The sequence below is a fragment of the Ruditapes philippinarum genome, unplaced genomic scaffold, assembly GCF_026571515.1.
Source record: "Ruditapes philippinarum isolate M1 unplaced genomic scaffold, ASM2657151v2 ctg248_1_1_1_1, whole genome shotgun sequence".
In the NCBI taxonomy this organism is placed as follows: domain Eukaryota; kingdom Metazoa; phylum Mollusca; class Bivalvia; order Venerida; family Veneridae; genus Ruditapes; species Ruditapes philippinarum.
Window position 1 is genome coordinate 164,412 of NW_026860683.1, and position 120,447 is coordinate 284,858.

Consider the following 120,447-nt stretch of genomic DNA (forward strand, 5'->3'; position numbering starts at 1 on the left):
GTCAATATTTCTAACATAAAAGGACGTCCGTCCTGTCTAATCATGGTAGGAATGCCATCTCAACGTCTGTATCCTCTATTCCTTGAGTGCGGGGACGTGTCAACATTAATATTTTCATACTTATATATACATTTGTTCAACGCACTGACTATTAAGTAAAACAGTTTCCGTTTGAAATTATATCTGAAGTAGCAATTTATTACTGATAGATTTGATATTCCGAAAATCCGTGATAGTAATTATGAAATATTAGTAAACAAAGTTGAACGTGAATATTTTATTTCATAATAATTGCAATGCTACAGCTGTTACAATCATGGTGTTATTTATGTTATTTACAGACAACAATGTGTACAATAAAAACGTAACATATCTGACTTATTTTCTGTAAAACATTTTCTCGAATGTAGTTAATATCACAAACATTTTAGCAAAAAGAACATAGTATATATAAAGGAAAATACAAGTGTAATAAAATGTGGAAAAAACAACTACATGTAAAAATTATAACACTATCAGAACATCACCTTATGAAACTGATTATTCTTAAGTTCGTACATGTAAAATGTCCACTGATATCAAGATATGAATCAGAAAAATAATCGTTTTTATTTAAAGAAGAAAATATGTAAATTGCAAAATACATGGCAAGAAAAAAAATATTTTAATACATCATCTGACTGTACGTCACTCTAACTGTATTATATAATAACTGTATTATATATGTAGCTATAACTCATGTATATTTAACGAGGTATAACTATATGAAACTATATAATGTGTATATTTTCGCACGTGTAATGGGTTTAGTTGCCTCCAAGTTTCCACGCTGTTCTCATCATTAGGTCAAAGTAAACGTCCATGTCTATAGAGGCGCTAACACCAGAATAGTAGTTTTCAAATTCATCCTTCTGAATCTGAAATACATATGTTGAAAATAACACATCTCTGTTAAATCATAAGAAAATGTTGTCGCCTATACTAAAGTGAGGGAACCAGACCTAGATATAAAGTTATAGCACTATTTGTGGCAAGTCGCATTCACGAACCTGTAGTACCACCCACAGACCAACATTCACGTATTTCCGCTTAGCTTCGACAGCATTAAATCTCTTGAGCGATCGAATTCATTACAGAAACTTATAATAAGTCCATTTTTAAAAAGATATTTTGTTTAAGTAGCTGTCTTTTACAAATGCATTAGGAAGCTCTTGCTCATTATTTTTACACATCTTCAATGCTAAAATCATAATATTTACTTTTTCATATTTTGATTTATTTCCCTTGTACTCCAAAAAAAACCTATCGTATTTACCTCTGCATGTATTTTTTTTATTTATTACAATGAAATACTTACTTGTTTCACATTTAACATTTATAACAACTGATCCGTAACTATGGAAAACAAATTGTAAAGGCAATAAAATGATTTTACGTTTTTAAGTACACGTAAATTCCTAAGTTTATAATTATTTTATGTATACTTTATCTATACATCATTGACATGTATGTGAATATAATATGCCCCTCATGATGATATAAAAATATAACAATCAAGCTATCCGGTTATTCGATATCATATAAAATGTTTTAGTGTTAAATCTTGTCACACGGTACACACCTATACAAGAATAAAAACGAGAGGAAGAAGAAGAAACAACATCATGACCGGCGGTAGGTGGAAAATGAGCGATAGACAACAAAGTATATATTTCATTACCCAAAACCGAGCACTAAGTTAAAAGTTCTTGCTCTGACAGCGTTTGACGACGACAGGATACTAGTAGTTACCTAATGAATAAAAAGTTTTGCAACCACTGTGTGCCAAAACAATACGGGTTAAATCTTGACTATAGTCATTTTATAAAAATGGCCATGAGCTATTGCACAATACTATTTTCTCTGTGATAGTCCCTGCTTTTGAACTTACTAGAAATCTTCTATTCATCCATTTTATTGAGAAAATCACTGAAAATTCTACTAATCGCGAATGACCTTTGTCTCAGTGATCCTGAAATTATTCCACTGTTAAACTCATTTTTTAAGTAACAACTGCGCAAACCTTTAACCCTTAACAGACATTTGCTCAATCGTATTTTAAGTACCATAAGAAAGAGAATTTCATTGACAAATTTAATTGCATCTGTTCAAACGACACTTGATATATTGTCCTTGCGACAGTGAACACTTTCGGGGCTTACTTACTTTAAGTAATTAGACAACAATCCCATTTAGTCTTTTGATTGTTATTTTATTTCCAATGTCAAGTTGTTTTCCAAGTATTTCTCTTTAATCATATACATGTATATAGTAACATGTAGGGGCTGATATGCATTAAATACTTTAATGTCAATAGAATAAGGAAGATACTACATAACGTTGGTATCATTGTTTAACTTAACTGACATAAATCATAAGAGTATATAATAAGAGACAATTGTTCTTTTAAGTGAATGTGAGTGAGACACTTGAAGTTGTTGAAATACATTCCTGCTTTATATAAAATTAAATGGAAAGAAAATAAACTGAAATAATTTTGTCTTGTTTTATAATAATTATTGCAATACCAGTTTTTGGTCTCTTGAGAATATTGCATCGTAAATTGTTGAAAGAAGCCGGAAATGGATGATAATCAGGTATAACTGAATGAAAATTGAATGATTTAGACTAAATCGGATAATTTCAGTAAATTGAAGCTACGTACGTGCTGAATGACCCCGAAAAACTTAGTATTGAGATATCGAAATCATTAAATTCTTTAAAACTTCATTATTAAACATTTTGTTATGATATCGCTAAAGCAGCATGTTTATTTTCATTACAATTCTGAAAATGTATTTAAAAGTACAATATTGTGAAGTGAATAAAGGAAGCAGTTTACATATTGCAAACGACACTTACAATCTATGTAAAATAGCCCCTACTATATTATATTGATTGCTTTGTTTTTCCTCTTTTCTTGTTCTTCTTTCAATATGGTTTACATGTACATTTATATAATCACACAACGACGTGACAATCTATCAACATGTCCATGTGACAAAACATAGCATTTTTACAGAACAACTAAATATCCTCTATTTACATGTAGTAAAACGTTTATGACTATTCACGGTAATAACGCCGTCCTAGAACCTACGACCATTATTCCAGAACAATTTCTCGTAAAGAAGACGAACATTACCGAAGCTTGACTGAGCATTCAGATTTTTTTCACCATATTTCTACTGCGTTACTAACACAGCAAGGGTTACTTTTTATATATCTAATTTTAGCAAAAATCTTTGGGGATATGATGTCACAGTTACGCAGTATTTAAAGTGTATGTTTATATTTTGTCTTGGAAATAAGATGATTCTTGAATGTATTCAATTTTTTGTCTATTCCTGCAATATTTTGAAACATAAATGTTGATATTTCTGTGCACATTCATTACCCGAGTATTTGACCTTATATAAGGATGGTTCCACACACTATATATATATTCTAAAATGCACATCGTATAATGATATATTGACAACATATAAAGACACATTGACATCAAATATTGTTCAGTTGACTACATATAAAGATGGATCCACATAATATAGTAATGAGTGCACATTGTATATGGAAAGGTTGGCCAAATATATTGCTAGTTGGACATAACAAATAGTTGTCCATATACTTGTACATGTCTATTCGTGCAACAATTAAGTCGTTACATGTACTTAAGATGGCTTACAATTGACACGGTACTCTTAAATAAAAAATGTGAGATGCGTCGTTAGTAACGTTAATAATTTACATGCTAAGATACATGTAAATAGGAGTATATGTCAAGCAAAACGATGATTCAGTTTATTCACGTTGCATTTTTAATCCGTCCAATAAAACGACGTCACTTATAATGTTTAAAAGCGTTATAAATGAAGTTTTCTTTGTCTAAAGATAATAAAATTTGTCTTAAATGATTAAGAAAAGATTGCATTTTGAGAATCTTTGAAAAAAGTAAAATGTCAAATTTGACCACTATGTTGGAAATGTCATGTCACGGCTCATATGTTTGACGTGGATGTTATTTAACACGTGAGCTCTTCTATTATAACCACGTGCAGTTTTTGTAAGGACAATATTAATTACAATTTGATAATGTGCTTACTAAATAAACAAGCAATTATCATAGTATTGCAAGCAATCCATAAATCCCCTACTGGTTAGAACCCCGTCTACATTTTGAAGGGGCATTGGCCATTCACTAATGTTTCAACTTTTTTCTATTTTAAGTAAATTTGTTGGAAAAGTTCTTTAAAAGTGATCACAGGATACAGTTTTTTATGAACAGACAGACAGACGGACTGAAGGACACTCTAAAGTTAATATTTGAAATATCCCTGTTACCAAAATATTACACTTTTAAAAGCAAAATTCTTAGAGGAGATAACTCTTGAATTAAAGATGCAATTTCATAAACATTTTCAGCTCTTTTTGACTAATCACAAATATTGTTATATTTGCCATGTTTTAAGCCTATTTGTTGCTAAGGCAACCAATATTTTTTTCAAAATAGGAAGAACAAATAAGACATGCATAATCTCAAGACTGCCATCTACCCATATGTCAAGTTTCATAAAAATATTTCCATTACTTTTTGAGTTATCACTGGATTCAGTTTATGTGTAAAATTTGCCATATTTTCAGTCTGTGTGTTGCCATAGCAACCAAAATTTTCAACAAAAAAGACGTGCATAATCTCAAGACTGCCATCTAACCATATTACAAGTTTCATAAAAATATTTCTGTTACTTTTTTCTTTCACACTGGATTAAGTTTATGTGTAAAATTTCCCATATTTTCAGTCTATTTGTTGCCATAGCAACCAGAATATTCAACACAGGAAGAAAAGAAAAAGAGGTGCATATAATCTCCAGACTGCCATCTACCCATATTTCAAGTTTCATTAAAATATTTCCAGTACTTGTTTGCGTTATCACTGGATCCAGTTTATGTGTAAAATTTGCCATATTTTCAGTCTATTTGTTGCCATAGCAACCAAAATTTTCCACATAGGAAGAAAAGAAAAAGACGTGCATAATCACCATACTGCCATCTATCCATATACATGTATCAAGTTTCATAAAAATATTTTCAGTACTTTTCAAGTTATCACGGGATAAAGTTTTGTGGACTGACAGACGGACAGACAGACAAACGGACGGAGGGAGGGTTAACCTAAAGTCCCCTCCGGTAAACCGGTAGGGGACTAATTAAATAAAGTATAGGTAATTTATCATTCAATCAATTAGCACAGAGAAAGCATTTATTCGTGTGGAGAGATGTCTTATACAAGCTAGGTCAAGACCATTTTGACCACATGGGTAAAACTTAGTACTTCTTTGGGCAATGCCAAATATCTAAGCTCTATGCCAAAAAAAATATTTCACATAGGATTGTAATACTACTTCCTATATGTATGTCTATAAAAACAGTAAAACCCAGAGCAGGGCCAATTTTGAGGACATAAAGGTGATTCTAGATGCAGAAGTCTCATCTAAGTTTATTTCAGGCTCAGGTTACCTTATGCACCAAACTATAACATTTCTATAGTTTTTACTATATGCAAATAGGAAAAATCAATGACCCCCTGGGGTGGGGCTAATTTTGACCCCAGGGCTATTATTTGAACAAACTTGGTAGATACCCATTATAAGATGTTTCATGCTAAATATCTTAGCTCTAGCTCTTTGGGTTCTTTAAAAGAAGATTTTTAAGTTTTTACTATATACATATAGGTAAAATCAATGACCCCCTGGGACGGGGCCAATTTTGACCCCATGGCTTTTATTTGAACAAACTTGGTAGACTTTCACTAGAAGATGTTTCATGCCAAATATCTTAGCTCTAGCTCTTTGTGTATTTTAGAAGAAAATATTTAAAGTTTTTTCTTTTGGTTGCCATGGCAACCAGAGTTCTGCATGGAATTAAATTCTTTGAACAATTTTCAAAGGTTACCACCAAAGGAACATTCCGAAGAAAAGAAAAAGACATGCATAATCACCATACTGCCATCTATTCATATATCAAGTTTCATAAAAATATTTTCAGTACTTTACAAGTTATCACGGGATAAAGTTTTGTGGACTGACAGACAGACAGATGGACAGACAGACAAACGGGCGGAGGGAGGGTTAACCTAAAGTCCCCTCCGGTAAACCGGTAGGGGACTATTTAAATAAAGTATATGTTATTTATCATTCAATCAATTAGCACAGAGAAAGCATTTATTGGTGTGGAGAGATGTCTTTTACAATCTAGGTCAAGACCATTTTGACCACATGGGTAAAACTTAGTACTTCTTTGGGCAATGCCAAATATCTAAGCTCTATGCCAAAAAAAATATTTCACATAGGATTGTAATACTACTTCCTATATGTATGTCTATAAAAACAGTAAAACACAGATCAGGGCCAATTTTGAGGACATAAAGGTGATTCTAGATGCAGAAGTCTCATCTAAGTTTATTTCAGGCTCAGGTTACCATTTGCACCCAACTATAACATTTCTATAGTTTTTACTACATGCAAATAGGAAAAATCAATGACCCCCTGGGGTGGGGCCAATTTTGACCCCAGGGCTATTATTTGAACAAACTTGGTAGATACCCATTAGAAGATGTTTCATGCTAAATATCTTAGCTCTAGCTCTTTGGGTTCTTTAAAAGAAGATTTTTAAGTTTTTACTATATACATACATTGTATAGGTAAAATCAATGACCCCATGGGAAGGGGCCAATTTCGACCCCATGGCTTGTATTTAAACAAACTTGGTAGACATTCACTAGAAGATGTTTCATGCCAAATATCTTAGCTCTAGCTCTTTGTGTTTTTTAGAAGAAAATATTTAAAGTTTTTTCTTTTGGTTGCCATGGCAACCAGAGTTCTGCATGGAATTAAATTCTTTTAACAATTTTCAAAGGTGACCACCAAAGGAACATTCCTCTGAAGTTTGGAGGAAATTGACTTAGTGTTTTACGAGGAGATGTCATTTAAAGTAAAAGTTTACGGACAACAGACGCCGGACAAAAAGCAATCACAAAAGCCCACCGTCACAAAGTGACATGTGAGCTCAAAAGTGAAGAAAAACCTTACAAATGCTATACTTTATGATATATTATTGAACCATGCTGCCACTATTCATAACTCCTATTGATAATTAATAAGCTTCACATGATGTATGAATGAAGTAAGATATATTAAAGCCTGTGATTGCTGAAAAAACAAGAACTGTCAGAGGACAGTAACGCTTGACTATTCAAAAATTTGTCACAAGGGTGTTTCATTGAGTATAATAATGCTTACCTATATGAATACATAAAATTGTCCAAAAAGGTACAAACCCTTCAAGTTTCAATACATTCCCTTCAGTAGTTATGGAGATACAAGCTTACACACAAAAACTTAACCAAGAATTTATGAATTGAAAAAGGGGCATAATTATGTGAAAAAGTAAATCAGAGTTGTGGGACTTGTGCCAATCATCTTAGATAATCACAGACAACAAGTGTGTGAAGTTTCAATCCATTCCCTTCAGTAGTTATGGAGATACCAGCTTACATACAAAACTTAACCAAAAATTTCTAAGTCGAAAAAGGGGCATAATTATGTAAAAAAGAAAAATCAGAGTTATGGCACTTATGCCAATCATCTTAAATAATCACAGACAACAAGTGTGTGAAGTTTCAATCGATTCCCTTCAGTAGTTATGGAGATACCAACCTTACATGCAAAAACTTAACCAAGAATTTCTAAGTCGAAAAGGGGCATAATTATGTAAAAATGCATTTCAGAGTTATGGGACTTGTGTCAATCATCTTAGATAATCACAGAGAACAAGTGTGTGAAGTTTCAATCCATTCCCTTTAGTAGTTATGGAGATACCAGCTTACATACAAAAACTTAACCACAGGGACGCCGACGCCGACAAATGGGTGACTGCATTAGCTCAATTATTCTCGGAAAATTCGAGCTAAAAATTGTCAAAATTTCAGGACAGACACTGTTGTGACTAACTGCATCTCCGTTGGGGAACATAAAACACTTTTTACAATGCACTTTCATTGTGTCTTTTTTTTATGTATAAGGATGACAAGGAAAAAACATTATAGCCATTGCCCAAGCATAACTATTGGACATGTTTAGGAGAAAGCAATAAAGGTTAAGAATGATTGTCAAGTTATTTGCTGACACAACTTAAGCATTCACCAATTACAAAAAGTCAAAGTGAGCATTAAGAGTCTGTGAGCTTCATATATAAGAACAAAACAATACAAATATATCTATGTACACTTTACTAATAAATAAAAGATAATGTCCTAACAAAATGAGCATAAGATAAAAACAGGAAGAGATATACAAGTTAAGCCAAAACTGAGAAAGTACAAAGAAAAATTATACAAAGGTGCCAAATACAGTAATACTCGTATTTCTTGATTATATTCCAAATCTCTCATGAAGAGATTAAGTTTTCTTTCACTGTGTACTATTTTCAATTTATTAATTTTTGTAGTTATGATGAAAATTAAATATGCCACTAAAAATGTCATTTAATTGAGCACATTAAGTATGTTGTTACCTTAACTGTGCGATAATGGGTTAACTCCTATTATATCATACAAGGCGTTAATCCATTACTGCACTAAGGTGACAATGTGTATTTACAATTTATATACAACCTTATATCAGAAATATCAGAATGTAGAAATGAATAATGCATGTGAAAATGGATGCTTATATTTCACAGTCTTCCAATTACATATGGTTAAACTGTAAAATTATAACTTTCATTTGAAAAATGAAATCCAGATATAACTTGAAACTGACAAAGATAAAAGTAAATTGGTGTGATTGCCAGACCAAAATCACCAACACCTTTGTTTTTAAATATGAGCACACATACATATGAATAAAATTCAAAAAATGATAAAAATCTATCTAAAATTTATCACAGTCTTGGCTGAATTTAAGACAGCAACATTAAAAAGTGGAAAAATTTCAGAAGAGTAAAAAATTTAAATATTATTTATCCTAAAATTTATATTCTAAAATCTCTTGCTATATCTAAAAGCTTGGCACCTATAGTTTTGGTCTTCTACACATGTGTGAGATTCCCCGTATATAATTCCTACTAAAGTAACCTATACAAAACGAAACATAATGAAATATTGTAAAATAACTTCATACTTGACATAATTAAGAGGTAGATGTTAACAAATTATAGTAAAAAAGTTCAGTGTCAAATTTTTATGAAATATTAATACCTCTTTTAAAAGCCTGCTATATAAAAATAGTTTTTCTAAATCAGTTAACAAAATGTAAAAGATGAATAATAAATTTTGTGTAGCGTGTTTTTTTTTCTTCTTCCAAATTGCCGTCTTAATGCAATGGGTAGCTCCACTATAAAAGTTTATTCACTACTTGAGTTGATATGCACTTCTCATCACAAGGTCAAAATATGCATCACTGTCTATCGAAGCACTGAGCCCACTATAGTAGTTTTCAAATTCATCTTTTGTTATCTGAAAAATAAAATAATAATCTTATATATAATTGATCTGACTTAAGAAAAAGCTTTTGAAAAAGCAAAGCAAAAAAACTAAATGAAATGTTAATGGATCATTGAACAAACAACAATATTTGCTGTTGTGTTTTATTTGCCAATGCTTATTAACTTTACAAATGATGAATGGTGTGCAATGGTACATTTTTCAAGCAATGAAATGTTAAATGAACAATTTTGAATGGTTACTAGATTCATTTATTTTATTGAACTGCATCAGGTGGTAAATTATTATAAAATATGCTGGCTATTTGATTAACTGTTTCAACTATTTTACTTAAATAAAGTATTTATTATAAATAAGTACTTGATAACTAAACTTGATAAATAATTAAATGAACGAAATGGTTATAATTTATAAAATTTGATAATTAAATGGAAAGAAATGGTTATAATTCATAAAATTTGGAAAAATCATCTGTGTTAACTAAGGTACAAACTAATACAACAGTAAATCAAAACATGTAAATATTCACGTTACAGCAACTGAAAGCTATCCATGTAAATAATTTTTTTTTTAATTTTGAAAAATTTATAAGAAAGCATTTGTTTAAATTTACCAGAAAGAAACAAGATGTTTAAGCATTGTTTAAAAACGTTCATATAATACAACAACAGCTGAACATTTGATGGAAATATCTTCTTGGTTCAAGCTTTTCCTTTTAAGTTTACGTGAATAAACACTTTTTTAATGACAGTTATATTAAATAGCACCAAAATTTTATCACAAATCTTTCTCTGAAGAAAAATCCATAATGTATGCTAAAAAATGATAAAATTTCTAATTTATTAAGATATTCTTTAGAAAAAATGAAAATATGTACTTTCATCATATCAACTGCCCTAGTTACAACGACTACAAGATGATTATGAAAAGATGGATATGAATTATCATCATGTTATTCATAAAAAAGAAAATAAAAGGAAATAAATTAGTGACTGTGAGAAGTAACAACAATAACAGTGACAACAAATAATTATAAAGGTATATTATGCCCTTCTTTTGATTAAACATTTCACAATTAAAGAACTATTCTAATTGATGAAATTTTGGATTGAAATCTATACAAGTAAGCTTGAAATAAAAGCACAATGATACAGAAGGAGTACCAATAAAATCATTTTTATATGAATCATTGAATTTAATAGATCTGTCAAACTTTAGTTATTCACAGAGCAATGACTGATATATAGCATTTTATTTATCATATATATTCAAATCTATTTTTTAAGTATCACAGGTTTTGACTTTTCCTTTTAATACAAAAACTATGTTAAAGAATTTCATACTACAAAAAGTGTTTAAAATGTGGGCATAATATTTCCTCAAAGTAAAAGGATTACTCATAACAAAGAACAAGATGATGTTAATGAAATGGTTAACAATAAAAGAAAGTTATTCATTAAAAGAGTTACCCTGTGGACTATTTTGATGTAACAATTTTTTATCAGATTGACTTTTGACTAGTTTTGAGGAGTCAGTAGCAGTTTTGAAAAGCTTGTGTTACCAGCATTTAAGGACCAGACCAGACTGCAGGTTAGCAATTTCTTCCTTGACCATATACTGTTTAGTGCCTGATTGAAACTCAAATGCATTAATGTCGGACAGAGGAGCCATGTGTTAGTGGTCAAGGTACCTGACTTTTACTCCATGGATTGTGGATTTAAGCCATATTTGTGTTTCAATCATGTTTCCACTTATGGCAACAGTAATAAGCATTGTAACCTGTCAAAGTAGGTGATTCAATCACACTGGAGCCAAAATACATGTATGTATTTAGTTTTTGCAAAACAAAAGCCAATTTATGAAGCCTATTCTATAATTCTAAGTTTTCAGAGATGAGTTGGTAATCCAGTTTTGATGAATATCAAAGCCTGTATTCAACAGATAATCTATTTACATATTTGCTGCAGCCATTTATTTATCAATATAAATAAAAAACATATACCGATGCCTGCCAAACATGCTTTCTTTAAAAAAAATACTGCAATCACACTTTTTTTCACTCTGACACACTTTTTTCATACTAAATTTCAGATAATTGCCAGACAGACTATTTTTCAAATTTCAGAACATTTAATTTTTCAGCATAGGACAGCTGCTGAGAGTAATGTATGCAATATTATGACAATTAATTAAATTATTTATAATTACATGTATATATCAATACAAATACATTTAACAGTATATCTGTACTTGTATTGAAGCATGCTGTAATGTGTAACATTGTGAGACTGCCAGTGTCTAATAAACATTTACTTACAACAACAGGCCCACCATACTAATATAAATACTAGATTAATTAAACATCACTGTTCAAGCAATAGCAAATATTATACGGTGCACTCGCACACTTTTACTGAATATATTGTTCTCAAAACAAGCTTTTCCACAAAGGCAAAGACTGACAAACCTTATCAGCTTCTGAAAACAGTTTTAGTCAGAATTTGAAAAGATATGTGAGAAGAATAAATTAAAAGATGTTCAAAAACAATGTTAATATAGTTAACTTTGATTAATAATATTTGTCTTGGTAATTTGCAATTTGGCACCTCTATTTGTCTATAAAGGAGTAAAGTATAAAATGTAGATATTGTCTAGATCTTAATTTCTAAACAATTAAAAGATTTCTACATCTATGCAATAGAATCTGAATCAAAAAAAGTCTTTTAGTGCTTTAAATGAAGTTCATTAAACTATATAGATATACGCCTTTTACGGGCCAATCAACAGTTGAATTTCACCCAATTAATTTGGTTTAAAGTTAACATTTGGTTATTTAACAGTTGACCTCTACTTCTAAAGGATTTGAAAAATCATTTAACCAAAGAAGTGTCTATTTTTATTTCTTACCCTAAACTAGCTAAAGAATAGGTTACTATCCACTATGAGCTTTCAGTTTTATAAATCGTATTTAATCCTACAAAAGTTCAATGAGAAAATGCTACAAATAGTCAGTTTTGTTACCAAGACAAAGAAAGAAAACAGATTAGAAAGTTGGCTTTAACATATTCCAACAAACTTTGTGATTCCATTTTATAATTTCCAAGCACTTCTCATCATCAGGTCAAAATATGCATCACTGTCAATAGAAGCACTAACACCTGCATAATAGTTCTCAAATTCTTCCTTAGTTACCTGAAATAATATCTTTCATATTTATATCGTGCACACATTCACTAATAAAAACAACTTTGCTGCTTTTCATTTTTTTATCTAAGTAAGTGCAGTTTTAACAATTTCTGTTGATTTTGTCACTTGAGCATTATTTTCAAATTTGCTGAATAGATTTTGTGTTCACTGCAATAGATTGTTCAAATAAATCTATTGTAGTGAAATAGGTAAAAGTAAATGCCTTTAAAAATCGAAATGAAAATCGTTTTTGATAAAGCATAAATATACAACTCCAACTAAGTATCACTTAATCATTGTGAAAACTGCACCAACTTTATAACAACAATATGACCAAATGGCCCTATTTGCAACAACTTTTTGATTTACTAACTGAATCTATAGTTTCCAAGCTGTTCGCATCATTAGATCAAAATATGCCTCATTGTCAATAGATGCACTAACTCCAGAATAATAATTTTCAAACTCATCTTTTGTTACCTGAAATATAGCAATGTAGCATCGACATGTGATGTTATACTCAAAGAAAGAGTCCAGTATGTCAGTTTTCCACTGATATTTATATGATATAAAATTAAAGAAACAATAAAAGTTATTATAATCTGAATTTCTTTTACTGGACTCTTTATAGTGCGTTTGCAGCTTTATACCTATTAACAAGCATTTTATACAGTCAATATAAGAATGAATTGACTTAAAAATCCTTGTTTAAATAGGTGATTACAACATATAAAACATATAATAAAATGTGAAGCATTAGGTGCATAAATAAAATTAAATGCATATATTCAACATTTAATAAATGTTGAGTAGGTAAGCTTCGGGAATATTTAATTTACTGTGCAAAATAATGGGATTTTATTATGGCATAAAAAGCATCACTCACTAGCTAACAGGATATGGGATCTCATTCCAGAAGATAGCTTTTAATAGATTCCTCAAATTTCACTTTTCACTTATTTTGCTTACTATTCATTCTAATTTTTCCTCTCAACATTTAACAGAGAAATATCCAAGCTGTGTTTGATAGTGATTGTACAGTGTGCTCATTTTTGAATTTACATTAACACTTGCTCTCATCATGCAGACATCAAAACATATAAAAACAAACAAAAAACAGCACAACGATACAGACAACATGAATGGTATAAATAAAATTAAACATGTACAAATAATAATACAATATTGGTCTTATCTGATGGTAAATAAAAAACAACCCCTAAGCCGGTAATTTTAACTTTATTTAAATAAAGGGAAATGAAATTTGTCTACAAACATGTGTATAAAATTTTATGAGGGAAAAAGTGTGTAATAAGTAAATGTTTGTTTAAATGCTGTTTTTTTTTTTTTTTATCTATTAAAGAATATCTCTAAATTGGCTGCTATGACAACTTAAAGTCATCCTAAGCACTAAAATAAAACTGTGTTCTATACATGTACATACCTTACCAGTTACCATACATATTTTAATGTTAAAACATGTTTATAAAAACGTCCTCAAACAAGTTTCAGGTGTGCGTCACAGGACTGTTTTTAACTCGCGCGTAAAATAAATTTATACTAAAAAAAAATACTGACAAACAATATAAATGAATTGTTGTAAAAAATACATATACTTATAGAGACATAACAATGTATGATAGCAACTTTCCAGCTTTAGCAGTGGATGCAGCTCTTCTTAGGATTATTTAGTTATGATCATGCATCCATGTCAAACCTTACAAAAGGTTGCTGGATAGTGAAATTTACTGAATATGGAAAAAAAAATACAAGCTCAAGAATTTAGTGTTATTCTTTAAACATAAAATCCTTACTTTGTTTAATAATTTAGTGTTATTCTTTAAACATAAAATCCTTACTTTGTTTAATAATTTAGTGTAATTCTTTAAACATAAAATCCTTACTTTGTTTAATAATTTTGTGTTATTCTTTAAACATAAAATCCTTACTTTGTTTAATGTCACAAAAAACCAAAATCTCATTTGTTTTTTTACCCCTGATAATTTCCAAACAAGATAAAGATAAACACACAGACAAACATCATACAAGACATGTACTCACACATTCACAATCAACTACGCACATGTACATTAATTCATTTTCCTTAATACATTTACATTAATTTGTTTGATTGACAATATGATATCCTATAATTAAGGTCCGATCTTCATCTATCTTCTTCAACAGATAAACCTTCACTTTTTCAACAGATAAACTTTCACTTAAAATGAGCACCTTTTCTATCATGTAGCAGATCTAGTCTGACAACACTCATACAAATTATGTTAAAATTTCAACTGAATCACTTCACTCACACTACTTGATTGTTTACTTGTAGAACTAAACATGTAGTATCAAAAGAGCAAACTATTGTCAATCTTTTTGGTAATTATATTTTTATTCATTTCGGCCGGCATTTTGTGACTAATGAAAAGGGAATGTTTTAACTTAAAGAATTAAATGTAAATTACACTGAAATTTAAAAATTTAACACAGCCAATGCTTCAAAACAAAACAGTCATAGTCAGAGCAATTATAACACAAATAGGACATGTACCCTATAAAGTAAGAATACTTTTCATTCCTGTATGTGTTAATGAAGAATGTGACAGATAAAAATATATTCTATTCATACTGTACACAAACTGACCAGTTGACTGCCAGCATCATGATACACAATAAGTTATGTTTAAGGAACTAATTAAACTTACCACGCCATCTTTTTCATTTGGGGTATCAAAGGAGTCCAGAAACTCTCTCAAACATTGGTCTTCTGTCCATTCTCCATTCAGGTACTTTTTATGTTTTTTTACATTATAGACACCTTTTAGATCTTCCACAGTAATAGTGCCATCACCAGTTTTGTCTAGTTTTCTGAAAGCCTGACTGATTAATGACTTCCTAGCTGCTGACATTGGAGGCTAAAATTTAAGAAACATAAAAACCTCATTTTTGGTTTTCATAATAGATGTAGACAGTAAGTCAATTATGCTAACTCTAAGAACAAGAAAGACAGTCTTAGGGACAGATATACAGGAATAAAATATGCATGTTTATTTCTTAAATTAAAAATTTACAAGTTATTTTAGAAAATCGATTTCCCTATGATCATTTTATGCCATTTACTGTTTAAATGCAATAAAAAAAGCTTATAATTCTCTCACATCTGTCATTTAGATTAGTTCTGTATTGTGTACTTTATGATTTGGAAACACATTCAACTGCCTTTTGGAAACAAAATCATATCATAATGATATAGAAACTTTTGTACTAATAAAAACATACTCTTAGTGCTTTCAAAAATTCATCAAAATCTATAGTTCCGCTGCCATCTTTGTCCAGCATTCCAAATGCTTCCTTTATCTCGTCCTTCTCCATCATTACACCATAATCTCTAACACCTTTCATAAATTCATTCACATCTAAACTTCTGTTGCCATCATCATCCATAATTCTGAATGTCCTACAAATTATAAACAGTTATTTCAATCCTCTGTAAAAAGAACTCAATAACACTTTGGACTTAAAATATTGTAAGTCCCAGATAACACCAATATTTACCTAATGACAACAAATGAAATTCTGAACAAGATTACCGTACCTAAGAGAAAAATGAAGTTGGACAAAAACTTGACTGATTGATATTTAATTAATTTTTGAAATACATTGTATAGCAGAATGCTTCTTATAATCTTCATCTTTCACTCTAATTTTCAAAATCTTCACTATGTCAGAGAGATATAAAATAGTTTTTCAAACTTCAAATATAAATACAAAATATTGATTAATAGCAAGTTTAAATATGGTACAAATTATGAATTCAGTTATGATATGTTTATCAGTTTATGTTTAAGATGTGCCTTTTTGCTCAAGCCAGTACCTACATGTAGTATATATATAAAGCATTTATGAGTATATATACAGTAAGTGTAATGATTATGATAGATAATATAACTTACTATAGGATTTTATGAAATAATATTACTCAAAAGTTTATACATGTACATGCAAATTTATACTCTTTGTAAGTTTAATATTCAAATGGCTTCTCAACATCTAATATGTTGTAAACAATTTAGTAAGAAAATGTGTCGAGACCCAAAGAATATTAGTCTCATCTGTATTGATCAAAGTACTTAATCACACATTTTCACACATAGTTCATGTATATATCTGTATATTGTGAGTGTAGGACAAAAGCCCTCCCGGACAAAAGCCCTCCCGTCAAAAAGCGACAAGGCGGACAAAAGCCCACCCGTGAAAATGACAAGGCGGATAAAGCCCTCCCGTGAAAATGACAGGTCGGACAAAAGCCCTCCTGTAAAATGACTTGGCGGACAAAAGTCCTCCCGTGAAAAAAATAGGGCTTTTGACCGCCTTGTCATTTTTTGACGGAAGGGCTTTTGTCCGTTTCCCGTATATTGTATTATACTTCCTCTAGATTATGTCCCAGCGCAATTAGAGAACAGATGAATCATTGAATGACAAATACATAAAATTATGTGAAGTATTACTAAAGAAATATCTAACATACTATTCATTTGTTATTTATTATAAGTAGCCGCTTATTTATTAAATATTAACGAACGAAATAACTACACTGCATCTTACTACAGCACACACATATATAAGTAACAGTATGGACATGCTCCATTTTCAATTATCATTCCAATTACACGTCAGAAATTTAAACAATATTTACGTACCTTCCAAGACCTTTGATTCCATTAGCACCTCTTTGAAGACACATCAGTCTCAGTCTTTCTACAGGATCTTTAGCGGTTTTTAGCTTCTCTGTACATTTCTGTTTCAATTCACGACTCTGTCTTTGCGTGGCGGCCATTGTTGTTTACAGTGGAAACAGCAGATGAAAAACAATATGCAGACACCGATTCTTCTGTACAATTGCGAATCAACAGCCTTTTTCGTTTACTTAAACAGTAAAAATGTCAGCAAGATCCAACGCGCTATCCTTGTATAGTTTATTTATACAATTATTGATTTTCAAGATTAAACTTGTTTGTCGCGCACCTGTCACATATTAACTCGTGGGAGCCTCGAATTGAGTGAATGCTCATGTGTTGTCAATGACAACGAGGGAGAAATTATTATATCATAACTATAAAAAAAGTTTTTCACAATTTAAAGGAGACAGAGCGCAAATGAATGATTGATGTTGAATAGGAAAATTTAGATTAAATATAGCACAATGACAAGCTAATCTTTGTAAAATACATTCGACAATTAACTTAAATATAGTTGAGCTTTACTAAGTATTAGGCGTGACGACACTAAATAGCATCGAATGATTGGAGATCCAATGTTCCAGGACACTAAATACAGCTTAACAAATCTTCAATATAAGTGTCATAGCTGGACCCATGAAAAATTACATTTCCTCTAGATATTTCCTATACATATTGTGCAGAGACACTTTTCAAGCAGCATTCTTTTTCCACATTGCTTAAAGCTCCCATTATCATTTTCAAGAACTAAGCACAGATTCTTGGGGGTCAGACCCTGCTATCACCAGGCTTGAACCTTGAACCCTGTAAACGGTCATTAGAAATCTTTTAACGATTTTTTCACAGTTGGGACATCATTCTTAATCATTAATGTTTTTTAAGAACAAATTAAAATCCCATGTACCGTCAAGTCTAAAAAATGATGCTTTTTTGAGACTTGACGGTACATGGAATTTTTTAAAATCTTATGGAAATTATTTTAAAATAAATTTAAGGATTAAGATAGATGCCCCATTTGTGTTAAAAGAAAGATTTTTATTGATTGTTTACATAGGCTATTCAAGCCGGGGGATATGCTCTGACCCCCCAAGTGTCTGTGGAACTTGAGGTAGTGAGTTAATATATCTCTTTCATTATAGTACAGAAGTTACAGAATACATCAGAGGAGCTTTGGTCTCATATAGACTATTTGAAATGACGTATATATGATCATGACCCCTGATGTGATGAAATTCGCATTTCATTTGGCTTTAAAAGCCTGGCTAACATTCTGCTTGAGTTTGGATGATGTAAATGCCCCAAACTGATACTGAACAGTATTTGGTCTATGTCATTGTTTGTACATAGATTAGTATAGTAAGAATTAAAATGTAACAGGACAGCAATTTCAAATGGTTCAGACTGTAATTTATTGACCTTTAAATAAAAACTGAGGAAGTTCTTTCAGAGAACATGGATTCAACATTCACCTAAAGCTAAAACTCTTTTTTTTCTTAATTTATGTTCTAACTGCAAAATGTACATTTCTACAAAGTGGTTAAAAAAGAGCATTCAGAATATTTCAGCATTTTCAAGTACAAATCATTTTTTTTTCATGAACACATTTTCAGTCTATCTTAGACTATAAATATAGCTAAATCTGGCTACATAGGAATGTTATCCATAGTATTCATGATTAAATTGGGTCCATTTGTCTTTGTACAGCATTTGGCAAATATGAAATAAATGCATGATTAAACCAGTTTTTTTGTGTGTCAAACTGTCAAAATAACAGTAAATGGTGTGACATGCAACTCAGCAGTCCCCTTGCGGGGGCCCCTTATGGCACTTGTGTTTGATGTTTTAGGATTACTGTAATCAAAAGATTACCAATGCATAATCTTTGTGACACACATTTATAGACAAAATATTAGACCACAGCTGTTTTCTCTCAGCCAATCAGAGTAGTTTAAAAGTGTTTGATATATCCCACACATCACAGTAAAGTGTTTTGATATAACTATCATATTTGTATTCAACTGAAAGAAAAAACCCGTTATGTGCACGCTGTATGCGAGGAAAATTTATATGTATATAGTAAAGTTCATAGTGTAATTCCCTTCTTAAAAATTAACAGATAGCAATAGTCCTTTGACCAATTTATTTCGTCAGTAGAATAGTTACTGTAAAAAACAAGCAATAATGAAATGAAGTGCGTTTACCAATCTATTTAAATCTATATATGTATCTACATTTTACGACCGCTTTTGTGCTAATATTTTTAGGCACTGTGCCTTGTGCATTATGCCCAGCTCACTCTTAATAGCAGACACTGTAGATGTACATTCATTTTCGGTTTGGGACCAGGGGATTCCACTGGTGGGCAGGGGGTGGGGTTTCCGAACGGTGACTGGACTGCGTTTGCAACGCTAAGGCAATGCTATGCTTTAAGGCTTCAGAGGGACGTTTGAAATATTTTTTTCAGTTCATGAATGAGGTAAAAAAGACAATGCAGGATGTATATAAAGCATACAACAAAAACACGAATCTATATGTCAAGTAAAATATTTTCAACTTCAGCCGGACAAACAATCAATATCCTGAACCCTAGGGTTGTTTAAGCATTAAGGAAAACGTTAAATGAAAGTTACCTGCCCGTTTCTCCAAGAGCCAACTCTTGAGAAGCAGCCATCGCCCATGATTTCTGTCTAAGAGTATATTTCGTTAAGCAGCTTTGCTTCTTGACTTCATATTCAAGCGCTGTGTACAGTTTAATGTCATTTAATCATTTAAATGAAGAATCAACAGGAATAACAACAAAATCTCTCAACTTGCAAAATTGTAATAATATCACATTCAGAAATGTTAAATTCTTCCCAAATTTCTTCTTACTGCACCATTGTGATGGAATGTGAAATCTATCATTCATAAGATTGTGTATACAGTAACTTATGAAAGAACATGAATTATGCCAATTTCTCGTGCTTTTTTTGCCTACAATAAGGCCAAATAGATTGAGTAAGAAATATTTGGATGTCCCTATGTAATTGTCGGAGAAAAAAATCGTTTACGCATATTAAATCTTCACCTTAAACAGAGAAAACTTCCTGTGGTCTAAGTCAGATAGATCGCTTCGCTCGTTGATAAATCTCACATCCAACTGGTACTCATGATCTATCCTATACTTTCATATATTCACATGACTTTTATACTAAGTCATAAATTATCTCATTAATCTTTAATACTGTTTGAGTTATCACATTTTTTACCAGCAAATTTTGACTATTTCTGTTACCATAACAAACAAGTTTTTTCCTGATTAAATGGCAATTAGTAATGCGCATCTTACCCCAATTCACTTTATAAAGTATTGTCATAAAGAATTTTTATTAGAGTTTGACATAGTGAAACTCATGCCCTGCCACCTAGGCAGGGTAATGTTCCCCAAGGGCCATAATTCGGACAATCTTGATCAGGCCCTCTATCTTACCTCTAGCCCTTTCAGAGGTGAAGACAACAATAAACATCCCTTAAGGAAAAACCATGGCATATCAGGACCGGAGAACAAAAATTTAATAATTTTGGTAAAGGTTCACTTGACAATGAATCATGTCAAATGTTGAAGCTCTAACCATTTGAGTTTCAGAGAAGAAATTTTTTTATGTTGTTACTTTATAAAGTCCTTTACATTAAGGACAACCCATGACACCCAATATTGATCATAGAAATATAATTTGAGCAACTTTGACAGAGAACCTCTCAAAAATGCTATTTATCAAAACTCTGTTTATTATACTTTCAATCAAAAAGATTTTTTAAATTTGCTTTTAAAAACTCATTTTTCTTACTTTGTTTTGCCCTGCGAACAATTATGCAACTGACCAGTACCATTTGAACAACAATGATAGGGGACCAACCACCCAAGGATCATTTTTGCAAAGACTGGTTACTATCCAATAATCGGTTTCAGAGATTTTGTTGAAAGATATCACGACGGGCAAAAACACAGGAAGATGGTTGACAGACAGAGGTAGATCACAAAATTTCACCATGAGCATATGGGGCTCAAATTACCTAAAATAAGTATACTTTTTTGTACAGTTTCAGCCTGAAGGTTATATAAGGTCTGGATTCTGTCTAAAATACTGAGCTTTATAACAATTCTTTATAACTTTTGACACAAATTTAATAAAACTTCAATCTTGAAGTTTCTCAGTAACAAAATGTAAAAATCAGTCACATTTCATAGAAATGAAATAATAAACATTAAAATATACATGTATATCCTTATAAGAAATACAGTGCACAAATCCTCAGGGAACTTTGAATCACACATTGATATGTCATAATATACATGTACATGGATCAATCATTATCAAACAGATGATCTTCCTTTTCCAATAGAAAAATAGAACCCTGATTTTTTCCTGGAAAGTAGGAAAGCTTTTTCATGTAACATTGTATTACATACAAATATCATGATAGACAACGAATCTGAAAATATAATAATCACATTACACTCATTGGAGTTCCTTTCTATTATCTTCTCCTTGAAATGACTAATGTTTTCAAGATATAACCATAGAAAACAAGGGCTGTTTGTAAGCCCTCAATTGACTATTCTCAGTGCATGACAGTAAGAAAAGGGACATAACTCTGTAGAAAAAGTTACTCAGAGTTATGGACCTGTGTCTTTCAAGTTTGATAACAGCAGAAAACAGGTGTGTGAAGTTTCAATCCATTCCCTTATTGTTTAAGAGATACCAACATGCATGCAAAAAGTTAACTGGGGCGAGTACAATACATGTAGCTCTCCCTATTTTTCAAATATTCAAGCTTAAGGCCATCACAAAACTATTTAGATGTTTCTGTCCATTGTAAATGTTTCAAATATCTGCCATTATCAGCTTGTGATAAGTATGACAAACCCTGAAAATGAAATCAAAATGTAAAGCTGTTTTACAAATTCACTTTTTCTGTTTTGTTTTTCCTTTTTGTTTTCATCAGAATTTATGATATTTCTGTTCAGTCACATTTAGTTCTGTCATACACTTTATCATGTCCTGTTCAAATGACCTGGTTCCACATATAAGCACAAGAAAATTGTCCTGCTCATCTGGTATCACAGTATGTACAGTATGACATGTTATTCTACTTTGGATCACTTTATCACCATACTTATAGGCAACCTTGCTTTCAAATTCAGGTTCCTGAAGAGGAAAAACATTATGTGAATATTTTTATATATATTTTAATTGCTTGCATGTTAAAACAATACCTGTCCATAGCACTTTTCTCAGTGCTGGATAGTAACATTAATAAACAGAAGAAAACAGGGCCATATTTCTGCAAACATACTTGACACAAGTGAACAAGTCTTTAAGGTGAGTACTAGTATTTTTAACAATTTTTAAGAAAAACATTAAATTTTGATAGTCAACAAGTAGTCCAAGTATGAAGTGAATACCATTGATATCATTTCAGATAAAAAATTTATCCAGGATAAAAAAAAATCAGAGCAGAGGCACAACTTTGCAAAAATTAATTTTAGGATTCTCGGCCCTTTTGATATGTGGTCACATTTTGATAATTACAGTGTATACAAAGTTTGAAGTGTATAGCTTCAACAGTTTCTGAGAAAAATGGACATTCACAAAAAGGTTAACAAAAGTCTATGCTAAAGCATACACAGACAAGGGGGTCAAGAAATAGTTTCAAAAAGTGGAGCTAAAAACAATGAATGTTTAAAGATGACAAGAGCTGTCTTAACTTGACTATTCTCAGTGACTGACAGTAAGAAAAGAGGTATAACTCTATAAAAAAGATAACTCAGAGTTATGGAACCTGTGTTCACCATGCAAAATTATCACAGAGAACAAGTTTGTGAAGTTTCAACCCATTCCTTTTTGTAGTTTTGGAGATATCAACTTGCACAGCCACACAAAAACTCAACCCAAGTTTGATGGCGATAATGACACAAACACCATCACTTGGGTAAGTTAAATAGCTCTACTTATTCTTCGATTGGTTGGGCTAAAATGTACTGATTCTCAGCCAACAGTTAAAACTCTGGTCAAGCTGTTTAATTTTAAAATGCTGGCATAAGAATTAAGTCATCACTTATAGCATTTAACCTATTTTCAATTAATTTGTGCCTGAATTGAAATCCTTTATAAGACGGCCACGATGGCCTAGATCATTCATTTGAGATCTATTGCTAGGAAAGGTTATCATTCTTCAATGCATAAGTAGGTAACTGGGAAACATTGGGGCAGGTCGTTTATGACTATATGGTCATGATTCAGAAAACTTCAGTTGATGCCTAAATACTTTATGAAGATAATTTTCCATTATATTTAGGTTCTGTAACAAATGTGACCTCTAAGACTATGATTGTTCAACTTCAGAAAATTTATTTAGATATGGTATTTACCACCTTAGTTACTAGATTACTGACCTGACTGAGGAAATATGTACATGTGAAGTTCCAGTATCTGGACCAGTCATCTATCTCAGTCTTCAGGAGAATATCTTGATATGTTTTACAGCCATATAATAATGTTACCATGGTTTCATCCTCCTCATTGTTTAACACAGTCTGTATTATCTGAGCCATAGGAGCTATCCCTGTACCAACAGCTAACATATACAACCTCTTATACTGAAATAATTACAATACTTGTATGATCATATGTGAGCTTTTTATATCAAATCAACACTTTAAAGGTTTATTTTCCAGTTTTAGTAAAGATAATTGAAAACAATATGTGCTTTTATAAAATTCACAAGCAAGAACCTAACACATTTCACATAGGAAGAGTTCAATTTAGTTTATACAGAATTTGTTTTAGTCTGTAAACTATAACCTTATAAGCACTCTTTTGAATCCATTCTGGAACCAACCTGTACTGAGCAATAAGTGTATCAAGACTTTTACTAAAGGAAACAACTGCTTGCCTCTGACTGGGTTTGAATAACATAAAGGAACTACAATCTTTTTCCACAAAACACATGGGAAAGACACAGGGTGCCTCATAAATCTTTATCTTCTAGACAAGCCATCTCCCATGTTAGGATAAAAACCTCACAGACAGCATTATTGAAATCAATAGAAATCAAAGGCAGGAAACTTGGTCAGCAAATACTCAAAACCCTTTTTTTTTAAAGGAGGCTAAATTTAAAATAAGTTTCAGCAAAATTTAAAATAACACTTTCAGCATTAAATGACAACTTACACCTTTCATAATCAAGAGAACACCATAGCTGCCTTTTCGTACATTATGTAGAGCCTCACATAAAAAAATTGGAACCAAAGTTTGTGAGGGGCAAGTCAGCTACCTTAACCACTTGGCCATAAAGAACCACTTATTTGTAAATATCTCAAGATGATACTTAACAAAAAGAACATATGCTAGGACTCACCTTATTTGGTTGATATTCAAATGTTCCACAAGGTCCCCTCATTTGAACCTCTGTCCCAACAATCCATGTCTTCACATACTGTGACATACGGCCTGTTTCATATATCTGAAAATTATTTCTAGAATTTAAATAATATTCATTTTGAACTTTCTTGCATGAAAGATTATTTAACATTTTTATTTCAACCTTAGTTGCTTATAAGGAAATGTTGGGAAATAAAAATAATGTTGGGAAATTTCTGGAAAAAAAGAATATCTAAAGCAGAAATTAGAAATGTGCCCCTACATTGCACTGTTAAGTCAGTCAAAAGACAGAATGTGTGACAGAGAAAAGTAAATCTACATGTCCTACCCAAAGTTGTACCTTAATATAGAAATACTTTAATACTAATTCAAAGAAAAAACAAGACATAAGAAATTATCAGTGTTTTCATATCATTCTGTCACGGTAAGCTGTCTTAGATCATGTAGATGGTGATTTTGTACATCTGAAAAATGCATAAATGTAGGCCTAAAACATGTGTGAAAGAGAAAAACTCTCACCTTTATCAGCAATTCAAAGAAAGACTTTGCTCCAGTGTCCGAGACTGGGGTGTACTGTCTTGTTATGATTTCTCTGGATACATCTCCCCTATAATAGAACATTTAAAGTCAGCAACAACAGTTTGTCTGAAACTATTTATCTTAAACCGTTTATATTAAATTGAAGTCAGAATATTACAGGGTAGTTGATCACATGTCACTTGTTTATGGTAACTTTGTGCCACTATTGATGTCACTAAAAAGGTATTTGGCTAATGTTTTGTTATATTATGTTCCAGGCATATATTGGCCAATTCCCGTTGTATATAACTTTCAAATGTGCTTCTTATACATGTACTTTTCTCATTACTCTTGTACAAATGTTTAATGCTGTAATATTTTGGTAAAAAAATGGGGTGACATTGTGTCATAAATTATACAATTTTTTTTGAATAACTAGAAAAGTACAAGAGCAATATTGGAAAGTGACAAACTGCTGAAATCGGACATTATGTTTCCTGGGACATGATCTATATAATGTATCAAAAACATAAACTGATATATCCGGGGAAAAAAGCACAAACCTTTTTGCAACATTGGTATAGACATCAGCAGTAATCAATGTTACAATAAACAAAGTCACATGATCACCAAACCCAAAGAAAACTGCTTTACAATTTTTTAATTGAGACTGCGGTTCTACAAAGGTCCTCCTTAGCTCTTTTCACAACATTGAAAAAGTTACCACATGACCTTACAAAAGATGATCAAACTGTTAAAGCTGCATGCCTCCAGATGAACCAAAAATATTTCAAGAAAGTCAAACTTGAGAAAAATGTACTAAAATTTAAAGAAAAGTATAAATATCCAAGATGCAAGTAATAATATTCATGTTATGTGCGATTAATGACTGATTTTAAACACCTATCTGCCTGACTAATGCAGTAAGGACTATTTTTGCCTATTTTGACCTTTTTTTGATAAATTTGGTATTGTAATAGCTGTTTGCAATGTGTAATTACTTTCTGTGTTCACTTCACAACATTTTGATTTTAAATTTACTGTTTTAAAATTTTCTTGAAAATTAGGATGAATTTGGAGGCATGACGCTTTAAAGAAAAATAAAGTTGCAAGTTGTGACAAGAATTAATATTACATACAGTAAGGACAAAGAATCAAGCATTGTCAGAGGACTTAGATCTACTTTGAACATATGTGACTGTCAGAATATAAATAATACCATTAAAATGAGCAAACATGGAAAGTTAATTAGTTCAGGAAATAGAATATAAATATCAAATTTAACCCATTTTTTTCTCAGAATGAAATTTGAGCGGATGTCAGGCAAACATTCAAAGTCAAATTAGGCACAACACAGACTCCTCATTAAAACAGCAAACAAGGAACATCGCAATGCGATGCAACCAGGTTTTCAGCAAAATATTTCACAGAAGCTTCGTCATGCAGGGGCATTTGTTTTAAAGTGAACACCCGCCGCCCACCCAAAATCACAAAACCCCGATGATATGCACAAGGACTCTTGATGAGAAAGCTTCTGTGAAAGTTTGTCAAAATAGTTTGTAGGAAGAGGTGTGCAAATAAGAATTTGTTCACTTTATATTCTATATATGGAACAAAAACAATATATTTCTATATAAGGGAAAAAAATAAATGGCCATAATTAGGTCAAACATTATCAAATCTCATAACCCTGACAACATGCAGCAAGAGTTGATGACAAAGCTTCTGCGAGAGTTTTGTCAAAATCCCTAGAGAATTGTAGGAGTTGCACACAGAATTGCGCAGAGAAGAAGTGTTCACTATATATATTCTGTATAAGGAAAAAAAACAAAGGGCCATAATTAGGTAAAAAATTATCTAATCACAAAACGCCCGACAATATGTGCTATGGCACTTGATGACAAAGCTTCTGTGAAAGTTTGGTCAAAATCCGTTGAGAAATGTAGGAGAAGTTGCGCACTGTAGAAATTGTTCACTATTATATTCTGTATAAGGAAAAAATACACAAAGGGCCATAATTCGGTAAAATATTATCCAATCACAAAACCCCGACAATATGTGCCTGGCACTTGATAACAAAGCTTCTAAGAAAGTTTGGTCAAAATCCGTTGAGAAATGTAGGAGGAGTTTGCGCACAGAAGAAATTGTTCACTATAATATTCTCTATATATGAAAAAAAACAAAGGGCCATAATTAGGTCCAATATGTACCAATTGCAAAACCCTGACAATATGTGTCAGGGCACTTGATGACAAAGCTTCTGAGAAAGTTTGGTCAAAATCCGTTGAGAAATGTAGGAGGAGTTGCGCACAGAAGAAATTGTTCACTATATATTCTATATAAGGAAAAAAAAACAAAGGGCCATAATTAGGTCAAATATCATCTAATCGCAAAACCCCGACAATATGCGCCAGGGCACTTGATGACAAAGCTTCTGTGAAAGTTTGGTCAAAGTCCGTTGAGAAATGTAGGAGGAGTTGCGCACAGAAGAAATTATTCACTATATATTCTATATAAGGAAAAAAAACAAAGGGCCATAATTAGGTCAAATATTATCTAATCGCAAAACCCCGACAATATGCGCCAGGGCACTTGATGACAAAGCTTCTGTGAAAGTTTGGTCAAAATCCGTTTGAGAAATGTAGGAGGAGTTGCGCACAGAAGAAATTGTTTACGCCCGCCCGCCCGCCCGTCCGCCCGCCCGCCGACATACCTCAATCTAATAAACCAGTTTTTTCCTTCGGAAAACCTGGTTAAAAAATTAATAGAATATGTAGGGCTTCTTGATTCCTTTATAGAAAATTGTACAAATTATATTTACCTAACAACCACATGTTGTCCAGCTTGTAAACCTAGACTAGCTCCATTTGGGAGTTTAAATCTGTACCTGTAACTATCCCCAGTCTCTTTTTCCACAGATTCTATTGTAAAGTTGTTATATTCTGAAGGTTTAAGAACTGGTCCACTTTCCTACAAACAGCAATTGTAGTTATGTGTTAAGATTCAATAACTGTGTTTCACATTTTGACGTTCAACATAAAGAATGCCTATTAAAAGACCTATCTCTGTATAACAAATAACAATCATATCAAACAAGAGTTGTCATTCAAAAGGGGAATTAATTTACATAGGGAAAAAAATCAGTGAAAATTAATTCTCGACGTTACTGCCTTCCTTTAGAGACCTACAACTCTAACCATAATAGCATATGTGAAGATTCACAGAAGTTTTATCCTTAACACTTAACATTTTGGGATTACATTTTACATACACAAACAGATAAATTTAGGCATGCACGTGAGATCAATGTATAATCAAATCATGAACAAAGTTATGAACAAATCTTTAAGTTGTAAACACAAATACATGTACCAGTATTAAGATTTTTATTTAAATCAAATATTTACATTTAATTTATTTAATATTACACCTTTCATTTTTTATCATTAAATGTCTTTTTCCACAAAGGTGACATTTCAGATATTGTCCAAATGTATCTTTTATAAAGATAACAATTAAACATAATTAAGCAACTTCTTGCTTATGAACATAACAATTTGTATAAAAGATATCAAAATTAAAAATAACTGAACTTGTTATTAATGCCTTAAAATCTGTCGAAGTCCTTAGTACTGTTTTCAGGCTCAGACTTTAGTACCGGTAAGTCATTGGGCTTCTACAGATGTTAAAAGCATTCCAAAAGGCACATTAAAACCCTATATTATTTCATCATAACAAATAATTATATACCTCTTTTACTTGTAAAGTTAACTTCTTGCACAACTTTTCACCAGCTAGAAACTGCCTGCATTCTTCCTCCCAGATTTTAATCTCCTCTGCATAAATATCAAGTATACAAGGATCACACCCCTGACCACAACAATCACTATCCAGGGGGCGTTCTGGTTTACTTCTTAATAAATCCATTCTAACACTTTTCACATCCCAAAGTCCTTTGTTTATAAATTATTTCCGATTGCAAAGTGTATATAAATTAGGATTTGTATCGAGTTGGGAATTTATCTTTTCAATATCATATCGATTTGAAGCCATTATAAAATAATAAAAAAATATATTTTCACATATACATTTAAACAGTCATTCTAAGCTTCAGGAGATAAGCAAATGAAACAGGTTAACATTCTTTGAAAAGCATCAGAAAAAGAGTTGAAAAATGTTGACTCTTTTGATAAAACATCTGGTTTTTATCAAAAATAACATAAATAAACATATTGAAAATAAAGAGACAAAAGTTCTATTGCACAAGCATTAAAAAGAATATAAAAAGTATAATTTGAATAATAATAAAATTTATATATAATATATATGTGCGTGTGAGAGATTGTAAGCTTGTCAAGAATGTGATTGTTTCGGTACAGAATGGGGTTGACTGTTTTCTGCAGGCATTCCCATACTCAAACACGTCCACCAAGAAAAACCGTCCTGTATGACACGCTTGCTACCACTGCTACTTGCTCCATTTAAACTACCATTTTCTGTCTTACATAGCTGATTGTCATCTAATTTTCTTTTCTGTCCATTTTTTATATCTTCAAAAAAAAAAAAAGATGAGAAAATAAAATCAAATAATCAAATGTCACACTGAATGTCTCAAACTTCATGTTACAAATAATTACATACATGAGATTCATGATGGTCTATTAAACAAGTGAACTATTCAACTTCTTTTTATCTCCAGATGAAATGAAGGAAGACTGTTTTTTTATTGACACAAATATTTTATTCTTTATTATAGTCTCATCTATACACATATATAGATATAAAACATTTAAACATTGAAATTATATATAGCCATTCTCGAAAGAATTACAATAGACTTGTTATAGCTAATACTAAGAGGGATAACTCCACAGTCCATATTATAGAAATGTATAATATGTACTGTAGATTTACCTCCCTTATTTACGTATTCGCATTCTCAACATTTTCATCACATAAATCAATTGCAATAGGATGACATAATTGCACATTGACATTATTTAAAAGTTATTTGAGACACAAATGACATAGTTTTATCTTTAGATGACTAGTATTTAATCTGGGCCAAGAAATCATACATTTCCAAGAATCATTGTATTCTGTAGGTCTAATAATATTTCTTTCATTAATGTACATGTAGGTTCATTGTACAGTCATGTATTTTGAGTGGCACTGACAACAGGCAATTTCGAAAACTTGTATGTAAATATTCTATATTGCCTCTGTTGAAAATGTTCACAACTAGAATGTCAGTTTGGTAAAAATAATAACCATATAGCATAAACTATCAGTCTCTAGTTTTATAATTTAACTATATTTCATATTATTTGTCCTCAAATGAAACATGTTCCTATCTCCCTACATGTATGTATGATGAAGAGGCAAAAATGAGGAAAACTGACCTACCCTTACTTTTGTCTTTTGAGAATGTATTGAGCTAAAATGGCAGAAAAATACCTTACAGTGAGATGTATATCAAATTAATGTGATTAGTACAATTTAATGAATGTAATTAAAGATTGAAATATACTTGATCTATCAAAGAAGTTCACATTTGATGTCATCCTCTCATTAATTGCTGATCCAGTGTGGGGTCTGTAAACTGTTTTCAAACAACTGGGAGCATCACAATCAAAAGCTTTCTTGAACAAGTCTATAATCACACACCTGAAATAAATCATTTAAATCATTTATAGTATTCCAGCATTTAACATATGTCTCCTTCTGCAAACAATCAATTCAATACTTCTAACTTACATGTTCACAATTATGTACTGAGTGTAAAATACTACATAATATCAAACATTGTTCGAACATTATAGTACATTAATTTAAATGTATTATCTAATGTTGTCTTAAGTAAATTCAAGGGTATGAATATTATCAATAATAGACAATTATCAATACATGTACAGAATCACTATCAATAATAAGATAATGCAGAATACAAATTGTAACAACATTTGTTTGTCTATTTTACAGAAATTTGTAATGGCACAATAAAAAAATCCTACTTAATCAGTATTCTAGCTTATATTGTTCAATACTTGTTATGAAGCTAAAAAAGTAAAATAATAATATGTGTATGACATGTTGCTTGGAATGAAGTCTTTGGTGATATGTTATGAATTATATTTACAAAAATATGTACAGGCACAGATAGAAATAGTCAACAATCCTACTAAGTAAATCTAGCTTATTTTTTTCAACTTTTACATTGTCATTTGCTTGGAATGAACCTAAAAAATCCATGAGGTCAGGATACTTATAAATGAAAATGATATGTACAAAAATATGTACGAACAAAGAAAAAAATATAAAAAATCCTCTTACTGTTTTAGTAAATCTAGCTGAAATTGTTTAATAATTATTATTGAGAATACTCAATACATGTTTAAGGTGACATGATTACTGACATCATGTGCTTGCTATGAAGTGAATAACACATTATTAACAAAATTATGAACAGAGACAGCAATCCTAACTGCATAATTTTAAGGTACCTTAACATAACAACTTTTCAAGACTCAGATCATTGAACTTTTCAGTTTACATTGTTATTGTAATATCACTTGCTTTCTTCTTTTCTTTTCAAAGTGCCAATGTAATTGTTTTCTCATAAGGGATGTCATGCACACTTGTCATCAAAATGTCTATAGGTTATCTGGGGTAAGGGAAGTCTTGGCTTTGATTTTGTTCGGTTTTGCAGACTGAAGCCAAATTCACAAGCAACACTAATGATTGGAAAACACATGGCAACAGTTACTAACAGTGAAGTCAATGGATATTCCTCTTGGTGCCACAGGGCTTCCACTAAGGATTTTTTTTATGAAGTCAGGACTTCCTTTCAAGTCCTGAATTTTGGATGTCATGACGAAATTTTCTGGAAGTCAGTTGTTCTTTTGCGTATTATTTTCATGTTTCAATATATAAATTTATGTTTGATTTAAAGTATGGGATGTTACAGATTAAATCACAAGCTCAGTGTTAGAAATTAGGATTTGAATCCACTAGACTGGTCGGACTACCAGATTGAAATATTCACTAGCCCAAAATACATTTCACTAGCACAATTCATTAGTTCAAAACAGTTGTTTATATTGAGTCTGAAAATACAGTAGCCTGGTCGGACTTGTTACTTTGAAAAGTTGGTAGCCCGAGGAGAAATTTAGTAGTCAGGGGCTATAGGACTACTGCTAATTTCGAACACTGCAAGCTTCTCAAAATGTCATTCTTTTTAACTTATTAAGGTCAAGGTACCTTTACCTGATTGTTGCGTAAATATATTCAATAGAACTAAGGACATTACTCTGAAAACGACTATATTTTAGTTGTTTAAGAACAGGGGTAACCATGTAGAACTGGGAATGAAACCTTTTAGTGATTACACAGTCATTTGTTCATTGGTACAGTATGACAAAAAATAATAATTGTTGAGTATTCCAGGTGAAAATGGAAGCGGTGCATGAAATAACGAATGACACCTTTAAAAGTTAAAACGGAAAAATGAACGTTTTTTAATCCCCCATAATTTTAAAATTCTAGATGCAACTCAGCATATTGTATACTTAAATTACTTACTGATTGTTATTAAATAAGGGCTTTCCACATCAAAGATAGCACCTAATTTCATATTTGGTTTTTATTAGAGGGCCGAGTTGGTAAAGGGCCGAGTTTACCCTTCACCGGTCAAAAATAATTTATGAGATAATTTACTTTACTTTTACTTTACTTTACTGGATTTGAGGTCGCAAGACGTCATCATCTGAGAGAAATCAATTCAGAACCGATCATGGACAGAATCTTCTTCTTCTTCTTCCAATATACAGGCCACCTTCAACTAACTGAAGTTTACTGCCAGGTTAATGCGCAAGACGGAAAGAAAGAGTAAAAATAGTGAGGAGTATATACAGTGCAGGTTAAAAACGGACAAGAGTGTGGTTTAGATATAGAGTTGGGACAGATGAGTACGGAATGACTCAACTGTACCGGCTGACGTAGTGTCTGGAGGTAGGCTGTTCCAGTCTTTGATGGTACGTGGGAAGAAAGATTGTTGACTGTATTGTGTACGGCAGTAGGGTATCTTGTAGGTTAGGTTGTGTGAATTTCTTGTAGATGTGGAGTTGGAGGTATGAGTTGTGAATTGTCTAGAGCGACCTTGTTGTTGATGACTTTGTAGAGCACGATCAGTCTGGCCTCCTTTCGACGTTCTTGTAATGGGTTCCATTCAAGATCTGCAAGCATGTCTGTGACGCTGGACCTGTTGTGTACTTGTTTTTAACAAACCGTGCAGCACGTCGTTGGACCATGTCTAGACGGTGTATGTCTCCCTTCTCGTGGGGGTCCCAGACAGTGCTCGCATACTCTACTGTGGGGCGGACTAGAGCTTTGTAGGCTGTTTCTTTGGTGAAGTAGAGGCGATGTTGAGGTTTCTTCGCAGGAAGCTGGTGGTGCGGTTGGCTTTGTTACAAATGTTGTGTATATGTTGGCCCCCCAGTCCTAGGTTGTTATTCAGGGTGCATCCAAGGTATTTAGCTGATGTGACATGTTCTAAAGTATGACCATGAAGAGTGTAGTTATGGCAGATGGGGCTTCTTTTTCTTTGGAGATGGTGAGGACTTGGCATTTGTCTGGATGGATGACATTTTCCATTTCTCTTCCCAGACAGCTAGTTTGTCCCGAGGTCAGCTTGTAGGGTGGAACAGTCAGACTTTGTTTGTGATGGCAAGATAGGCCAGCGTATCATCTGCAAATAGTCCGGACGACTGCGTTGAGGACCCTCTGGATGTCATTTATGTAGAAGAGGAACAAACTCGGGCCAAGGGACTGAGCCCTGTGGACGCCGGATTTCTACAGATACTGTATCTGAGGTTACCCCTTCCAAGACTACAGATTGGGATCGGTTTTGCTTTAAGAAAGCCTGAATCCACAGGTTGGTCTTGCCTCTGATGGCCGTAGTGCTCCAGTTTGTGGGGAATAAAAGGCTGTGACAAACTTTGTCGAAGGCCTTGGCGAAGTCCATGATAAGAACAATCAGTCTGTTTTCCATTTCCATGTTCCGGGTTATGTCATCTGTGAATTCAAGAAGCTGTGTTTCACAGGATCTGCCCTTCTGAAGCCATGTTGGAGAGGATAGAGAATCTTTTGTTTTTCGGCATGGTTCATGATGTGGCTGGTGACAATGTGTTCTAGGAGCTTGCAGCAGATGCACGTTAGGGAGATAGGGCGATAGTTTTTTCTGGTTTATATCTGCTGCCCTTTCTTGTAGACTGGGGACACATTGGCTTTTCTTCCAGTCATTAGGGATGGTGCTATTTTCAAGTGACAGAGTGAAGATGGTGTTGAGTATGGAGCGATGTCAGATGCCAAATTCCTTGAGGATGCGAGACTTATGGTGTCGGGTCCCTGCAGCTTATGTGGGGGTTCAGTGCGAGAAGGAGTTTGGTTGATTCCGAGTTTGTGGTTATCGATATTTCAGGGGCTACAGGATGTGTTGATTGTGGATTGACGTAGTCCCCCTTCTTGAAGTCATCAGCAGTGATCTTGATGTTGTCTGTGAATACAGATTTGAACACAGTCGCTAGTCACATAATCAAATATTTTACATAATCGGTCTATATATGTATATAATCTTTATATACATATATAGACCGATTATGTAAAATATTTGATTATGTGACTAGCGCCTGTGGATTTGAACTGCCGATTTAGAATGTTAGCTTTGGACTTAGGATCGGAGTGGAGTTGTCCATGTTCTTTTAGTCCAGAATTATCTGTGAATATCAAATTTAAAATTGTTTCCTCTAAGCTACGTATATTAAATATATAGACACCTACCCTTTGGATATGGATCTACTTCCTAAAAGTAAAAAGTTGCTAAAACAGTAAAAGTTATTTTCTTTGATATTTTGTTGTTGTTGTTGTTGTTGTCACCCTCATAGCCAAATGTACGTATTATAATAAAAGAACAAGTGTGTTCAAATTCACACTTTATATAAGTAAATGATTTATTAAAACGGAATTAATATAATTTTTTTAGATTCATCCATATAAGATTGTTCTTTATATGTAAATATTTTAAAATTAATTGAATACGAAACCTTGCCTTGATTTATTACCGGTGCTACACCGGTTCCCGTTTTATCTGTGAATTGTGATGCCAGTATATATTCACGTTAAATATATTCATGCCTACATAGTATAGTTGTCAAAATGTTATTCAAGTCAGGGCACAGCCTTAAATTTTGTGTGTATTCTTATTTTAAACGTAACTTCTGCTGTAGTTCAATATGTCATGCTGAAAAAAATTCTAGGAGGCAATACGTCAGAAAATTTCTTCATGTCCCAACTATTGCAAATACAGATGCCAATAAATGCCAAAGCCAAAATGTAAATACAGTTTGTCTTAAAAAGTAACATGATACATGTCAATTATTGTTCATTAAAATTGTAACAAAGTAAAAAAAACTTGCAAATTGTATGCCATCAGATATTGGTATACTCTTAATAGCGAGCTCGACGAGTTGGCCCGAAGGGCCTGCTCGCAAAGCGAGCTTTATGGTAACGCGAGTACCTGCTAGATGATGGTTTTGAAAACTTTCTTCCGAAGTACCACATTGACACATCCCAACTTTTCGAATTACAAGATAACAATAAAACCGAGGTATCTTGATAAAAAACGGAAGCGTAGACTGGTGTCCTGCGCACTTACATGGGAACAATTACTTACATGGGAACAATAATAGAAAGGGGGAACCAGAATAAACAGAAGCAGTGTATAAAATACCGATTGACAATTTTAAAAAGGAAAATGTAAAATAAAATTGAACGATTATTTTACGGTAACAGAAAATCAAGCTGGCTTTGAAGCTTTGCTAAATTTTTCATATTATGAAAAAAGGCAAAGCCTCAAAGCGAGCTCAATTTTTTTTACTGTAAAATAGTATAAAATAATCAATCATTTTTATTTCACATTTTCTGTTTTAAAATTGCCATTGGGTATCTTATACACTGCTTCCGTTTATTCTGGTTCCCTGTTATGATATGGTTCCCATAAATATTTGTGCAGGACATCAGTCTACGCTTCCGTTTTCAATCAGAATATAACCTCGGATTTTATCATTATCTTGTAATTCCAAAAGTTGCAATGTATCAGTTCGGTCCATCGGACGAGAGTTTTCAAAACCATCATATCTTCCAGGTACTCGCGTTACGGTAAAGCTCGCTTTGCAACAGGCCCTTTGGGCCATCTCTTCGAGCTCGCTATTACTCTTATTAATGTTGATTATTATAAAATTAAGTACAAATATGACACAATAACTTTATGTGAACTCTTACCATTTACTTTTGGATAGACGTAATGTCAATTTAAAGCAAAACAATTCAATACTTAATAATATTAATAGTATTATCAAATTTATGATGTTGATGTTGAAATATAACACCTAACTTCCTAAGTATTGAATTGTTTTGCTTTAAATTGACATTATCGTCACCTTAGTGCAAAAACTCAATAACTGCATATAGATAAAGAAGCAGATATTGAGTTCTTGCACTAAGGTGACGTTATGTCTATCCAAGTTTTAATACATTGCCCATTTATTTCAGATGTTCCTAAATTCAGATATTATATTCCATACACATGCAGGAGTGTTCACATACCTACCACTTGGGTTACGTGCCCTTGAGAAGCTGACACATTTGATTGACGAGGAGATGCAGGATATTGGGGCACAGAAAATTGCAATGCCAACCTTGATTAAATCTTCATTATGGAAAAAAACAGGTGTTCTTATTAAATATGATAAAAAGAGGTTTTTAACCTTTAACAATCCAGAACTGAGAGTGTTAATATCTAAACCTTAGCTTGTTGGAGTTGAAAATGTTAAGGCCTTGTCACCATAAGAGCTAGGCCAGATTGCACTATATGTAGAATGACCAGGTTCTATACTATTGGTAGCTCGTTTTTTGGAATTTGTTATTGAAATCCCTTTAACTTCAAATGAACTATTCCAAATCAGTTGCTGGCAAATTTATAAAAAATAATCAAAAGGTTAAGGATTGAGAACACCCAGTATTATATATACTAAAGTGAGCTCTGGGGATGAAAAGCTTCCAAGTAAACTTCACATTGTGTCCAGCTCATCTAGGCAAGCATATTTTGAGACTCTTTGTATTTTGCCTTTTAAAATGAAATGTATATTGAGAAGATTGTTTGTGTTAGTGTTTCTTTAAAGGCACACCATAATGTTAAAATAATACCATTTTCATTATTGGTAAACTTTATCAAGTCACCTGACCTGAATTATTTGGCATTGTTATGGTAAAAAGTACTGACTATGCTATAATAAAAAGAACTTTCTCCCTACGTCCTGTTTCCCTTCATCCTGCCATTATAATGTCATATGCTGTGTCAAATTGTAAGATATTTTTACACATTTCTTTTTTAACTATATCTATAATCATATTTTTAGAAATTGTTGCATATAATTTTCTTTTGAACAGAGAGATGGGAAACAGAAGAATTGTTTAAGATTTTAGACAGACACAACAAAGAGTACTGTTTAGGTCCGGTAAGGAACCTTTTTACAATTTTAATATGCTCCCCTTAGGGTAAGCATATAGTTGCCGCTTCCTCCATTCATCCGTCTGTCCCCTTTTCATGTCCAGGCCATAACTCTGAAACAACAAGAGGTATCAACATGAAATTTTGTTGGTAGATAGATCTCAATGAGTAGATGTGCATTGTATAAAGAACTGTAACTCTGCCTTGCTTAGTTTTGGAGTTATTGCCATATGTTCATTTTAACACTTTGAACTTTGTCTGGGACATAATCAGAAACTATAAGAGATATCAACATGAATCTTTGTAGGTAGATAGACATCATAAGGTAGAATTGCAGTGCAAAAGGACCTATGCCTGCCTAATTTAAGAGTTATTGCTCTTTGTTCATTTTTACTCTTTGAACTTTGGGACATAACTCTGAAACCATAAGAGGTATCAATCAACTAGAAACTTTGTAGGAAGATAGATCTCATTAAATTGAAGTGCAGTGCAATTGAAATGTAACTCGGTTATGCCTAATTTTGGATGTTCATTTTTTAGCTCACCTTGCACAAAGTGCAGGTGAGCTTTTAGGATGGCCAACCAAATGGCGTCCGTCGTCAGTCGTCCGTCCACATTTTAAATATTCTAAGGACATCTTCTATGATACCGCAAGGCCAATGTTAATGAAACTTGGCAGGAATACTCTTTGTATGAAGCTCTATCAAGATTGTTCAAAGAATTCCATTTCATGCAGAACTCTGGTTGCCATGGCAACCGAAAGAAAAATCTTTAAATATCTTCTTTTAAACAACCCTAAGAGCTAGAGCTTAGATATTTGACATGAAACATCTTCTACTGAGTGTCTACCAAGTTTGTTCAAATAAAAGCCCTAGGGTCAAAATTGGCCCCGCCCCAGGGGGTCATTGATTTTCCCTATATGCATATAGTAAAAACTTAAAAAATCTTCTTTTAAACAACCCTAAGAGCTAGAGCTAAGATATTTGGCATGAAACATCTTCTAGTGAGTGTCTACCAAGTTTGTTCAAATAAAAGCCCTGGGGTCAAAATTGGCCCCGGCCCGGGGGGTCATTGATTTTCCCTATATGCATAAAGTAAAAAAACTTAAAAAATCTTCTTTTAAAGAACTGTAAAAGCTAGAGCTTAGATATTTGGCATGAAACATCTTCTAGTGAATGTCTACCAAGTTTGTTCAAATAAAAGCCCTGGGGTCAAAATTGGCCCCGCCCCAGGGGGTCATTGATTTTCCCTATATGCATATAGTAAAAACTTAAAAAATCTTCTTTTAAAGAACCCAAAGAGCTAGAGCTAAGATATTTAGCATGAAACATCTTCTAATGAGTGTCTACCAAGTTTGTTCAAATAAAAGCCCTGAGGTCAAAATTGGCCCTGCCCCAGGGGGTCATAGATTTTCCCTATATGCATATAGTAAAAACTTAAAAAATCTTCTTTTAAAGAACTGTAAAAGCTAGAGCTTAGATATTTGGCATGAAATATCTTCTAGTGAGTGTCTACCAAGTTTGTTCAAATAAAAGCCCTGGGGTCAAAATTGGCCCCGCCCCGGGGGGTCATTGATTTTCCCAATATGCATATAGTAAAAACTTAAAAAATCTTCTTTTAAAAACCGTAAGAGCTAGAGCTTAGATATTTGGCATGAAACATCATCTAGTGAATGTCTACCAAGTTTGTGCAAATAAAAGCCCTGGGGTCAAAATTGGCCCCGTCACAGGGGGTCATAGATTTTCCCTATATGCATATAGTAAAAACTTAAAAAATCTTCTTTTAAAGAACCCAAAGAGCTAGAGCTAAGATATTTAGCATGAAACATCTTCTAATGAGTGTCTACCAAGTTTGTTCAAATAAAAGCCCTGGGTCAAAATTGGCCCCGCCCCAGGGGGTCATTGATTTTCCCTATATGCATATAGTAAAAACTTAAAAAATCTTCTTTTAAAGAACTCAAAGAGCTAGAGCTAAGATATTTAGCATGAAACATGTTCTAATGGGTGTCTACCAAGTATGTTCAAATAAAAGCCCTGGGGTCAAAACTGGCCCCGCCCCGGGGGTCATTGATTTTCCTTATATGTGTATAGCAAAAACTTAAAAATCTTCTTTGAAAAATCCCAAATAGCTTGAGTTTAGAACTTTAGATATTATACATGAAACATTTTTAAGTAAATATCTACAAAGTTTGTTCAAATAAAAGCACGGGGGTCAAAACTGGCCCTGCCCCAGGGGTGTCATTGTTTTTAACTATATGTGTATAGTAAAAACTTAAAAAATCTTCTTTTAAAAAACCCAATGAGCTAGAACTTAGATGTTTAGCATGAAACATCTTTTTATGGGTGTCTACCAAGTCTGTTCAAATAAAAGCCCTTGGGTAAAAATTGGCCCGGGGGGGGGGGGGCTATATACAGGTGAGCGACCTCAGGGCCATCATGGCCCTCTTGTTTCACTTTGAACTTTCACCTGGACATAAGTCAATATATTCATATTCAAACATTTAAAAGTTATCTGCATGAAACTTGGAAAATTTGCTTATCACGACAAGGTACCGTTGTTAGACCAGTCATTGAATTTAGCACTGGCCCGGTGGCCCATGGCCAGTGAAAATTAGTTCGAGCCAGTGTAAATTTTAAGAAAATTTAGTTAAATATATAGTAGAATAAATTAAAAACTGGAATTCGGGCCAGTAAATTCAAAATTTTAAATTCAATGACTGTTAGATGAGGGGCATCATTCTGAAAGCAATATTTTTGGAGATTTACATATTTACACTCCTGGCTTAAAAAAGAAATATACATATACACTATGTAAGAATTTCAATTAAGTATCTCAAATATATTTTATGCAACAAAGAAAGTCCACAAATTTTTGGATAACCCCTTGTATATATATCCTTGAAAATTATGGAGATGTACAATGCATTCTTAAGGCTTTCATTTTGAAAAAGGCAAAATATTTTTTTTATGCCACCGCAGCATCTGCATCAGTACATATAGTAAAAACTTAAAATACCTTCTTGTCTGAAGGTACAAGGCTTAGAGCTTTGAAATTTGGTATATGAGAACATCTATAGGTACTCTACCAAAGATGTTCAAATTTTGCCTCTAGCATCAAAATTAGCCCTGCCCGGGGGTCATAGGTTTTCCTTTTATGTATATAGTAAAAACTTAAAAAACCATATTCTCTAAATTGACAAAGGCTAGAGGTTAGATATTTTGCATGAAACATTGTGTAGTGAACCTCTACCAAGATTGTTCAAATTATAGCCCTGGGGTCAAAATTGGCCCTGCCCAGGGGTCATTGATTTTCACTATGTACATAGTAAAAATTTTTAAAAATCTTATTGTCTGAAGGTACTAGGCTTAGAGCTTTGATATTTGGTATAGGATATCATCTATAGGTACTCTGGTGTCAAAATTGGCCCTGCCTGGGGGCGTTGATTTTCATTATGTACACATAGTAAATACAGAAACTAAACAAATGTTTTCTGAATTGGAGAAAGCTACAGCTTAGATATTTGACATGAAATGTTGTTTGGTGGACCTGTATCAAGATTGTTTGAGTTAACTTGTGTCAAAATTTTGCCTTGCCCAAGGGGACAGTGACTATACTTTCTTGTCTATTGATGTACAGCCATAAAATTTGGACTATGTGCACAGTTTAGTTGTAAAATTGAACTTTGATATCAGGTGACCTAGATTTTGATGATGTAACCTACTTTCTTGTCCTTTGATGTGCAGCTATGAAATTTGAATCATGTGCACAGATTAAGATGTAAATTGAACTTTGATATCAGCTGGCCTAGATTTTGACAAAGTGTCATATTTTGTTCTTTGATGTACAGTCATGGAATTTTGGCCATGTGAAATATTACCTTCACCACCAAATTCACTAGACTCAACTGCATTGATAGATTCCTACATAAAGTAATATTTTTTGTACAGTTAAATTATGGTAAGTTTTAATCTGCTATGATTAACATGTTCTCAGCAGTTGGATTTTTAACTCGACTATTCGAAAAGAATAAGTAGAGCTATTGTAGTCACCCGAGCGTCGGTGTCGGCATCGGCGTAACCACTTATGTTATTTTCAAAGTCCATTGACATATGGCTTTGAAGCTTTGCACACTTGTTCACCATTATAACCCCAACCTGAAGACAGGAGGAGGTAACTGTATCAAGCATTTTGACAGAATTCTGCCTCTTTTTCAACTTAGAATTTACATTTAGGTTTGCATACCACCTCAGATATTTTCATATTCTATTGAAACAAGTTGAAATTTTATACTCTTCTTTGAGCTCCAAGGCCTATAACTGTAACATGGCTTTAAAGAAAAAATTTGTCCTTTTGTAACTTAAAAAATTTTACATTATCAAGGCTGTTTAGTATCAAGCACTAAGAATAGCCAAGCGTTGCTGTCCTACCGACAGCTCTTGTTATGTAAAGGTTAAAGTTTATTAGTATGTATTTACAAATTAAAGTGGTCAGGCGCAGCAGTCTGCATGACCAATTTAATTTTGTGAATACTTACTAATGAATTTTAACCAGCTTAGTGATTCAAAATATTTTTTATAAACATTCGATTTACTAGACAGGGCCACAGTTTGCTGATTTACCAAAGTAAATGTGTTACGATTCATTTGAAATACTGCAATCCTATTGGACAAAAAATAATTTCAAACACTAATAGTTGTGTAAACAAAATTACATATGTTTATTTAACTTTCTTCTAGGTCTTTAAGGTATTTCTGCGAATATTTTGTGCTTTAATATTTATGAACTCTTTATATGATTGATTGATTGATTGATCTATTAATAGATTGGTCAATTCAAATGGTTGATTGTTTGATAGATAAGCTGTTACAGCATGTATTCTCTATATTGTTTATATATAGAAAACAAGTGAAACAAATTGAATGAGATTGAGAATATTTTTTTCATTAATTACGAGATATTTTATTGTTTGTGGAATGATTAATGTGATAAAATATAATTATATTTTTTATTCTTGTAGACACATGAAGAGGTAGTCACTTCCATGATTGCAGATTGTGATATTTCATCTAAAATGTTTCCTTTAATGTTGTATCAGGTTTGTAATTGTTGTATTTTATAGTATTTCAGTTGTTTTATTTAACCTTCTTAATGAGAGAGGCAATAATAACTGTTATTCCATTTAAAATGATATATACATGTATACCACTATAGGATGACTGATATATAGTACAAGCATGTGCAAAACTTTGCTATCTGAATAAATGACTGATATAATTATACATGTACCACTAAATAATGACTGATATATACAAGTACCACTAAATAATGACTGATATATACATGTACCACTAAATAATGACTGATATATACATGTACCACTAAATAATGACTGATATATACATGTACCACTAAATAATGACTGATATATACATGTACCACTAAATAATGACTGATAAATGAAATTTTTATTTCTACAATATCTTTAAATAGAAATAAGTGTTTTAAACATCTCTATTTGTTTGTTTGTTATATTAAATCGGTCATAAAACATATTCATTTTGATGCTAGGTAACCACCTCATAATGCTTTCTAATTGATATATGTATAAAATATGATAATCTTCATTTTACATTTATGTTAAACAGATAACAAAAAAGTTCAGAGATGAAAAGCACCCAAAGCATGGTTTACTACGTGGAAGAGAGTTTGAAATGAAAGGTATAATAAACAAGAGTTGCCAGTAGGACAGCATGCTCAACTGTTCTCAGTGTGCTTTATAGAAAATACAAGAGCATGAATTCACAAAGAGGGCATTTTCATTCAAAAAATTAATTTACTAAGTTCAATTAGGGCTATATTTAGTCCAAATTTATGCTAGAGTTATGGGTCTTTGCTATTGACCGACAGTCACACTCTTATAGACATGCAAAGTGCCATGGATTTTGAGTGAATTATGAGAAGACATGCAAAGTTCTATGAATTTCTATTGAAATATGACCTTATAGAAAGTTACAGGAAAGGGAACAAACTATGGGTGCTACATTTATCCGTTTAAACTAGTCCAGTCGGTTTTTAGCTAAAATGGTAAGCATTTTTTCTAATTGAAAAGATATTTTCGGTTTTTCGGTCCTTTCATGTCAAAAAACCTCAGTGAAGTCCCTTTAAAAAAAAATATTTTTTACTGTAATATTTGTTTAAAGAATGTTACTTATTCTGTCAAGATGCCCAATCAAAATGCTATTTCAGAGATTGAAAATCTGTTGTAAAGCCCTCTACTGTGAAAATTCAGATTTACTTTTGGATGATTGTCTATTCAATGTAGTTTTTGCTTTTATATGTTTATATTGATATAATAATGCTTGTTTTTTTTCAGATATGTACACATTTGATTCAAATGAGAAAAACGCTATGAATACGTATTATCTGGTTTGTGATGCATACTGTAGAATATTTGATAGACTTGGTGTCCAGTATATGATGGGTAACATAATTCAGTGTTTTAGGAAAAAGAATAATTTCAGCCATATATTTATAACATAACCTTGATTAGACAATAATGTAAAATTAAATGTTGATTATATATGAACTTTCGGAAGACAAACAATTTACTGAAAGGCCTGTGAATTCTTAAGAATCGAAATAGAAAAATTTGTGATAGTTTATTATTCTAGTTACCTCCCCTTATTTACTCTTCTTTATGTTATCTAGTCATGATGAGGTTTTAGATACATATATTATATTTCAGTTGAAGGAAGCACCGGAAATATTGGCGGGTCCATGTCACATGAGTTCCATATACCAGCATCTGTAGGGGAGGATTCTATATATATGTGCAATGAGTATGATTAACTATTTTGCAATGTTATTTATATAATCATTGTGTAAAAAAAGAATATTTAAGGCATATTGTTCATAATAATAGCTTGTAACCTAATCTTGGTATTTTGTATTGTTCATAATAATAGCTTGTAACCTAATCTTGGTATTTTATATTTGCTTTGAAAAAAAAATCGCATTGTAATATAAAAGTCTGATACATATACTTTCTAGAAGTATAAGACATTTATCTTTTATATATTAGCATATATGATTGCCCGTTCAGATTTTTTTTAAGGCTAAACTCTCTTTGTCCAAATTTCATTATCCATGGCATTGGGAATTATTTTTAGATAAAAAGTAATAAATAAAAAAAAAGTAAATAAAAGTGATAAAAATTTGAGATATTTTCAGGAACCACTCCTATTAACCTTTCATTTATGGTCATTAACTAATAAAGCTGTAACATTTTAACTTTATGTTTTGATGTGCCTTGAATGAGTTCTACCTATCATATACATTTTCCAGGTCAAAATGTCAAAGGGCTGATCACTGAGACCTTTTATAACAAAACATAAAACTGTCCATTTAAGTATATGTGATGCATTGATCTACTTTAAACAGATGCACCTTAACATGTACCTGTCACACACATTTTCAGGTCAAATTGTCAAGGTCACTGGGACCAGAAATAGCAGAATATAAAACTGGACATAATCAAAATGCATTGACAAAGAAAATTCATACTTTCTATGTAGCTTTCCCTCAATGAGTCCTGCCCATGAAATTCATTTTTGGTAAGGAGGTCAAGGTCACTGATATTGAGCACTTCAGATTCGGAACATATGTTCATTTTAAAATTTTGCGCTATTTCTAAAGGGCTGGTTACACTCTAACTTGTTTTTGCAAAGTTATGCACTGACCAATGCTTGGTGCGAACATAATGATCTAAAGAATATCTTTATCATTGGTATATCATCATGCTTGTTTTTAATGAAACCTTTTCCAGGAAGAAGGACATAGAATACTCTTAAACAGAAGCATTTACTTCCATAAGATATCATATGTAATCAATAATTGTTTATTCAAATTATTTGTGCCGAGGAATGGTCCACCCACTCTAGTATCACCAGTATATCATGATTACTTATTTTACAACAACCTGAAACCATTATGTATGACAGAGTTTTGCCCCTTTTGGGGACATAATAAGCTTATTAGGCCTTGCCTACTATTTTGTGACAATGGCACTTGTGTTTGCAATATATTGTTTATAATACATATAAGTATATACAGCATTATTATTTTACCATTACAGATGTGGTTTTGGAACAAATAAAGAATTGATAAGTAAGTGTAAATATATTAAATGTCATACATGTGACAAATGAAATGGGCCAAATCTCGATTTTCAGCTGGATTTTGAGGCTAAAAACTGGATTTTTTTATTGACTCGAATTTAAATGCGTGTTTGGCACATTTGGTTCAAAGAATCTATATTAGCCTCAAAATCATTAAATGATTATACTTTTTATGATTTTTTTGTTGATCAATATTACTTTATTTCACCAAAAAAATAAATAAATAGATAAATAAATAAGTGTAGTCATACAGGCTATTTCTGAAACAGACACATTTTCACATTTCATTATATCTGTCTTTTTAGTCATACAATAATTGGCTAATAATTTAAAACACAAGCTATTTGAAGAGGTGCAACAACTATTCATGAACTTAAGACTCTGACAGTTAAATCACGTAATGTAAGTAGAGGACTCAAAATAAATGCAAGAATCGTTCCGTTAATTAAATCCACATTATTGCCTTGATGATTGTGTAATTCCTAAACAAAACAAAAAAAATACCCACTAAAAATAGGTTAATTAGACATGGTTTTGCCGCATCTCAAACAGATTTTTGAATGACCTACTTTAATTTAAATGATTCTCCTTTAATCTTTATCAGTGCGGCACTAATCAAAGAAAATCAAAGGTTGAGCCGAATTCATACCTGTAAATTTACAGGGTCGTTTTGATGACGTAGCGTGTAATACCTACTGCCAAATTATAAAAGAGGTCAATTGACTGACACACGACACATGTTAAGTTAAACATGTGAGAATTACTTTGGTTGATGGAACTGTTTATTACCTCACCTTACTGTCAATTAGCGACTCAACATTTAATCCACTGTAATTTAGGATATGGACAGTTAACAATCAATGCCCGGAGGCACGGTTTACATTTTAGATACAGGTGCTGTGCTTGATTTTTTTATGTTGATTTTTTTTTAAATATCGGGAATTCAAGCTGTTATATTGGGAATCGGGATCAGTGTCGAAATATCGGGATTTTTTTTAATCCCGCCGGGATATCACATGTATGAACTGTATGATTATTTAATCGGTTCCTATTTTTCCAAATCTTTGCAAAATATATGTTTATAAAAAAATTTACTGGCTTTAGTTATCAGAGAAACATTTTAACTACTCTTCTAGCATTTGAAAACATTACTAGTACTGAAGGCCTTTTATTGTATTTATAATTATAGTAATTTGGGTAGGTGGACACTGGTATGTGACAAATATAAAATGAGTGTCATGTTTCACAGTGTACCATATAAGAGCAGATACATTTGCCTAGAAGTAATACTACTACAAACTCAGTGTTGCTAGTTTGATCCCCTGCTTCTCCAACTAAGTGTCAGCAATGCTTGTTTCTGATATGACTTTAAAAACTGAGGTCTCATGTAATGGACCTTGACAGTTTGTTTGTTAAAGAATTCAACTTGTCTTCTGTAATCAGGTATCAAACCTGAACAGTAAAATTGAATAACTGTAAATTGTTTGAGTTTAGTAATTTCTATATAAGCTGAACTAATGTAAAAAATTATTAACAATATGTTTTTCACCAATTCTAGTTTTTTGATGGCAGCACATATACATCACACACATACAGCATATAATTTTATTGATCTTTATTTACCAGGTGAGGAGACATTAGAGAAAGAAGATGTTGCTTGTTCTAAATGTGAAGCTAAAATGACAAAATTCTCAGGAATAGAGGCAAGTGCATCTTGTAAGAGTTAGTTTACCATTTTCTGTATTGTACACCTGTGATATTGTGATAAATACTAAACTACTACCCACTACTTGTGCTAATGCTTTCAAATTCACACATATTTTCAGTTGCATGAAAAGATATCCTGGACAAAATAACATAGGTCCCACTAAGTCTTGTTTTTTGTTAAAATTTATTTCAGCAAAGTTTTATTATTTTGAAATTTGATTAAACGCCTATTTCTACGTATAAAACATATTCAGTGGCGTTGTACAATATCTAAAAGACATTAACAAAAGTAAATTAAAATACACATCATTATATATTGACATAATTGATAAAAGGAATAAGAGAGATTTCGTGGAACAACATACATATACATACATACATATACAAATATCACACATATACAGACACACAAATATCTCCCTCTATCTTTCGGTCTCTAAATTTTTGTTAAATTCTTTTGAATTTAAGTGTCATTCGAACAATATATACCCAATTGTTTTTGAACTTCCAACTACTATCCAATGTCAGCACTGCGGTATACCGTACCCCGGATATTGCTCGATATAATGAGGACTTTCATCCCATTTCGCGACCTTGAACCAGGAAAGAAGGTAAGTTCAGTGACGATATTTAGTCATTTTGAATTGGTTTGATATAAAATTTATAGAAAAACAAATACTTTGATAATTTCTCTAGTTGCTGAAAACCCAAAAATGTTGAGAAATAGCTTTGAAATGTAATTAGGAGGTAAAATTCGTCTCTTTGCTCACATGATAAATGAGCTCGGATCAGTCAAATTTGATGTTTTTGTGCATATACTTCCTTAAAAGAAAAACTTGAATCGAGTGAAATGTGATAATGATGATAATGTTTATGGTGTAAATGTTCAATCAACAATAGAATCTCAGATGACAGTGCATTTTGAGAATAAATACACATGTCAGTGTACCGAGTATTGCATTGGAGTTGCCCGCCGGTGTCACGAGTATTGCTTTTTAGTGTAACGAGTATTGTTAATCAATATAGAGTAAATGCAAGTAGTAAACACAGAGTATTTACTACATTTAATTTTAAATATTCCTTATTGTGTATACTTATTTACACTATATGTGCAGAATATGCAGAGTTCGGAGGTACTTTACTGAAAACATCTGTGAATAATCCAGATTTTCATTCCTGCTCATGAAAAATCTCAGTCGAACAAACTGCAATTTTCTGTGTTTAAAAAGTTCTTGTTGCTATCGAAGGATCAACCTTTCCAGAATTTGTCAATAATTATTGCATATCTTACTTTAAATAATAAAAAAATGCATCCAAAGTGCATTAATGCTGCCTCAAGATTGTCAATATTAGACGATATTGAGCAAGTGTGCCAATATCTAATAAACCGACTTCCTACTATGCCAAAAATCCATATAAAGGTAACTTTCGATCATTTTGTACATACACTCTAGCAACGTCAGACAGTCTGCAGGTGAAATTTGTTGCGTCATTAGCAATGAGTTACCGTATGACTGCCGAGCGGGTACAGCTCAAAAACCGTGTAATGGATTTTGATTAGAGTATGATAAAGGGCAGCAGAGGCAATAAAAGGTTTATGTTCCATATAACCTTTTTACCTCATAAAAGCATGCCTTGAAGGCTTTACACCCCACCACTTTTGAGGCCTCAAATAGTTTAAAACATGCGCTATTTAGAAATTTTGTGTTTGAGAAATGTTGTTCAAAAGAGTGATCACTTTTTCAGCGTCAGCCCCCCCCCCCCATTAAAAAGGTACATCAAGGGGGTGTCACAGGGGGGATGGGCCCCCTTCTGTTTGGGTGTTTGAAGTGGGGCAGTAGCCAATCTAATCGCCGAAAAGATTTGGGACTTGTGTGTGGGGGGGGGCTAAAATGGCCTCAGGTCGATTAAAACGTACCGTGTAATCAACGCCGAAAAGCTTAGACTATATCTCAATCAATTGAGAAGTTGCTGCACCTTGAAATCAGTTTTGATGGGGAAAAACAACGCAAAATAGAGATTTTTGGCAATTTTGAGACGTCCCCCGTTGACATGGTAACCGGAAATTTAAAATTGAGCCTGCTATTCCACAGGCTATGGTCCAGCCAACATTTTTGCCCAGTTTGATCAGTATTAAAACATTTGTTTATAGTTTCATAGCAGTTTGAACTTGTAACAAATGGCTTAAATCAATTAAAACAGGCTTTTTCGCAATATGCTCATGCAGTAAAAGGTTAAGACCCTACCGGCATAAGCCCTCGGGCCAATATTTTACTAATTGTGTCGATATGTTTCTTAAAGCAAACTTGCCCTGTAAAAATCTATTATTAATGTAATCTAAATATTTTTTTTTTTCTCCTTTTTTTCAGAGATGGGTCTCCTTGATCACAGTTTCTTGAGACATGTATTTAAAGATTTTTATCATCAATTTTGATGGTTCTACCCTGCTCCCGACCCTGCTTCCGACCCTGCACACATTTTATTTCATCCATAGTGTGATTTTCAATCAAATGGGAAATTAAATATCTGTATTTGCCCGTAGGAAAAGAACAGTAATAACACTGAAAATGCATTGTTGAATCTGAATATTTGAATGAATATCATATAAACAGTACATTATTAGTAAAATGAAATGGAATCGATAAACAGTCGTGAAAATTAGACAAAAAAAATTGATTTTCCATACTAATGTGCTAATTCTGTTTTGCAATACTCTGTACACTAAAGTTGGGCTATTTTGCAATACACTGTACACTTAAAATTAATACTCGGTACACTTTCTTGTATCTTTTTTTGGCCTGTATCTTTTTGTACTTTCACACTTTTTTCCTGAAATTTGGTCAAAGCATACTTGGATTGTCAATAAAAAAAATGCTCGATTCAATTTTTTTTACACTGGTAATATAATAATTTCTAACGATTTTACAGTATCGCGGTCAGTATTTTCCAGTGATCAGCGGATCATTTAGGGGTAGTTTAATCAATTTTACAGACACCTGTAATACTTTTACGTCTTTTAGAGCTACAAAAATACCTATAGATATATAAAACCATTTGAGATAAATGAAATGGCCATTAGTTTGGAAAATATCGTCTCTGAACTTACCTTAGTGCCCCGTTCAAAGTCGCGAAATGGGATGAAAGTCCTCATAATAGCGAGCAATATCCGCTGTACGGTATACCGCAGTGGTCAGTGACTCTGACAAAAATGATTCATTTTGCAAAAGTGTTACTTGTTATGAAATAGTTTAAGAGGACATGCTAGGCAGTGCACATTTTCATGTCGATAAGTTATATAATGTTATAATTTAATACTATAACTGTAGGTTGGCCATGCGTTTCTTTTGGGAACAAAATATTCAGACATTCTCGAAGCAACATTTCAGGATGGAAATAAAAACAGGTAAGGTTTTAAGCTTGACTATTACATTTATATAATATGGAGAGCTGTTTTTTTTCACCAAGGCATTGGTATCTGTGACTCACTTTAACACAGTCACACTTTGACACAGTTGCAAGACAAGGGACATTATTCTGAATGCTTTACTTTTATAGTTATACCCCTTTTTGTGCTGCCTTGTACAGAGTAGCTGTGACATATTGAGATCATTTCTCCATGGTCTATCCGCACTACCGAATAGGGATAGGGGGCCATCTTACAGTAAACACAACAAAAGAGAACAATAGCGTTCATTCCGTAACAATAAAATATAGGTGGTTGACAGCTCTTTATTTAACAAAAGCCAATAAAAAGAGAAACAGCTCCGTATTCCATTTTGAGCATCTGTCTGTCATAAAACTTGTCTAGACTACTCAAGAACTACTGGTGCAGTTTTATCCAAACTTCAGAGTATAATTCTTTTAATTGTCTTTTTCATATCTTTCTGTTATATGTGCCCTATCAGATCTTTGTATCTGAATTCAGATTTTATGTTTTTATGCTTTTGTAACTCAGTGGAGTTCCTTTAATAAAATGTATCCATTTAATAGAGTTTTATTTTTTTCAGATCTCTACAGATGGGATGTTATGGTTTAGGTGTAAGCAGGATTTTACAAGCCAGTGTAGAAGTATTAAGTAAAGATGAAAACATAAGATGGCCATCATTGATAGCACCTTTTCAAGTTTGCATTATCCCCCAAATGGTTGGTATACATTTAATTGTTGATAATTATGATTCCTTCAAAAAAACAAAAAACAGATACAGTTAAAACTACAAAATCACTTACCTTGATAAGCATGGCATTTACTGAACACAAGTTTTAGGAATTTCTTTTGTCATTTGTTTACTGTATAAGTGTTTGATTTTGCATCGTGTCGTACCGCCCCCGTGGTCGAGGGGTTAGAGTCGATGACTTCTAATCCAGTTACCTCTCTGGCGTGGGTTCGATCTCCGGGAGATGCTTTGGTAGTTTAGCGCGGAGGAAGGTTGTCTAGTACTGGTGTAACTCTCAAGGAACGATGGTTAGGAAACTACTCGCCTATATGACTGAAATAATGTTGGATAAAGGCGTAAAATGAAACAAACAAACAAACAAAAGCATCGTGTCGTGAAAATATTTACGAATTTTGCAAATCAAAATAATTCACAAATAGTTGAGCCCACAAAAGTTCCATCAATTTTAGTAAAGTTTTCGGTAGCTGTTCATCATTTTACCATTACACTGCTGCACCTGTTACAATAACATGATTATATGTTCATTTAATATTTCATACTATGAAATAATAATGAAAAAGGTTCATTATAAATTGTCAAACTGAACATTTACATAATATTTCTAAAGAAACAGAACAGAAATTTTAAACAACTGTCATACTTTATTAAACATATTCCACTGAATTGACTTTTTCATAGATATTAAACAAAAGCTGTTAGTATGCTAATTTTCGCAAATATTTCTGCACGCAAAATGTCCGTTTCTGCACATTCGCAAATTTTTGTGACATAAAAATAGTCACTTATACAGTACTTTATAAAAGACAACAACCTGCTTTATGCCGCCAACAGCCAAGAGTTTCATTCCTAAATCATGCTAAATGACAAAAAAAACAGTGCAATAGATGCCACATTGAGTTGCCAATCTGATATATTTATATAGTTCTAGGATATCTCATTTTTTTAGCTCACCTGACCACGAAGGGGTCAAGGTGAGGTATAGTGATGGGGCTATCTTCGGCGTCCGTCATCGTGCGTCGTTTGTCGTCAACAATTAGGTTGTTAACAGTCTAGCAGTCACAGATTTGATTGGATCATTGTCAAACTTTGTCAGAATGTTTGTCTCAATGAAATACAGATGGGTCATCTCCAGTCAAAAACTAGGTCACAGAAGCTAAAAATAGCAGAAGCTAAAAATAGAAAAATCTTTATAACACTATAGTGGCTGCAGTTTTGATCCAAATATCCTGGAAATTTGTCAGAAAGGTTGTTTTGATGATTTTCAGGTCAAGTTTGAATGTGGGTTGTCTCCAGCCAAAAATTAGGTCACATTGTCCAAATTTGTCACATTTTTAACACACTAGAGGTGACATTTTTGACTCAATTGTCATCAAACTTGGCCAGGATGCTTGTCTATGACATTGCTTGGATGCGGTTGATGGGTCAGGGGAGCGATCCAGGGTCATCATGGCCCTCTTGTTTTATTTTTTGCCGAGTTTTATTTTGCATCAACACAGTATTGACAGGTATAGTGTGATATGCATGTACTTTAGAATAATTTAGAATAGCAAATTTGTCAAGATTCTTCCCCTTTTTAGCTCACCTGTCACAAAGTGACAGGGTGAGCTTTTGTGATCGCTTTTCGTCCGGCGTCCGTCCGTCCGTCCGTCATCCGTCCGTAAACTTTTGCTTTAAATGACATCTCCTCATAAACCACTGAGTCAATTTCATCCAAACTTCACAGGAATGTTCCTTTGGTGGTCACCTTTAAAAATTGTTCAAAGAATTTAATTCCAAGCAGAACTCTTGTTGCCATGGCAACCGAAAGAAAAATCTTTAAATATCTTCTTTTAAACAACCCTAAGAGCTAGAGCTTAGATATTTGGCATGAAACATCTTCTAATGAGTGTCTACCAAGTTTGTTCAAATAAAAGCCCTGGGGTCAAAATTGGCCCCGCCCCGGGGGGTCATTGATTTTCCCTATATGCATATAGTTAAAACTTAAAAAATCTTCTTTTAAAGAACTGTAAGAGCTAGAGCTAAGATATTTGGCATGGAACATCTTCTAGTGAGTGTCTACCAAGTTTGTTCAAATAAAAGCCCTGGGGTCAAAATTGGCCCCGCCCCGGGGGTCATTGATTTTCCCTATATGCATATAGTAAACACTTAAAAAATCTTCTTTTAAAGAACTGTAAGAGCTAGAGCTGAGATATTTAGCATGAAACATCTTCTAGTGAATGTCTACCAAGTTTGTTCAAATAAAAGCCCTGGGGTCAAAATTGGCCCCGCCCCAGGGGGTCATTGATTTTCCCTATATGCATAAAGTAAAAACTTAAAAAATCTTCTTTTAAAGAACCCAAAGAGCTAGAGCTTAGATATTTGGCATGAAACATCTTCTAGTGAATGTCTACCAAGTTTGTTCAAATAAAAGCCCTGGGGTCAAAATTGGCCCCGCCCTGGGGGGTAATTGATTTTCCCTATATGCATATAGTAAAAACTTAAAAAATCTTCTTTTAAAGAACCATAAGAGCTAGAGCTTAGATATTTGGCACAAAACATCTTCTAGTAAATGTCTACCAAGTTTGTTTAAATAAAAGCCCTGGGGTCAAAATTGGCTCCGCCCCAGGGGGTCATTGATTTTCCCTATATGCATATAGTAAAAACTTAAAAAATCTTCTTTTAAAGAACTGTAAGAGCTAGAGCTTAGATATTTGGCATGAAACATCTTCTAGTGAATGTCTACCAAGTTTGTTCAAATAAAAGCCCTGGGGTCCAAATTGGCCCCGCCCCAGGGGGTCATTGATTTTCCTTATATGCATATAGTAAAAACTTATAAAATCTTCTTTTAAAGAACCCAAAGAGCTAGAGCTAAGATATTTAGCATGAGACATGTTCTAATGGGTGTCTACCAAGTATGTTCAAATAAAAGCCCTGGGGTCAAAACTGGCCCCGCCCCGGGGTCATTGATTTTCCTTATATACATAGCAAAAACTTAAAAATCTTCTTTGAAAAAACCCAAATAACTAGAGTTTAGATATTAAGCATGAAACATCTTTAAGTAAATATCTACAAAGTTTGTTCAAATAAAAGCCCAGGGGTCAAAACTGGCCCTGCCCAAGGGGTGTCATTGTTTTTAACTATATGTGTATAGTAAAAACTTAAAAAATCTTCTTTTAAAAAAACCCAATGAGCTAGAACTTAGATATTTTGCATGAAACATCTTCTTATGGGTGTCTACCAAGTCTGTTCAAATAAACAAATAAAAGCCCTTGGGTGAAAATTGGGCCGGGGGGGGGGCTATATACAGGTGAGCGACCTCAGGGCCATCATGGCCCTCTTGTTTAGGTTATTTCTGATGTTTGCACTATGTTTGTTTTGTTTTCAGGGAGGTTATGGAGGTGAAAAATTTACCCAGGTAGCAGATGAATTGAGTGATGTATTGACAAAACTACCTAACCTAAAAAATGAAGTGGTAATCGATGACCGTGTCAAATTAACGGTAGGAAACCGGATGTTTGCAGCTATGAAACATGGTTATCCATATATTGTTGTTGTTGGCAAAAAGGTGGGTGAATTCTATTATCCCTTAATCTGCTAAGTTTATATATTGCACTTATTCTGCTTTGAATTTGGGATTGTCTGTTAAAATTTCATTGAGGAATTTTAATAACAAAACAGAAAAATTGAGCTGCCAACAGAATAGAGCTGGGTCAGACTGCACAGATCTGCAAGCTGGCCTGGGTTTATTCTGGTGGCAAGGGCTAAATATTTTTGATAACAGGAGAGTAATGGTCAAGTATTTATATGATGCAGTTTTATGATTTTCATTTGAAGAAGTATCATGCCTACTCAATGACTACTATCTTTAGAAACATACATAATTTTCTTCAATCTTCAAATAAAGTGTGTATGTCAAGTAGCCGAGTGATTAATGCATCAGACTACCTATCTAATGGGTTCCAACCCAGTCAGGGGCAAATTGTTGTTTCTTTGAGCAATAATATTTTACACTGCTTGCTCAGTAATGGTTGGTTCCAGGAACAGATTCAAAATGTGTGTCTATTAGCTTGTAGCTTCATGCAGAATGAAAATAAAATAAATTCTGCATAAACTAAAGTGCTAAAGTGTGTAACCTTATTAAAACAACTCCTTCGACCTCTGAAACCTCTTTGTTAAATGTGATGAAACTTGCCTGGAATGGTCCTGGCATGAATCTCTACCAAAAATTGTTTTTATGATTCTGTTGTATTGAATATCTGGATCAGAGGGGCTAACACCAGATTTTAAAAGTGAAATCTTTAAAGGGTTGTCTGTGGTGGAGTGGTAAAGGTGGTTGACTGCAGTGTTAATACTTATTTTTTTCTTCTTTTGTTTTCAGTGCCTTGTTGAACCAAAATTGTATGAAGTTATAGACACAATCACAGACAACACAGTGTTCATGACATTAGAACAAGTTATTGAAAAATTTAAACTGATACAAACTATATGAATTAAACACAATGTACCTATTATAATTGGAAATATTAAGATGATTGAGTGAAAAGAGTGACCTTCTTTTGTGATGCAAATAAATTATTCTGGAACTGTATTATAAATGGTGGAAAGTAATGGAAATTAAGATCTTTAAGGAGAGTTGTCTGAAGTGAATATGGAGAAGTGAAATCCATAGCCCATACAGATTAATAAAATCATAATATTAAGTCACAGTATATCCAGTGTACAGTATAATTGATTGTTTTAGTAATTATATGTCCAACTCACATCTATATAGAACGTTGTACCATTCTGTCCTCTGGTGACTGCTTGAGGGCCAATGGCACCCTTGTTGATTTTGGGGTCAGTCTTTGAGGTCACTGTGGCCATGAACACAAAAAGCTTGTTTGACTTATAACTATAGAAACCTTTGGCCTACAGTCATAAGAATTGTTTGGGAAGTAGATGACTACATGTATTAATTTTAACCTACATTCTTAAGATTTGTTGTCAAGATTGGTCATGACTAGAAGATGAATTTTGGGGACATAACTTTTTGGTTTTCATTATGGAAGACATACATATTTTACAAACATTTCCTGTTAGTAGATGGTTTTTATATCTAAAATATTTTAATATAAAGGAAAAAAGAACTGGTATGTTTTGTTTTGATTAATTATCCCTGCAGAAATAATAGGAAAGGTGGTTAATGAAAATAATTCTGTGCATTGTCCTGTCCATCTAGATTCATATTTAAGAATCTACTCTCTACTTATGTTATGGCCCTATATAAATATGAAATAGGCATTTTTCAAAGGAGAATTTAAGCCTATCAATACTGATGTACTGTATTTTAATATTTCTTGGCATGAATATGCATTTTAATGAGGAAATGATATACATTAAATTTCATGGAAAGTCTGTATTTTACTGATATATGGCCCTTTGTAACTTTAAAATAGCTTTTTGGAAAATCAATCCATAACCAAATATTGACCAGGTTTGTTGGTTATTTATAAAGATTAACATTTAGTGTATGATGAATATCAAATGTCAGCATAACCCAAAAGTTAATTGTTCAGTTATGTCCTTTTGTTATTTTTTGTGTTGCTGCTACAGAGTAGTTGCCTGTCTGTCCTCGGTAATATTTGCATACTTGTGTGGCTATAGGAACAATAGGTAACTGTACTTTTTCTTTGATGTCGTTCATTCTGTAAGCTCTTTTGTGGATAATTTCCTTTAGGTGGCTGTAGAGAACAATGGAGAAGCCACATGAGAATAATCTCATAAGAATGTCTGTTCGTCTGTCACAAAACTTGTCCAGACTATTCCTAAAAAACTACTAGAGTAATTTCATTCCAACTTTACAGAAATGATCAGTATCAAGTGTAGTTGTGCATATTGTCAGCATTTTCCAGTTCATTGAGTTATTGCCCTTCAATAAGTTTTATTTTTAAAGTTTGTCTGAACTAATTTCTTATACATTTTACTTACGTAATTTTGAATTAAATTTTACAGTATTGATATGTACCTCAAGTACTTGCATATAATGAATGGGTTTTTAATGGTGTTTTTCTCTGTCTTTCGTCTTTGTATCTTTCATAAAACTTGTAAGGACTACTTTTCAAAAACTACTAGTGCAATTTCATCCGAACTTTACAAAGTCCAGTTCTGCATATCATCTGCTTTTCCAGTTTAAAGATTTTAGTCAGAGTTTTGGCCCTTTAAAGATTTTTTATTAAGTTTATTAGGACTACTTCTCCTGTACTGGCTGTAGTACTTAATATGCAATTTAAATGAAATATTACAGGATATGAAATGGACCTAAGTACTAGCACATTTAGCAGGGGGGGGGGGAGGATGGGGGGGAATTGGGTTTGAATTATTGGCTGTGTTCTGGCCCTAAAATAAAAGAAGGCATTTTGGCCTGTTGATGATTTTTTAGTAATTTTATTTTCTCCACATTACAGGAAACACTCAACAAATAGATAGTCAATGTACATTTCCAACAAACTGTCAAATCTTCTTTCAATACGACTGCATTAGTGGCTTTCATTAGGCGACATGTGATGACTGATGGCTCTTCTTAACGTAAAATATCTGTCCTAGTACAGAAAAAAACGGGAAAGTTACGTCACTTTTTGTAAGACCCACAATATACTACTAATGTACTACACAATTCATCTTTTCAAAATGTATGTGTAACTATAATTATGTAATTTTACCACATTAACTCATATACTGAAGTATATAATTATATGAAGCTTCAATCTAGTGAGTTGTTTTATATAGCGAATATCAATTCTGCAAATTCCCTTGTTCATTTAATTTTCTTCTTCTTTAAAGGGATAAAATTTCTAAAATCTACATTTTCTTAAGTGTTTAACATTGTTTTAACCTAGATCTATCCCACTCACATTTACATGTATTATTGTATTTTACAGGAAAATGTGAAAATGGTCATTATGAAATACATTGAATTATAATAACAATTAAGGGATGGTGGTCACATAGACCCACATATTCTTGTTTTATTTTTTGATGGCCACCAATTCTTGGAGCATCAATAGTAAATTAAGAGTGCAGAGTAGTTTACTTTGTGGGGTGTTGGGGCAGAAGCTCCATTTGAAAAACCTATTGCATGTAATTTTCATTACAGTATAATTCATTCAGTATTAGTCTTGCACAGGTTACCAGTCTTCATTCTTGTAACTTCTGTTGGTTTTATTTAAGACAGAGGTGCTTTTTAACAATTAAAAACAATTTCGGTGAAATGTTGAATATAGGTATAACTAATTTAATAGTGATATATTTGATTAAGTATATTGGAACTTATTTGTCTCCACCTTACTAGCTGTAAAGTTGTCAAGTGACTGTTGGGATGTCAGTAAGACTTAATTCCCAGAAATAATATACATGTATATCAAAACAGGAAGAAGAATTGTTTTCATTTTATATCTTGGGCTGTTTGATTGAGCTTTCCTATATTTCTATTTTTTTACAATAGCATCTTACAAGAACAGACAAAACTACTTTTATTCAAGAATGTTTGAATGTCAATTTTATTTCTTTCCATGACAAAATACTCAATTCAATGCCAAAAATAATGAGTAAATATAAAGCTTTTCTTCTTTCTAAAATATTTTTCAATTACTTTATCAATTTATTTATTTATTATACATTGTACTTTGTCCATTGTTTTAATTATTTACAAGATCAGCCACAGTCAGTGTGCCCCTCCTTTTAGCTTCTTTAGCTTCAGTCTGTTTAGCAGCTTTGGCAAAGTTAGCCTCCCTCTCAGCCACATTCAGTGTGTCTCTCCTTTTGGCTTCTTTAGCTTTAGTCTGTTTAGCAGCTTTGGCAAAGTTAGCCTCCCTCTCAGCCACATTCAGTGTGTCTCTCCTTTTGGCTTCAGTCTGTTTAGCAGCTTTGGCAAAGTTAGCCTCCCTCTCAGCCACATTCAGTGTGTCCCTTCTTTTAGCTTCTTTAGCTTCAGTCTGTTTAGCAGCTTTGGCAAAGTTAGCCTCCATCTCAGCCACATTCAGTGTGTCTCTCCTTTTGGCTTCTTTAGCTTTAGTCTGTTTAACAGCTTTGGCAAAGTTAGCCTCCCTCTCAGCCACATTCAGTGTGTCTCTCCTTTTGGCTTCAGTCTGTTTAGCAGCTTTGGCAAAGTTAGCCTCCCTCTCAGCCACATTCAGTGTGTCTCTCCTTTTGGCTTCAGTTTGTTTAGCAGCTTTGGCAAAGTTAGCCTCCCTCTCAGCCACATTCAGTGTGTCTCTTCTTTTGGCTTCTTTAGCTTCAGTCTGTTTAGCAGCTTTGGCAAAGTTAGTCTCCCTCTCAGCCACATTCAGTGTGTCTCTTCTTTTAGCTTCTTTAGCTTCAGTCTGTTTAGCAGCTTTGGCAAAGTTAGTCTCCCTTTCAGCCACATTCAGTGTGTCTCTTCTTTTAGCTTCTTTAGCTTCAGTCTGTTTAGCATCTTTGGCAAAGTTAGCCTCCCTCTCAGCCACATTCATTGTGTCTCTCCTTTTAGCTTCAGTCTGTTTAGCAGCTTTGGCAAAGTTAGCCTCCCTCTCAGCCACATTCAGTGTGTCTCTCCTTTTAGCTTCAGTCTGTTTAGCAGCTTTGGCAAAGTTAGCCTCCCTCTCAGCCACATTCATTGTGTCTCTCCTTTTAGCTTCAGTCTGTTTAGCAGCTTTGGCAAAGTTAGCCTCCCTCTCAGCCACATTCAGTGTGTCTCTTCTTTTAGCTTCTTTAGCTTCAGTCTGTTTAGCAGCTTTGGCGAAGTTAGTCTCCCTTTCAGCCACATTCAGTGTGTCTCTTCTTTTAGCTTCTTTAGCTTCAGTCTGTTTAGCAGCTTTGGCAAAGTTAGCCTCCCTCTCAGCCACATTCAGTGTGTCTCTCCTTTTGGCTTCTTTAGCTTCAGTCTGTTTAGCAGCTTTGGCGAAGTTAGCCTCCCTCTCAGCCACATTCAGTGTGTCTCTTCTTTTGGCTTCTTTAGCTTCAGTCTGTTTAGCAGCTTTGGCAAAGTTAGCCTCCCTCTCAGCCACATTCAGTGTGTCTCTCCTTTTAGCTTCAGTCTGTTTAGCAGCTTTGGCAAAGTTAGCCTCCCTCTCAGCCACATTCAGTGTGTCTCTCCTTTTAGCTTCTTTAGCTTCAGTCTGTTTAGCAGCTTTGGCAAAGTTAGCCTCCCTCTCAGCCACATTCAGTGTGTTTTCTAACATGACCTCAGCAAAGGATAGAGGTAGGAGCATTGCTAAAAGCCAGATTGCTTTCTTCATCTGCAATTAATTCATTAATCTTTGCTTAATTAGAATAAAAATGGACATTCATTCACTTTTTAGATACTTAATTATACAAAACTGAATTTACAGAAAAGGTATAAAAAATATTGGTATTAGACTGCATAGAGAGATGTGAGAAATATTTTATAGTGTTAATCTTAAATAGAAATACATCTGTTCACTATAGTTATAAATTAATAGGTTTTCTAACTAAAAACTTCATTTAAGTTAGAGTTAGATTAAAAGTACAGGATTGAATGTTGGATTATGTTTATGGAACTGACATTAAAGGTAAGAAAAATATTGAATTTAATTAAGTGAGAAGGAAAATAAATGCATAGAGTTGTTGCTAGCCTGTAGATTTAACGACAGTCTTTGGGCTGGATTTATTCTGCAAGGTTGCAAAGTACAAGAAAAAAATGAAAACTTTAATTTACTTGCTATATGTTAACTTTTAACAAATATGAATTGGAAAAATTATTATGATAATCTTCTTTTGTTTTTATGAAAATAAACTAATACACAAAGACTAACATGTGAATCATGATCCATATCAAATATTGAAATGAGTTCAATTCAACTTTTGCCAATTGAAATTTGTAATTCACGAAAAGATCAAAAATAATCTTAGAGTTTTTAATTCAGACGAGCATAAATCCATTTCAATTAATTTAGGAAAAGATTAAAGAAATTATAAATACATAAAACAAAAATTTGTTCTATAAAATAGATAAGTAATATATCTAGCAATAGCTACTCACATTGAGGTTAATAGTTGTCTCCAGATTTTCTGCAGATTTGTTGACTTTAGTTGTGTTCAGTCCAAATAGTTTTACGCATGTTCACATCCTTTTATATCTGTAATCTTGGGCATTATGTCATTTTCATATTGAACATTTGTTTCATTTCTATTGGCTATTGGCAATGAAATAGATTGTATGACTTGAAACTGATGAAATCAATAATTTATATATAATAAGATAAACAAGTTATATACTCTATGTTTACAGTTTTGCAATAAATATTTCTAAAGAATTGTAACATCTCCTCTGATAATTTGGACAATTTTATGAAAAATGCCATGAATGTTGTATTCCTATCAAAGTTTTTAAAATAACTGCATTCCATGCAGGTCTGTCAAACTAATAGAAATGTCACAATTACTTCAATAATGACTTTGAAACTTGATACATTGGTGCATCTTGATGATATATGCCAACAACACCCATTATTGTTGAGCCCACTTGTGCTGAGCTGACTTAGTCCTCACTTTTGGTGTATTTTTAGCTCGACTATTCGATAAGAATAAGTAGAGCTATTGTAGTCACCCGAGCGTCGGCGTCGGCGTAACCACTTGTGTTAAAGTGTTTGTAATACCTCCAATATTTTCAAAGTCCATTGACATATGGCTTTGAAACTTTGCACCCTTGTTCACCATCATGACCCCAACCTGTAGACAGAAGAAGGTAACTCTATCAAGCATTTTGACAGAATTATGCCCCTTTTTCGCCTTAGAATTTACGTTGAAGTTTTTGTAATACCTCAAATACTTTGCACACTTGTTCACCATCATGACCCCAATCTGTAGACAGGAGGAGGTAACTCTATCAAGCATTTTGACAGAATTATGCCTCTTTTTCGACTTAGAATTTTTTGTTAAAGTTTTTGTAATACCTCAAATATTTTCAAAGTCCATTGACATATGGCTTTGAAACTTTGCACACTTGTTACCCATCATGATCTCAACCTGTAGACAGGAGGATTTTGACAGAATTATGCCCCTTTTTATACCCCCAAAAACGAAGTTTGGGGGGGTATATAGGAGTCACCCGGTGGTCGGTCGGGCGGGCGGACGGTCCAGACGTCCGTTGCATTTTCCTTGTCCGGAGCATAACTTGAAGACTAATGGTTGGAATTCAATATAACTACATACAATGGTCAAGCACATTGAGAGGAAGTGCAGTGCACAAGAACCATAACTCTATCTTGTCTAATTACAGAGTTATTGCCCTTTGTTACTTTTCCTTGTCCTTGTCTAAATTTTAACATAATGTTTTTACAAAATAAAGATAATTTTAGAAGAATATTTTTATCACAACTATTCATTAATGTGTCAAGTTTAAAAATATTGGGATGAGTGTAAAACCTGGGAAGAAGAGATTTACGTCTTATGTCATTAAAGTACGAACATTCAAATAAGTAGTGAAATTCATCACCAATAGCTTGATACGGACATAAGGAACAGACCCTATTATTATGATCAATTGCCAAGTGTCTGCCTTTTTCGATTGGTAATAGGTGATTCATTGTTCTAAATTTACATAAATATTTGCCTATGTCAAAAGGAAGTACATCTAGATATTTTTCAAAACAATGAGTATTTTTATATGTACGATACACTAAACACTTAGAGGATGTATCAATAGTACTATGCCAATCTTGTAAAAATTGATCTTGTAGTCTAAGCTTCACAACATTTTTAAAGTGATTAATATTATCTACCTTCTGTAAATGAAAATATTCTGACATGCCAAGATTACTAAGTGTTTCTTTCACTTTCTTTCCTTAGCATTTATAATTTTACTCCAGAAACACAAAACTCTTGCTTTCACTTGTAAGGCTAATGGGAATATGCCTAACTCACCATAAACCATACAATTAGGTGTAGAAGCTTTTAAATTCAAAATAAATTTACAAAAATACAACTGAAATTTCTCTAGAATTTGAACTTGTTCGAATCCCCAAACTTCACTTCCATAAAGAAGAATAGGTACAACCATAGAGTTAAATAAATGTAGTTGCAAAGAAATTGGTAAACACAATTTACGTGACTTTTGGATCACAGAAAACATTGCTCTTCTAGCATTATCAACAAGAATTTTCTTTGATTTCAAAAATTTACCATTATAATTAAAAAGTACTCCAAGGTAAGTAAAGTTATCTACCAAATCAAGCTTTTTACCATTGTACATGAAATCAAAGTCATCCTTAGGTTTTGACTTACTAAAAACCACTACTTTAGTCTTAGCTTCATTTACAACAAGATTCCATATATTACAGTACTCACTCATAGCATTTAAGGCATCTTGCAAATCAGTTTTGCTTTCTGCTAAAAGCACTGTATCATCAGCATATAACAGAAGAAACAATTTAACATAAACATCAATGACATCGTCACTAAGACATTCCCGAGTTGCGTTAGAGATATTTACAAGTCCTGTATATTTATTAGATACAAATTCTGACAAATCGTTCAAAAAGATAGAAAACAAAATTGGTGAAAGATTTTCACCTTGACGTACACCGGTAAAACTACTAAAGAAACTAGTCAACTCACAGTTTACTTTAACACAAGATTTAGCCTTACTGTACATATTGTGGATTATACCAAGACACTTACCATGACAAAAGTTTGTGCCATAAATGAAGTCGATTAACAGAATCAAATGCCTTCCTATAGTCAACAAATGCACAGTAAAGCTTTTTATTACAACTTAAATAATAATCAATTAACATCTTTAAGGAAAACATATGATCAGTAGTACCATATTGTGACCTGAACCCAGCTTGTTCACAATAAGGGGAAGTGCAGTGCACAAGAACCATAACTCTATCTAAAGTAATTACAGAGTTATTGCCCTTTGTTACTTTTCCATTGCATTCTTTTTGTCCGGACTATAACTTGAAGACTAATAGTTGGAATTCATTATAACTTCATACAATGGTCAAGCACATTGAGAGGAAGTGCAATGCTCAAGAACCATAACTCCATCTTGACTTATTACAGAGTTACTGCCCTTTGTTACTTTTCCTTGTCCAGAGCATGACATGAAAACTACTGGTTGGAATTCAAAACAACTTCATACAATGGTCAAGCACAGTAAGGGGAAGTGTAGTGCACAAGAACCATAACTCCATCTTGACTAATTACAGATTTATTGCCCTTTGTTACTTTTCCATTGCTTTTTTTGTCCGGAGCATAACTTGAAGACTAATGGTTGAAAATCAATATAACTTCATACAATGGTCAAGCACATTGAGAGGAAGTGCAGTGCACAAGAACCATAACTCCATCTTCAGTATTTACAAAGTTATTGCCCTTTGTTACTTTTCCTTGTCCAGAGCATAACTTGAAAACTACTGTTTGGAATTCAATACAACTTCATAAAGTTGTCAAGGACATTAAAAGGAAGTGCAGTGCACAAGAGCCATAATTCCATTTTGACAAAATACAGAGTTACTGCCCTTTGATACTTTTCCTTGTCCAGAGCATAACTTAAAAGGAACTGGTTGGAATTCAAAACAACTTCATACAATGGTCAAGCACAATAAGATGAAGTGCAGTGCACAAGAACTATAACTCCATCTTCAGTATTTATAGAGTTATTGCCCTTTGTTCCTTTTCCTTGTCTTTCTGGACTTATTACAGAGTAATTCAATAAAACTTCATTAATGGCCAACCACATTGACAGGAAATGCAACATACAAGAACCACAACTATCTTTAATTGCCCACAACCATAACTCTATTTTTCAATTCTTTTACAAGGTATTCTGTTACTAGTAACATCCTCATTTCCGAAGCAGTCTTGTGGGGGTATTAATCACATTTAGTGATAGTTCTAGTTCGACTTAGAATTTACATTACAGTTTTTGTAATACCACAAATATTTTCATAGTCTATTGACATATGGCCTTAAAACTTTGCATGTACTTGTTGACCGTCATGACCCCAACCTGTAAACAGGAGGAGGTAACTCTATCAAGCATTTTGACAGCATTATGCCCCTTTTTCGACTTAACGTTTAAGTTTTTAGCTCGACTATTCGATAAGAATAAGTAGAGCTATTGCAGTCACCCGAGCGTCGGCGTCGGCGTCGGCGTAACCACTTATGTTAAAGTTTTTGTAATAGTTCAAATATTTTCAAAGTCCATAGACATATGGCTTTGAAACTTTGCACACTTGTTCACCATCATGACCCCAACTTGTAGACAGGAGGAGGTAACTCTATCAAGCATTTTGACAGAATTATGCCCCTTTTTCGACTTAGAATTTACGTTAAAGTTTTTGTAATAGTTCAAATATTTTCAAAGTCCATTGACATATGGCTTTGAAACTTTGCACACTTGTTCAACATCATGACCCCAACCTGTAATCAGGAGGAGGTAACTCTATCAAGCATTTTGACAGAATTATGCCCCTTTTTCGACTTAGAATTTACGTTAAAGTTTTTGTAATAGTTCAAATATTTTCGAAGTCCATTGACATATGGCTTTGAAACTTTGCACACTTGTTCACCATCATGACCCCAACCTGTAAACAGGAGGAGGTAACTCTATCAAGCATTTTTTTTACTATCAAGCACTAAGAATAGTCGAGCGTTGCTGTCCTACCGACAGCTCTTGTTGTAATACTTCAAATATTTTCAAAGTTCATTGACATAAGGCTTTGAAACATGTTGAAATTTTATACTCTTCTTTGAAAGCATAATAGGACTCTCTCCAATGCCTATAACTGTAATATGGATTTAAAGAAAAAATTTGCCTTTTTCTTTACTGAGAAAATTTTACCTTTTAATCAAGGCTTTTTTTACTATCAAGCACTAAGAATAGTCGAGCGTTGCTGTACTACCGACAGCTCTTGTTCTGTGTATGTGCATCCTTTCCTCTGAATTTGTCCAGTATATATCTTGCTCATTCTTTGAAGGATTGAAAAATAATTTGATACAAAGGCTAGTGTGTTGCTCACAAAACCCAGGTCTGCCGCTCAAAGGTCAAGTTCAGTTTTGGGGGTGAGCGCAAAATCCGTGTCCGGATTGCATGAATTTCTACATGCATGGAAGGATTTAAATACAACTCAAGACAATTATTTTCCAGACTGAGATGGAGTGTTGCGCAAAAAAATTCAGGTGTCTGTGGCAAAGGTCAAGGTCACACTTAGGGGTCAAAGAACAAATTAAAACGTGTGTGTGTGTGTGCGTGCATCTGTACTTGTCCATGCCATAACTTCTTCTTGCATGGAAGAATTTTCAAATAACATGAACTGAGTTTTTCAGGCACAATATTTCATCAGGAGATGAGATGTGCAATGTCATGCACATGAATCAGGTCACTAGGTCAGAGATCAAGGTCACCTAAGATGATACAATGTCAAATTTTTACTTTTGGTATAAAGAGGACGTGTTGCTCACATCTCACCTATGTATATATATATCTTCCTCCTTGATCTGAAGCTTATAAGTTCAGGTTTGAATAAAGACAAGTGGCCTAGACATTCCACCTGTGGGCATTTCTAGTTTTTATTAAAAGATCAATGGTTAAGGTCTGTCTGACATTTACTTCAAAATATTGCCTTATTTAGAAAATTTACAGTTAACTGTCCAGCACTAAGAAAAGAGGAGTACTCCAAAGACTAGTTGTATTTCTTTCTTTGATAACATTTTGTGCTTTTAAAATTAAGATATTGTAGGTGTCTTACAATAAAAGCATTTACATACCACCATGTACCAATAATTATACCCCTACAAACGAAGTTTAGGGTGGTATATAGGAGTGAGCTTGTTGGTCAGTCGTTCTCCTTGGTTTTCAGATGATAACAAAAGTTTGGAATGAGATATTGAAATCTAACTTGTTATATAGCAACCTTATGTGGAAGCCGTAAAATGGAAAGAGCTTGAGATATTTCATTATACATGTATATTCTATAGTTTAGATATTTTGCATGAAATATGAACCACTTGCCCCTCGCCACTTTTTGTTGGAATCCCGACAGGGACTTTAGATTCTTTCGTGCCTGAAATAATGCATGGAAGATCTGAGATCTTCCTTCGACACCAGTAAAGCTAAAACGTCGCCATATGACCTATACTGAGTCAGTGTGACGTAAAACCCAATCAAACAAACAAACATTAAATATGGCCTAGTAGACCTTCAAGGATGTTGAAATTTTGGCCCTGGGGTCAAAATAGGCCGTCCTGGGGTCATTCATTTTCCTTATTATTAAATTAACAATAGAAATTTAAAAATCTTCCTTTCTGAAACCATAGTATGTATATTATAATAAAATCTTTTATAATCTTCTTTACTGGTACTCCAAGTGCTAGAGCTTAGATATTTGGCATGAAACAAGAATATTCAAATTATGGGTCCAGAGTGTAAATTGGCCCCATCCAGGGGATGTGGGGGGATTTTCTTCTCTAAAATTCCAAGCATAGATAGTTTTGCATGAAATATTGTACCATTATGATTCTTAAGTGAGGGCTTTGGTGCCAAGGGCCCCCTTGTTTTTAAGCTTACCAGAACATCATGTGCTCATTGTGATCACTTACAACCCAGAGTCCATCTCTCTGTCCACACCTTTTTTTCTTTTAACAACATCTCCACTATGACAATGATATTAAAACTTTCCAGGAATGATATTTTGGGTGATTCTTTTTCAAACTTGTTGAAAAAATCAGCCCAGATAGAAGTCTATTTGCCATGGCAAAAACATTCAAAAGAACGTTAAAAACTTCGGCTACAGCTTAGGTATTTGGGATGAAACATCATTTAGTGAGCCATGGGATCAAAATTGACCCCACCCCAGGGGGCCATGAGTTTTCCTTATGAGTATATAGTAAAAGCTTCTCTTCTCAGGAGCTGAGATATTTGGAATGAACATTGTCTAGTTGTCCTCTATCAAGTGTTTGTTAATTATTGTTTGGTCTTTGACCCCTTGTGTTGCTGTAAGTTTGTAACACCCGAGGTAAGCCAAAATCAATGTTTAGCTAATTGAGCTGATGTGTTTCTTGCCAAACCATGGTTAAATGTAGCTAACGGTAATATTTAACTTTCATTTAAGTGTGTTAATGTTTGTTTCTGGTCAGCAATTCTGTCGTTCATGGATAAGGTTTGTAATCAGTTTGTATAGAAATGTGTTGCATGTTATAATGATTTGTTGTGCACAAAATTTAGGCCTCCAGCACAAATGTCAAGGTAACACTTATATGTCGAAAATCCTGATTGTGAATAGAATCAATAGATGGTCCAGTTTTGTGAATAATTTTGTTATTCATGGATGAATTGTGATATATACATAATATTCATAAAACTTGGGGCTTATTAAAACAACACAGTTATACTTGGATGTTAAAATAGAACATTGATCATATCTTTGTCATTCATTCATTAAACTTTTTTGAAAGAATTTAGCATATTGAGAAAATTAGTGTTTAATGTCTCCTTGAATTCTTGTATCACTCTTGTTATAGTTACTGTGCCTTTGATGTTATTTCCCTACTGTATCAGCTTTTGGAGCATTTGTCTGTTTTTCCAATGACAAGTTCTTTTTACTGAGAAAAATGTTCTGAAATTTACATTTTTGCTTGAATATCTCAGAAACCACATCATATGAAAACTTGAAACTTTAATATCAGACCAAGTTACACATAACTTTATAATACTTTTTTATGCCCCTTTTAAATTTAAAGCTACATAATTTTAATATCTCTGAAATTGGTAATGTATTGGTTTTTATGAAGGGTTATGCCCCTTTGAAAAAGTGACATGGTGACATGGTGAGCTTTTGTGATCGCTTTTTGTCTGTCCATCTGTCCATCGTCCGTTCATAAACTTTTACTTTAAACAACTTTTCCCTCATAAACCCTGAGCCAATTTTCATTCAAAATTTTTTTACACAGGAAGAATTTTTCCTTCTGGTAGATCAAAACTTTAAAAATTTGTTAAAATTTTAAAATTTTCCATTTCATTTAATGTAGTAAAAACTTAAAAAGTCTTTTTTTTGAAAAACCCAAAGAGCTAGAGCAAACATATTTAGCATGAAACATCTTCTAATGGGTGTCTACCAAGTTTGTTCAAATAAGGGCCGTGGGGTTAAAATTGGCCCGCCCCAGGGATCATTGATTTTCCTTGTATGTGTATAGTAAAAACTTAAAAAAATCTTCTTTAAAAAACCCAAAGAGCTAGATACTAAGCATGAAATATCTTCTAGTAAATGTCTACCTAATTTGTTCAAATAAAAGCCCTGGGGTCAAAATTGGCCCCGCCCGTGGGTCATACTTTTTCCCTATATGTGTATATTAAAAGCTTTAAAAATCTTCATTTGATAAACCCCAAAGAGCTAGAGCTTAGATATTTATCATGAAACATCTTCTGATGGGTGTCTAGCAAGTTTGTTCAAATAAAAGTCCTTAGATTAAAGTTGACCCCAGCCCAGGGGCCTACACTGAAAGACTTTTCTAACGCAACACTTGGTAAATTGGTATTTCACAAGAACACTTCAAGATATCTTACTTATATTTTACCAGAACCGGTTTGACTACCTTTTGCAAATATTTTCAACAAAATCATTCATCAATGACGGATTATCGGTTCCGCACGTTCTATAGGTATGAAATCAACTTTTTGCTCGAGGAAAACGATTTTGGCAAACCTTTTCGATTTTATTTCAATATAACTATAGTATTGAGTCAGCAACATTGAAAAAACATAGATATCCGGTAAAACATTAAATGGTTCGCATGCAAATACGCGCTCGCGCAATCGGCATGCTTCAGGCAGGTCATTCAGACAGACAGGTAAGTTTGTGATATATTTTTAAATACTAACAATGCCAAGTTAATACTGCTTTATTTATGATATTTCTGATATGATACATAATTTGCTCAAAACTTAATATTTACTTTCCTATGATTAGAAGGGAAAAAACATCACTCTTGTTTGTTTATTTTCAGGTGGCGCGAGTTTTTGGCAGAAATGTGTCGGCATCAGCGCATGACTTCGTGAAAGTGCAAATGTCACTTCGGATGAAGTTGATGTTCCAGCGATGTCGGGCAGCCGACGTGGGGGTTAACAACGCCTGCACAAAGTGACTGGTAGGTATTGCAATGGTCATTTTCCAAAAACCGATTTTAAGGAACTGCGCTGAATATCATTAACAGACGTTTACCTGGTCAGACCTCATTGTGCAAGCCTGTTACGGGCGTCTCCGGACCAAAAAACATTCGAGAAGAGACCATATCGGGGCCTTGTCCTGATGACGTCATCGCCCAAAAAAGGGAACAGGGGGCCCCGCGGGCATAGCGCATGACACGTCGAGTGGGAAAATGTCTTTCAGGATAAAAAGCGCTTTAATTTTTTCCCATAGGGGAGGGTGGGGTTTTCGAGTTTAACGGAGTGGGGACCGGTTAAAACAAACGCCTGCATCATTCAACGTGACCGGTATGGCGGTGGTTCCGTAATGGTTTGGGCTATTGTGTCCCTACATACCAAGACCGACTTGATCATCATTCAAGGAAAATCTGACTGCTGTAAAATATCAACAGGACGTTCTTATTCCTATTCCTCATCTTCAAGCTGGTGGCTGGGGTATGATACTTATGCACCACGGTGCACCGGCACACACATCACATGCCACCCAGAACCTACTACAACAGCAAAGCATTCAACAGCTACCATGGCCGTCCAAGTCTCCAGATTTGAATGTTATTGAACACCTGTGGGTTGAGTTGAATAGGCGTGTGCGCAGGCGAGCGGTACAACCCCGGAACCTACCAGAGCTGGAACAGGCCCTGGTACAGGAATGGAGGAACATTCCACATCGATTTCTGAGGAATTATGTAATGTCCATGAGACAGAGGTGTATGAAAGTGATACAAGCTCAGGGAGGACATATTGGATATTAACTGATTAATATTATGTTTTACTCATTCTTTGATAACAGCTGTGATAAAACAATCATTTCACATCGTTGTGTTGTGAATTTTGCGATTTATTCTCTGTTACTCATGTTTTATTTCTGTTAAATTTTATACTTTTCTTTTCATCAACTACAATAATTTTTTTACAATACATGTGTGAAGTGTTCATTAATCTATACTCTTAATTTCACTAATAACAATTCTTTTATAATCCAAAATACACTAAAAAGTGTTGCGTTAGAAAAGTCTTTCAGTGTATATACAGGTGAGTGTTTCAGGGCCATCATGGCCCTCTTGTTACATTAACTTCAATATCCTTAGGTCCTATTCAGATTCAATATTTGAAACCTTTTATGTATTTATAAAGAGTCACAAATTAACACAGTATGTTAAGATTTACCACATTATTAATTTTGACAATGTTTTTAATGGTTCTTAAAAACAGTTTTTAGTTGAATCTTTTTAAATATCTCTGAAAACAGAAGATAATTATGTTCACTTGAAATTTAAAATGTACATGAACTGAGTCAGTCACAAATCAGATCAGCAGGCCTCTTTGTATTTTTGACACTTATTCACTCTTACTTAGAAAATGTTCAGAAATATACTAGAACATGTAATCCTGAAACCAGTAGAAGTATTATTCTTAGCTTAAAGTGGCCTCCAGCTTTTAGTGTCTGTTTAATAAACAAGTTTTTTTCTTCTTTTTTTTGAAAAAGTGCATCATATCACTTTTAGGCCTTCTTAAAAACAGCGTCCAGGAGAGCTATTTATAATTTGTGTCAGTGACATTTGTTTCTAAATAAAGAAGATTTAAATATAGCAAACTACAAATTTCATTCTCCACCTTAATTTTTTTTTTATTATTTGACAATTTTATGAAATGATTTTTTTATGATAACACTTGTAATAAACATGTCATATTAACCTTAAGAAAAGCTGCAGGCTGCTAAACCTTTTGATAAAAACAGTGCCCTCATGACCCTCTCAGAAACTAATCAAAACTATTCACTACAATCTTGGTATACTTGTTCACTTTCCTTGTGTGATTCTAACTTTCATAGAGTGATGCTTTATCAAGATGATAGTTATGTTAAAAACTAGAAAATAGCTTCTGCAACATATATATTTCTTTAAAAATGATCATTTTGTTCCAAAGATCAGATGACCAATATAACATGTAATTAGAATGTTTAATTTTTATTGATGAAGGTTCATTGTAGAATGGAAAACCGAAGGGTAGGTAGTAAATTCTCTGATTTGAAGAAAATTTATGTACAGTTGTACTTGGAATTCATAGAATTGGCCCCTTTTTCAAGATATTTAACAGAGAAAAAAATAAAAAGAAATGGATGTCTGTTAACCTAGAACTAACCATTTCAATGTGAATAAATGTAACATTTTAGTGTTATGGAGAACTTCATTAATAAAAGCAATTAGATTTGTGTTTTTGTATGCAAATGCTATGTATATACATTAAATAATGTAATGCATTACTTGCACAGAAAATGCTTTAAAGCTTGGAATATTTCAATTTCAAAGACACATGTAATTTGATGGGTGTTTTAATATAAATTTCAGCAATTTAAACATCATATAGAACCTGTTAAATCTTTAGTCCTAGTAATAATTAAATGATCTATATGTTTGCCCATATGTTCAATCCCATATGTTCAATACATTGACAGGATATATGACAAATAAATTGACACACATGTACACACAGACATACAGTTTACTGCATTTATCTTGAAACTTTTTGTTAAGCAACATAAGGTCAGCTGTTGATAATTACAATTGATCAGTGCTTTTACATACATGTGGTGATATAATTATGAACAATACTGTTTCTTTAAATGCTTACTTTATGGGATTTAAAAATCAAAATACAAAAAATTGTACTTGCATTTAGGAGCTAACTGTATATAGACCTGTATGATTACAAGAGGTCAAACTGGCCTGCTTTTATTGTGGTATAGACACAATACTTTACTATTCATAAAAGTATTTTTAGTAATATCAAGATTGCTAAAATGTAACTGGTTAGATGAAAAATAAAATCACTTCTAGAAATACTTTCCTTTAAACAAGTGAATGGTAATATGTTACATTGCAAATTCAAATGAATTTGCTAAGTCCTTTTTAGGAGCTTATAGAGCTAAAATTAGAAATATCTTTGATTTTTTTCTCTTTAACCAACTGATGGGTCATGAACAAACTTATTCTGTAGCATTTTATATGGTAAGTTAAATTTGCAGAAAATGTTTTAGATTCCCCAGATGTACTTTCAAAACACCTTTTTATGCCCCAGAAGGTGGGCATATACAATGTAGATATTGTTTTCCAACTGTCTAAGCATCAAGACTAATTAAATAGGCAATATAACAGAAAACAAACATCAGATTTATTTCAAAGCAATATCACAAGGGGACAATTAGTCCTCTTTTCAACAGAAGATTATAATTAAAGACATGGCCCCTTATATAATCCATTTGTGAGTCTAAAATCATGTTTGTCACACATAAAAGTAAAAGGTCAAAATTGGAGTACATCTATTATGCCATGTGAATTGTCTTTTTGTAGTAATTTGGAATAACATGGGACAAATTTTCAACATCATGTGACAGTGTGTCAGACAGACAATTCTGGCCTCTGCAGCTCAAAAGGTCAAGGTCACAGAGGTGCTATATATGGTCAAGTGTTGTTAAGTACTGAAAATCTCATAATCATTTATAATGTGCACATAGAGCCATAATGATTAATGATAGCTATGTCATATAGAAGATTGATCATTTTAGATTATGATCACTTTTGTTTGTCAGACTTCAATTAAATTGAAGCTTTTTCTGTAATGTATTGTTAGAATCTTTTTAACATCCACTTGATTAAAGCCTAAATGTATTTAAAAGATATTTTTACTTATAAATACTTTATTTATATTTTGGTATGTGACCATCTTTCTCATATGTATATACTGTTTATTGCTCTTTTTCTTACGAAATGATTTTGTGAATGATAGAGCACATCAATTCTGTTCACTCATCCTTTGGATATTTAAAATAAAAACCACTTTAACTTAATAACATATTTATTTGTTTTTTATGTTTAGTATATATTATAATAAGTGTCTTTTGAAACCAATGGTCCCAACATACATTGATTATACATATCCAAATACCACCCCAAAACCTTTTAAATAAATAGAAATGTGTCCAACAGACAAGGGTTCTCCCACACTCCAATATTTTGTCAATCTTATGACACTAAGCTAAATTTTTTGGGCTACACCTGACACAAGTTGAAAACTGAAAATCTTTTACTGAGTTAATGACAAAAACTCTACAAATAATGAATAAATCCACAAGCAAACCCAAAGGTGCATAACACACATCTGACCAACATTTTTTGTATACTTTCAGGACTACTAATCAAATACTTTTTGAGCTTTGCATGAACAAGTCTATAATATATACTAAGTCAAGGGCAATAACTAACAAAACTGGAAAAAATCCATATGCTGAGCAACATTTCTGTAAAGTTTCATGACTCGAGGTCAAATACTTTTTGAGATATACACAACACAAGTTTAAAAATGCATTTTTACTAATTCAAGGGCAATAACTCTCACATAGCAGAATTAATACACAAGCAATACTTCAATTGCACAACTTTGCATCCTGAGCAACATTCCTGTAAAGTTTCATGACCATATGTCAAATACCTTTTGAGTGACAAGCGACACAAGTTGAAAATTGCAAATTTTTAATAAGTCAAGGGCAATAGCTCTACAAATACTGAATAAATCTAAAAGCAATCACCCAGGTTCACAACTATACACGTGCTGATCAACATTCCTGTAAAGTTTCATGACTCTTTGTCAAATATTTTTTGAGTTATATGTGACATAATTTGAAAATTGTAAATTTTTTCTAAGTCAAAGGCCATAACTCTAACAAAACTGAAAAAAAAGCTACTAGCGAAACATCAGGTGCACAACTGCACATGCTGACCAATATTCCTGTAAAGTTTCATGACTAGGTCAGATATTTTTTTAGCTACATGCGACATAAAAAAAACTGGATGGACAGGTGGCTGGACAGATGGACAAGTGTAAATCTAAATGCCCCCCTATAGTGGGGGCCATAATAAAACAATTTTCACTGGATACTTTCATGCATAAAGCAACTTTGCACCACAATTGCTAATAAATACACATATTATATAATAAGTAAGTTTTGAAATCTGAAATGATTCAGAGCACAATTTTATAAAAATAACCAATCACAAATCTGATACTGGTTTCATTATCCTTATATTCTGAAGCATGGTTCAGTCACTTTATTATATTTTAACTATTTCTAATATATCATTAATTCCTAAATCAATTATCTGTTCAATATATCATGTCTTCCACATTGTCTCCATTTTTTCTAAACTCTCTTTCCCTATTTCTTTTGGTCTATTTTTGTAGAATTTACTAAAAAGCATCTTTCAATTTCTTCTGAGTCTCCCTATCATCATCTACCATATTGAACCTTGGTCTGAAAATAAAAAGTAATTTGAGCCGCGTCACGACAAAACCAACATAGTGCGTTTGCGACCATTATGGTTCAAGACCAGCCTGCGCATCCGCGCAGTCTGATCAGGATCCATGCTGTTCGTTTACCAACTCTGTTACAAGTAGAGGAACTGATAACGAACAGCATGGCATGGATCCCGATCAGACTGCGCGGATATGCAGGCTGGTCTGGATCCATGCTGGTCACAAACGCACTATGTTGGTTTTGTCATGACGCGGCTCATTTGGTTTTAAAATTATTTTTTTTCTTCTCAATATAATATGATCAGATTCTATTTTCATTTGTGATAAAATTCAAAAAGCACATTAACTATGGGGTTATCAATTAATTTTTCCCCATCATTTTGTTTAGTTTGAATAATTGAAAATGCTTTGTGCTTTTTAAGGAAACCTTTTTGGTTGAGTAGTTTAAGTCATTGACTTCAATCATCTTGCTGATGAGGGTTTGATTCATGCCAGCAACTATTTATTATTTGAGGGAACATATCTAGCTAGCCTACAGAGAGTCAGTGGTCTTACTCTCGCTTTTTGTCTGTCCATCCGTCCATCGTCCGTCCATAAACTTTTACTTTAAACAACATTTCCTCATAAACCCCTGAGCCAATTTCATTCAAACTTCACAGGAATATTCTTTGGTAGTCAACTTTAAAAATTGTTCAAAGAATTTAATTCCATGCAGAACTCTGGTGGCCATGGCAACCAACAAAGGAAAAACTTAAAAATTCTTCTTTTAAAAAATCTTTGGCATAAAACATCATTTAGTCAGTGTCTACCAAGTTTGTTCAAATAATATTTTCCTTGTATGTGTATAGTAAAAACTTAAAAAAATCTTCTTTAAAAAACCCAAAGAGCTAGATACTAAGCATGAAATATCTTCTAGTAAATGTCTACCTAATTTGTTCAAATAAAAGCCCTGGGGTCAAAATTGGCCCCGCCCGTGGGTCATACTTTTTCCCTATATGTGTATAGTAAAAGCTTTAAAAATCTTCATTTGATAAACCCCAAAGAGCTAGAGCTTAGATATTTATCATGAAACATCTTCTGATGGGTGTCTAGCAAGTTTGTTCAAATAAAAGTCCTTAGATTAAAGTTGACCCCAGCCCAGGGGCCTACACTGAAAGACTTTTCTAACGCAACACTTGGTAAATTGGTATTTCACAAGAACACTTCAAGATATCTTACTTATATTTTACCAGAACCGGTTTGACTACCTTTTGCAAATATTTTCAACAAAATCATTCATCAATGACGGATTATCGGTTCCGCACGTTCTATAGGTATGAAATCAACTTTTTGCTCGAGGAAAACGATTTTGGCAAACCTTTTCGATTTTATTTCAATATAACTATAGTATTGAGTCAGCAACATTGAAAAAACATAGATATCCGGTAAAACATTAAATGGTTCGCATGCAAATACAAGAGCGCGCACGCGCAATCGGCATGCTTCAGGCAGGTCATTCAGACAGACAGGTAAGTTTGTGATATATTTTTAAATACTAACAATGCCAAGTTAATACTGCTTTATTTATGATATTTCTGATATGATACATAATTTGCTCAAAACTTAATATTTACTTTCCTATGATTAGAAGGGAAAAAAACATCACTCTTGTTTGTTTATTTTCAGGTGGCGCGAGTTTTTGGCAGAAATGTGTCTGTCATAGCCAGACTTCTGTTAAAGTACCAACGCACCGGTCGAGTTGAGGACGAGCGGCGGCAGCCTCGTGGAAGGGTCACAACACCTGTACAAGATGCCCAGACTATTGCAAGTCATTTTCAAAACCGATTTAAGACCGCCGAATCGACTGCATTAACAACAGTTGGTACACATGGCAGACACATTAGTAGCAAGACCGTTATCAGGCGTCTCCGCGACCAGAACATTCGAGCAAGACGACCATATCGTGGCCTTGTCCTGACTGCACGTCATCGTCAACAAAGGGAACAGTGGGCCCGCGGGCATCAGCGCATGACACGTGCAGAGTGGGCAAATGTCCTCTTCACGGATGAAAGCTGCTTTAATTTGTTCCATAGTGATGGTCGGGTTCGAGTTTACCGACGGAGTGGGGACCGGTTGAACAACGCCTGCATCATTCAACGTGACTGGTATGGGGGTGGTTCCGTAATGGTTTGGGCTATTGTGTCCCTACATACCAAGACCGACTTGATCATCATTCAAGGAAATCTGACTGCTGTAAAATATCAACAGGACGTTCTTATTCCTGTCACTATTCCTCATCTTCAAGCTGGTGGATACTTATGCACGACGGAGCACCGGCACACACAGCACATGCCACCCGGAACCTACTACAACAGCAAAACATTCAGCAGCTACCATGGCCGTCCAAGTCTCCAGATTTGAATGTTATTGAACACCTGTGGGATGAGTTGAATAGGCGTGTGCGCAGGCGAGCGGTACAACCCCGGAACCTACCAGAGCTGGAACAGGCCCTGGTGCAGGAATGGAGGAACATTCCACAGCGATTTCTGAGGAATTATGTAATGTCCATGAGACAGAGGTGTATGAAAGTGATACAAGCTCAGGGAGGACATATTGGATATTAACTGATTGATATTATGTTTTACTCATTCTTTGATAACAGCTGTGATAAAACAATCATTTCACATCGTTGTGTTGTGAATTTTGCGATTTATTCTCTGTTACTCATGTTTTATTTCTGTTAAATTTTATACTTTTCTTTTCATCGACTACAATAATTTTTTTACAATACATGTGTGAAGTGTTCATTAATCTATACTCTTAATTTCACTAATAACAATTCTTTTATAATCCAAAATACACTAAAAAGCACAAGTGTTGCGTTAGAAAAGTCTTTCAGTGTATATACAGGTGAGTGTTTTCAGGGCCATCATGGCCCTCTTGTTACATTAACTTCAATATCCTTAGGTCCTATTCAGATTCAATATTTGAAACCTTTTATGTATTTATAAAGAGTCACAAATTAACACAGTATGTTAAGATTTACCACATTATTAATTTTGACAATGTTTTTAATGGTTCTTAAAAACAGTTTTTAGTTGAATCTTTTTAAATATCTCTGAAAACAGAACATAATTATGTTCACTTGAAATTTAAAATGTACATGAACTGAGTCAGTCACAAATCAGATCAGCAGGCCTCTTTGTATTTTGACACTTATTCACTCTTACTTAGAAAATGTTCAGAAATATACTAGAACATGTAATCCTGAAACCAGTAGAAGTATTATTCTTAGCTTAAAGTGGCCTCCAGCTTTTAGTGTCTGTTTAATAAACAAGTTTTTTTCTTCTTTTTTTTTGAAAAAGTGCATCATATCACTTTTAGGCCTTCTTAAAAACAGAGTCCAGGAGAGCTATTTATAATTTGTGTCAGTGACATTTGTTTCTAAATAAAGAAGATTTAAATATAGCAAACTACAAATTTCATTCTCCACCTTAATTTTTTTTTTATTATTTGACAATTTTATGAAATGATTTTTTTATGATAACACTTGTAATAACATGTCATATTAACCTTAAGAAAAGCTGCAGGCTGCTAAACCTTTTGATAAAAACAGTGCCCTCATGACCCTCTCAGAAACTAATCAAACTATTCACTACAATCTTGGTATACTTGTTCACTTTCCTTGTGTGATTCTAACTTTCATAGAGTGATGCTTTATCAAGATGATAGTTATGTTAAAACTAGAAAATAGCTTCTGCAACATATATATTTCTTTAAAAATGATCATTTTGTTCCAAAGATCAGATGACCAATATAACATGTAATTAGAATGTTTAATTTTTATTGATGAAGGTTCATTGTAGAATGGAAAACCGAAGGGTAGGTAGTAAATTCTCTGATTTGAAGAAAATTTATGTACAGTTGTACTTGGATTTCATAGAATTGGCCCCTTTTTCAAGATATTTAACAGAGAAAAAAATAAAAAGAAATGGATGTCTGTTAACCTAGAACTAACCATTTCAATGTGAATAAATGTAACATTTTAGTGTTATGGAGAACTTCATTAATAAAAGCAATTAGATTTGTGTTTTTGTATGCAAATGCTATGTATATACATCAAATAATGTAATGCATTACTTGCACAGAAAATGTTTTAAAGCTTGGAATATTTCAATTTCAAAGACACATGTAATTTGATTGGTGTTTTAATATAAAGTTCAGCAATTTAAACATCATATAGAACCTGTTAAATCTTTAGTCCTAGTAATAATTAAATGATCTATATGTTTGTCCATATGTTCAATCCCATATGTTCAATACATTGACAGGATATATGACAAATAAATTGACACACATGTACACACAGACATACAGTTTACTGCATTTATCTTGAAACTTTTGTTAAGCAACATAAGGTCAGCTGTTGATAATTACAATTGATCAGTGCTTTTACATGTGTGTTGTAATATAATTATGAACAATACTGTATCTTTAAATGCTAACTTTATGGGATTTAAAAATCAAAATACAAAATGCACTTGCATTAAAAAATAGGAGCTAACTGTATATAGACCTGTATGATTACAAGAGGTCAAACTGGCCTGCTTTTATTGTGGTATAGACACAATACTTTACTATTCATAAAAGTATTTTTAGTAATATCAAGATTGCTAAAATGTAACTGGTAAGATGAAAAATAAAATCACAAACATCAGATTTATTTCAAAGCAATATCACAAGGGGACAATTAGTCCTCTTTTCAACAGAAGATTATAATAAAAGACATGGCCCCTTATATAATCCATTTGTGAGTCTAAAATCATGTTTGTCACACATAAAAGTAAAAGGTCAAAATTGGAGTACATCTATAAATATGCCATGTAAATTGTCTTTTTGTAGTAATTTGGAATAACATGGGACACATTTTCAACATCATGTGACAGTGTGTCAGACAGACAATTCTGGCCTCTGCAGCTCAAAAGGTCAAGGTCACAGAGGTGCTATATATGGTCAAGTGTTGTTAAGTACTGAAAAATCTCATAATCATTTATAATGTGCACATAGAGCCATAATGATTAATGATAGCTATGTCATATAGGAGATCGATCATTTTAGATTATGATCACTTTTGTTTGTCAGACTTCAATTAAATTGAAGCTTTTTCTGTAATGTATTGTTAGAATCTTTTTAACATCCACTTGATTAAAGCCTAAATGTATTTAAAAGATATTTTTACTTATAAATACTTTATTTATATTTTGGTATGTGACCATCTTTCTCATATGTATATATACTGTTTATTGCTCTTTTTCTTACGAAATGATTTTGTGAATGATAGAGCACATCAATTCTGTTCACTCATCCTTTGGATATTTAAAATAAAAGCCACTTTAACTTAATAACATATTTATTTGTTTTTTTTATGTTTAGTATATATTATAATAAGTGTCTTTTGAAACCAATGGTCCCAACATACATTGATTATACATATCCAAATACCACCCCAAAACCTTTTAAATAAATAGAAATGTGTCCAACAGACAAGGGTTCTCCCACACTCCAATATTTTGTCAATCTTATGACACTAAGCTAAATTTTTTGGGCTACACCTGACACAAGTTGAAAACTGAAAATCTTTTACTGAGTTAATGACAAAAACTCTACAAATAATGAATAAATCCACAAGCAAACCCAAAGGTGCATAACACACATCGGACCAACATTTTTTGTATACTTTCAGGACTACTAATCAAATACTTTTTGAGCTTTGCATGAACAAGTCTATAATATATACTAAGTCAAGGGCAATAACTAACAACACTGGAAAAAATCCATATGTTGAGCAACATTTCTGTAAAGTTTCATGACTCGAGGTCAAATACTTTTTGAGATATACACAACACATTTTTACTAATTCAAGGGCAATAACTCTCACATAGCAGAATTAATACACAAGCAATACTTCAATTACACAACTTTGCATCCTGAGCAACATTCCTGTAAAGTTTCATGACCATATGTCAAATACTTTTTGAGTGACAAGCGACACAAGTTGAAAATTGCAAATTTTTAATAAGTCAAGGGCAATAGCTCTACAAATTCAGAATAAATCTAAAAGCAATCACCCAGGTGCACAACTATACACATGCTGATCAACATTCCTGTAAAGTTTAATGACTTTGTCAAATATATTTTGAGTTATATGTGACATAATTTGAAAATTGTAAATTTTTTCTAAGTCAAAGGCCATAACTCTAACAAAACTGAAAAAAAAGCTACTAGCGAAACATCAGGTGCACAACTGCACATGCTGACCAATATTCCTGTAAAGTTTCATGACTAGGTCAAATATTTTTTTAGCTACATGCGACATAAAAAAACTGGATGGACAGGTGGCTGGACAGATGGACAAGGGTAAATCTAAATGCCCCCCTATAGTGGGGGCCATAATAAAACAATTTTCACTGGATACTTTCATGCATAAAGCAACTTTGCACCACAATTGCTAATAAATACACATATTATATAATAAGTAAGTTTTGAAATCTGAAATGATTCAGAGCACAATTTTATAAAAATAACCAATCACAAATCTGATACTGGTTTCATTATCCTTATATTCTGAAGCATGGTTCAGTCACTTTATTATATTTTAACTATTTCTAATATATCATTAATTCCTAAATTAATTATCTGTTCAATATATCATGTCTTCCACATTGTCTCCATTTTTCTAAACTCTTTCCCTATTTCTTTTGGTCTATTTTTGTAGAATTTACTAAAAGCATCTTTCAATTTCTTCTGAGTCTCCCTATCATCATCTACCATATTGAACCTTGGTCTGAAAATAAAAAGTAATTTGAGCCGCGTCACGACAAAACCAACATAGTGCGTTTGCGACCAGCATGGTTCAAGACCAGCCTGCGCATCCGCGCAGTCTGATCAGGATCCATGCTGTTCGTTTACCAACTCTGTTACAAGTAGAGAAACTGATAACGAACAGCATGGATCCCGATCAGACTGCGCGGATATGCAGGCTGGTCTGGATCCATGCTGGTCGCAAACGCACTATGTTGGTTTTGTCATGACGCAGCTCATTTGGTTTTAAAATTATTTTTTTTCTTCTCAATATAATATGATCAGATTCTATTTTCATTTGTGATAAAATTCAAAAAGCACTTTAACTATGGGGTTATCAATTAATTTTTCCCCATCATTTTGTTTAGTTTGAATAATTGAAAATGCTTTGTGCTTTTTAAGGAAACCTTTTTGGTTGAGTAGTTTAAGTCATTGACTTCAATCATCTTGCTGATGAGGGTTTGATTCATGCCAGCAACTATTTATTATTTGAGGGAACATATCTAGCTAGCCTACAGAGAGTCAGTGGTCTTACTCTGGTTTTCATTTGTGACTGAAATAATTTGAAGGTCATCTGAAACCTTTTTCTAATAAAGAAAAGCTGATAAGAGTAGCAGCAAAACAACTTTTAAGCTTAAATTACCTGCAACTGTATCTTAATGTTTTACTTGCCAATTATCTCACTGTTTTACCTTTATTTTTTCTAGCTGTTTTCCTGCTATTATATCTCACTGTTTTACCAGTATCACTGTATCCAACTGTTTTACCTACTACTGTATCACACTGTTTTACCTGCTATTATATCTTCCAATTTTACCTTACTGTCTTATCTCCGATTGTATATATATCACAGTTTAACCTGCTGTTGTATCTCACTGTCTTACCTATTACTGTTTCTAACTCTTTGTTGCAATATAACCTATACTGTGTTGGTGTGACATAAAACCCAATCGAACAGACAAACTGTTTTACCTACCACTACTGTATGTCACTGTTTTACCTGCTACTGTATCTCACTGTTTTACCTACAACTGTATTTCACTGTTTCACATATACTGTATCTTACTGTTTTACCTACTACTGTGACTCACTGTTTTACCTACTACTGTGACTCACTGTTTTACCTACTACTGTATCTCATTGTTTTACCTACTATTGTATCTCACTGTTTAACCTACTACTGTATTTCACTGTTTTAACTACTACTGTATCTCACTGTTTACCTACTATTGTATATCACTGTTTAACGTACCATTATATCTCACTGTTTCACCTACCACTGTTTTTTTACAGTTTTACCTTCTACTGTATATCACTGTTTACCTACTATTGTATCTCACTGTTTTACTTACCATTGTATCTTACTGTTTTACCTACTACTGTATCTCACTGTTTACCTACTATTGTATCTCACTGTTTAATCTACCACTGTATCTCACTGTAATATCTACTACTGTATCTAACTGTTTTACCTACTACTGTACTTAACTGTTTTATCTGATAATAAATATCATCATTTCATTTTTGTTTTACTAACAAAGTGTATCCTGTTTTAAACAACTAATCTAGCCCAGCATTTTAACTTCCAATTATTATTGTACTGATGTAATTACCACTGCTAAATCAAAATGTTGTACTGAAGCTTCACTTATAACTTACCCTTTATCGGAGTTGACTCTTATTGTCTTATTTCCTGATTGGCCAAGCATTGGAGCCTGAAATGTTCAGATCAGATATATGAGAATAATCAGTTTTTGTTATAAATACAGTGTTATCAGTGAAATGGTTTTCAAATAAGCTTCAAGTAACTGAGATATCTGGTGATATACATAATCTATATTTAAGCCTTGCTACACTGTAAGAGAAAAATTACTGACTGTATAGCAAACAGTGCAGACCATCTGAAGGAAAAGATGTTCTGGCTGATCTTGGTATGCACAGGTCCCATGGATAGATTCAGATGTGCTGCCTGCAGGCTAACTGGTTTTAAAATACTAAGGTCAAAAGTTGGAATTTTAATAAGAATTTTGCTTCTAAACAAAGAATGTTTATAATAGGTACAAGTTATATGAAATAAGTGTTCAATACTACATTAATTTTGCACTATCTCAAAAGCATAAGCTGTGTGTGATTTAGTAGAGACAACAGATTGATAGTAAATAAAATAATAATTGTGAAGAGATAGATATTGTAATTCAAAGCATCTTAATATTTCTCCAACTTGTTTTTCTAAACCAATGAAAATGATGTGCATGCTGGGATTCAGAATAAAGAACAGCATTCCAGTATGGGCCTTTTCTGTGATTTTTTAGTAAAACTTAATTACAATGTACTGGAAAAAGTAAAAAAAAAAAATAAGAAAAAAAAAAACTGAATGAAACAATTGATATCATTCATTGAATAAAACAAAGCACTTGATATAAGCTTTTACAGAGTTTAAGTGAAAATCACATTTCATGAAACACAAAGCCCACAAAACTGAACAGTCAAACTTTAGCAAAATAGCTCTCATATAGTAAAGGTCGCTCTTTTGAGATAAACTTACATTAAATTATCATTATGACATTAAATAATGTCATTTGGCTACTTTGAATTACAATTTAGGATTCGAGTGTAGTGTAAAATGCTAATTTATGATTAAATGATTAGACTCATTAAATTAAATTAGACCAGGAATATTAATGATATATATTAAATACATACTTTGTATTTGGCAAAGTATTTTGGCCTTGATGAAATTTAATGTCATTAATTCCTAATTGAAATAGACATTTTAACTAAAGATCTATAAATCTTTAGCTTGCTTGTGGCTACAGATTCTACTTATGAGACAAATGCAGGACCAAGATCAGCTGGCACGTCAGTAACTCAATATAACACACAATCCAATTTTGAAAGTATTTATTTTGATGAGGTAATCATCTCCTTATTATTATATAGAAATCATGCTTAGTGTGGCTGAGACAAATTCACCTTAATTTTTAAAGGTCCATAATTTCAAAAGAAAATTGGACAAATTGATTGAAGAGATGGACAATGCCATTTCTATATCCCCTTTTTTGATTTTATTGGTGGGGGTCAATTCATCATGCAACAATAGTGTTCTTAATAATAACACTAAGTCTTGTAACATGGGTGCTCCATATCATAATAGAATCTGATGTTTTCCAAAACTTGGTAAATGATTGTTTTTCCCATCTTATCACGGGTTACAAAGAAACTAAAATTTCTCAGTAAGCTCGACAGTGTGCACTTCAGTTTACAAAAGTGTTTGACATGATACACTTATTATCAATATATTTACCAAATAATCAAATAATTAACTAATTACTAAAAAGTTTGTTTGTACCCCAGGATTAGATGGGAAGTACCCACATTTGCCTAGTTCCTGAACATCGCCATTCTGTAACAAAGGTATCTTATTGCAGAACACATATATACATATTTATATATACATACATGACTGTGTCCACTGTCTGTTTTGCTATCTATAATGACTGTCACACTACGCATAAGTGGATGACGTGATTGGTTAGGTCGGAAAGGTGGAGGTCCAAGGGTGGGCTAAATACAAGTAGAATATTAATATTAGTAATGGTCATACAGTTAGAAGATAGGAAAGTTAGAAATGTGATCAGCTGCAGTAAACATTCTGTTATTATGTAATTAACACCATTTCATTCTGGAATATGTATATTTTGACAAATTTAAATATCTTCTATTTGCATCATAATTATTCAGGTTGTTGGCAAATTAGTTTTCAAAAGTTTTATGTACTGTAAAACATAAAAACTGGTGAAGAAATACATTTTGTACAAACATTTCAGTTCAAATTATTTTCAGATTTATTTTGAGTAAAAGATAAAATGATATAAAATGATATTGCAGAATCTTTTCATAATTAAGTTTTAAAAACTTTGAAAACTTGTAACTGTATGATAAAAAAGAAAGTTTTATTCCAACTCAAAGTAAACATGATTATGTTCAAATTTTATTCCATGCTATGTTAAAAGTTAAAACATATTATATACCACTGGTAAAGATTATCAATTTTAAACATTGAAGTACATTAACATTTCACAGAGAAATATACAAGATAAAAACAACTGTTGAAATTAAGTCATTTGTGTTGCATTTCTAAATTTTAGATCACAGAGAAAAATCTTCAAAATATGGTTTAAATAAAATTACAATAATGTAAATGTATTTCACATGTTAATTTCAATTTAAAATAGATATAAATTTTCTTTTCTTTTTTATTTAAAGAAAAAAACATAATGTATATAATTTTTTTTTTTTAAAAATGTCAAATTACAACACAGATTGTAAGATGTAATCAAGTCACACAACTAACCATATAACTATGTTAACATACAAATTAGGTTGTTGTGTATGAATAAAAAAAAATAATGTTTCTTCAGAGTTTATTCCACTCTCCTCTGTAAACCTATACTAGCCCTATCCCACCTTTTGTCAGTCATTTGTAACACCAGTCCTTAATCTACTTTTCACACAAGGTTTAACACTATGTTATGTTCATTATTCAATTACAATACATTTACATTCACAATCTTAAGTGTTTTATCATTATCTATATTTTTAATGCATGCTCATTTATGATACAAATGTAATAGAGATTAGCAGGAGTCAAACTCAGGTCACCAACATCTAATTATTTGCCCCAAAATGCTGTATTATTTAATTATTTGATGTTAGGAAGCTGGGGAGATTGATGTTTGTACATGTAATCATGCACACAGAGCACTAGTGGTCTTTCTTTACCTTTTTTTAAAAAAAATCTGAAAAGTCTTTAAAACTAAGAGCAATGTTTCTTCATTGATTTAGAAATAATATAAATTGAGTAATATCATTAGAAGAAGGCATGTTCTGTACTTGTATTGTCATATTTCTATAATTAATACATGTAAGTTATTGTTTGTTAAATCATTGACTTTAGAAAATATATTAATTCATCCCTAACATGACAACAACATCTGTGTTGAACACAATTAATTGAGGTTAATGGTGAGTAATTTTGAACAAAAATTTTGTTTTATGACAGTGAGCAATGTATACCTGCCAATCTCTGATAAACTGTAAAATATGAAGATTTCTTTGAAAATATGAAGATTTCTTTGAAAATATGAAGATTTCTATGAAAATATGCAGATTTCCATGAAAATATGAAGATTACAATCAAAATATGAAGATTTCTATGAAAATGTGCAGATAACTATAAAAATGTGAATATTTTTATTATCAAAATAGGATTTTATAATTTTATTAACATATGAAAAAATCCATAACAATGATTATTTTATTTGATATAATATGGCATTAACAAATTACTCAATGACAAGTAAGGATTTCATTACTAAGTACATGACTTGTATAGTATTACAGTATTTTACTGTCTACAGTACTTGCCAAGCTCTGAGACTTTTTTCTATTTCTTTTTACTCTGAAGATTTTTTAAAGTCAACTTTGTGATTATACAATTAATACACAAATTGTGTAAAAAACTGTTGTTGTGATTGAAACCCTTGAAGGCTTATGTAATGTAGTATATAACCTGATCTTGGGGTATTGTTCCTTTTGGCTACCATTTTTTTATTGTTAGCTGCCTATTTTTTTATATTGAAAACCTTCGATATCAGAAAAAATAGTTCCAAATTCAAAGCAATACAAGACCATTACACATAATCAGTGTGGTAATGGTTAGAGGTTACCTTATAATAATCTAAGACTTTGATTTGTCACTGGTCATTAATACTTTCAAATTGCATCACTATCTACTTGTATCACCTTTTGTACTAAAAATTATCTAAATATCAAATTGCCAATAAATATAACCTTGTAATGGTTTCATATTAAAAGACTGTAAGAAATTAAGCTAAAATTCTCTTTAAATCATGATTATTATAAATGATATGCTCTATTAAGTGTTACTCTTTTAATCAACTTGGTATATTGATACAATTCAAATTAAAGGTATATTTAATATACTCATCTTTTGGTAAAATATTTTTATTGCAGAAATTAATTGAAATCCATGAAATTCTTGCTGAGTATGTTTGATTTGAATAATAGAATGTATAAACTATGTATGGGAAGCTGCATTCCTTATGAATGGTCAAGTAAAGTTGGTCTTTTCTTAAAAAAAACTGCCAGATTTTTTTTAATGACAGTATATATTCATATTGTGTCCACATAATTATAGTGTGTAGAGTTTGAAACATGGCATATCTACTTTAAATGAAATAAAAATATGTTCATTTTATATTTACAAAGAGACTGTGTATTGTCCAACAACATTGACCTGGCACTCTTGCATTTGACCCTGTTGTGGGTATTTTCCATAAACGTTACAATCTACTTGTAAATCAATATGAATGTAAATATCCAATTGTTGAAATGGTGTAAATTAAAAAATCCCTCTAAGCGCAGTAGGTAAAGGGCCTTGACTTGAAGATTCTAGACGTAAACTTATAGGTTCAAATCCTGTTTCAGCGATTTACTTTTTATTTTAATTTTAAAATTGCCACCCTCTTAAAACTATCGCAAACCTTTTTGTTGTGTGTCCTATCTATGTAGTATTTCAAATAACTGCCTTTATTATGTCTACCAATGTTCATATTTCAATATACTATGTATATTGATGATCACCTCATTGTATTTTCCATTGCTATGTCATGTTTGTAGTATTATGTTGTATTTGAGGCTGGAGGCCTATGTTACAAGAATAATCTTTTCTTACTTACTATATAGCGTGTATGCGATAAAGCATATTCGATTGCATAACATCACAAAGAGAAACGTATGATATAAAAATATAATTTTGTATAAAACACTATTTAAAAGGTATTATAAAATCAGGTATAGTAAAATGATTTCAAATTAATTTGCAAGTAAATTTAAAAAAAAAAATCATAACGTGATGTTGGTAAGGAATTGAACCAGCGACCTTTAGATTGGTAGTCTGACATCTACACCAATACACCAAAGCTCACTGACGAGTGAAGTTGGCAAATATATTGATATATTCGATAGATACTGGTCAGTGTATATTCAAATGACCTTTACAAAAGTTAATGAAGTGCCAGGTCAATATTGTTGGACAATAGCAATTATCAATATTTTCAAACATCAAATTTGAGCATAGTATATACAGGAAAATGATAAGAAATATCAAATATAATTAATATCAGTAAAACATTAGTTCATCTGTCACATGCAAAAGTATATAATGTTCAATGTAATGAAAAAATCGTTAAGTTTGTCTCGAGACCATATAAAACATTTTATATAACAGTACATTTGTAACATATGTCTAAATAAATTTGTTTAATTATCTTTATCATTTCACATATTTCATCATCAATAATGTCATTTAACTCACAGACACTTGGGGTGTGGAGCTCAAAACGCCTTTAAAATCCAAATAAAATGTATATTTGTCGATCCCAACACATGTACTGATCATAGATATCAAAAAAATTCATATTTCAACGTCTATAGTATTAGATCTATAATAGACGTTGAAATATGTTTTTTTTTTTTTTCAAAATGGCTTATATTAAGTTTTTAGCTCACCTGAGCATATGCTCATGGTGAGCTATTAGATTCACTCTTCGTCCGTCGTCTGTCGTCCGTCGTTCGTTGTCCGTTCACACTTTTAAAACAACATCTCCTCTGAAACCATAAGGCAGATCATAATGAAACTTCACAGGGATGTTCCTTGTGTGAAGCCTTAACAAAGTTGTTCAAAGAATTCCATTCCATGCAGAACTAAGATATTTAGCATGAAACATCTTCTAATGGGTGTCTACCAAGTTTGTTCAAATAAAAGCCCTGGGGTCAAAATTGGCCTCGCCCCAGGGGTCATTGATTTTACCTATATGCATATAGTAAAAACTTAAAAAATCTTCTTTGAAAAAAACCAAATAGCTAGAGTTTAGATACTAAGCATGAAACATCTTCTAGTGAGTGTCTACCAAATTTGTTCAAATAAAAGCCCTGGTGTCAAAATTGGCCCCGCCCTGGGGGACATTGATTTTCCTTATATGTGTATAGCAAAAACTTTCTTGAAAAAACCCGAATAGCTAGAGTTTAGATATTAAGCATGAAACATTTTCTAGTAAGTGTCTACAAAGATTGTTCAAATAAAAGCCCTTGGGTCAAAACTGGCCCTGCCCCAGGTGTGTCATTGTTTTTAACTATATGTGTAAAGAAAAAACTTGACCAGCTAGACCTTAGATGTTTAGCATGAAACATCTTCTAATGGGTGTTTACCAAGTTTGTTCAAATAAAAGCCCTAGGGTTTAAACTGGCCCTGCTTCGGGGGCCTATATACAGGTGAGCGACTTCAGGGCCATCATGGCCCTCTTGTTTGATATATATGATCAGTACATGTGCTGGGATTGACAAATATACATTTTATTTGGATTTTAAAGGCATTTTGAGCTCCACACCCCAAGTGTCTATGATTTAACTTTATTCTTTATACCATACAAAAAATTCATTTATTAAAAATAAAACATAATATGATAAAATGTCCCTGTCCTAATTATGTTCTTTTGTTAATTAACTCTGTAGTACTTCTCCATTTATTTTAAGTAATATCATACTTAAGACCACTTTTTAAAGCCTGTTCTAAGAGTCTCTATGATACATACTGAAGCTTCATTGTTATACTGTTGTGACAGGCTCTTGCCTCTTGTAAAAAGTGAGGACAGCTGGCACATCCATGTACATTGACCAGACTGTACATACTTTATAGAGCTTTGTCCATTCAGTACTGTTTATAAGGTTGGCCTAAGTAGTGTATTTATAATTGAATAATGTAGAATTGTATAAAAGAATTTAAAGTTATATGTTTCTTATACAAATGACTTGGTTATCAAGAGGATATACACTGTTTATATATGTATCATTATGATGCATGTTCTATAACTATAACAAATACATAGCAAGTACTGTCCTAGAGTTGTTTCCCTTAATATTCTAAGTATTGAGCGTGCATAAATAAAGAAGGCAAAAGGTCAGCAATGACTCTTATTTGTTATACATCATTAATTTGATATTTATGTGACCAAATTTCAATATTTTGTTATGAAAAAAAAGCATTGTAACAATATTTCACTTGTCTATAATAATAATATTAAATGTATGATATTTAATGAGCATATTTATTAATTTATTTGAGTTTTATTTATTTTCTTTAACCTTCACTGTGCCTGTACCATGTTGCTTTTTGTGTCATCTGCTTGGGGACAAAAATAACAACAAATACAAAAGTCACGGTCCAGGTTTCATTTTCTTCTATAACTTTTTAAAGATTTCATTATTGTTTATGGAATAAAGTGTAAGAATCCACTCATTCTAGTGAGTAACCTATATGTAGAATGTTTCCTCGGAAAATATCTTATATTTATGATATGAAACCGCATGTATATCTGATTGTTCAAACATGCATTTTCCCTTTCCAATTTCAACAAAAAAAGCAAAACAGAACATTCTATGCATGTGTTACTCACTAAAATAAGGGAGTTTCTACATTTTTGCCCACTAGAAAAAAAAAGAAATATTTGAAAAGTTATAGATGTTTATAAAACCTGTACGGTCTTTTGTATTGGTGTTTTTTGCCCCATGCAGATAATAAAATGTCACATTACTCACATTGTTTTAGGCACCATGACTTCTCAAATCTATAAAGGAGTTGCCTGTTTTTAAAAATTTTATCTGTCCATTTTAACTAAACCAATTTTAATATCAAAATGCTAAAATTGCATTTACAGAAAGCAATAAATATTGGTCAGACATCATAATATTAAATATTTTAGATTTAAAACTTTCTGGGCAGCATATGCCTATCATTATCACTATTAGAGTGCAAAAGAGTTAACAGTAAAAATTTTCATATGTGAATTTTTCAAAATTTAATTGTATTTTAAATAAACTGACTGCTATTCTTGCTAACTTCACACAATCAAATCAAAGTTAAATAGTACATTGTTTATATCTGTTTCAAATTCTCATGTTTTGCAAAATAGTTGAAATATATATATAAAGAGTACTGACATAGATGAATAGGAAAATAAGAGCATAGGACATAGTGCCAAATAAAAACACCATCATCATATTTAAGGACATGACTAAACACCAAACTAACATACATTAAAAAGTATAGTCATTTCATAATATATTACAACCATATATATATATGTTTCTTAGGTAAATGTTGTCTATGGAATAGTTTTACCTGAGAAGATTTTTTTATTTAAAGTCAATTCACTGGTATTCATGACCTTATTAAGGATCAGCAGAGTTCATTGCATGAATAAGTCAATGTTACACAAGGTAGATAACCTAATAATACTTTTCAACTGAAGACAAATCTTTGTAACTTTCCTTTGTTTTTAATCTGGTTTAACTACAAATGAGTTTACTTTGCATAGGATATTTCAATACTTATAATACAGATTTTAATTTACATGTATTATCAGATTAAATATTTTAATATGCATAAACTTTTCATTCCTGTAAGTAGAAACTGAACCAAATTTTACCCAAGTTATTTGCCAAGATTGAGTGCACCATTTACTTCTGTTCTCAGAATATAATTTTTGATTGTTATTAAATCTTCCACCACTGATAATATATAATGTTTCTGTCTTGCTTTGAATTCAGGACATTATAAGAAAATTATGAAGAACAAAATTATACCAAGCAGTAGTTTGGTCAGGATACTGGGTAGCTACAATTTGTCATTTGAGCTGCTGGCCTGATTAGTCTGACAGCTAAGAATCATTTTGTTTGTATAAGATTATCACCACTTTAAAATGTTTGAATAGCATCCATTCCATAAACAAGTTGTTGCCATGGTAATATATTATGTGTTAAGAATAATAATGTGTTTTTAATCTTGAGAAGTTAGTAATTTATGTGTGCTGTTGGCAAAATTGTGTTAAAGTCTTACAAAATGAGTGAATTTTAATATTCTCTTTTGAGAATTTTAATGGCAAAATCAAACTTTTAACATTACTTATTTCAAAATAAAAGCACCTGCAATTGAAAATTGATTTAGATTAAACTAGAACGCGAATCGGATGTGTTGCCTTATGAACAGTTTAGCTGTCCCTTAGGCATTTTTTTCTTATAAACACCACTCTTATAATGTACATGTAACTTGAACTTTAGTGGCATTTGAATTGATTGTAACAATGTTACATGAGGATTGATGTAGCTTGAATAGCTTTTATTGTGTAGCAGAATTGGCCCGGACAAAAAGAAAGTATAATAATTAACAAAGGGCAATAACTCTAAAATCATGAACTACAGAGTACCGGTTGTTGTGTACTGCTCTTCTTCTCAATAAGATCTATCATCCTATGAAGTTTCAAGTCCATAGCTTTTATAGTTTAGGCGAAATGGCTAGGACAAGAATGAAATATGAAAATTAACAAAGGGCAATAACTCAAAAAATAAGTACTAGTTTTTGTACACTGCTTTTCTTCTCAATAAGATCTATCGTCCTATGAAGTTTCAAGTCCATAGCTTTTATAGTTTAGGAGTAATGGCTTGGACAAAAATAATGTAAGAAAATTAAGGGCAATAGCTTAAAAATCATCAAATACCGATTACCTGTTTTTAAACATTGCACTGTATCTTAATGAGGTCTATCATCCCATGAAGTTTCAAGTCCATAGCTTTTATAGTTTAGGAGAAATGGCACAGACAAAAATAAAGTATGAAAATTAACGAAAGGCTATAACTCAAATATTAAGAAGCGCAGAGTAATGATGCCGACACAGCCGACAAAAGTAACCCCTATATGTCGCCTTTTCAAGGAGACACAAAAAAATATCCTCATCAATATGTAAAAAGTTACTTATACATAAATAGTAAGATAATTATGATTTCCCATCCACCATTCAAAGTCTTCAGTGCCATAAATTTGTTGTGTTTCCAATTATCAGAATTAATTAATTATCCTTAACCTGAGAGTGAGAGTACAAAAAACAATCTTGCAATTGTAGGATTAAAAGTGAGGGGGGTTAAAACATGTACAAAATAAAGTAAAATACCAAAGTCTTTTTCTTGTTACGCAACTGAAAAAAAATAGTTTTATCTGGGTTACAGAATATGGTCAAACCTGTGAATATAATGACAATACAACTATAGTCTGCAATGATAAAAGACCATTTCTTGAAACAGGTAAATAATGAAATGTCCTGTGATAGATACAGTAGAGATGAAATATACTAGAATGAAAAAAATGACTGAAGTTTACTGAGGTTGTTTTTATTGTTGTCTTTATTTAAAGGTGGATCTTAAACACAAGTTACTAGACTGTATACATCATGATTACTTCTATATATCAAAAGTTAGTCACACCTTCACAACATTTTTTCCTGTTTCTTGAATATAAAAGTTTTTATGTTTTGAACCATTGCTGTGTCCATTAATATTCATTTGATAATCTACAACTAAGTAAAGTATAAAATAGACAATATATTTTCCATCAGTTCTAAGAGCTACAATCTAACTTTATGATTTTGTATTAACTGATGATTTAGCATATGCTATTACTAAGTATAATTATCTATTTCATAAGACAAAGTTGCGTCCAAGGCAGAGCAATATTAGTTTCAGTAATTCACTACATATGTACTATCTTAAGAGATAAAGCCCAGCACAATAATTTCACTATGTTTTGTATTAAAACATGTAATAAATCTATAGATTTATATACTACATCAACTAAAAAATATGTTTGTATATGTATACATGTACTGTTATGATGAAATATTTAGATGATACATGTACATGTATATTAACATATACTTGATGAATAACTCTAGTACTGGTTTCTGTTTTAATTTATTGTTTAAGAATTTAATGAGCTGAAATTATTACTAGTTGTACAGAAAATATTATTTTATCATATAAAGAAATATGTGTCTTGTTTCATCTAGGTAAATTGTTATAAATAAAAATATACAAAAGAAAATTTACATTAAAGAAAAGTATTTAGAAATAAAATCTAATCTTTAACAATATCAAAATAGTCCTTTAATGGTATAATAAGTTATAAAATACTTTTTCTACAATTACCAGTTTTTGTTTACAAGGACTTTAATTTGTGATAAAAATGTCTTATTCCAAAGCCCATTATATAGACTTAAAGCTGTTTATCTGTAAATTCCATCTATTATGTGCAGTTAGTTAATGAGATGATATTTAAGAAAGAATATCTACCTTTTCCGCACTCCCGGTCAACAAATCCATGCCTTTCTTTAACAGAATATAACCATCATCCACTGACTGTATGTTCATATCAAGAAGTTCTGTTGTCGTCAACTCCTCCTTTTTTCTATCATTTTCAGGTTTAATGCTAAACATAGTCCTTGAAGAGTTGTTGGTATAAATGTTTTTATCTACAGCAGGTAGTAAGTCACCTATGCAATAATTTGTTGCCTGTCTGTCAATTGTTTGTCTGTCAATGTATGAATATTGTTGACTCCACATGGGTTCTTTTGGTTTTTCATCATTAACTACTCGAACATCTCTTACATTTTTACTTCTTTGAGATTTGTGCAAAAGTTCCTTTTGAGAGACAGCAGAATTTACGCGAGTAATTCCACCACCACTTCTTCTACTATGAGAAGATCTACTTGTATTGTTCTGTGCAGACAAGTTCTGTGGTGATGTTGGAATAGGGGCTGGTGAACCAACCAACATTGGCATAGGTGAGCCAGCACCAAACTTAACTGAACCATTTCTTGATATTGAACCATCTCTAGATAATGCTGACCCAACTCTAGACCCTACGCTTGTACCCATACTTGATCTATTGTGTGAAGGGCTTACAGTATTTTCAGATGAATTTATTTCTATATTATTTCCCTGAACAACAGGTGGCATATTTTCATCTGCGTTTTGAATACTTATTTTCCTTAGCACTAATGTCACTGGTTTTAAATTATCTAGATCATATATAGAACTGTCCTCCGATTGTTGTAGAAGTTCAGGTTTATAGCACCGATTTAATTCCTTGTCTCGTTTAAGTTTTGCATATGACCAACTTGTATCCTCATTCTCTATACGTTTTTCAACTCTTAAATTATCAGGACTTAGTTTCACATCAGGATCTGGCAGTTGTAAAATTGTTGGTTGATGTGTGTATGAGAATTTAACACGACTAGTTAGACTTTCTCCGATGACTTTTGCATCTTCGATTCCACGTGAATCCCTGATCTGATAATTACCTCCTCCTACTTCGTTAGAATGTGATGGCAGTTCAGTAAGATCAACCATACTTGAGAACATACGTTGTCGTTCCAGTCTGTCTAGTCCGTTCTCTTCACTGTCACTCTCAGGCTCCTTCTTTACCTCTGCACTCGATGTTTTTGATGAATAGCCTTCATCCTCTTCATCGTCCACTTTTGTTTGAGGACGTTCTTTTGTCGAAAATTTTATTAATCTTTTGATTTTAAGATAAGTGTTAGTCCTTTCCAGCTGATTTTTAGAAAGGTCTTGCACACTTCTACTGCGTCTTTCATGAAGGCCATCAGTGCTGGTAGCTTTTGATTCTCTGAATTTATTCAAAGTTTTTTCTATATCGTTTTCACCAGTATTGCCATCTACAAAACCACCAGGTGCAAGAGTTACATCTTTATTTGTGTATCTAAGTTTGATACCTGGTGAATCCTCTGCAATAGGTTTATCTGGTACAGATGTGGGCTGGAAGACAATATGAAGGCTTTCTTTTCTGAATAATTCCAGATCTTCTATTCCTGGACATCTGTGTTTAACTGGTATGTAATAATCTGTATCTAATCTGGGAGACCTTTTCCTAGTATCTGAAATGTAAGATATGTTTTGTAATGAATTACTTTACTGAAATTTGCATGTTATATTGCACAGTTTCATATATAATTAAACTTTGATTAGTTTTGAAGTCTACAAATACATGTATTTATATTCCATGAAAAAATGTTCCAATTTTATTTTACAAAAATAAAAAAATCCAGTTTTCCTGAACCATACAATTAGAAATATTTTAAAAAACATTTTTTCTTCTTCTTAAATGCTATAAAAAATACAATGCAGTCACATTACTGTGTTATAACTTTTGAATTTGTTTCTATTCAAGGGAGATAAAACTAAAATAATTATAATAAGCTCAAAGTTAAAAGAGTTTTAATTCCTGTCAGTTATACAGTGTTCATAAATATAGTATATGAAAATATACAAGCAGTAACTGATTTTTTATGCTCCCCGAAAAATTTCGGGGGAGCATATAGTCGTCGGGTTGTCCGTCCGTCCGTACGTACGTACGTACGTACGTCCCGAATTCGTGTCCGGCCCATAACTTTGTTATTTGAAGTCTGATTTGTAAACTATATCACATAAATGATCACCATATTGAGACGTCAAGGTCACAGCATGACCTTGCAGCAAAATCGTGTCCGGTCCATAACTTCATTATTTGTATTTGGATTTTAAAAATATTTCACAGAAATGATCACCATATTGAGACGATGTGTCGTGCGCAACATTTGGGTCGCTACCTTGAAGGTCAATGTCACAGCATGACCTTGCAGCAAAATCGTGCCCAGTCCATAACTTCGTTATTTGAAGTCGGATTTTAAAACTATTTCACAGAAATGATCACCATATTAAGATGACGAGTGGCGCGCAACATTTGGTTTGCTACCTTGAAGGTCAAGGTCACAGCATGACCTTCAAGCAAAATCGTGTCCGGCCCATAACTTGTTATATGAAGTCGGATTTTAAAACTATTTCACAGAAATGATCACCAAATTGAGACAATGTGTCGCGCGCATCATTTGGGTCGCTACCTTGAAGGTCAAGGTCACAGCATGACCTTGCAGCAAAATCGTGTCCGGCCCATTACTTTGTTATTTGAAGTCGGATTTTAAAACTATTTCACAGAAATGATCACCATATTGAGACGATGTGTCGCACGCAACATTTGGGTTGCTACCTTGAAGGTCAAGGTCACAGCATGACCTTGAAGCAAAATCGTGTTCGGTCCATAACTTCATTATTTGAAGTCGGATTTTAAAAATATTTCACAGAAATGATCACCATATTGAGACGATGTGTCGCGCGCAACATTTGGGTCACTACCTTGAAGGTCAATGTCACAGCATGACCTTGCAGCAAAATCGTGTCCTGTCCATAACTTCATTATTTGAAGTCGGATTTTAAAAACTATTTCACAGAAATGATCACCATATTGAGACGATGTGTCGCGCAACATTTGGGTTGCTACCTTGAAGGTCAAGGTCACAGCATGACCTTGCAGCAAAATCGTGTCCGGTCCATAACTTTATTATTTGAAGTCGGATTTTAAAATTATTTCACAGAAATGATCACCATATTGAGACGATGTGTCGCACGCAACATTTGGGTTGCTACCTTGAAGGTCAAGGTCACAGCATGACCTTGCAGCAAAATCGTGTTCGGTCCATAACTTCATTATTTGAAGCCGGATTTTAAAAATATTTCACAGAAATGATCACCATATTGAGACGATGTGTCGCGCGCAACATTTGGGTCACTACCTTGAAGGTCAATGTCACAGCATGACCTTGCAGCAAAATCGTGTCCTGTCCATAACTTCATTATTTGAAGTCGGATTTTAAAACTATTTCACAGAAATGATCACCATATTGAGACGATGTGTCGCGCAACATTTGGGTTGCTACCTTGAAGGTCAAGGTCACAGCATGACCTTGCAGCAAAATCGTGTCCGGTCCATAACTTTATTATTTGAAGTCAGATTTTAAAATTATTTCACAGAAATGATCACCATATTAAGACGATGTGTCGCGCGCAACATTTGGGTCGCTACCTTGAAGGTCAAGGTCACAGCATGACCTTTGCAGCAAAATCGTGTCCGACCCATTACTTTGTTATTTGAAGTCGGATTTTAAAACTATTTCACAGAAATGATCACCATATTGAGACGATGTGTCACGCCCAACATTTGGGTTGCTACCTTGAAGGTCAAGGTCACAGCATGACCTTGCAGCAAAAGTGTTTCCGGTCCGTTACTTTGTTATTTGAAGTCGGATTTTAAAAATATTTCACAGAAATGATCACCATATTGAGACGATGTGTCGGGTGCAACATCTGGGTTGCTTCCTTGAAGGTCAAGGTCACAGCATGACCTTGCAGCAAAATCGTGTCCTGTCCATAACTTCGTTATTTGAAGTCGGATTTTAAAAATATTTCACAGAAATGATCACCATATTGAGACAATGTGTCGCGCGCAACATTTGGGTAGCTACCTTGAAGGTCAAGGTCACAGCATGACCTTGCAGCAAAATCGTGTCCGGCCCATTACTTTGTTATTTGAAGTCGGATTTTGAAACTTTTTCACAGAAATGATCACCATATTGAGACGACGTGTCGCGCGCATCATTTTGGTCGATACCTTGAAGGTCAAGGTCACAGCATGACCTTGCAGCAAAATCGTGTCTGGTCCATTACTTTGTTATTTGAAGTCGGATTTTAAAAATATTTCACAGAAATGATCACCATATTGAGACGCAGGGTCCGGAATATTTGGGTCTCCACCTTGAAGGTCAAGGTCACAGCATGACCTTGCAGCAAAAAGCGTGTCCGGCCCATAACTTTGTTACTGGAAGTCGGATTTAACAACTATTTCACAGAGATGATCACCATATTGAATTGACGTGCTGCATGCAACATTTGGGTCCCTACATTGAAGGTCAAGGTCATGTCATGACCTTGCAGCAAAATCATGTCCCGCACATTACTTCATTATTTGAAGTCGGATTTTACAACTATTTCACAAAAATGATCACAATATTGAGACAATGTGTTGTGCACAATATTTGGGTTGTTTTTACACTTTGAACTTTGTCTGTGGCATAACTCTGACACAACAAGAGGTATACCTTCCTGTGTCCAAAACCTATTCGGGGAGCATCACCCAGTTCACCCGGCTCTTGTTTCTTATAAATCTCATGATTTTTCAAAAACTGCATAGCTATAGGGGGCTGATCATTATTGTAAAGTGGAACTTGTCCATCAGGTTAATGGTGACTGGCCCATGGTTAAATACATTTGTAAGAATTGAATTTTATTTGGCATTCCAGACGCCTAATGATAGCAGTTCATGATATATAATCTAAATGTAAGTTCATTTTCATTGGATAATCATGACATTAATTCAACTGAAGTACTTTTCATTTTTCTTCAAATAAAGGAATTGTGCTGTATAATAATTTTTTTTATAAAGAGTTTTGACAGGTTATATGTTCTTGTTTAATTAAATGTTTTTAATAAAACCCAAGCTGTACACCTTATAACCAGTTTTACTGGGCCATATTAAACCTGTCAGATATCTTATTAATCACTATTATTAATATAACATGACAAAAACCTTCATAACAAATCATCTATAGGAGATAAATAGAGCTATTTAATATAGATAAATATCAATTAGATTCTTTATCTATTTATATTTGATTTCTTTATTTGTGTGTCTTATTGTACAACACTATCCTTGTACAAATGTGATTAATGTAAGTTTTAAAGATTTAGTAGTTATTGAATATTCTTTTTCAGATATTTGTTGTCATCTTCTTAAGATTTGATGTGTCATTTAAATTTACAAATTAATTTGTAAAATGTATTAGCAGAATAATCTATTAAAGCATAGATATATCACTTTTATACTATATATGAAAGCTATGTATCATATACTGGCTACCGAATATTTACCAAAATGGTTTGCCATATAATTTAGCCTGTACAAATGTATTGACTTGTCATATTTGATGTATTAAATCATAACATTGGTCTGTTTATTTCATTCAAAAGTTAAACACCACCTTTTCAATGTGTTTCTTGATTTAAAATTGTCTAGTATTTAAAACACTTTGGCTTAAGATCAAGTTTATATACAGCTATACAATACAGTAATATCCTGTATGCTTAACATATTATGACTTAAATAAGATTATCTTGAAATGATAAAGAAGTGTATACATTAAATAAAGATAAATTGTGCTAAACGTTTCTGTGCTGTAATATTTTCAAATGTTTGTATAAAAATAAAATTGTCCATTTAAAGTTTAAGCAATTTAAAGATATTTTAATAGTTTTATAACAATCTAATTTTAGGGCAAATTTTATTTCCTTCCAAGGTCACAATGTTTATGTATTGAATTATTTGTCTTTCATTGATGAAGAAAAAAAAGATCTTGGGCAGAAATTAACACTTTCCTGTCTTAATAAAGTTTAATTTAAGTACTTGTATATAATTATAGAAGACTGGAAGATAAGAAACTAGATGGGTTAGCTCTTCTTTGAATTTGGAATGGTCCATTTAAAAATTTAAGGATTTCAACATCAATATACAAAATTTGAGCAACTAACAATATAGAGCATGGTCAGGCTGCCAGAATGTGCAGACTGGCCCCAGGCTCTATATTGGTAGCAAAGGCTTATCATTTTCAGTTCCAGCCGATTCAGGGTTAAACTCCTTAAAACAAAATTTTGATTATTCTGCTAAAACTATGAATAAATTATATTGATATTATGGAAGATGAAAATTAGCTTGAATGAAAGTTGGATTGATTCATATGAACAGTGCTTAACTTGAAACTTCAAATTTATGGTATGGTATATACTGGGTTTGTAAATTAAAGTCCAAATTATTTTAAGTTCAGATATTTATTGGATTTCAATAACCTTGCTTAAATCTTCAATAATCTCCGTATTTCATATAAATTTGAACTATGACTTTGTTAAAGGGTAAGTTTATAAGCTAAGTAATCATCATAAGTTAAGATAAGAAATTGTTTCAGGGCTTAAATAGGCTAAATGTCATCATAACTTATGACTAAAATAAAGACCCAGCTGTGAAGATGTCAAATTCTTTACCTATAAAAATATTTTGTATTGCTCCTTATACTTGAAATATTTTTAATTTATGTTTTTTTCTTTCTTTTTTTTTTCAAAATGATGTTTTATTACATGTAATATAAATATAAACACTATAATTTAATAATCTAAAGCTTATATACCAGACACACCTTTTTTGGACTCCAAAATATTTTTCCTTTTCATCCATCCCGTTAAACCTGAAATGACAGAAGTGAAAATACAGTTTTACAATATTTTTTCCTATGAAAAGTAGCAAAATAAATCAATAATCAGAAATTAGCAAGGACATAAAGACATGGTACCTAGTCTATGAGTGGGACCAGAATACCTGTCTTGACTACAGAGATAAAATTTTAAACAAATTTATTTTCAGTTCATTTGTGAATAATTATTTCTGTTAAGTTATTTCAAGTTATATCTATATAATTCATGTAATTGTCTGCCCATCAGACTGATGAAACATGGCTATGTCAAGAGTAGGGCTTAAACCCAACAATCATTCTGCTGAGTGGCAAAACAACTTTTAATCTTCATCTGTAAGTCATGTGCACTTGTATATAAAGACCATGTTTATAAAGCTAATACCACATGATTTCACAAAACAATAACCATTATAATTATAATGTTTAATGTTCAGAGTTGAAATAGCAAATTTGTTGTAAAAAAAGTAGTTATTTGGAAATCGTATCAAAACTTGGCTTTTTGATTTTATTTCATTTCCTTTTTGGTTTCACTTTTTATATTCGATAAAACAGACATAATATCTTAATTAATGTTGTACTTTTTCTTAACCTGTTTTTCAATTTCTTACAAAAACATATTAAAATAATAATTGCTTTTTTATCCAGGACATTTTTTTAAAATTTCAGGACATTTCCTCATTCACTTATATTATAATAATTGTCCTAAATCTGCTAAGATCATCATTATTAGTTGTGATTGATACATATTGTTATCTCTACCTTATATCAGATTACATATTGTTATATCTACATACAGTCTACAGCCTACAATCGATCAGCCATCTTTGTAACTTAATACTTAATTAAACACAATATATGTATTCTCATTAATACTGAATAGGTCACTAGACCACCTAGCTATCAACCCACATCTAAAATTCAACACCATATTTAGTATCAAAACATATCTATTGTTAAGGTCAGATAGGTTTAAATGCAGTTTAAAACCCCTATAAAGTTGTTTGAATATCATTTAAATTTGATCATTTAAATTTAAATATGCCAGAATTGATATACAATTTAAAAAAGATATAAAAGTTATACTTAAAGTGTCATGAAAGCTATCTAAAGTTGAAAGATCTTGCTTGAAATTTAACACCTTCATTGAAAAGCATGTGGTGAATAGGTTCTTTTACAAAAAATTGAATATGTAAAACAGTTTTGTATGCTTTTTTTTTAATTTTAGGACTGTTAATTTCTTATGTTTATTTAGATAACAGGCTTATTTTAGCTATTGCATGTCCATTTTAACAGCTCATTTTAGCCATGATGAATGTCTATTTTAAAAGCTGGTTTTAGCCATTTTCTATGAACTTATGCTTGATAAAGATCTTGACAGCTTCTGTTGAACTTCTAAATCTAAAACTTCATGTATATATTTTCTGATAGTTTAGAGAACAACAATTCTATGCTGGTTGCAACTTTCAATGTACTGATTTACATATGACTAGTTGCTAAGTTTCTATATACACTGTACACATATATATTATTTCTGGTGGAAAACTTAAATTATCAAGTAGTATATTTAAATTCTCGATCCCGATGTACATGTCATAAATCTGTGCAATGTTCGCTTCATATAAATAGATTGTATTTTAAATGTTTTGTTAATGACTCAACAAAAGCAATTTCTTATAAATCAAGCATTAAATGAAATGCCCTATCCTACGACAAGCTTACATAACACTAAATAATCGAATGTGTGCCCTGCCTGCTGATCGGCAACATAACTATTCAAGCTGCTTATAGTTTATTTTCTGATGCATAATACTTTATCAAAACCTTTCAAATCCATGATAAACAGTATGTCAATTCATATTGGGTATGGAATCTTGTGATAATAATAATAAGAGTGTATTTGCTTGACAATAATGATATGGTGAGAAATGTGTCCATATATTGAGGTTGCAATACAAAACATAAGAAGGTCGGTTTATCACTTGTTTTTAATTTTGATCAAAATATTCAAAATATAAAGAAAACGATCTAACGTAAACTTCACTTATAGCGTACACGGTTATAGCGAACTTCCGGTTATAAGGAACAATTTTTTGCCCCGAATTTTGCCTTCTTTATTTAATATAAAAAATACGGTTATAACGAACACGGTAATAAGGAATTATCGCTTATAAGGAACTTTTTTAGTCCCAATTAAGTTTATTTGTACTGGTTCTTTTATCTTTTAATTCAATCGGATGGAAAGTTTACAACAGCTTAATTATAATCACTAGCGGTAGGAAAGAACACTGAAACTAATGTCAATAATTATCAAATTCTTATCCACATAAATATTATGCCATAACTTTTTGTGTCTGTGCTCAAATAATTGCGTCTGTGCTCAAATTATCACCAAAAAGCTCTTCCCGCCAAATTAAGTAAATATAAATTTTTTACCGTCCTCTGAGTTAGTTTCGGCTTCCCATCCTTTTAACTGCCATTTTCGGTCTCTTTCAGCCTTCCTGTTGGTAAAAACACAAACATTATTAGTATTTATGTGTTGTTTTATTCTAGGAAACTCCCCAAAACTCGTATATTGTCTTTTCAGTTTTAATTGTCTCTCGCGAGTTTCGCTCGCTAAGGGTCCAATTGTTGTCAACTGACGGACTAAAGCCCGATCTTTGGGCAAGTTACGAGAAAGAGTTATTTTGTTGTTTGAGATCTTAGGTAACTCCATGTCCCAAGTGAAATACATGCCCTTCCTCGGTGTCGTTTTGTTGCTCATTTTGTTACGTCAACCCTTGCACTTGGTTCCGAGATGTTTCTCCAGAAGAGACATGAAATTTACTTTTAAAAAAGTTTCTCTACTACTCCCTAGTCATTTTTATCTTGTCCAAAAAAATTTGTGAAAAACACTCAACAAAGCATAAAATTTCACAAATAAATTAACATTGTTTTCGTAGCTAAACAAACGTGATTTATGTTTGTCGAACCCGTTTCTTGTATGCAGTTAATCATGATAAAATACATTTACTTTGACCGATACTGCACGCTAATCTACTAAGCTGATTACATGTGCACAAAAATTAACGTCCTTGGAACAAAACCAGTAGAAATTTGGCACTCTTGATTAATAGCATGATTAAATTAATGATAGATTTTTTTTAAATACGTAAGAACTACAAATCGAAAATATTTATTCTCATGTTTGTTGGTGGGTGAGGTAATTTAACTAAGACGTTGTTATTTACATCACGCTCTGAGGAGACAAGCTATTCTAAACATTCTTTATTAGGATATAACTTAATAGTTATCACAGAGCCTTTGAAGGAAATGAAAAACTAAGCTATTGCTGCTCTGAGAGCTAAATAAAGTTATACATTTAAATGATACTTGCGTATCTTCATCTCCGATAATTCTATTTTTTATTATATGGCATGAACGGAAATTTAAACATTACAAACTCATCCATTTTAATTTGTAATGTATGTAGATATGCTAAATAGGCACTGTATAGCAAGTTTGTGTTCATATCATACTCGTATACCAAAGTTCCTGCGAATTCTGCATCAGTGCCATTCTACTGTTCCTTGAAATTATACGCAAATCGACTCAATCAATAAAACAATTTTCAACAAAATTGGGATAATAAATTTGTTGTCTTTTCCGCGAATCAAACTCTCGACCATACACTGTTTAAAAAATAGCGTTATTCCTATAGGGGTATGCTTAAAAAATTGTGTAAAAAGTGACGATAGTTTCACAGAATACGTTTAATTAGACCAACCCTAAGAAATTCTTCAAAAAAGTATTATATTTACAAACGTTTATGTAGTGAAGCATTCCAGTTACGCCAGTACTTGTGATATGTACTGCTTTACACTAGAAGCAACAATTATAAGAAAATTCTGGATACATTGTATTCTTCATCTAAGTAGAACATTAAATTTTATTCCCCTTCAGATCTTATTAAATAGCAGTTTGGTTCAATATTCATATACAGTTGTCCTATCGTGTAATGCTGTGAAAAACGTGCAAAATCTCTTTATGGAAAATGAGGGAAAAAATGTTCACTTAATTACAAATTGTTCAACTAGCAGTGTAGAAATGCTCAAAACGAGGGAGAATTTACATGTGTTGTAGAGGAAAATAAGTATATTTTACCTTTTACATTTGCCATGCCTCCTAAATTCGAGACAAGTTTTAGATTTTTTGGCAGTTTTGTTATTGATTAAGAGTTTCAAGCGTTTAAATTCCATACTAAATCTGTATATATTAGTATTCCACCGTCACCTCAAAATCAGCGTATATTTGTAATTTTTCAAGTTATCTCATAATCTGGCAGATTAAAATTTACACTTAGATTACAAAGAATCTCGATAGATCCATGTAATTTATACCCAAAGTCAAATTCAGTTTGAATATTTACCCGTACTTTATGAGACCATTACATAGGCCTGCCTTTTTGTTGAACTATAAATTCAATTTATCTTAAGTGTTAAAATTGATTTTTACTTTTTGATTAACATTTTTATTTTCTACGATTATGAATAAAAAATTAAACATATCAATCGAAAGCCAAGCTGTTTATTTCCATTGAAATGCCCTTTTAAAGTCTTTTTCAACTTAAAAGTCACAACAAAGGGGCCATTCAAATGTATGCTTACGAACAGCCCACTAAATAATAAAACCCATTACCATTAAATACCATCTCTTTCAAAAAGGTGGACTTCAAACTACAGATCGATTGATTTTGTAAACTATGAAGTAAGTTATTAATATTATTGATATTTAATTTTAAGATGTCCATGACACTTTGATGAAAAACATAATTGAACCATGATGGTGAGTGATGACATGACTATAACGCCCTAGATAAGTTCATACACACACAGCAATACTTCTGGGACTATCTAGTCAATGTAGAAATATAACACGATATCACAGTGAAATAAGAAAGGGAAAAGGAAGTATCGACAAAAAGGAAAAAATAAAAAAAATCATTCATCAAAATCTTAACTCGATATAAAATGTGAACATGCTTACATCAAAGGTTGCAAATCGGATACGTCGATATCTACTGGACAGTTTTAGAGTAATTCTGTGGACCGTTTTCAAACTGACGAAAGGATGTACATTGTCCAGCTTTAAAGTGCATCTCCAATGGGCTTTTTGTCTTATTTTATTAATATGGCCTAATGTCATTAGTATTTGCTGTATGCTTTATATGAAGCCATCGTAATAAAACAGAATATAAGACCGTCCGAAATAATCTCTTTGATTATACATGATATGCTTTTTATTGCCCTTTTTTCATTATTGGTGAATACATGATAGACCTCTTGTACGTAGACTAACGTTACTTATATCACATTGAAAAGTTTACTGACGTGCGCTGTAAGTAAAGTAAGGCCATAATTGTACTGTATATTCGTAGGTACTATACTTTTTTGTATTATCTATAAAACAATCATAGAATGAAAATAATTATTATAATGATTATCGTAATTACTTAACTATGAAGGAATGAAAACAAGTGGGTTTGAATTTCCTAATGTTTGGAATAAATTACTTTGTTAACTGGTAAAATTGGTCTTTTCGAGAGGAATGGGGGTTTGTTTAATTGCCGTGAACTGTTAAAAACTCAATGGCTTGTCTTGATGGGAAAGTCACGAATAGATATAATACACAAGTTAATGATAGCTTGATTTTTTCACCAAAAAATTCCATGCTTAATGTGACTTTATTACTCTATAAGTTATCAAATGTCTAAAACAAGTACTTATTTTACTAGATTAATCTACAATCAGCTTATTATTTCCGAAGATAATTATGTAAGTCGAGTAAAGATGTTACCTTTGGGCACTATGGATAGGAGTTTTGGTCTCTTTTCCAACGGTTTGAGACCCGAGTCTCGACACAGGGGTAGATAAAGATCCGTACCGCGGCGTGGTTTCTCGTGCTGATACGCTGGGTGGGTAACCGAACTTTGTCATAGTGCACTTTTCACTTTTGTTTCAAGCGTGAATAAAACATCGGAATTTTAATCCATATATAATGTAACATGAAAGCAATCAACATCAAAGGTTATAATAAATTTTAATCATTTCCTCTTATCTCAATGTTTTTTTATATTATTTTTGCACGGATTTTACGTGTGCATAACGACAAAAACCGTAAAATATTGTACCAAGTCTTGTCTAGAAACAGGAAGATTGCTTTTCTACCAACAGATAGAAGCTCATTACTTAAAATAAGCACTTACAATTCTCCTTTTATCTTACGTCTCCCAATAGAAAACGATTTGTCCGTAGCATGGAAACGTAGATCATCTTTTACTATTTAGTTTAATCCAAGTACAACAACTATTTTAAAACCTGTAATGTTTATACCAGTTAACTTTTCCCATATTTTACCGACTAGAACATAATTCAAGTGTTATGTCAACTCTTTATTTTTTAAACATTTTGAAAACATCTTCACACAAGTGTTTACTTATCTATTCATGTAGCCCCCGTTAATTCCTGTTCAATTAAAGCCCATCATATTCTGTATGTAAAATCACACGAAACCAATAGTTCTCACTGCATGATACTACGGAGTTTCAATTGAAAACTTCTCAAAAGATCTGTGATTCAAGGCTTTCATACCTACATAAAGATTCCTCATTAGTGCAAATTGCGTTTAAGTGTCACTTTGGTCCGTATTTTTGAAACATCACAAAAGACGAAACGTTATAATGTAATTTTATCCACAAGCGTTTGATTTGTTCAATGTTAGCGATCATTTAAAACATTAAATATATTATCTTTTTATCATCAATAGAAAAACAGTGCATAAAGTCCAGGTGTTATAAAAAGAAAAATATGTCACAGTTTAATGTCTGATAAAAATGCAATACTACTGTTAAATAATTTATAACGATTCCACGTTAATTCCTCTTTAAACAACAATTCATCAAAATCGTTTAATTAAACCATTATCAAGCGCCTTTAGGAACAAGGCAGAATAAAAACGTCAGTCCAGATTTCCCTATATATTCAAACAGAAGTATTTCTTTTTTAAGTTCTAAAGGTTTTTTTTTCTATCTATCGTCACAATGACTTTATTTATCTTCAGGTAGCATTGATTATTAACGCTATTTGCAGCTTTATTATATACCATATAAAACTTGGGTATTAACGTTATCAAAATAAGTATTCCGAACTCGAAATTCCACAATATGATTTTTATGTTAACACAGAGTTCTTTATCTTCTACATTTTTTGCGCTTTATTAAGATAATGGTTTTGAAATAATCTTTTTTTAACGTTTATTGTTTGGTAAATGACAGCTCATTATCTTCTGGTCGACTGACACATCAAAGTGGCATTTAAACATTTACCACTTTTTTCTTCCTTACGTTTTTTTTCTAAGTCATTATACACGTCAGGGAATATCGAAAATCTCAAATAAATCAAATTACTACGACTGGAGCTAGAAATTAAAAATATAATTATACAAAGATGATAATGGGTAACGTTATACTATGGGTTAATTGGCACATTAGTTCAGTAATTCCTGTATTCAATATAAGAAATTGTAACATAATTGCAGCGATTTTTAAAGCGAATTTTTGGCGACATATTAACAATCAAAATTATCGATATTACAATTTTTCATTTTAACAACCCTTATACAAGTACATTTTATTATACATTTATTGGTTGCATAATTCAAGCACATCCTGAATGATCAGTAACTTTGTCAAGGCATCGTTTTGGTTTTTGTTCGCTAAAAACATTTTTCATAATAAACAACGGCAAATTTAGTATAGTGTACGATATTCTACTATATTCATGCTAAATATGTTTAAACGAGTAAATCAACATATCAACTTAATATCTGATACATAGTACATGTGTATAATTTGTCTGATATATTCATTTTAACTGTACATAACTAACCGTATCTTACACCTGTATTGTATAATATATATTTTATCATAGTTCTAATATGTCATATGCTATTTATTCTACTAAGTTGTATGTCAAATGAATGGTTCGCCCTCCCGCTTCGACCTTTTCAAAAACCAAACCCTGGAGCAGTGAGCACTAACGATGAAGTACTCAATTTTTAAAGATAAATGTTTTGAAATAAGCTAGCAATATATATAAGGAACGAATCCGCTACCTTTTCAGTGCTCTTTTTTTGGGGGGTACTTTTTGTGGTCATTGCCATCAGGCAATATATAATCGTTTTATAGGATGTAATAAATACAATTCCCGTTACATACTTAAATATTTAAGTAACACAAATGATATAAAAAATTTCAAATAATGGAAATTCACGACCCTACCCTAAGAACATTGAAATATAATAGTTAATGCAGTTTGTATCTAAGTAGAACTCAACATTCATATATGAAAATGGCGAACAATGAATTAAGAAACATTCGCAGATGCGTTCCTCGGCGGAACACAAAATGTTAAACAAGAAAAACAACAAATAAGCCAACTAAATCATCGACAATTCTTATTTTAAGGCATGTCGTGAAAAATGAGAAGTTGTTTCCTGCATTCGACTTTGTCTGCAGCATTAGCTAGCATTCTTGCAAATCGTCAATATTGAAGTAAATATTGTCACTATTTCAAATACGCCGGCGCCGGTGTTGTCAACATTAGTTGGAATGTTTTAAGCCATAACATTACTTTCTAGATAGTTCTACAATGAAATAGGATTCTTCATTAGCGCCACCCGTCACTGATCGATCTTCTTTTTCTTTAGCATGTTTCTTTCATTCTCTTGGTGTAGCATGACCGCTGATATCCTCTTAATAATTCCTTTTTAATTAGTTTCTGGCACAATTATACATACATTACTTAGCGACTATATTTCGTTTTGTATCGAAGATTCCATGGTCTACGCCATGTGAACACCTTTGCATATGTTGAAGATTTTAATTAAACACCATGTTTATGCCTTAATGTTGAGTTCTGATTGAGCCGGTGCTAGAGAGAGTGGACGGTAGATTACATTTACCACTGCCTGACAAAAAGACATGTATATAATAAATATAACTGCATATCTAAACTCGTATCATGGAATTTTATATGACGACGTATTCGTCCTTACTCAATTAAAATTGTAGTTGTAAATAAAGGCCTCTGGTCCAAAAAAAAAAAAACAACGTATACAGTATAGCATCATATGTTTGTGTCCTGTTATTATACATTTCATGTTTCATAATGGAATGTTCAAAAATGCAACTGATCTTATTTTCTCATCACCAGAACACTGCATTAAATTAAAAAATCTACCAGTTATACCAATTAAATAAAAAAAATAATAAGTTGTCGTTCATGTATATATTTGTAACATTTAAAAAATGTACATGACATTGATCTTCAAGACATCGTGTATCAAAATTAACATATAAATATTAACAATAACGATCTTCTCTTGGAAGACCAATATGACGTCCAGTTTCAATTAAAAACCTTTGACTTCAACATAGAAATTTTGCAAATGCTTTCCTTAAAGTAAATAACAATTTCTTGTTATATATTATCAGACATATTTCTTCAATAATAAGATATAATGATGCGTAAAATTTACAGTCAGCAGAAATTAACAATGTATTGGCATTATTCATTACAACTTTCAACATTGTTGACCTGCAAATTGTCCTTAGTCACGCAAGATCAGCGGATTGGTCGGAAACTTAAATAATATAATAAATAAACCATCGAGACATTTTGTAAACTTTTATATTGAAATGCAAAATAGTATTTCACAATAATAGCTGTGAATGTATAGGTAAGGGCAATAAATCATTACAATTAATTAAATGACAAATTCTTACGATTTATCTGCTGTGAATAATGTAAAGAACATGAATAAATTCATCTATTTGTTAATTTCAGAAATATTTATGAGAAAAGTAGAATACAAACTGTTACTTACAGATTTAAGTAATAAAAGGTATTCAATATAAAAAGATTGAAAACAAGCTAACAAATAAATAAAATTGCTTTTCATTTAACACTTTATAAAATACTTCAGACAGAATTTATAGAATATTAGAAGCAATGTTGATGAAAGAGAATTAATATTTACTAGTACTTATCAAAACTAAAATGTCATTTGTCAACACAGCACTAATGCCAGAATATGGCACTGAAAAATGATTTTCAAGAGAAATTTCAATAAAATAATAAGAAAAAGAAAAAAGTAAAAACTCAGATTTAACAACAAATAAATTTTCTGTAGACAAAGATGTCCTAATAACTTAACTAAAGCTTCACTATCAATTATACTTTACATCAATTATACTTGACAATTTATCCGTGAAAATATCATTTAACAAATTACAAACATGTTTTTGAATCAACCCACCTATTGCTGAATTGTACACATAATTAAGCCCCAAGAGTATTTTGCTATAGTGCAATCTAAAAGAAAAACAAAACATATCCGCTTCATACACCTCAAACTGGTCTCTGTGCTAATAGAGGCTGAAAGAATTCATTATCATCTTGGTATTGATGTAATACGACATAAATGTAATATAGTATTAACTGTCGATGTACCTATTGAAATGTTTAAATTCATATCAACCCTCTTCTAGTTTTTTAAACTTCACTACAGCAGGTGCATGTGCCGTGTGGCAGCTATAAAAAGTTGCCCCGTACTTCACTAAACCTTTGTCATATTTTTCTGGTCCTTCGGGATCATTGATTCGAGCACCTTTAGTACTGCTTAAGGCGGTGCTAGGGGGCGTCGGAAATGTTATACATTTAGATTATCTGTCATGAACAGACTCATTCAGTCAAACCGAGACTGCAGTTTTCAGATAATATTGTTGCTTTCATTGCTTCCGAGAGACTTCTTCTAGAATTTTATTATTTTGTCGATATAATATTTTGGTCTTGAAAATTATCTTAAATATTGTTTTTAAAGATAAGCTTAAGAACATACAAATGTACATTGGGTTCAGATTAAGGAAATTTTCAAACTCTCCCCTTAAACTGAAAAAGGAACCTTAGTGTTTATGGAGTTCCAAGCATTCCATGAACAAAAAGTAAAAAAGACGATTCCCTTTTCTGTTTATGGCCTAGAAATAACATGTCTACTTGAGAACTGAAGCAATAATTTAAGCTCTTACCTTCCGTATAAGGACACTCATAAGCTTTATAGCTTTCTGCCAAATCCCAAAATGTATTTTGTAAATATTGTTCACATGTTAAATGTTATGTTGAATAAATATGTTTAAACCAACCTTCCGTCATGGGAAATGGAGATATCGAGCGATTTTTCTTATGGTTGTTGTTGGTGGTGGTGGCTACGGAAGCACAGAGGGGACATTCCGATTTTATATTATTTCCTATCTCGTGGCCACGAGTTATAACTCAGAAAAAAACAAAAAACAAAATGCTATCTCGTGGCCACGAGTTATAACTCAGAAAAAAACAACAAAAAACAAACAATCCCTGTCTCGTGGCCACGAGATGTAACTCAGAAAAAAACGAAAAACAAAATGATATCTCGTTCCCACGAGATACAACTAAGAAAAAAACAAAAAACAAAAAAAATCCTTATCTCGTGGCCACGAGTTATAACTCAGAAAAAAAAACAAAAATTCGCTATCTCGTTCCCACGATATATAACTCAGGAAAAAGCAAAAAACAAAATTTGCTATCTCGTGGCCACGAGTTATAACTCAGAAAAAAACAAAAAACAAAATTTTCTATCTCGTGGCCACGAGTTATAACTCAGGAAAAAACAAAAAACAAAATTTTCTATCTCGTTGCCACGAGTTATAACTCAGAAAAAAAAAACAAAAAACAAAATTTGCTATCTCGTTCCCACGAGTTATAACTCAGAAAAAAAATTCGTTATCTTGTTATCACGAGTTAATCGGCCAATCAGCTTTTTATTCTATCTCGTTGACATAAAATCATTATATAGACCGCCGCCATCTTGGTAAGTTTGTCTACTCGCGCCGAAATAAACGAGCACATTTTCGATTTTATTGGTCAGCTAACTCGTTACCACGACTTAGATGTGCTTATCTGATTGGTCGGCTAACTCGTGGCCACGAGATAGCGAATTTTGTTTTTTGTTTTTTTTTCTGAGTTATAACTCGTGGCCACGAGATAGCGAATTTTGTTTTTTGTTTTTTTCTGAGTTAGAACTCGTGGCCACGAGATAGCGAATTTTTGTTTTTTGTTTTTTTCTGAGTTATAACTCGTGGCCACGAGATAGGAAAATAAAATTAAAATCGGAATGTCCCCTCTGTGCTTCCGTAGGTGGCAGTGTTTTTAATTGAGAGAATAATTGGTTTGTGTAAATTATGTCAATAAACTTAACTTGAAATTGACCATCATTTGTTTCCGTCTTGTCGCAGTGCTGCTCCAAATATAAAAATCTAAGCTATAATCATTTCGGAACGGCTATCTGATCTTCCATACCAAGAAGTATACATCTGTAGATGTAATGACAACAAATAGCAAAAGATATTCTTCTAGCCGGAAGATAATTTTATGGTGTTTTGAAAGAATTAATACAGGCAAAATAAATTGCTCTTTAGAATTAAACTGTTTCTTACAAAAATCTTGGCCTTTATAAAACTATTGCTTTATACCTTTTATTGTGTACCACGCGTCTTTGTCATATGTTACATTCTATGAATGGCCGAGAGTGATTTATAATGCTGACATGCAAATGAAGACGACATTAACAACATCTCATACTTGAATTGATTAGTTCTTAGCCATACTATATAAGATCGCGCAGAAGTTGGCACGTGATGCACGCAGTTTACATTCCGTCAATTCATGTTTGAATTTATACTACCAGGTAAATATGTTAAAATTGTTGGGTTCAGATTAATAAAAAAAGCATTATAAAATAAAGTTATCAAAGATTATACGAGTAATTACAGCACCAAATTATTTCAATTTTGTAAATTTGTTCATTATCTGTGGAATATTGAAGACATGTTTGCTTATCACGTGCATAATGCATTTTATTTGACGTTTTTTATAACATACATGTTTTGAATACCATAGTGTATAATAGTGTTCTGTTCTGTTCATAATATTTTTATATATTTTTAATTCATAGACTTACATTACACTACACGCGTATCAAAGAGAAAAAAACCGAGGCAAACTGTAAACAAAGATACTGAATTATCAGGTAAGAAAAAATAATTCTCATTGTCAATTTGATGAAAACTAAATTAATATAATGTTTTAACATTTTCCCAATTTATATAAGTTTCATTGAATAGGTTGAATATGATATTTTATTCGAATTAACTATAATAAATGTACATATCTGCGAAATTCTGTTGTTATGCTTCGCAAATGGTCAGTGCGTTATATGACACATCTCTATACAGTCATGTACTACGCAACAACGTTTTCAAACAATGCACACAATAATTTCAACATCTTGTTTCACTGTATGTATAAAAGGGTTCACATGCATAATTAATAATTGTCAGTTAATGTTTCTTTCGCCTCAAGAAATGTTTAATTAAATCTTTACAAAATTAATAATGCACATACATTTTTTTGTATTTGTGGCACTGTAGAATGGATGTCAACACAAGTTTCACCAATGCGACGTTGCCAGATGTAGACGAACCATTGGTGTCTAAAAAAGCCGAATCTGCAGTAAATAATTCTTCTGTCGGACATGAGTACGAGTATTACTTCTTTGATCTGGAAGCATATTTCAGCGCATTTAAATTTCAACTGGAAATATTTTTGATGACCCGCTTGAGCATATTTATTGTTGTTATTGCAATTATTGGTAATATTCTCATTATCATTGTACTTTCACGAAAGAGAAATCGTCATTTTTCAACGTCTATATTCATTTCTTCCCTCGCTTTAGCGGACTTTTTTGTCATATTGAGTTTACTTGAAGGATGGCTTATGAGAAATAACTTAATACTAGCTGCATATTCCGATTTGGATTGTAAGCTTAGATCATTTCTTACCAAAACTGGCCAGTATGCATCCGTTTGGATGTTAGTTGCTATCTCCATCGAACGTGCATTGAGTGTAAAATTGCCACTTAAAGTCAAAACCATATTTACTATAAATTTTGCACGTTTCTACGTCATTCTGGTTTGGATTTTAAGTGTGGCCAAAACTTCCCTTAACGCTAGTTTTATCGTATTTCTGACACGTGTTATCCGTAAACCAGATTGCTATGTAGAGAAAACATTGATAGATGTCTATAATATAGATCTTATTTTGCATTCTGTACTAACTATTTTACCTTTACTCATTATTTTCGTGTGCACCCTTATCACCATCAGTTCCCTACTACAAAATCGTCTGCGGAAAAGCAAGTCTAACAAGGCTCAAATAAAATCGATTACTATAACTTTGCTTTTGGTGAATTTAGTATACCTGCTTACTGTTAGCCCACAAATTATACACGAAATTTATATGCAAATTTGGATAAATTTGAATAAATACAGATTTTGGACCTTTGACGACTACAACAACTATGCGGTCCTTCTAAATTTATTTTCTTTCCTTGGCTTTTTAAATCATGCTTCGAATTTCTTCATCTATTTCTTAAGTGGATCACGATTTCGAGCGGAAACTAAAGAATTGTTACTATCTTGTATACAACGGAAGTAGATACCTGAATGAGTAAATTTTTCGTTAAAACTGTTTAGATTAACCAAGCTTTTAATTACTTAGTATCTTTCCTGGAAGAAAATGACATTTGTTACTGTTTTGTACCAATCTTAGGAATAGGACGGTATCCTTAATTAAAGTGACATCCATAACACTTAAGTTAAAACGTATTAATTTTTTGTTAAACGTCACTTTAGGGACACCGTAGTTTTCTGTATTAAACTTTTTGTTTTGCTAACCATATAGAAAAAAAGCATCAAAAACCTAATGTTTAACAAAAAATTGATGTTTAATCAATGGCGAAAACGTTTTTTGTTTTTTGTTCAAATTCTGCTGAAATTTACTGTTCCCGAAATGTTCATTGGAATTATCATCTTTTCTTCTTTCTACATCTTTTTAGTCATAAATTCCTAAAATTCTACTAATAACGGTTACGTGATTTAAAATAATGCATGTTTAAAGAAATAGTGTAAAACTATAATTATTTGGGAGATTGAATGTTAAGTAACATACCTTTGATAATCGATCAATTTTCTATGTCAACAGAATCATTATCTTATTAGTGCTGTATTGGAGTTTGTTATTTCAGTGAACAACTGAGAAAATATTATTGTTTTATTATTTCATTGAATATCTAAATGGCTTTGTTGTTTTTGTAAAATGTTATTTCAATGAACAACAGAGACAATATTATTGTTTTCATATGGATTATTACCCGAATATCTAGGATAGTTTTGTTGTTGTTGCTGTTGTTTTTGTGAAATGTTACTTCTGTGTGTAACTAGGACAGTAATATTGTTTTACTTGAACATTTAAGATATTTTTGTTGTTTCCATGAAATATTACAAAAATGAACTGAGAAACTTTTATTATTTTGTTATACGTATTGTCTTTTTCAATGCACATCTTTTTATTATTACATATTTTATTTATTTATATTACTAATATTATCTGAAATAAAAGAAAAGTTTTATGTTTAAAATACTTGGACGCCATTATTTTATTAATGTTGTATTAGGGTTTGTTATTTTAATTAACTAAGGAGACAACATTTACTGTTTAAAGTTATTTTTGTTGTTGTTTGCGTGAAACGTTATTTGAGCCGTGTCATGACAAAACCAACATCGTGGGTTTGCGACCAGCATGGATCCAGACCAGCCTGCGCATCCGCGCAGTCTGATCAGGATCCCCATGCTGTTCGCTATCAGTTTCTCTACTTGTAATAGGGTTTGTAAGCGAACAGCATGGATCCTGATCAGACTGCGCGGATGCACAGGCTGGTCTGGATCCATGCTGGTTGCAAACGCACATGTACAATGGAAATAGTTTTATTGCTTTGTAATGTATTATTTCCTTGAACATCTAAGCTAGTTTTGTTGTTCTTTTTGTTTTGTGTAATGTAATTTAAGTGAACAACTGAGGGTTTTTTTTTGCTTTGTTACTTATTTCGTTTGTTGTTTTTTGTAAAATGTTACTTCAATGAACAACTGAGACAGTTTTATTGTTTTGTTATACAGGTTTGTTGTTTCAATGACAATCATCAGTGACATTATGCTCATTTTCTCATTGTCAAATTGAGCCAAAATGACTATATACATTTCATAAGATTGCCTGTTATAATGATAATTGATCAACAATTCATCCTGGAAAATGTTTGGAATGAAATATACATCTACCTATAATATAGAAAGACTGCCCCACTCCTTTTATAAATTGTATGTGGCAAGTAAATTCCGATAGATATTTACAGAAATTTCATTGGGCCATGTGAGTTATTCATCGTTCTTGCTAAGTAAATAATAAAACTGCAAGAAATTATGGCAGAACCTGTTCACTTACTATATACCCTTGGATGGGCATAATGTCATTTAAATATAGAGTGTGCCTGTATATAAAAAAAAGTATATCAATTACGTGTGGTGTTGTATTTTGTATACCAAATTATATTCTGCAATTAATTGTAATCTAACGTAAACGTTATATGAATAAATTCTAAAGATAGTCGCTTGTTCTTTTATTATACGGAATAAAGTCTTTGTTAATTTACACAAATTATAAGACGAAACCGTTTCACCGTCTTTCAACAAATTATCTCTCGCATTGGGTTGGACGAGAAAGCTCATGCGAACGAAATGGTTGCAATCACGGTGAGACACAAGAAAAATATCCTGGCGCAAAGCATCAAATTGGCGCAGAAATGATTGAAAAAAGATTGCCCTGTACAGTATACTTAATTTGTAGTTGAGCATTTAAGAAACATGGTGTGTTCACCACGACAATGGCATGTACAATTTGCGCAGACAATTTGCAATTTGA

At 32.5% G+C, this 120,447-nt stretch overlaps 5 protein-coding genes across 14 annotated transcripts; 2 read left to right on the forward strand and 3 right to left on the reverse strand.

Moving 5' to 3' along the window:
• Positions 1 to 262: 262 nt before the first annotated feature.
• Positions 263 to 17,790, reverse strand: LOC132713038 (calcyphosin-like protein). Of its 4 annotated transcripts, none has more exons than XM_060695481.1 (5): positions 17,434 to 17,789; positions 16,013 to 16,190; positions 15,439 to 15,648; positions 12,618 to 12,733; positions 8,312 to 9,553 (listed from the first exon to the last, which is right to left on the reverse strand). In XM_060695481.1, the coding sequence occupies exons 1-4, from the start codon at positions 17,568 to 17,570 to the stop codon at positions 12,632 to 12,634; spliced, it is 627 nt and encodes a 208-aa protein (XP_060551464.1). In that variant the 5' UTR covers positions 17,571 to 17,789; the 3' UTR covers positions 8,312 to 9,553; positions 12,618 to 12,631. The 4 variants fall into 4 exon arrangements, with proteins under 4 accessions (XP_060551462.1, XP_060551464.1, XP_060551465.1 ...); XM_060695482.1 differs by lacking the exon at positions 12,618 to 12,733 and adding an exon at positions 13,101 to 13,207; XM_060695479.1 differs by lacking the exons at positions 8,312 to 9,553; positions 12,618 to 12,733 and adding an exon at positions 263 to 917 and having other exon boundaries at positions 17,434 to 17,790.
• A 4,652-nt stretch (positions 17,791 to 22,442) lies between these two features.
• LOC132713040 (NADH-cytochrome b5 reductase-like) lies at positions 22,443 to 35,373 on the reverse strand. Its single transcript, XM_060695484.1, has 8 exons — positions 35,253 to 35,373; positions 30,946 to 31,082; positions 29,166 to 29,965; positions 28,237 to 28,385; positions 25,416 to 25,503; positions 24,874 to 24,978; positions 23,909 to 24,112; positions 22,443 to 22,661 (listed from the first exon to the last, which is right to left on the reverse strand). Exons 3-8 carry the CDS (start codon positions 29,340 to 29,342, stop codon positions 22,455 to 22,457), a joined length of 930 nt encoding a protein of 309 aa, XP_060551467.1. The 5' UTR covers positions 29,343 to 29,965; positions 30,946 to 31,082; positions 35,253 to 35,373; the 3' UTR covers positions 22,443 to 22,454.
• A 227-nt stretch (positions 35,374 to 35,600) lies between these two features.
• On the forward strand, positions 35,601 to 57,146 carry LOC132713039 (probable proline--tRNA ligase, mitochondrial). Its single transcript, XM_060695483.1, has 13 exons — positions 35,601 to 35,804; positions 37,023 to 37,200; positions 37,920 to 37,987; positions 42,998 to 43,075; positions 43,626 to 43,698; positions 44,354 to 44,461; positions 44,726 to 44,819; positions 46,115 to 46,146; positions 47,784 to 47,860; positions 51,191 to 51,267; positions 51,872 to 52,007; positions 55,404 to 55,583; positions 56,397 to 57,146. Exons 1-13 carry the CDS (start codon positions 35,628 to 35,630, stop codon positions 56,505 to 56,507), a joined length of 1,389 nt encoding a protein of 462 aa, XP_060551466.1. The 5' UTR covers positions 35,601 to 35,627; the 3' UTR covers positions 56,508 to 57,146.
• A 20,843-nt stretch (positions 57,147 to 77,989) lies between these two features.
• LOC132713030 (uncharacterized) lies at positions 77,990 to 78,911 on the forward strand. The gene is made up of 2 exons (XM_060695469.1): positions 77,990 to 78,019; positions 78,177 to 78,911. The coding sequence occupies exons 1-2, from the start codon at positions 77,990 to 77,992 to the stop codon at positions 78,909 to 78,911; spliced, it is 765 nt and encodes a 254-aa protein (XP_060551452.1).
• Positions 78,912 to 82,405: 3,494 nt separating this feature from the next.
• LOC132713041 (uncharacterized) lies at positions 82,406 to 110,693 on the reverse strand. Of its 7 annotated transcripts, XM_060695489.1 has the most exons (9): positions 109,340 to 110,693; positions 105,941 to 106,005; positions 103,445 to 103,501; positions 96,612 to 98,215; positions 95,438 to 95,461; positions 88,428 to 88,445; positions 86,811 to 86,915; positions 85,011 to 85,066; positions 82,406 to 83,334 (listed from the first exon to the last, which is right to left on the reverse strand). In XM_060695489.1, exons 1-9 carry the CDS (start codon positions 109,477 to 109,479, stop codon positions 83,199 to 83,201), a joined length of 2,205 nt encoding a protein of 734 aa, XP_060551472.1. In that variant the 5' UTR covers positions 109,480 to 110,693; the 3' UTR covers positions 82,406 to 83,198. The 7 variants fall into 7 exon arrangements, with proteins under 7 accessions (XP_060551472.1, XP_060551468.1, XP_060551469.1 ...); XM_060695485.1 differs by lacking the exon at positions 109,340 to 110,693 and having other exon boundaries at positions 105,941 to 106,858; XM_060695486.1 differs by lacking the exon at positions 109,340 to 110,693 and having other exon boundaries at positions 103,454 to 103,501; positions 105,941 to 106,856.
• Positions 110,694 to 120,447: the final 9,754 nt, after the last annotated feature.

Bases quoted from the DNA above. Each gene is read 5' to 3' on its own strand.
- LOC132713030 (XM_060695469.1), top strand. From the start codon at position 77,990: ATGCTTCAGGCAGGTCATTCAGACAGACAG. The intron at 78,020-78,176 runs GTAAGTTTGTGA...GTTTATTTTCAG, and splicing joins CAGGTCATTCAGACAGACAG to GTGGCGCGAGTTTTTGGCAG.
- LOC132713038 (XM_060695479.1), bottom strand. From the start codon at position 17,570: ATGGCCGCCACGCAAAGACAGAGTCGTGAATTGAAACAGAAATGTACA. The intron at 16,191-17,433 runs GTACGTAAATAT...TATAATTTGTAG, and splicing joins GGAATCAAAGGTCTTGGAAG to GACATTCAGAATTATGGATG. The intron at 918-15,438 runs GTAAGTTTAATT...TATGTATTTCAG, and splicing joins CAAATGAAAAAGATGGCGTG to ATTCAGAAGGATGAATTTGA.
- LOC132713041 (XM_060695485.1), bottom strand. From the start codon at position 106,268: ATGAGCAACAAAACGACACCGAGGAAGGGCATGTATTTCACTTGGGAC. The intron at 98,216-103,444 runs GTATATAAGCTT...CTTACATTTCAG, and splicing joins GTCCAAAAAAGGTGTGTCTG to ATACTAGGAAAAGGTCTCCC. The intron at 95,462-96,611 runs GTAGATATTCTT...ATTTTTTTTCAG, and splicing joins TGACCGGGAGTGCGGAAAAG to TTGCGTAACAAGAAAAAGAC.
- LOC132713040 (XM_060695484.1), bottom strand. From the start codon at position 29,342: ATGGATTTATTAAGAAGTAAACCAGAACGCCCCCTGGATAGTGATTGT. The intron at 24,979-25,415 runs GTGAGAGTTTTT...AATAATTTTCAG, and splicing joins TCTTTGAATTGCTGATAAAG to ATATATGAAACAGGCCGTAT. The intron at 24,113-24,873 runs GTGAGTCCTAGC...TAATTATTTCAG, and splicing joins TTGAATATCAACCAAATAAG to TATAAGAGGTTGTATATGTT.
- LOC132713039 (XM_060695483.1), top strand. From the start codon at position 35,628: ATGTTATTCAAGTCAGGGCACAGCCTTAAATTTTGTGTGTATTCTTAT. The intron at 35,805-37,022 runs GTAAATACAGTT...CATTTATTTCAG, and splicing joins ATAAATGCCAAAGCCAAAAT to ATGTTCCTAAATTCAGATAT. The intron at 43,076-43,625 runs GTTTGTAATTGT...TATGTTAAACAG, and splicing joins TTCCTTTAATGTTGTATCAG to ATAACAAAAAAGTTCAGAGA.